This window comes from Microtus pennsylvanicus, chromosome 13 (genome assembly GCF_037038515.1).
Source record: "Microtus pennsylvanicus isolate mMicPen1 chromosome 13, mMicPen1.hap1, whole genome shotgun sequence".
NCBI classification, from domain to species: Eukaryota; Metazoa; Chordata; class Mammalia; order Rodentia; family Cricetidae; genus Microtus; species Microtus pennsylvanicus.
In genome coordinates, this window is record NC_134591.1 from 32,970,807 (window position 1) to 33,114,985 (window position 144,179).

The 144,179-nt window shown below is 39.7% G+C and overlaps 3 protein-coding genes and 1 pseudogene across 6 annotated transcripts in view; all 4 read right to left on the reverse strand.

The window, feature by feature from the left end:
* The window catches only part of LOC142834036 (cytochrome P450 2J4-like), a 22,424-nt gene extending 4,354 nt beyond the window's left edge, over window positions 1–18,070 (reverse strand). The window contains exons 1-7 of the mRNA XM_075946004.1: window positions 17,860–18,070; window positions 12,283–12,445; window positions 10,149–10,298; window positions 9,575–9,735; window positions 5,276–5,452; window positions 2,822–2,960; window positions 87–274 (exon numbers count right to left, since the gene is read on the reverse strand). Of these exons, the coding sequence (XP_075802119.1) occupies window positions 87–274; window positions 2,822–2,960; window positions 5,276–5,452; window positions 9,575–9,735; window positions 10,149–10,298; window positions 12,283–12,445; window positions 17,860–18,069 (1,188 nt within the window). The 5' untranslated portion in view covers window position 18,070. The remainder of the gene's footprint in view (window positions 1–86; window positions 275–2,821; window positions 2,961–5,275; window positions 5,453–9,574; window positions 9,736–10,148; window positions 10,299–12,282; window positions 12,446–17,859) is intronic.
* A 36,897-nt stretch (window positions 18,071–54,967) lies between these two features.
* Window positions 54,968–84,272, reverse strand: LOC142833849 (cytochrome P450 2J4). 3 transcript variants are annotated; one of them, XM_075945690.1, is made up of 9 exons: window positions 83,864–84,272; window positions 76,997–77,159; window positions 72,943–73,092; window positions 72,368–72,528; window positions 64,256–64,432; window positions 61,806–61,944; window positions 59,082–59,269; window positions 57,301–57,439; window positions 54,968–55,457 (listed from the first exon to the last, which is right to left on the reverse strand). In XM_075945690.1, the coding sequence occupies exons 1-9, from the start codon at window positions 84,071–84,073 to the stop codon at window positions 55,279–55,281; spliced, it is 1,506 nt and encodes a 501-aa protein (XP_075801805.1). In that variant the 5' UTR covers window positions 84,074–84,272; the 3' UTR covers window positions 54,968–55,278. The 3 variants fall into 3 exon arrangements, with proteins under 3 accessions (XP_075801805.1, XP_075801806.1, XP_075801807.1); XM_075945691.1 differs by lacking the exon at window positions 76,997–77,159; XM_075945692.1 differs by lacking the exon at window positions 57,301–57,439 and having other exon boundaries at window positions 55,212–55,457.
* Window positions 84,273–97,289: 13,017 nt separating this feature from the next.
* LOC142833694 (cytochrome P450 2J3) lies at window positions 97,290–115,236 on the reverse strand. Of its 2 annotated transcripts, XM_075945351.1 has the most exons (9): window positions 114,943–115,234; window positions 111,900–112,062; window positions 110,652–110,801; window positions 110,096–110,256; window positions 108,859–109,035; window positions 106,700–106,838; window positions 102,846–103,033; window positions 100,996–101,134; window positions 97,290–98,951 (listed from the first exon to the last, which is right to left on the reverse strand). In XM_075945351.1, the coding sequence occupies exons 1-9, from the start codon at window positions 115,150–115,152 to the stop codon at window positions 98,773–98,775; spliced, it is 1,506 nt and encodes a 501-aa protein (XP_075801466.1). In that variant the 5' UTR covers window positions 115,153–115,234; the 3' UTR covers window positions 97,290–98,772. The 2 variants fall into 2 exon arrangements, with proteins under 2 accessions (XP_075801466.1, XP_075801467.1); XM_075945352.1 differs by lacking the exon at window positions 100,996–101,134 and having other exon boundaries at window positions 114,943–115,236.
* Window positions 115,237–120,056: 4,820 nt separating this feature from the next.
* Window positions 120,057–142,598, reverse strand: LOC142833284 (cytochrome P450 2J4-like; annotated as a pseudogene).
* Window positions 142,599–144,179: the final 1,581 nt, after the last annotated feature.

A 144,179-nucleotide genomic window follows, 5' to 3' on the forward strand; every position in this document is an offset into this window, starting at 1 on the left:
AAGGAATGTATGTCACCTTTAGTTTAGGTTTTTAGGATGAGGTAAACAATTGTCAGAGGTATCCAAGGCTGGGAGAGCATAGTTACCTTTGGAAAGTGGAATCCATTCAAACTGGTGTCCTTTGACACTTCCCTGGGAACATTCATAGGGATGATGTTACCCATTCTCTGCACCTCATGGACGACAGCATTGGTGTAGGGCATGGACTCTCGGTCGGCCAGGCTTGCCTGTCTCTTCTGGCCAATCACTCTGTCAATCTCAGCCTGAACTTTTTCTGAAAGAAAACAGGAGATCCTATTAATTTTCAAATTTGGTTCTTTCTTCTTAAGAGATCTAATAATCTACATGGGAAGTAGAAAAAGACAAGATCTCCTGAGTAAATTGGGAGCATGGGGACTTTGGGGGAGGGTTGAAGATGGGAGGGGTGAGGCAGGGAGGGGAGCAGAGAAAAATATAGAGCTCAATAAAAATCAATTTAAAAAAGGCAAAAAAAGCAAAAAAAATGAAGCAGTCTTGCTCTGATTTTATTCTAGTAACCTAGCTGTATAGATGTTTCCTTAACCCTTTAAAAGATTGATTTAAAGGACAAATCCACAATTCAGTGATATTTCTCTGAGCCTACAACATAATCCTAACTTTCCTAAATGGAATAGCGGTGTTAACATGGCTAACCTCAGAGAAGTACCTAGTCTGGTATGAGTAAGTTCCTTTCCCAAAATGTATTGCAAACAATTCACATTCACGCTTCATAGTCCTAGAGCCTGAGGATGCTTAGTGCAGGGCCCCAAGATGTTTCTTATCTGGTATGAACGAGTTTCTGTCTCATTGATGTGAAAGCTTCACTGAATCCTCATGTAATAGGGAGAAATAAGTCTCCGATTCTTCTTTTATAAAAAGTTTATACTTTTTATAATAGTATATTTCTGTCAGGGGAGGGTGTCTCATGGCACAAGAGTGGAGGTCAGAGGACAGCTGGGGGAGATGCATGTTTCTCATCTTGTACCATGTGAGTTTTGGGAACTGCACTCATGGCAATGGTGAAGTAGCAAGATCCTCTACATCTTGTGCTGTCTCTCTGGCTTCTCTGCTACCTCTTTTAAAGGCGATTATTCCCTTCATAGGAACAATCACCTCCTAACAACATACCACTGGTAATTAAGTTGCAACAAGTGGATTCATAGAGAACACACGAACATTCAGACCACAGCACATATGTAGGCTCTCATTTCTCCAGGAGATACATCAGCATGGGCAGTGGATAGCAAGAAGTCGCTGCACAACATTGCTAATTAAATCCTCTAGATTTCAGTTTCCTCATCTGATTAATGAGAATAACTGAGCCTTATCTTAAGGATGTCTTGAAATCTATATGAACAGATAGAATCATAATAAGGAATGATAATGGTTGTTATCTTTCTTCCAATATGCTCATGGAGCTTAATCAGTTATCCAGCTAAAATGTCAATCTCCTGGATTCCTATTGATATTTTGTGATATTTTGAAGCTGTTATTCTAGAAGTCAAGTATGTATTCTAACTCAGTAGTATTAATACTTAAAAAGATTATTCTCCAGCCACATACATATTTTAAGTGAAATTCAGTATGCTTATAAATAAATAGAGGTACGCATGTGCATTTTGAATAAAAAAAGAAAATACTTGGGCATGGAGGATAGTTCAGTCAGTAAGCAAGCTTGCAGACCTGAGTCTGATTCTTAAAATTCTTGTAAAAAAGTTGGATATGGTGGCACTCACTTCTAATCCCAGGGCACTACACAGTTGATGGCAGACAGATCCCTATGGGTTAGTGATCAAGCACTGTAGGTTATTTGAGAAGCTGATGGTGCATGAGAGACCTTGTCTCAAAATTGGATAGTCCCTGAGGAATGATAATTTGAAGCTGTGCTATGGCTTCCACATGTACAAACACACACACACACACACACACACACACACACACACACACACATGCATACATTCATGCACACACATACACACGAAGGGGTAGTTCTTTGAACAAATTTTTCTTTACCACATGGGAAGCACTCTTATTTTCTCTATCCAAATTTCATCTTACTGTAAAAACCATTGGCCTGTATTAACTATCTTGATTTTATACCTCATAGATAAACTGTTACTCAATAGTTGAAAAACAGAACAAACAAGAAAAATGTTCCTATTCTCAGATCATTAAACTTTTCTAGAATCTGAAGGCATACACATAATAGCATGGACCACTCTCCCTGATGAATGCCAGTCACTGGAGAAAGGAACAATGCATACAACATAGACATGGAAGAGTATCTGGTCATGTATGGAGGAAATCAACAGTAATTCTCCAGTTATCAAACCATAAAGAGATCTGAAATGACTTCAGGAGGTAGTACATGAGAAGATTCTTCTAGAATGAATAAAGACTGTGATAGAACACTCTTGATATCATGGCTTCGAGGCAAGAATTAGAAGAATAAGGACATGTCCAAGAGAGGACATAAAGTGTAAGAAGGGCACCACCCAGGGTGGGTGGGGTTGAAGTGAAAAGGCAGAAAGGTGACATCACAGTGCATTGAACACCAGAACAGAGTTTGAACAGAATTCAGGGGCAATGGAAAGGCCTACTGACAATGGAAGAGGAACCTAAATGGATGCACTTTGTAAATGTCTCAGTCCTGAGAGAACATGGAGAGCATATGCCCATTACCCAGGGCACATTGCCTCACAGCTATGGCCCTTCTTCTCACTTCAACATGTTCTCTTCTGGTGCCATTTAAGACATGGCTTCCAGAATTCTGCTTTGTCCAATGAGGTCACCACATGTTCACCTTGAACATCTGGATAGATCGCCATGTAGAGCAGAGCCCAGCGCAGGGTCGTGGATGTTGTCTCAGTTCCAGCAAAGAAGAGGTCTAGAGTGCTCGTGATGAGGTTTTCTTCATTGAAACTTGTAGTCTTCTCTGGGTACTGGAAAAGACAGCGTGTCCTTGTTTAGTCAGAAGATTTATGATTTCTCAATACATGCTTTCTGATGCTAGTGATCATATTTGAAGAAGGCATTTAAAATAATATTGCCATTGACCTTCTCAGCCAGTAGCTATTTCATGAGCTATCTATTGTTTCCAGTGCAACAATACAGACACCAGCAGATCAGGTATTCATCACCCTGACGTATGAGTTCATTAGGACACATTTCAAATGATATTATTGTGATCTCCTTAGAAAACATTTCCTGTTCCAAGTACTGGAGGCTAATCAAAAGTTTCTGGTACTCAGGTGGATGAATAGCAAGACAACTATTTTCTTGTGACTTTATCTTTCCAAAGCTTTAGGAGGATGATAACAGAACAGGATAAAGACACACACATATTTAACTTCCAGTATCAGCCACATCACTAAGTCACTCTCTGACCTAAGAGGTTCACATTACCTTTATCTGCTTCAGTTTATAAGAACAGAATAATGCTCATATTTTAACATGCCATGTCAAACTGTAGGAGATACAGCAGACATATCAAATACTCTACAAATGCTTTTTGTTGATCTAAGAAGGAATGATCTGTGTTTATTTATTCTTTGGTAGCCCCATTAATTTTTCATAGGCAAAACCTTGATTATTCCATCAATTATTCTTTGGGATAAAATTCCATCTTCACTAACTTTCTATATAATCATCATTCTCTATAATACTCATTATGTTGATGGTCTCACACCTGCACTCCATATAGTGAATTATTTGCCCCTTTTCCTTGAGATATAATATTGCTACTATTGATACTATACCAGGAGATGAACTGTGCTAGAACACGGGAAAAATTTTACTAATGGGTTCCCCCTGGGCAGAGAAGGAATCCATCATCTAATGAGTCAAAGTTCTTAAGAAGGATTTAGTGATGTGTATTTTCTAGGAGTCTACTGAGATCAGAACATTAAAAATAGTGGTATAGTTTGGTTCTAAACTGATCACCATATGCTCAAGTTTTGATTACTTGGTTCCTAGTTGCTGGTAATCTTTTAGGTTCCTAGTTGCTGGAACGTTGGCAGGTGGGGCTCAGCTGGAGGAAATAAGTCACTAGAAAGCCTGTGGTTGTATCAAAGCCCTGGGTCCTGCCTAATTTCTGCTTCCTGATCTATCATGACACAAACAGGCACAACCACATCTTTTTCTCATGTTTTCTCTTTCTTGATCGACCAACACCCCTTGAAAATATGAGACAAAATAAACCATGAGCCTCTTAAAATGCTTCTGCATATTATTGTCACAAGTTGCAAATGTATCAAATAAATCCATTCAACTGCTTTCTGTCTGCTTGGATATGATAGGATGGGAGATTATGGGAAGGCAGATGACCCACCCAGACTCTAGCATTTAGTTGAACTTTGCCTGTGTCTTACAGTTGGGGCTGAGTGGGGGTGAATGTTGGCCTTAGAAGAAATCATCAAAAACAGAATTCTGATGTTAAATTGCTACTTTCACGTTGTATGTAATTCCTACATGAATAAAAGGCAAATAAAGAGTAAAAGTCAATGAGAGGCATGAAAGGTAAGTATCTACCATTTACAGGCAGGAAACCATTTATTTCTAATGACAGCACTGAGTTAATATTAATACTATTTTCACTCACAGGGGGTAGGGTATGTGAAGCAATGATGTACAAAGATGTCTATATCTTCATTTTTGGAACATTTACATGCTTCTTGAAAATCTAAAATATGCTGTGTAGGTAATTTGAGAGGGTACAATTATTTTGAAACTATCTTTAAGAGAAGGTGCTTGAGGAACACAATCAAGTAGATAAGAGGAAAAGAGATGCTACAATTTTGGAATTGAAGACAGAAAAAGAACCAAAGCAAAAGACATCAGTGCCCTCATAGTCAGGTATGGTGGTGCTCATCTTTAATCCCAGAACTCAAGAGGAAGAGGCAGGAGGGTTTCTGTGTGTTCAAGACCAGCCTGGTCTACAGAGTGAGTTGCAGGACAGACAGCCAGTGCTACATAAAGAAAACTTGTCTTAAAAAAACAAAGAAAAATGTAAGCAAGCAAGCAAACACCCAAAATTGTTGTCAGCTTTAGGAGCTTGGAAATACAGGGTCATATAGTTCCCACAGTCTTTTAAAGAATGTTATGTGCCGAAAGGAAGAACATATCATGAGAACTGTAAGAGAATAAAGCTGTGTCATGTTAAAGCACTAACTTTGTGGTAGCCTGCTGCCTGATCACTTGACAACTATTAAACCATTACATTGTCTTTAAGAAGAAGACACAGGAGCATCTTCCCGACCTTTGTCATTTCCGTGAGGAAAGCATCAATGAAGTCTCTTGGCTCATCAGGATTCCAGTCTCTCCGGTGATTGTCAATTATAGAAGAAACAAACGATTTCAGTTTTTCCCAGTGTCTGAACACTGTTTGGTGTGATCCAGGAAGATATTTCATTATCCATGGGAAAATATTGTAGAGCTGATTGGGAAAAACAACGCAGTCAATGGGACACCAAGATGTTACTTTACAAGGCTTAAAGCTATAGTCTTGTGTTTCCCTTTTTTTCTTACTGTGAAATTGTGGGGCCAGCTTCTCTCTTCCATCTCATTTACCTCCAAAATAGTTCTACTCTGATGTGCAAAGTGTATTCTGTAGTAATAAGGGAGCGGCGGCGGGGCTGCGTCCTCAACACCCCAAGCCGCCTGCCCGGCTAGCTTTACCCGATATAATTACACACAAACTGTATTCATTTAAACACTGCTTTGGCCCATTTCTATATAGCCTCTTCTAGGCTAATTCTCACATATTAATTTAGCCCATTTCTAATCATCTGTGTAGCGCCCCTAGGTGTGCTTACCGGGAAGATTCTAGCCTAAGTCCATCCTGGGTTGGAGCTTCGTAGCGTGCATCTTCCCTGGAGCAGGTAGCATGGCGTCTCTCCTACGTCTGCTCCAGAGAGCAGAGCTGCGGAGTCTGACCTCACTTCCTCTTCCTCCCGGCATTCTGTTCTGTTTACTCCACCCACCTAAGGGTGGGCCTATCCAATGGGCCTAGCAGTTTCTTTATTGCTTAACCAATGAAATCAACAGATTGATATATGACACTCCCCCATCAGTATTCGGCTTCAGAACACTTCTTTCTAGCCTCACTGCCTGTTATCTGCTACATAACACCATCTCTCTCTGGATATTAGGAGCACATTCAACGCTTTTATTGATTATACTATTAATGCTATTACAGCTTAGTTTGCATATAATTTCCAGAAAAAATATTTATCAATGTAACCACATGCTTGACCCTGTGACTTTCTATATTCACGGATGGTCTCTAGACTCAAAGTCAGAGATATAACTATTTACCTGTAAGACCTGTAAGTTGGAACCCCCAGATCTTCATGATTGACCCAGTTTCTCTAGGCACTCCCACCAGAGCAACCTCTGAGACCAAACTGAGGGCATTTCTGTCTTAGGCCCTAATTCATCGTGTCTTAAAAAAAATGTTGCTGAAAGAGTTATAGCCCTGTCCCTCACTTCATGAAATCATTGCTCAAGTCTCCTTACAGATCCCTTACCTGATTAAAATAACAGGCACTTTTTTCATCTTTCCATTTCTCTGTTCTGACTTATTTTCTCTCTGGGAAATTACCAGTAATATATATTGTACAAGGAACTGCACATCCTGATTACTCCACCGTGGTTTAAACCCCTTATGGTAAGACTGCAATTTTTAATGAATTATAGCTAATTGTGATGGATGTTTCTATAAAATTTGTAGTGCATAACAAAATGTAAAATCAACAACATTTAAAATGAGACAGACATGGGTGTGACTTATACCTCTTTCCTTCTGGTTATAATGAATTGTAGCAGATATAATAATGAGAACAACAATGTTAATAGTATGGAAAACGCACATGTGCTAATGGGGTCTCCCTGTATTCAAACACTGAAAGGCAAGAGATACTCAAAGCATTCCACAGATGTGTGGTGGACTACTGTCTATCTTTTCTTTGACACATCTGTGTCTACTTGCAGACACCATATTGCAGCATTTTCTATGTGAAAGATCATGGTGAAAATTTGGTAAACATTTGCAGCTGTCCATTAAAGTGTCTGATATAATCAGTCATTCCAAGAATGTTTATTATCACTCTCTTCCACCTTTAACTCCCTTCTAATATTTTTTTCACTTTGATACACACACCTAGAAGTGAGCCTGGTACTTACTGGACTCCCCTGACTTCCCTGACTCTGTGTACTGGAAGCAAAATAATGGAGCTGCTAGGTTTGGACTACAATGACCAAGAGCTAAAACACAGAATACAAAATAGTGTAGGAAATAAATGCAACTGATCTCATTCTTTATGCCTATTTTCATACAGGTAATTCATGCCAACTAATTTCTCAGTTATTAGTGATGGCAGCCCTGAATTTGAGGAGGAAACAGATATGGAGATGAGTAAAAATAAATCCACTTTGGGGTACATTATGGAGAATCCATGCATAGGAACAGAAAGTCTTCAAGAGAAAAAAATGAGCTTTTGAAGGACCAGATTCTGTGCTTCAGATTCATTCTCTCTGGAAGCATTATGAACCCAAAATATAATAAAGCCAAAAAATCCACAACTGCTATCTGCACACACTCCAGAAGAGTGTCCAAGGGAACACAGAGTGTGGCACAGAAACACAAGAAATATGAAAATACAAGCGGGTTGAATGCCACTAAAAATCATGCACTCCTGAATTAATGCATTCACAGGTCTGAAACAAGTGCAATGCTACATAAAAGCTGAAAAGTTTTCTACAAAATATGATCAGTGACTTGGAGGCTATAAGAAAGCAGATGAATACAATAAAGGACCCGAAGAAGAAAGTCAACACTAGAAAGAAAAAACAGCAAAATGAATGAGAAAATCAACAAATCGATTGAACAGATCAACAAATAGGAAGACACTGAACACTTCAGCAAGAAACTGAAGTTTTGCTTTAAAAAATGGAAATGGCGAAAATAAATAGCTCAATGAGTCAATAACACAGTAAAATCCATCACCAACAGACTAAACTATGCAGAAGACTATCTATCAGGAATGGAGCCCAATGTTGAGGACACGCTTCATTCATTCCATTAGGGAATAATGAGCATGAGTATAATGTCTAAGAACTCAGAGAGACAATCAGAAACTGGACCTCAGCAGACACAGGATTGCAGGGTCACAGATAAGAAAACAAAGATCTGGGATAAAAAATAAGTGCATAGAGAATAATTTCAATGAATTTATAGCAGACATTTTCCCCAAATATAGAGACAGAAATAGATTTCAAAGACAAGTGGTATTTAGTCCTTTAAAATAAACACTTCAGAGGAAAGCACTTCTGTGATTTGTTAAAAATGTCAAAAAATACAAAAGCTGTAAGGAAAAACATTAACTCATGTGCAAAGTCATAAAAATTAGAGTATTAAACTTTTTATCATCAATCTCCAAGCCAAGAAATCATGAGAGGACACAGGGTCTCTGAAAGTAATTGTCAAACATGGACCCCATATCCAGAATTGTTATCATCTAAAATTAATGGAAAAACATGAATATTTTAGGAAAAGTGAAAATCAGAGTAATTCAGGAGCACTAATCCAACAATACTGAAGGTGTTTGAAGGAGCATTATACACAGAGTAAACAGAATGTCAATTATGAGAACACAGGAAACATAAATTCATAAGATGAATGGTTGAGAAAATGAGAACTAGGGAAACATCCATCATATCTAACACAGACATCAAGTAATCCTTGGTAGTAATAGGGAAGAAAGTAAAGTAAAAATGATTTAACCAAGAAGAAAAACAATAAAACCACAGTAGTTAGCTTATATGATTCAATAATATGTTGAATGTAAATGGCTCCAACAAGCTAAAAAGAGAAACAGACTAGCTGACCAAATTTAAAACGTAGATCAAAGTTTGTGTTGTTTGTATGAAATACACCTTACAGGTAAGATCGCCACAAATTAAGGAGGGAGAACATGAGCAAAGAAGTCGGGACCACGAGGGGTGCACCCACCCACTGAGACAGTGGAGCTGATCTACTGGGAGCTCACCAAGGCCAGCTGGACTGTGACTGAAAAAGCATGGGTTAAAACTGGACTCTCTGAACATGGCGAACAATGAGGGCTGATGAGAAGCCAAGGACAATGGCACGGGTTTTTTTTTTTTTTTTTTTGAGAAAAGGAGAAAAAAAAACAACTTTCCACCTCCTCCCAGCCTCCGATTTCCCTCCCCCTCCTCCCACCCTTCTCCCATCCTCCCACCCTTTTCCCCACTCCTCCCACACATTTCCCCCTCCCTCTCCAGTCCAAAGAGCAGTCAGGGTTTTCTGCCCTGTGGTAAGTCCTAGGTCCTCCCCCCTCCGTCCATATCTAGGAAGGTGAACATACAAACTGCCTAGGCTGGGAGGAGGAAACTTTTTTTTTCCTTATTTTCTCAATAAAAGAAAAGATTTAAAAAAAGAAAGATATTTGTATCAAATTCAATATTTCAAATGTTATCATATTAGCTACAAAATGACATTTGTAATACCCTTGACAGAGATTCAAAGAAGAGTGCTTACCAGGCACATCATTGATGCCTCCAAACATGTGGCCTCATCCAGTAGCCTCAGCATCTCCTGAAACTGACTGTCATGGTACTCAAAACGCTCCCCAAAGGTGACAGAGCAAATGATATTGGAAACTGCATTGTTGATACTGAAGTGAGGGTTAAAAGGCTGTCCTGGGTGTGGGGAGAGAGAGAGATGAGTCCTTCAAAGTTATTCATTTGTTTCTATTTTCTATACTGAATTAATTTGATATGATAGAGGAATACACATTGCAGAAAACCATGGAAGAGGCTCTGGTCAGATTATACTACATAAAGACTGACATGCTTCAAGGACTCTGCTAATACTGGGAGGCTCAACTGATGACGAGGCCGTAGGTGCAGCAGTGTGTCTAATGACCATCTGTGTGCCTACCTGCAGAACTCCCAGCTCATGGTCATGGCTACAAGTTTACTGCCTAGTCCTCATTTCAAAGCACAGCACAGTGACCAGAGCAAGCACATAAACATTTAGGACGAATATGTTCAATGAATGAGAAGGCCATAGTCTCCCATAACCTCCCACACCTGCCTTGTGGAATGCCCACCTTTCTCCTCTTTTATGACTTCCACAAGGTATTGGGCTTCCTCCTGTATGCGCTGCTCTAAGCTCTTCTTTCCCAACCCAAAGTTCTTCAGAGTCATCAGAGCAAACCTTCTTTGCTCCTTCCATGTCTGGCCACTGGAGAAGAGCACTCCTGAAGAGAAGACATTCAGCATTATGACACTGAAATTCTGGTCTAACATTACCTCATGAACTCTATGATATATGTGCAATGGAAAAAAGAAGGGCCAATAAGGGATTTGGTAGCTATCTAGAGAGAATACCCCCAAAGCAAGAAACATGACGTCTAACATCCTGGTGATCTGCAAAATCACACACTGGTATTTTTTTTATATATTGTGTAATCTACTCTTTTAGGTCTCTGCATGTTTATTACCAACCAGCAATAGGTCCATTCCCACCGCAGCAAAGAATGGAAGACTACACAAGAAAACTTTCCAAGCAAACACAGTTGTTTAATACCCAGGGGTTCAAATTCGTATCACCTTGGTTCCAAGCTGACACAAATATCTACTTAGTTCTGTTAGGTTGAATAACAGGAATAAACTAAAGGATAACACAAGACATAGAGGTATAAAAGGCTCTATAAGAGAATTCCTATTCAATACAAGCTTTAAAATATGAAAAATTAATTAATCAATAAGTTAAGACGCATCAGTATTCCACAGAGAAAGAACATGAGACAAACATTCCAATCTGTTCAGCATCTACAACCTAATTCATGACACATGCAATGCCATGTGCAAGTCAATTTCTTAACATTCAAAGAAATCATTGGCTCTGACATGAGAATACCCTCTGTATGCTGTGATTATTATTAATGAATAAAGAAACTGCTTTGGCCTGTTGATACAGCTGAACTTAGGTAGGAAGGCAGAACTGGACTGAATGCTGGGAGAAAAAGGGCAGAGTCAGGAGACATCATGGATCTGTAGCCAGAGGTAGATGTGCTGAAACTTTGCTGGTAGGCCACAACCTCATAGTGATATACAGATTAATGGAAATGGGTTATATTAAGATGTAAAAATTAGCCAATAAGAAGCTAGAGCTAATGGGCCGACCAGTGATTTAATTAATACAGTTTCTGTGTGATTATTTAAATTATGGGTCGCCGGGACAAACAAGCACCCCGTCCTTCCATAATTGCTGTGCCAACGTTGGCAACTACACCCACATAAAAACCGGAGAAAGCTTAAAAATTAATTCTAGACACAAAAGAACAGAGTTAAACATGGTTTGCTATCAATATTTTTTTTGGATTGGCTCGGTTTGCTAGAAGCAAGCAGAGGCGTGGATCCTTTAAGAGAGATTTTCCTAACTCAGCCATTGCAGAAAAAAGCTGTGGCCATTTTAAAATGCCAGCTTTCTGGGCTATGCTTTCAATGTGACCTCTGGCTCTTGCAGGATACAAAGCATTTGGATGGGGTTTGTGAGCAGACTTCTGCAGCTTAATTAATGGTGACATAGACTGGCTGTGTGTCTGAAATTGGGGTGGTGTGCTTGGCTCTCAGAGGCACAAGTGGCTCCACCATGCTGAAATGGGCAGGGCAAGCATGGAGTACTGTATTTGACCTAGCAAAATTGGAGCTTATATTCATAAGTGTTTAGCATTTTAAGAAGTGCGTCCAGTCAGAAAATACATATTGATATAATGGCAATATTGAGTATTCATGCTATTCTAGTCTAACCCTGTCTAGAAGGCTGGAGATTTCTGTGTTGCATGGCTTTAATAATGGAGTATAAGAAGCCAGAAATAAGCAGAGCAGCAGTAGGATAGGGCTGAATTACACCAGTTTTCTTAGGACAGACGATTGGCAAGGGAAAAGGGAAGTAAGAACACAGTGTGTCTGGCTGTGGCTGGATTCAATGGTTCCTTCTCACCAACACATTTATAATTAGCTAATTCAAGATGTGGTTATTTCTAATCTCTTGAAATGAGATGACACGGTTTAGTACTCTGATGGGTGCTTTCATTCAGGAAATGTGACATTCTGCTTCCTTTAAATATAATAAATTATGATGGAACTGTTTATGGCCATGTTGGAAAGTTAGATACAGGTACGTTTAACATATCAGAAGAACTATAATGCACACACCATGTCGCTCAATAAACTTACCATTGTTATTGTTGATACGTTCTCGGATACGAGTGATAGGGCGTTTCAAAATGTTTTCTTCCATGTGAGTAAAGACTTCTTTGATTAAGGGGAGTCCAGTTACCATTATTAAATTTACCCAACCAAAATTCAGGCTAATAATGTTCCCATATTTCTTCACAAACTGAAAAATATACCAAGAGTTATAGTTAAGTGTGCCTGTGTCTGTGTTTCCAAGGATGACAGGCATGTGTGTAGCTAATGGGATTCATGTTGAGAGGTTTCTGTGAGTGGGGAGATGTGCCATTGTTTGTGGAAATATTTCTGAAGTTGTGGTTTCCTTAACTGCACTTAACTCAAATTCAAATTAGGAAAAAGTTTTATTATATTATATAAAAGTTCATTAATGTAAGTCTTATGAGCTGACTATGCACCTACAATGTCTACCTAGAGAAATACATGAGGATATAAATTTCAATGAAGAAGCAAAATCATTGATCAGCAGCACCCTGAAATCTAATGAAAGGAGAGCATGTGACACATTTAACCTGACAAAGGTCAAGGAGGGTGCGTATAGGCTTGATGTTGGTGCAGTTTTGTGGACATCCTCATAGAAGAAATGGTTTAATCAGAAAATAATGCCCCACACTCATCACCATGCTTAACATGGGATGTAAATGTGTGACGACTTGGACAGACACTAAAGGAACTGTTATTGGTGTGATAGAAATCTTCCTGATTTCTTTCTTTTTCACCAAACTTCAAACAATTTCAGGATTAGAAATTTTCTCTTAAGTCTTTCATTCATATATCTATCCAACATGAACCAAATGATCATCAACTTGTTCATAGACTAACTCATGAAGATGCAAGTCTTTCAAAGATATTAAAGGTTGGACGTTAAACATTTTGACACTTAATGAGGCAGATAAAAAAGGACACGAGTCCAGAGAAAGATTGAAATGCATGTGTACTAGGTAGATATAGCAACTATGAAATCCTAGTTAATCACAATATCTACCATCTATTTAGGCAAAGGAGACCCTGCCTTCCCCTAACCTTGCTGGATATGAACTGTACAATAAAGAGCTGAGGATAGAAGTGGAGACATCTGTAAAGATCTGGAATAATGCAAGCATGTAGGGTCTATGGATTAATAACTGGGCTTTTAGGGCAGGTGTTCTCTTCCAAGTCTCAGGCTACCAGCTATGAAACGGTAAAAATTACTTCCCCACCCCCTGCAGAGTTCTGTGGGGGAGGATGAGAATGGTACTGTGAGAAGCACTTTGTTTAGTTCCAGGCACCCAACCATCAACTACATCTCTGAGAAATGAGTGAGCTCTGTCTTCAAATGCCTGGGGATACAAACGTATGGTGAGAGCCAAGAAAATAACCCATCAGGTCCAGATAGCTGCCCTCACTGAGTGGGTACTCAGTATGCTTTATGCTTTACTTTATTCTTTGTAACTGTTCTATCATAGTTAGAATTTTCATCATCCTTCTAAAAAGGAAATAAATTGCAAATGAAGTAATGTAGCCAAAAAAAATTCTCTTGCCTGGTGGAGGGGAGCTGCCAGATGTTATATACGTCTGTAGAAAATTAATACCTTTGAATCTCTATGAGACTTGGGGTGTTAGAGGCAGTTGGGATGGGGACCAGGCATGAAGGTATGAGTGACAGAGTATAGGGGAGTAAGAAGAGGGAGTTGGAGAGAATGAGAACACCCATGAAGATGCAGAAGACATAAGGTTTTGCAAAGTTTGATGAGAGTATGTGATCATTTCCAAAGATTCTTCTTCCTGTGTGTTCTCAAATCAGTCCTGAGTTGACCCACCTCTCCTTTTGTCATCCTGAGTCTTGTCAGTAGTACCAAACAGGAGGGTACAATCCTCCAGGTATCTGTGGTCTCCTTCCCTACTCTTACATTCATTTACTTGTGCCCTATCCTATCAGTCACAAAACCTTGAATCTTTGTGAATCATGTCAAACAAACATAATGATTTGATCTGATTCCAGGATCGTGCACCCATATTATAGATAGATCCTTACTTAGAATCTGTACTTCCTTAGTTCTTTATCCAGAGTCCTTGCTAGCTTCATTGGGTTTTAGCATTATCTGACTTGTCTTGTCCATAAGGCAGAGCGAACAAGTGTATGCCTTTTCTTTTAAGAGACGCCAGTAATCGATGTGTACAAACGAGGAAAAAACTAAATTCATCTTGATCAGTGTGTGGGTGAGATTTAGGGTGTATGAGAATTTATTGACTAAATTTATTTACTAAATTCATTGACTAACTTTCAATATCAATCATGAAGTTTAGGGATCAACTTATAAAATAAGGCTTAAGTGCATCGTAATTAGGAATGTGTACCACGTAGATTCCCTCCTTGTACTGGAGCGGCATCCAGCATCTGAGACTCGGCACTAGGGTCAATGTTCTTTCCATCTTTTCCAGCTCTGTGCCCAAGTATGTTTCTAGTTCAACACAAGGGATTCAAAACTTTTATCTTGTTGTGGAATGAATGAAGATGAGCAGATTCTGATCTTTACAATTCTCAACCATGCCAGGTCTGTCAGCAAATTAATGTAATAATGTATTAAATAACCAAGAAGGCCCTTGGGTATATGTCTTAAGGCAGGTAGGGCACAGTTTCACTATACATTAAGTAAGCCATGTGAAAATTAAAGCAAAGTGTATTTTCATTTTTTGAAATATTTATTTATTATGTATACAATGTTCTGTCTGTGTGTATGCCTGAAGTTCAGAAGAGGGCACCAGACCTCATTACAGATGGTTGTGAGCCACCATGTGGTTGCTGGGAATTGAACTCAGGACTTCTTAACCGCTGAGCCATCCCTCCAGCCCCAAAAGTATATTTTCTTAAAGGTGACTCAGAGGGATAAAAGAGTTAAAATTGAAAATAACAATAGATTGAAATAAAAGATATAAATGTGACAAAAGAAATACGAGACAGAAAAGTTAATAGTAGAAGTACATCTCCAAGTGAATTGTTGTAGAACAATGTAGGATGGGATGCACATCTTGGATAAAGAGAAAGTAGAAGCTATTCATTAATGAGATAAATGATCCATGAAGGCAAATGGCGTACCGGTTCTATTAGCCCCTTTGAAGCAATAGAAAAGGGGCATTCAGGAGGAAAATTACCACCACCATTAGCATTATATGAGAAGGTCTGATCATCTGAATCCTTACAGATCTGTGTAGTGAGGTGTGAGCTCTGTGTGTGTGTGTGTGTGTGTGTGTGTGTCAGTGCATGTGTGTGTTTTTTAATTGGTACAAGAACAAAAAGTGCATATTCTTTGTGACTTTAAAGTTTAGCATTTTAATTTTGGATGCTTGTGTGTATGTGTGTGTGTGTGTGTGTGTGTTTGTGTGTGTGTGTGTGCGCGCGCGAGCGCACTCGCGTGTTTGTGTGTGTGTATACTAGAGGTCAACCTCAGGTGTCATTTTCAGCAGCTGCCCACCTTGTTCGCTTGTTTGAGTCAGTGTATTTCCTTAGCTCTGAAAAGGCATGGCAGGCTGGCCAGTGAGCTTTAGAGCTTTGGCTGTCTTCTTCCTGTTCCAGAGTTCATTACAGAAAGTTCTTCAATAAAGAGAAGTTCTGAAACAGAGAACCGCCATAAACAGTGGCACTGTAACTTTATTTTTATTATGATAAAATCTCAAAACCTAGATGAACAAGTTATATGAAATTATTTCTGAGTGGGTAAGTGTATGTACATGGTGGTACATAAGAGAATGTGTTAGTGGTCTTGTTTGTAGAGAAGTAGTTCTTTGTCTCTTCTGCTTAATTGTGGTCTTATGTTGTTTTTTTTTTTCAGTATGTGCATGTCCTCGTGTGATTTTTGTTGTGATAAATCACTGACGAAAAGCATCTTGGGAAGAAAGGGTTTACTTTTACAAGTTGTATTCCATCATCAAGTGCAGGAGTGATGTCATCTCAGTGGACTGGACTCTGCTATATTAATTAACAACCAAAATCAAATGTCCCACACACTAAGGTGATGGAGACAACTCTTTAGTTGAGGTTCCCTCTTCCTCAGGTAATGTCTAGGTTTTGTTAAGTGGATTAAACCTAACCAAAAATGTATATATTCCTTTTAAGCTGAAAAAATCACTTTCTATTCAATAAGGAAACATAAAATAAATCTATGGACACAACAAAGCTTGGTAGAAGTACTTCTAAAAATGTTAAGTGCAGCAGATAATCAACCTAGTGGTCTACAATCAGGATAAAGACAGTGTAGGAAGGAGGAAAAGACATTATGTGGAGGGCACAGGTAAGAAGCTTCTTTCTGTGACAGCCTCCTCTGAGGGAATGTAGAAAGAAAGTGCTTGAGGTCAGAAAGGAAGTGATGAACTTGAATGGTCAGAGAAAAGACAGCTATGGGAGGATGAGTAAGGGGCAAAGACAACAGACTGCTCTGTCTTTGAGTCCCAGTTGCACTGACACTGCAGAGCTGTGCAGTGTGGGATGTGGGTCTCAGTGAGTGGGGACAGCACCTGGGGCAGTGCATCATACAGGGGAGAAGGCTCCCCCATGTTTGTAGTTGCTACAATTCACATGGAAAATGGTATTAGCAAACTCTCATAGCTGTGTGTGTGTATTGAGTAACACAGAACAGATGCTGGGAGGACAATAGAGATGTGAAGAGAGAGAAGATGATTAGAAAGGCATCTACTCGGAGAGTGTCCAAGAAACACACAGTGAAGGGATAATGGAAAAAAAAACAGAAGTGGGAATAAATTATGTGCTTAAACCATTAAATAGAAATAAATAATAAGACATGCTCACTCTTCACATGCAATGGGAAGTGACAGCGATAATTGAACATGGCTGGAGGATTCACTATCTAAGCAAGGAAAATTACTGTGGATAAAGAGGAACATTACATGGAAGATGGTCATTCACCAGAAAGAAGAACCACAGTCGTACATGTGTTCACAGTGAGCATGACAGTCTTTCCAATATAGGGGAGAGCTTCCAGAACTGAGTGGAAAGACAGTCAGACTCCCAGCAGAGCTGGAGATTCCAGTGCATCTTTCTCTGGAGTTGATAAAATCAGTAGAGGAACAGTCAGCAAGGATGTAGAAGGACCAAACAAGGATTAATAAGAGAGAACTAATATTTGTAGAAAACTCCAGTCAAGAGAAAAATATACTTCATTTTTCTCAACAAGAACTTTTACCAAGGAAGTAGAGGTACCACCTTCAAACACATTTCTGAAGTTGGAAGGGGTTCTTTGTCAAGATATATCACCATGCCTCCTTCAATACACCTGGACTTCAATAATAAAGGTTAAAGGAATTAAAATCATATACAGTGCGTTCTCTGACAATCAAAGAATTACGACAAAATTTAAAACCCAAAAGTACAAGGGTAAGAATTATCTCCAACTTTTTGAAAACTGAACAGCATATTTCTTAAAGGAGAACACACAGTTTTCGTTTGGAATAGCAGGTTGTCACCACCACCCTTTGAACCTGGTCCTCTGTGCTAGCAACAAGATGTCCCCTGTTCCTGTAGCTCATGATTACATCAGGACAGAGCTAGGCACCCTTTGCCCATCCTACCGGCTGTATTGAGAGATGGGTCTTCTCAAAGTCCAACTGGAAAATGCTGCCCACGAAGGGCAGACCCCTGGGACCCGGTGGGTAGTTCTTGGGGCGCCGATTTTTGAGGTAGTCAGCCAGGAACAGGAAGGTGACAGCAGCCAGCAGCAGAGTCCTGAGATGGAGCCCTGCCCAGACAGCAGCCACCAGGGAGCCCGCAGCAGCTATCATGGCTGGAACTGAAACCAGTTCTTTGAGGAATGTGAGTCTGAACTGGGACAAGTCCCAGGTGTTAACCACCAAGGGCTCCCCACAGAACCAATCCCTTTATTAGTCCCTCCTGTTTCCTCCCTGAAGCTGGGCTCTTTTGCCCCACCTATGTTTCATGGAGTAGCTTCCAATCAGCTTGAGGGAGCAGCTCTAATCAATGGTACAGAGCTCTTTGCCCTGCCCAGCCCCGCCCTGCCCCTCCCTTCAGAGTTTTTACCCTTTCCTCCCCAACCTTCCCTGACCTGCACTTCCTGTCTGTGTTTTGCCCTGCAGGTGTCCAAGAGTAATTCTATAGTGACTAGTGCTATGCCCAGCCAGGTGCCTGGCACTAAGTTCCCAGAGGAACACACAGGAAACGTGGTTTTAAAGGGCACCAATGGATAGGCTGAGTGGAACCAACAAATCTCAAGGGGGCCCAAGCCTCCAGAAAGAAGTACAGGCAACTAAGAGCTGCTGATGGGGAGATTTGGTCTTTTCCAGAGAGGGGTTCTCTAACTGGATATTCTATACTAAGTGGAGTGGCCAGCCCTGAAAACATGAACAGACCAGAAACAAAATGGACCCAGGAGGTTGTGTTTATATATCCATGTGTTTACATAGATAACAACTATAATAATCGATTTTTAAGAAGGTCATTAGTCTGAGTGGGGAGACATGGGCAGGACTGAAGAGAGGAAAGGGAAGGGAAGAAATGATGTGATTATGTTTAAATTAAAATTAAAAAGAAATTAGATGGAGTGTGGTGACAAATGTCTTTAACCTCAGCACTCAGAAGCAGTGCTCTTACCTCTTCATGAAATCACTTCCCTTTAGCAGAGCAATGCTTGCCAAAAATGTGCATCCATGGGTACCTAGTTAACATTTGTTGGAGGAGCATCTTGGTCCTGATTACTATTATGAATAATATTGTTATTGTTGTGGTTCTGAGGACTGAATTCAAGGACCTATGGCAAAGCTACTTATTTATTATTTGTGTGCTTACACTTGTGACTTGGAGTGCCTATGGAGGTCTGTGGATTACTTGTGGGATTCGTTTCTCCTTTCACCTTATGACACCCAAGAACCAAACTGTATCCACACTAACTCAAATTGCTAATAGTAATGAAAAAAATCCTAGAAACACAGGATAGAACACCATTGACGTATATGGGAATAAGATGAATGCCCGTCAACCTTTCATCAGAAACAGGCTAACAAACATGAAAACACAAAATAAAGGAGTAGCAAATTTTTTGCCCCTAAATACAAATTCATTACCCTAGGGAGGGACTGGAGGGAAAGAACCACAGGAAAATGATCCTCTCTAAGACTTGACAAGTAAGCAGAGGTATCACAAATGCCCTTTCCCAAGTGCTAACAGAAAACTTCTTTCACTCAGGTTAATGGAACCACACTCTCATGCTTGCAAATTCTGAGAAGCCATTAGACTGTAAAGAGAATGTGCCTTTGACAGACTTAGCATTCAATATTGTGGTATTGAAATATAATTGGCCCTCATAATCTCATCAGGTCCTGAAATGAAACTAATGTTCAAATATGAAGCAAGAGGTGTGTGTAACTAAGCATTAGCCATGATGTAGTTCCACCATCTTTTCTGAGATCGATGTTTCTCAGTAAGTTAAAATGACAAGTTGTGAATCCTTCTCCAGGAGATAAGATCCTTTTCTGGAAGATAAGTTTTTCCCTTACCAGTTCCCAGAGATTTGTCTTAACTTGTAGGAGTTTCCTGGATTATTTCTAGTGTCCTGAGGTCCATCATTTCAGTAATCTGATATTTAAAGAGAAAATCATGGGTTTTCCTTTTGAATATATTTTTCACTGGTAGAAATATTGGTAAAATATGCAACAAAATAGATAAGTAATTAGTAAAGGGACAATGTAAGAAAAAAATCTTTCTCTGCTATTCATTTAACAGGAGGTTAATGACCAGACTATGTAAAGTATTAACAAACCAACTATTTGTCTCAAAAGAGATACAAGTGCTTAATAAATATATGGAAAAGTTGTCAATATTTTTATGCTAGGAAATACAAATGACAGTTCCACTGAGACACCATCGTGCCCAAGTCAGAACGTCTGCCATCTTTAAAACAACAGCGGCCTATGCTGGTGATGAGCTGTCAGTGGATTTGCTAGCACTGGAGTTCTGTCAACCTTAAGACTCTACCCTTGGTCACCTGGCCTCTGACAATTAAGCAGAGATGCAGAGAAAGGAGATTCATTCATTGGAGCCATGGTGGGAAGAAGAGTAAAGAGGTCCAGTGATCATCCAAATACATCTTTGTTCCTAACATCAGGATGAGGTTTAAGTGGAAGACAGGAAGTTCTCACAACTAAGCAGGCCTTGCTTTAACACCACCTATGATTAAGTATAGATGACTGGACCAGCGTCTCCTGTGAAATAGTCAGAAGTGGTATAAGTTCCTCTTCATCCTTCTGCTTTTCCCTGCGTGACTTTTCTGCGGGAAATGCCAATCCCTTGGGGACAATTATCTCAATAGTTTCATAACCAATCTAGTTGTGGGTGCACTTTTGCCCTTTAGATGATTTTCCTGTCGCTGAAGTTCTAGAAACTTTAATCATTGTTGGTGATAATGAATGTAAATAATTAACACACCCTATATGGTCATAGGTATAGAAGATCCTTAAAAAGCCAAAAATAGAACTTCTGTGTGATCTAGCTGTTCAACACCTAGGTATCCACCAAGAAGTATAAAAGTCATATGCAATAAAGATAAATGCATATCCATTTTTATTGAAGCACGATATACTAAAAATAGTACATTAAGGACAGCAATGAGAGAACAAAGTACTGCTCTACTAACGTCACACTTGTCAAATCAATGTGTTGACTGGGTTTAGTCACAGGGCATAGGTAAACCATACCTTATATTGAACTGTCTGCAAGGCTGATCATCTGATAAAGTTGTCAATGAATATCCCTATATTAGATTAGAGAATTTCAAGTCCAGAGATCAATTATAATTCATATCATGCTTTCTTTAGCCATGTTAGTAGGTTTTTCTTGTTTATTTTATACAGCTTTTGACTCTATAATGAAGGTCCAAGATGACTGTAAATTTGGGGGGGGGGACACAAGAAAAACACCTTGTGTCTGTTACTATCCTAACAGCACAGACTGATGATTGATTTACTGTTTGTAGAAAGAATGCCACCCTTTTAATTTATTGGAGGTGAATTGGTACTATAGGAATACACGGGCATGTTGAAATCATATCAGAAAAAGGTTTCCTCCTCCTCTGAATGAAATTCAAGTTCAATAAAAATGCATTTACTGTATAAACATCATTAATATAGGTCATTATGAATTAAGTAGGCATCTATTGTGTAACCCTAAAGGAACATAAAAGGATGTACGTGACCAAAAATAAACAAGGTCTCTACCTGAGTCATCCTAAGTCATTCATGTGCTGTGCTGATATGGAGGTGAGGAGAGGTGTTTACAGCTGTACATGTTTTCAAATTTTTATTATGGGCATTCATTCTTTTTTTTTGTGGTTTTTCAAGACATGGTATCTCTGTGGCTTTGGAGCCTGTCTTGGAACTAGCTCTTGTAGACCAGGCTGGTCTGGAACTCAGAAATATCCGCCTGCCTCTGCCTCCCGAGTGCTAGGATTAAAGGCGTGTGCCACCACCGCCCGGCCTGGGCATTCATTCTTAAGCTGATAACACAGATATCAATATATTTGTGAGTTTGTTCTCCCTTTTTCCCAATTCCATCAGGAATGGGTTATCTACTCTGAAAGGGTAAGCCCTGAAACTCCTCATATTAAACACTGATATATGATGTATAATATAATATTGATAAAATTAATAAAAATTGAACATATCACCATGATCCATGATTTCTGAGTCCAGCGGCATTTATTCTTACCAAGTGGAGGAAAGATTCCTATCATTTGGCTTCCACATTTAGAGAGACACCATGAATATATGTGGGTATTAGGAAAGCAATAGAATTTTACCAAATGATAAAGCACGACATGAAACCTACAGAATTGGAAAAAAATACTTACCAACTCATCATTTCATATCCAAAATATATAAAGATCTCTAGAGAGTCAATGTCCAAAAACCTAATTTAAAAATGGGGTACAGATCTAAATAAAAGTCTCAATAGAGGAAATCTTATGAAGGAGTTCCATACACACCTTAGTAAAGATGGAGCACATTATAAATGTCTATTCTTAATGTTTGGGGAGAAAATGAGAAAAGTTGATACACCCAGTGATGGAGGAAGGTCATTGGTTAAAATAAAAGACGCTGCTTGGCTCTTCTTATTATATGTATAAATGTTTCTGATGTAACTTTTACTTGATAACTGTTTTGTTATATGTAATTTTGCTATGTTAAAGTTAAAGCCTTTTTTTGTTTAAACCGAAAAAGGGGAAATGATGGAGGAAGGTCATTGGTTAAAATAAAAGAAGCTGCTTGGCTCTCATTGGTTAGGAGATAGGTGGGAGGAGTAAAGAGAACAGAATGCCGGGAGGAAGAGGAAGTGAGGTCAGACTCCGCAGCTCTCCTCTCTGGAGCAGACGCCTTCAGAGAGACGCCATGCCCAACTCCTGGGCAGACACACGCTATGAAGCTCTGAACTAGAATTCTCCCGGTAAGACCGGTGCCACAGATTATTAGAGATGGGTTGATTGGGATATCAGAATTAGCCAGTAAGGGCTAGAGCTAAGGGCCAAGCAGTGATTAAATGAATACAGTGTCTGTGTAATTATTTCAGGTAATGCTAGCCAGGCAGGCGGCTTGGGGTGTTGGGGACGCAGCCCCGCCGCCACTCCATATTACTACAACCCAGCTATGATAGAAGAAGGTCATTGGTTAAGTAATAAAGAAACTGCTTGGCCTCATAGCTTAAAACATAGATGAAAGGAGTAAACAGAACAGAATGCTGGGAGGAAGAGGAAGTGAGCTCAGACTCAACAGCTCTGCTCTCTGGAGCAGAGACACCATGCTCCTCTCTCTCGGGCAGAGATGCAATAGCTCTGCTATCTGAGAGGCATGCGATGAAGCTCCGACCCAAGATGGACTTAGGCTAGTATGTCCCTGGTAAGCCACCTCGTGGGCTACACAGATTATAAGAAATGGGCTAGTCCAGGTGCGAGAGTTAGACGAGAAAGGCTAGATATAATGGGCCAAGCAGTTTTTAAATGAATAGAGTTTCTGTGTAATTAATTCGGGTGTAAAGCTAGCCGGGTGGCTAGCAGGGTGGCAGGACAGAGCCTACTGCTCCTATTACAACACAGCTAGGGAAATGTGGGCACTGAATTAGGGACAAGGCCAGGGAATGCAGGACTTCAACCAAACACAAAATGGAGTCACACTGGTCAGTCTGGAGATATTTTCATTAAAATAGAATATTATGGTATGAGAGGAGGAAATGGCTGGTGGAGCTCTGAAGCCCCTCCTGCTCATCAAAACTCACCCATTGAGAAAGGCAGGAAAGATTCTCTCTTCTTAAACTGTCCATTCTCCAAAAAGTGCTCTGGATTGAAGGTTTCTGGAGTTGCCCATTCTTTGGGGTCACTGTGTAGTGCAGTCAGGTTTGTTAGAAGCATGGTACCCTAAAAATGATGGTAAAGAGTCATGCTTCGATATATGGAACAGACCTTAATGGAGGTAAATGTAGATACTTCCTGAGCTCTCATGCATGACTCTCCCCACTTAGTATCTTCTCCTTTGTAGAGATAACTTTGCATTGACTGTGAGTGCCTTCTGGGGATATTCTAGTCCATTAGGTTGCTCTTTAATGCTGAGTACAAGTCGAGGGGAAGAAGTTTGTACAGTTCTATGGAAAGACATGTTAGCATCCAAAGAATAATAATGAGGCACTTCTTTTTTTAATTTAATTATTTATTAAAGATTTCTGTCTCTTCCCTGCCACTGCCTCCCATTTCCCTTCCCCACCCCTTATTAAGTCTATCCCCCTCTCAGCCCAAAAAGCAATTAGGGTTCCCTGTCCTGTGGGAAGTCCAAGGAACCCCCACCTCCATCCAGGTCTAGTGAGGTGAGCATCCAAACTGCCTAGGCTCCCACAAAGCCAGTGTGTGCAGTAGGATCAGAAACCCACTGCATTGTTCTTGAGTTCTCAGTAGTCCTCATTGTCCGCTATGTTCAGAGAGTCCGGTTTTATCCCAGGCTTTTCCAGACCCAGGCCAGCTGGCCTTGGTGAGTTCCCAATAGAACATCCCCATTGTCTCAGTGTGTGGGTACACCCCTTGCGGTCCTGAGTTCCTTGCTCGTGCTCTCTCTCCTTCTGCTCCTGATTTGGACCTAGATCTCTGTCCAGTGCTTCAATGTGGGTCTCTGTCTCTGTCTCTTTTCATCGCCTGCTGAAGGTTAATATTCAGGAGGATGCCTATATGTTTTTCTTTGGGTTCTCCTTATTTAGCTTCTCTAGGATCACTAATTATAGGCCCAATGACCTTGGTTTACGGCTAGAAACCAAATATGAGTGAGTACATCCCATGTTCCTCTTTTTGGGTCTGGCTTACCTCACTCAGGATAGAGTTTTCTATTTCCATCTATTTGTATGCAATATTCAAGAAGTCCTTGTTTTTTACTGCTGAGTAGTACTCTAATATGTATATATTCCTTTCTTTCTTCATCCATTCTTCCATTGAAGGGCATCTAGGTTGTTTTCAGGTTCTGGCTATCACACACAATACTGCTATGATCATCGTAGAGCATATACTTTTGTTGTATAATAAGGCCTCTCTTGGGTATATTCTGAAGAGTGGTATTGCTGGGTCCAGGGGTAAGTTGATCGAGAACCCTGAGAAACTGCCACACTGCTTTCCAAAGTGGTTGCACAAGTTTGCGTTCCCACCAGTAATGGATGAGTGTACCAATGAGGCACCTCTTATTGTGAGGACCTGGGCAAGGAAATGATGAGCCTTCCTTCTGTTTTTCCATTCTCAACCCTCAGTGTGTGGGAGTCTGATCCCAGTTCTCTGGGTTAGGAGCGAATCAAGAAAGCAGTGTTTGCAAGCTTATTCCATCAGGCTTTCTGGCATGGTGCTTGGGCTCTCCAGAGTGTGCCTTTTATCACACTGAATCACCCAACATTGCAGTGACTTTACCCAATCTTTCAATCACTCTTGAATTGTCATGTCCATTCCTGATTCCAAGAACAACCTCAGTGCATTTTAGACCCACATCTGCTGCACAGCTAACAGTGAAGTGTGCCATGAATGTGATGACTCTGTCACCTCTTATATTACACAATCTATACTATGCTTTCATCATCTTATGCTAGTATCTGTAAACACATTTCCAGAGTTAATCAACAAATGGCAGCAGAATTTCCCTGACTGGGGATAGAACCGTCTTTTGTGGTGTGGAGGGTATATGTTTCAGGAAACCCTATGCAGAGATCTTGAGACTCATGGGAGATGTGATGGGGATCGAGTCTATAAAGAGAGGGGTTTTAACAAAGATTCATAAAGAAGCATCAGAGGACATCTTTTAAATGTCAAAATACTGCAAGCCCTATGGAGGAAGCATAGGCTTATCAGAAAAATCAGAACAGGTTTGGTCCCAGATTCCCCACTATGTTCAATAGTAGAGAGATTTGATGTAAATCTAATTTACTTAAGCATCACTTTCTAATCTCAAACATGAAATGGATAGTTATTCGGAATAGCGAATAAGACCTTGTAAAGGAGTTAAGAGTCAACATCACACAAATATCACTTAGAAACTGTTGACCCTCTGTCCCTTTCTAATATTGCATTTTCCCCTCATTTGACAGAAATCATTTGTATGACTTCCTTGCTCATCTTCTCCCTCCTTCTGTTTCTGACCATGAGGGGTGCACCCACCCACGGAGACAGTGGGGCTGATCTATTGGGAGCTCACCAAGGCCAGCTGGATTGAGACTGAAAAAGCAGGGGATAAAACCGGACTCTCTGAATATAGCGGACAATGAGGGCTGATGAGAAGCCAAGGACAATGGCACTGGGTTTTGATCCTAAGCAATGTGCTGGCTTTTTGGGAGCCTAGCCAGTTTGGATGTTCTCCTTCCTAGACCTGGATGGAGGGGGCAGACTTTGGACTTTCCACAGGGCAAGGAACACTGACTGCTCTTCAGACTTGTTAGGGAGGGGGAGAGGAGTGGGGGGAGAGGGAGAGAAGTGGGGGGATGGGGAGAAGAGTGGGGGGGGGAGGAGTGGGAGGCTGGGAGGAGGCCAAAATTGATTTTTCTCATTAAAACAAAAAGAAAGTTAAAAAAAAAGAAATCATTTGTATTTAAATTATAAGCCTGTGGTTCTCTGATTTAGAAACAAGAGTCTCACTGTGATGGTAGCACAAGTGCCTCAAGTTTCGCTCTCATTTCTAACTCAGTGTTTCAAGGCCTGTGTAGCAGCATTTTCTAGCCCAAGCCGGCAGTCCCTTCGTCTTGAGAGCTGCTCTCTCAGGTATCATCTAGCAGAGAACTGCTCACTGTGTTAGCCCACATTAGCAAGGGAAGATGCTAATGTCGGTTTTTAGGTAGTCAGCCAGGAACAAGAAGGTGACAGCAGCCAACAGCAGAGTCCAGAGATGGAGCCCTGCCCAGAGGCTGGCCACAAGGGAGCCCATGGCTGAGAGCATGGTTGGTACCCTAGTAGACTCTTCAGAGGAATGAGAGTCTGAGCGGAGGATCAGGGCTGCTAATCTTATAGGGCTCTCAGATAATCTATTCCTCTTCACGTCCTATCACACCCCATCATTTCCCTAAAAGACACTAGGAGCCAGAGAGCACAGACATATCAGTACTCAATGCAAATAAAAATTGAAGTGGTAACTGCATTTGTCACATAGTTTTTGTGGGCGACACAAAACAACATGTGGAAATAAATGCCATAGACAGACTAGACACAATTACATGCACTGCAAGTGTGCACAATATAATAACCAAGCAGAAAGCTCAGATATCCTTATCTCTTTATGGCATGGGGAAGGCTGAGTAAAATGAACAAAAGGTTAAGTTTATTATGTGGACTTAAGGCAACATCCGTTTCTATTTTTAGAACACACTCTCTGAGGATGAAACCTCATTAAAGATAAAACTATCACCCTCAATGTTACTTTAGGTTAAAAATAATCTCTATTTGATTTGTATTAGGGCTGAAGTCCATTTCCCATGGCTGCCTCCATATCTTCATGAAAGAAGGAAAACTAACTCTAAGCACAGCATCATGGATTGGCTCCCTGCTTACTACGACTCTCACCTGTATTTTATCTTGGTCAACTTAAAGATAATCTGTCCCACATTTAACTGGCATTTAATTATTACAAATGCTTAGGTGGTTATTATTTCCTCGAGATATCCTGAGTGTCCCCATAGATCAGAAAAGATTCCATCTATTGATAATCTGGTGAACATATGCTGAGTTCCCTACCATGATAAGATCCTAATGCCAATCTGGTACAAATTCTAAAGACAGCTGAAGTTTCAGCCTCTTAAGAAATCAAAATGACTTGAGTCTGTTTTCTCCTATGTTAGCCTTAAACATTCTGAGTCAGCCCCTCCTCAGAAGTCATGGGGTTTGGAAGCAGACAGAGTCTCCCTTGTCTGATAATTAACTTTCTACAAACAGAGAAGACATGAAGGGAAGAGATGGAACAAAAAGGCCGTTGAATAATTTAGGGGACACATAACCATCCTCACGTGATTAGAATTCAGAATGTACTGCTTTCGCCATTGTGTCTCTGGATGCTCTCTTGTAGGGCAGATACTGGCTTAGGACATTTGAGAGCATAACCTTTCTGAAGATGTCCCCTAGATAACTCACATATTATTTCATCTACTCAAGAATGGGGTTTAGATGAGTCTAGACTTCTATCCTTGCTACCAGTGGTACCTTTCAATCCTAAGTGGGAACCTAAGGTAACTTTCAAGCCATGATTAGCAAGAAAGAAAAGCTGAGTGGTAGTTAGGCAAACTCACTAACAATGCTTCAAGATGCAGTCTGTCATGAGCATCTACAAACCTTAGTTGGGATAGAGACACAGCTGTTCATTGTCATCTACAGCAGCCTGGTGAGTTCCCCTAGACTTTCCAGGACCCAATTTATGCCAAGTAAAGATCTTTGACTTGCAGTATAGTTTAAAAAATCTTTTCACAAAAGTCAGCATGAGGGTTAAGAGAAAGAGAGCTCCTGAAGGGAGGTCCAAGATATCCAAATGGAGGTGAGAGAGAGAGCTTCCTAGGAGGCTGTGGCATTCATGATTTTTAAGAATAGCATGGGGTGATCTCTATTTTGTTTTATCTTAAATTAGGGCATGAACAACTCCTCTTCTGAACAGTGACTTTGCTCCTCTGGAGATAAAGAATGATGAGGCACTCTCAGAGGATGATAGACAAGGCATGAGTCTGAAAATAGTTACATGTCTTTGATTGTTGACCAAATCAAGAGAGGCTGGAGCCACACAAAGCATTCACCAAAATCCACCTATGGGGATGATACTGGCAGTTTGGACAGAGGGGACCCATATTAGTATCTTTCTCATCCAGTGTAAAATGGCTTATTAGGCCACTGTAACTCTTGATACAAAACAAAAATTTTACCTCTAAGAGTAAGATCCAATTTATTCCGGACATAAGTATGAGTTACCATGGCCAAGGAACACAGATTTAACTGACCATAAACTCCATGTTCCAATATTCTAACAATTGCACGAAGTGTTATTGTAAAAGAATAAAGGAAGTCATAAATCATGGGATTCTTCAAATATGTTGATGTTCAACCACAGAAATACCTGGTAGAGGTCCAGAGGTTGTTGCTATGTGATGATAATCTTAGCCTTCAGGTTGGTTTAAGTCACTAGTCTGTTCAATTAATATATCCCAAAGTTTGCACTTCAGGTCATTTATAAAGGTAGGTTATTAGTGACCATGGAGGGCACTAAAGTTCATCTGTATCTGGCCTGGGCTTGCATCAATTTAACCTCTCCATGATTTTTTGCAGTTCTAATGAGTTAATCAGCCTTGCAGAAGAGGTAGACCGGAAAGTTCGTTACAGGAACACCCACTCACCAGTACATTGTGGAACTCTCTCCTGACATTTGTGCAATTATAGAAAATATTGCTTTTTTCTTTGTCTTGGTACCAATGAATTATAGCAGATTCTATTTTGTAAATTCGGGATGATTCCTAAGATAGTTTAGGTGAAAAGAATCCTCCCCTAGAGTTCCTGCAACAACAAACAACACTCTAGCAACTCATTGCTGCATTGATTTTTAAAAATATTGTTAAAATTGCTATTTTGGGCATACCTTACTGAAACTAAAATTGTGTGTGTATGTGTTTGTGTGTGTGTGTGTGAATGCTTTGGAGTACTTCTGGAGTCATTTAAGAGGTAAACCCTTGCTAGAATAAGTAAGTCACTCTAGGTGGTTTTGAGTTAATTTAGCTTGACCTCACTTCCTGTTTTTTCTCTCAGCTTCTTGTGTGAAGATGAAATATGGTCTGGCTGCCTCCCTGTTGCATAGGGGCTGAGTCTCACACTCCCAGTGCAATGCCTTCTTATAACAAACTCTATCCCTGGAAGCATAAGGCAAAACAAATCCTTTTCTAAATCAATGTTTTAGAGGGTCAGAGTATTCTGTCTCAGCAAAAGAAATGGAAGGAATATCATTTCTAAAATGTTTACTGCTTGATAAACTTAATATGTAAATTTTAAAGAGAAATTTTAGAATCAGCCTGTGTGTAGAGCTACTTTCATATGATTTCTGGGCTCTTGTCTAGATGAGCTGGACATACATCTTGTCTGTATTAATATATATTTTGTCTGTATTACATGAGACAATTATTAATTGGGAATGTTGTTTTCATTGTAAGTAAAGTTATGAGTCGATTTTTTAACATCTAACTTGGTGTACAACTTGTAATATTGCCAAGATAAAACTAGTATCACAAAAATGCAGTGTTAGGTTCTGTTTCATTGCATCATTAAAAAGAATATTGTGTTTGCAACTGAAAATTTTCTTGTAAAATCTCTAGTATTTTATATGTACATGTTATACATATAAAATAACATACAGAATAATCTGTGTTATGGTGACAGATGTAGCAGGACAAAATGTAGTAAGCCTTTTACCTTATGTGTTCAGATATTCTACCAAATACATATTGGCTATACCTATAAATGCCATTCTTTATATGTCTGTTACACAAAAAGTAATTGATAAGGCTTACAGAAAAATAACTCTTAAAAGAATAGAATTATATGTAAATAGGTTGACCACACCAAAATTGCTATTTATAAGGAATATTCTCTGCTTTATATTTAAACAATTAGACGTGTAATATTTGTTTTCTTTAATTAAATAGGTAAAAAAAATCTATTTTTAAAAGAGAATTTAGAGGCTAGGAAGTTGGCTCAGTGGTAAAGGCACTTGCTTCCAAGTTTGACAACTTGAACTGGATCTCTGAGTCCTAAGTGTTAGAAATTATTCACATACATGGAGACACACACACACACACACACACACACACACACACACACACACAAACAGAGTGAGAGAGAGAGATAAACAAAGAAACAGAGATACACACATACCATTCAACAAATCAAAAGTAAAATGTATTTCATAGTAATGAGTACCTCTAATTTTATCAGACATTGGGCAAAATCAAGGCTTATTTAAGTATTAGCTTGTGTTAAAATATTGTAAATGACCACTTTTTTACTTGCCTAATGAAATATATAAAGCATAAAGTAAATCAACTTAAGCACTTCAACAATATAGTTCAGTATTTTTAAATGCATTTACACTTTTAATTTTGAAAATTTATATTGTTAGTTTCCATTTTCTGTCTCCTTCCAAAACCTACTCACCTCCCACCCATCTGACTCAATGCCTTTTTTATCTTTAGGAAACAAACAGGCAAATATAAAAAGAAAACAAAACAAAATTTTTTAATTTTTTTTTAAATCTCAAGAAATATACTCAACATCAGCATCATTTGTGTCACGGCAATACTTAAGCATTCATGGGCAGATATTTATGGCAGTTCTACTATAGTTCCTATCCTGATCAGTCCTGGATGCTTGTGTTATTGACATACAAGTTTCCACAGGCATCCTTTAAGCTGTCTATTCAGCAGTTTTTTTTTCCTAAGGTTTTTTTTTCTGCTAAGCCTGATACAGTAGTCCCATACTACTGTGGTGTGTACATATTGGAGAATGTGTGTTTACATATTGGAGAATGCTTTTGTGTATTTAAAACATTGTCACATCATTGTATGTAGTGTGTGTGCATGCACACAAGTCAGAGAACAACTTTCAGGAATAGGTTCTCTCCTTCCATTATGTGTGTATCAGAAAGGTAAAAGAGTGTGGTGCTTGTGTATAACATTTTTTACACTTGTTGTGATTTATTAACTGTTGCCCTTATGCAATGACATTATCACTTCTGACTATTGGATTTAATATCTGTTTTATCTGAAATCAGAATAGCCGTATCAGATTGTTTCACTTTTGTTTGCTTTATAAATTGCTTTCCTTTCTCTGACTTTACCCCATGTTCTCCTTTAAGCACTGCTGTCTTTGGGTTGTTGCCATCAGTAATTCTCATAACAAGGTCAAAGTACCCTTGCTGTATCCTGTAGTTTACTTCCTTTTGTAGATGGAGATGTTTCTTAACGTCATCATTTCACAGCCTGTCTCTTCGTGTGACGCTTAGAATCCTCCTGAGTCATGCCATCAGAAACACATTCAGCCGCTGTTCTGAGGCATGTTTTATTGTCTTGGTTTCGGGGTTGTAAAGAAGGCAGCTAAAGACAGGTGTTTCATATACCTGTAATTTTGTGGTTGTTATGTCTCTTCCTGACCGAACCTTTCCTAGTGTTTAGAATGCAGCCCTCACTATCCCTATCTACCTCTTGATGTCTGAAATAGCTTCCTCCTTTGAGCTTAGGTTTTTCTCTCAAGTAAACAAAGTTGACTGTTTGCTTGAGGTTCTGATTCTTTATTACAATGTTAAAATCCTTGTCTACCCTTCGCATGTGTTGTATCCCCGTCTTCTCGATGTTTACTTTCATACTGAGATTTTCACTGACTTCCACCACACTATTTACCACGGCCTGCAGCTCATTGAGACTTTCAGCCAGTAGTGATGTATAATCGGCAAAATGCAAGTTATTGATTTGCCTGTAAGAATAACTTTGAATCAGTCAAAGTCTGTGGAGAACTAAGTGATTAGTTTAAGACAATTGTAGGAGTATTGCAGGAATGCATCCCCTCACCACCACCACCACCACCACCACTACAATTACTACTACTACTACTACTACTGCAGACACACAAATATGCAAACACACACAGTCCATAAAAAAAATCAGAACCCAATAGAGAAGCAAAACACAAGTAACACAAAAAATGCCTCAAAAAGCATTATGAGAAAAAACATTATATAAAAACACCATTGAGCTCATTTTGTGTTGGATGAAATAGCCCAGAAATAAATATAAAATGTAGTTTAAAGAGCAAAAGAATATTAGGAAGCTGAATTTTAGGGTCAAGGCATGTGCTAAAAGACAGGCTATAATAGTTATGATATAACTATATAGTTATAATAGTTAGCACTCTTAAAGGGAGGCTTGTTGCTCTGTGCATAACAACAGGAAGTCTGTTGAAGAGCAATAGCCTACCTAGTCAACCTGAATAAAAAGAAAGACTAAGGGCTGCTTGTCTCCAAAAGGCAACTGTTTAACATAGAAAGACTGGTGCTGGAAGATCATTTCAACCACACTAACAACAGAAGCAATCAGACAAGCCCCTAGGAAAAAAACAGTCATGGAATGATAGGGAAGAAGCTGCAAAGCCAGGAAGAAAGAAATTAAAAAACATACTAGACAGTGAAAAGATCATGAGCTAGAATAATAAGTATTTTGAAACTTGTTATATTACCAAAATCAATCTAAGTGATCTTCTAATAAATTCCAATAATACCCATATGGATATAGGGAAAAATCATAAAATCCTATGGAAGCGTATTTGGCTCCAGTAAGTCAAACCAATCCTGAATAGAAGAGCACTTCATGAAGGTATCATAGTACAATTATACTACCTAGCCATAGTAGCAAAATAAGCATTACTTGGGACAATATAATAGAAGAGAACAGAAGAGAATACACAAAAATAAATCCACAGGTAAAGAACGGCATGTGCCCCAACATGCTACAGTTGACTACATGTCCTGGATAAGCCAGTTAAACAAACCAATTTATAATAAAAAAACAAGCTATGTGGTGTCACATGCCTTTATCCAGCACTTGAGAATCAAAGGTAGGTGGATCTTTGTGAATTCAAGGCCTTCCTGATCAAAAAGTGAGTTCCAGAACAGTCAAAGCTAGCACACAGAGAAACCATGTCCATAAAACAAAAAGCAGGCAAACATAAATAATAGCAATAAGTGGGGAGAGTAAAATGTGGAAAATACCAGATTTATTTAATTTGGTAACAATGAAAAGAAACAGAGTGATCGAGGCAACTCCTACTCCACACTCATTATTGAGGTCCTGAAATGAAACTAATGTTTAAATATGAAGCAAGAGGTGTGTGTAACTAAGCATTAGCGATGATGTAGTTCCACCATCTTTGTCTGAGATCGATATCTCTCAGTAAGTTAAACTGACAAGTTGTGAATCCTTCTCCAGGAGATATGATCCTTTTCTGGAAGATAAGTTTTTCCCCTGGCCAGTTCCCAGAGATTTGTCTTACCTTGTAGGAGTTTCCTGGGTTATTTCTAATGTCCTGAGGTCCATCATTTCAGTAATCTGATATTTAAAGAGAAACGCATGGGTTTCTCTTTTGAATATATTTTTCACAGGCAGAAATATTGTTAGAATAGCAACAAAAAAGAAAATTAATTAGTAAAAGGACAATGTAAGACAAAAAACCTTTCTCCGCTATTCATTTAACAGGAGGTTAATGACCAGACTATATAAAGTATTAACAAACCAACTAATGTGTCTCAGAAGAGATACAAGTGCTTAATAAATATATGGAAAAGTTGTCAAAATTTTTATCCCTAGGAAATACAAATGACAGCTCCACTGAGACACCATCGTGCCCAAGTCAGAAAGTCTGCCATCTCTAAAATAACAGCAGCCTATGCTGGTGATGAGCTGTCAGTGGATTTCCTAGCACTGGAGTTCTGTCAACCTTAAGACTCTACCCTTGGTCACCTGGCCTCTGACAATTAAGCAGACATGCATAGAAAGGAGATTCATTCATTGGAGCCATGGTGGGAAGAAGAGTAAAGAGGTCCAGTGATCATCCATATACATCTTTGTTCCTAACATCAGGTTGAGGTTTAAGTGGAAGACAAGAAGTTCTCACAACTAAGCAGGCCTTGCTTTAACACCACCTATGATTAAATATAGATGTCTGGACCAGTGTCTCCTGTGAAATAGTCAGAAGTCGTATAAGTTCCTCTTCATCCTTCTGCTTTTCCCTGCATGACTTTTCTGGAGGAAATGCCAATCCCTTGGGGAATTATCTCAATAGTTTCATAAACAATCTAGTTGTGGGTGCACTTTTGCCCTTTAGATGAATTTCCTGTCGCTGAAGTTCTAGAAACTTTAATCATTGTTGGTGATAATGAATGTTAATAATTAACACACCCTATATGGTCAAAGGTATAGAAGATCCTTAAAAAGCCAAAAATAGAACTTCTGTGTGATCTAGCTGTTCAACACCTGGGTATCCACCAAGAAGTATAAAAGTCACATTCAATAAAGATAAATGCATATCCATTTTTATTGAAGCATGATATACTAAAAATAGTACATTAAGGACAGCAATGAGAGAAAAAGTACTGCTCTACTAACGTCACACTTGTCAAATCAATGTGTTGACTGGGTTTAGTCACAGGGCATAGGTAAACCATACCTTATATTGAACTGTCTGCAAGGCTGATCATCTGATAAAGTTGTCAATGAATATCCCTATATTAGATTAGAAAATTTAAAGTCCAGAGATCAATTATGATTCATATCATGCTTTCTTTAGCCATGTTAGTAGGTTTTTCTTCGTTATTTTATTCAGCTTTTGACTCTATAATGAAGGTGAAAGGTGACTGTGGATTGGGGGGGGCACATGAAAAACACCATGTGTCTGTCAGTATCCTAACAGCACAGACTGATGATTGATTTACTGTTTGTAGAAAGAATGCCACCCTTTTAATTTATTTAAGGGGAATTGGTACTATAGGAATACACGGGCATGTTGAAATCATATCAGGAAAAGTTTTCCTCCTCCTCTGAATGAAATTCAAGTTCAATAAAAATGCAATTTACTGTATAAAAATCATTAATATAGGTCATTATGAATTAAGTAGGCATCTATTGTGTAACCCTAAAGGAACATAAAAGTATGTAAGTGACCAAAAATAAACAAGGTCTCTACCTGAAGCATCCTAATCATTCATGTGCTGTGAGATATGGAGGTGAGGAGAGGTGTTTAGAGCTGTACATGTTTTCAAATTTTTATTATGGGCATTCATTTTTTTTTTGGTTTTTCAAGACAGGGTTTCTCTGTAGCTTTGGAGCCTGTCTTGGAACTAGCAGCTCTTATAGACCAGGCTGGTCTCAAACTCACAGAGATCCGCCTGCCTCTGCCTCCCGAGTGCTAGGATTAAAGGCGTGTGCCACCACCGCCCGGCCTGAGCATTCATTCTTAAGCTGATAACACAGGTATCAATATATTTGTGAGTTTGTTCTCCCTTTTTCTCAATTCCATCAGGAATAGCTTATTTACTCTGAAAGGGTAAGGCCTGAAACTCCTCATATTAACCACTGATATATGATGTATAATATAATATTGATAAAATTAATAAAAATTGAACATATCACCATGATCCTTGATTTCTGAGTCCAGCGGTATTTATTCTTACCAAGTGGAGGAAGTGATTCCTATCATTTGGCTTCCACATTTAGAGAGACACCATGAATATATGTGGGTATTAGGAAAGCAATAGAATTTTACCAAATGATAAAGCACGACATGAAACCTACAGAATAGGAAAAAAATACTTAACAACTCATCATTTCATATCCAAAATATATAAAGATCTCTAGAGAGTCAATGTCCAAAAACCTAATTTAAAAATGGGGTACAGAACTAAATAAAAGTCTCAACAGAGGAAATCTTATGAAGGAGTTCCATACACACCTTAGTAAAGATGGAGCACATGATACATGTCTATTCTTAATGTTTGGGGAAAAAAATGAGAAAAGTTGAAACACCCAGCTATGATAGAAGAAGGTCATTGGTTAAGTAATAAAGAAACTGCTTGGCCTCATAGCTTAAAACATAGATGGGAGGAGTAAACAGAACAGAATGCTGGGAGGAAGAGGAAGTGAGCTCAGACTCCACAGCTCTGCTCTCTGGAGCAGAGACACCATGCTCCTCTCTCCCAGGCAGAGATGCAATAGCTCTGCTCCCTGAGAGGCATGCCATGAAGCTCCGACCCAGGATGGATGACGTAGGCTAGAATGTCCCTGGTAAGCCACCTCGTGGGCTACACAGATTATAAGAAATGGGCTAGTCCAGGTGCGAGAGTTAGCCAAGAAAGGCTAGATATAATGGGCCAAGCAGTGTTTAAATGAATACGGTTTCTGTGTAATTATTTCGGGTGTAAAGCTAGCCGGGTGGCCAGCAGGGTGGCAGGACAGAGCCCGCAGCTCATATTACAACACAGCTAGGGAAATGGGGGCTCTGAATTAGGGACAAGGCCAGGGAATGCAGGACTTCAACCAAACACAAAATGGAGTCACACTGGTCAATCTGGAGATGTTTTCATTAAAACAGAACATTATGGGATGAGAGGAGGAAATGGATGGTGGAGCTCTGAAGCCCCTCCTGCTCATCAAAACTCACCCATTGAGAAAGGCAGGAAGGAGTCTCTCTTCTTAAACTGTCCATTCTCCAAAAAGTGCTCTGGATTGAAGGTTTCTGGAGTGGTCCATTCTTTGTAGTCACTGTGTAGTACAGTCAGTTTTCTTAGAAGCATGGTACCCTAAAAATGATGGTAAAGAGTCATGCTTCAATATATGGAACAGACCTTAATGGAGGTAAATGTAGATACTTCCTGAGCTCTCATGCATGACTCTCCCCACTTAGTACCTTCTCCTTTGTCAAGATAACTTCGTATTGACTGTGAGTGTCTTCTGGGGATATTCTAGTCCATTAGGTTGCTCTTTAATGCTGAGTACAAGTCTAGGGGAAGAAGTTTGTACAGGTCTAGGGTAAGACATGTTAGCATCCAAAGAAGAATAATGAGGCACTTCTTTTTTTAATTTATTTGTTTATTAAAGATTTCTGTCTCTTCCCTGACACTGCCTCCCATTTCCATCCCCCACCCCATAATAAGTCCTCCCCCCTCCTCAGCCCGAAAAGCATTTAGGGTTCCCTGCCCTGTGGGAAGTCCAAGGAACCCCCACCTCTATCCAGGTCTAGTGAGGTTAGCATCCAAACTGCCTAGGCTCCCACAAAGCCAGTGCATGCAGTAGGATCAGAAACCCATTGCCATTGTTCTTGAGTTCTCAGTAGTCCTCATTGCCCGCTATGTTCAGAGACTCCGGTTTTATCCCAGGCTTTTCCAGACCCAGGCCAGCTGGCCTTGGTGAGTTCCCAGTAAAACATTCCCATTGTCTCAGTGTGTGGGTGCACCCCTTGAGGTCCTGAGTTCCTTGCTCGTGCTCTCTCTCCTTCTGCTCCTGATTTGGACCTTGAGATCTCTGTCCAGTGCTGCAATGTGGGTCTCTGTCTCTGTCTCTTTACATCGCCTGCTGAAGGTTAATATTCAGGAGGATGCCTATATGTTTTTCTTTGGGTTCTCCTTATTTAGCTCCTCTAGGATCACTAATTATAGGCCCAATGACCTTGGTTTATGGCTAGAAACCAAATATGAGTGAGTACATCCCATGTTCCTCTTTTTGGGTCTGGCTTACCTCACTCAGGATAGTGTTTTCTATTTCCATCCATTTGTATGCAAAATTCAAGAAGTCCTTGTTTTTTACTGCTTAATAGTACTCTAATATGTATATATTCCATACTTTCTTCATCCATTCTTCCATTGAAGGGCATCTAGGTTGTTTTCGGTTCTGGCTATCACACACAATGCTGCTATGATCATCGTAGAGCATATACTTTTGTTGTATGATAAGGCCTCTCTTGGGTATATTCCCAAGAGTGGTATTGCTGGGTCCAGGGGTAAGTTGATCCAGAATCCTGAGAAAGCGCCACACTGCTTTCCAAAGTGGTTGCACAAGTTTGCATTCCCACCAGCAATGGATGAGTGTACCAATGAGGCACCTGTTATTGTGAGGACCTGGGCAAGGAAATGATGAGCCTTCCTTCTCTATTTTTCCATTCTCAACCCTCAGTGTGTGGGAGTCTGATCCCAGTTGTCTGGGTTAGGAGCGAATCAAGAAAGCAGTGTTTGCAAGCTTATTCCATCAGCCTTTCTGGCATGGTGCTTGGGCTCTCCAGAGTGTGCCTTTTATCACACTGAATCACCCACCCTAGCAGTGTCTTTACCCATTCTTTCGATCGCTCTTGTCTTTGTCATGTCCATTCCTGATTCCAAGAACAACCTCAGTGCATTTTAGACCCACATCTGCTGCACAGCTAACAGTGAAGTGTGTGCCATGAACGTAATGACTCTGTCACCTCTTATATTACAGAATCTATAGTATGCTTTCATCATCTTATGCTAGTATCTGTAAACACATTTCCAGAGTTAATCAACGAATGGCATCAGAATTTCCCTGACTGGGGATAGAACTGTCTTTTTTGGTGTGGAGGGTATAATTTTCAGGAAACTCTATGCAGAGATCTTGAGACTCCTGGGAGATGTGATGGGGATCGAGTCTATAAAGGGGTTTTAACAAAATTCATAGAGAAGCATCAGAGGACATCTTTTAAATGTCAAAATACTGCAAGCCCTATGGAGGAAGCATAGGCTGATCAGAAAAATCAGAACAGGTTTGGTCCCAGATTCCCCACTATGTTCAATAGTAGAGAGATTTGATGTAAATCAAATTTACTTAAGCCTCACTTTCTAATCTCAAACATGAAATGGATAGTTATTCGGAATAGCGAATAAGACGTTATAAAGGAGTTAAGAGTCAACACCACACAAATATCACTTAGAAACTGTTGACCCTCTGTCCCTTTCTCATATTGCATTTTCCCCTCATTTGACAGAAATCATTTGTATGACTTCCTTGCTCATCTTCTCCCTCCTTCTGTTTCTGACCATGAGGGGTGCACCCACCCACGGAGACAGTGGGGCTGATCTCTTGGGAGCTCACCAAGGCCAGCAGGACTGAGACTGAAAAAGCCGGGGATAAAACCGGACTCTCTGAATATGGAGGACAATGAGGGCTGATGAGAAGCCAAGGACAATGGCACTGAGTTTTGATCCTAAGCAATGTGCTGGCTTTGTGGGAGCCTAGCCAGTTTGGATGTTCTCCTTCCTAGACCTGGAAGGAGGGGGCAGATTGGACTTTCCACAGAGCAAGGAACACTGACTGCTCTTCTGACTTGTTAGGGAGGGGGAGAGGAGTGGGGGGAAAAGGAGAGAAGTGGGGGGACGGGGAGAGGAGTAGGGGGGGTGGAGTGGGAGGCTGGGAGGAGGCCAAAATTGTTTTTTTCTCAATAAAACAAAAAGAAAGTTTTTAAAAAAAAGAAATCATTTGTATTAAAATTATAAGCCTGTGGTTCTCTGATTTAGAAACAAGAGTCTCACTGTCATGGTAGCACAAGTGCCTCAAGTTTCGCTCTCATTTCTAACTCAGTCTTTCAAGGCCTGTGTAGCAGCATTTTCTAGCCCAAGCCGGCAGTCCCTTCGTCTTGAGAGCTGCTCTCTCAGCTATCATCTAGCAGAGAACTGCTCACTGTGTTAGCCCACATTAGCAAGGGAAGATGCTAATGTGGGTTTTTTGGTAGTCAGCCAGGAACAGGAAGGTGACAGCAGCCAACAGCAGAGTCCAGAGATGGAGCCCTGCCCAGAGGCTGGCCACAAGGGAGCCCATGGCTGAGAGCATGGTTGGTACCCTAGTAGACTCTTCAGAGGAATGAGAGTCTGAGCTGAGGATCAGGGCTGCTAATCTTATAGGGCTCTCAGATAATCTATTCCTCTTCACGTCCTATCACACCCCTTCATTTCCCTAAAAGACACTAGGAGCCAGAGAGCACAGACATATCAGTACTCAATGCAAATAAAAATTGAAGTGGTAACTGCATTTGTCACATAGTTTTTGTGGGCGACACAAAACAACATGTGGAAATAAATGCCATAGACAGACTAGACACAATTACATGCACTGCAAGTGTGCACAATATAATAACCAAGTAGAAAGCTCAGATATCCTTATCTCTTTATGGCATGGGGAAGGTTGAGTAAAATGAACAAAAGGTTAAGTTTATTATGTGGACTTAAGGCAACATCCGTTTCTATTTTTAGAACACACTCTCTGAGGATGAAACCTCATTACAGATAAAACTATCACCCTCAATGTTACTTTAGGTTAAAAATAATCGCTATTTGATTGTATTAGTGCTGAAGTCCATTTCCCATGCCTGCCTCCATATCTTCATGAAAGAAGGAAAACTAACTCTAAGCACAGCATCATGGATTGGCTCCCTGCTTACTACGACTCTCACCTGTATTTTATCTTGGTCTACTTAAAGATAATCTGTCCCACATTTAACTGGCATTTAATCATTACAAATGCTTAGGTGGGTACTATTTCCTCGAGATATCCTGAGTGTCCCCATAGATCAGAAAAGATTCCATCTATTGATAATCTGGGGAACATATGCTAAGTTCCCCACCATGATAAGATCCTAATGCCCATCTAGCACAAAGTCTAAAGAAAGCTGAAGTTTCAGCCTCTTAAGAAATCAAAATGACTTGAGTCTGATTTCTCCTATGTTAGCCTTAAACATTCTGAGTCAGCCCCTTCTCAGAAGTCATGGGGTTTGGAAGCAGACAGAGTCTCCCTTGTCTAATAATTAACTTTCTACACACAGAGAAAACATGAAGGGAAGAGATGGAGCAAAATGGCCGTTGAATAATTTAGGGGACACATAGCCATCCTCACGTGATTTGAATTCAGAATGTACTGCCTTCGCAATTGTGTCTCTGGATGCTCTCTTGTAGGGCAGATACTGGCTTAGGACATTTGAGAGCATAACCTTTCTGAAGATGTCCCCTAGATAAGTCACATATTATTTCATCTATTCAAGAATGGGGCTTAGATGAGTCTAGACTTCTATCCTGCTGCCAGTGGTACCTTTCAATCCTAAGTGGGAACCTAAGGTAACTTTCAAGCCATGATTAGCAAGAAAGAAAAGCTGAGTGGTAGTTAGGCAAACTCACTAACAATGCTTCAAGATGCAGTCTGTTATGAGCATCTACAAACCTTAGTTGGGACAGAGACACAGCTGTTCATTGTCATCTACAGCAGCCTGGTGAGTTCCCCTAGACTTTCCAGGACCTAATTTATGCCAAGTAAAGATTTTTGACTTCCAGTATAGTTTAAAAAATCTTTTCACAAAAGTAAGCATGAGGGGTAAGAGAAAGAGAGCTCCTGAAGGGAGGTCCAAGATATTCAAATGGAGGTGAGAGAGAGAGCTTCCCAGGAGGTCGTGGCATTCATGATTTTTAAGAATAGCATGGGGTGATCTCTATTTTGTTTTATCTTAAATTAGGGCATGAACAATTCCTCTTTGGAACAGTGACTTTGCTCCTCTTGGAGATAAAGAATGATGAGTCACTGTCAGAGGACTATAGACAAGGCATGAGTCTGAAAATAGTTACATGTCTTTGATTGTTGACCAAATCAAGAGAGGCTGGAGCCACACAAAGCATTCACCAAAATCCACCTATGGGGATGATACTGGCAGTTTGGATAGAGTGGACCCATATTAGTATCTTTCTCATCCAGTATAAAATGACGTATTAGGCCACTGTAACTCTTGATAGAAAACAAAAATTTTACCTCTAAGAGTAAGATCCAATTTATTCCGGACACAAGTATGAGTTACGATGGCCCAGGAACACAAATTTAACTAACCATAAACTCCATGTTCCAATGTTCTAACAATTGCACGAAGTATTATTGTAAAAGAATAAAGAAAGTCATAAATCATGGGATTCTTCAAATATGTTGATGTTCAACCACAGAAATACCTGGTAGAGGTCCAGAGGTTGTTGCTATGTGATGATAATCTTAGCCTTCAGGTTGGATTAAGTCACTAGTCTGTTCAATTAATATATCCCAAAGTTTGCACTTTAGGTCATTTATAAAGGTAGGTTATTAGTGACCATGGAGGGCACTAAAGTTCATTTGTATCTGGCCCGGGATTGCAGCACTTTAACCTCTCCATGATTTTTTGCAGTTCTAATCAGTTAATCAGCCTTGCAGAAGAGGCAGAGAGGAAAGTTCGTTACAGGAACACCCATTCACCAGTACATTGTGGAACTCTCTCCTGATATTTGTGCAATCATAGAAAATATTGTTTTTTACTTTGTCTTGGTACCCATGAATTATAGCAGATTCTATTTTGTAAATTCGGGATGATTCCTAAGATAGTTTTGGTGAAAAGAATCCTCCCCTAGAGTTCCTGCAACAACAAACAACACTCTAGCAACTCATTGCTGCATTGATTTTTCAAAATATTGTTAAAATTGCTGCAAGGGGTTTTGATCCTACTTAATGTGCTGGAATTGTGGGAGCCTAGCCAGTTTGGATGTTCACCTTCCTAGATATGGACGGAGGGGTGAGGACCTAGGACTTACCACAGGGCAGGGAACCCTGACTGCTCTTTGGACTGGAGAGGGAGGGGGAAAGGAGTGGGGGGAGGGGGAGAAGGGTGGGAGAAGGGGGAGAAGGGTGGGAGGGGGTGAGGGAAATGGGAGGCTGAGAGGAGGTGGAAACTTGTTTTTTCTTTCTCATTTTCTCAATGAAAAAAAGATTTAAAAAATTTAAAAAAATGGGGCACTGAACTGAACAGAGAATTCTCAACAGAAGAAGTTCAAATGGTCAAAAGACACTTAAGGTCATGATCACCCTCCTTAGTGATCAGGGAAATGCAAATCAAAACATCTTTGAGATATCATCTTACACCTGTCAGAATGGCTAAAATAAAAAACACCAATGATAGCCTTTGCTGGATCGGTTGTGGAGTAAAGGGTACACTAATAAATTGCTGGTGGGAATGCAAACTTGTGAAACCACTTTGGAAATCAGTGTGGTGGCTTCTCAGGAAATTCGGGATCAACCTACCCCTGGATCCAGCAATAACACTCTTGGGAATATACCCAAGAGATGCCCTATCATATGACAAAAGCATTTGTTCAACTATGTTCATAGCGGTATTATTTGTAATAGCCAGAACCTGGAAACAACTGAGATGTCCTTCAATGGAAGAATAGAGGAAGAAAGTGTGGAATAGATACACATTAGAGTACTACGCTGCGGTAAATAATAATGACTTTTCGAATTTTGCATGCAAATGGATGGAAATAGAAAACACTATTCTGAGTGAGAACCTTTATCTGGCAATGGATGGAGATAGAGACAGAGACCCACACTGGAGCACCGGACTGAGCTCCCAAGGTCCCAATGAGGAGCAGAAGGAGGGAGAACATGAGCAAGGAAGTCAGGACCACGAAGGATACACCCACCCACTGAGACAGTGGAGCTGATCTATTGGGAGCTCACCAAGGCCAGCTGGACTGTGACTGAAAAAGCATGGGATAAAACCAGACTCTCTGAACATGGCAAACAATGAGGGCTGATGAGAAGCCAAGGACAATGGCACTGGGTTTTGATCCTACTTCATGTTCTGGCTTTGTGGGAGCCTAGCAAGTTTGGATGCTCACCTTCCTAGACATGGTCAGAGGGGGGGGGGCGCCTTAGACTTTCCACAGGGCAGGGAACCCTGACTGCTCTTTGGACTGGAGAGGGAGGGGGAGAAGAGTGGGGGGAGGGGGAGAAAGGTGGGAAGAAGGAGAGGGAAATGGGAGACTGGGAGGAGGCATAGCTTTTTCTTTTTCTTTTTCTCAATTAAAAATTTAAAAAAAAAATGCTATTTTGGGCATACCTGACTGAAACTAAAATTGTGTGTGTATGTGTTTGTGTGTGTGTGTGAATGCTTTGGAGTACTTCTGGAGTCATTTAAGAGGTAAACCCTTGCTAGAATAAGTAAGTCACTCTAGGTGGTTTTGAGTTAATTTAGCTTGACCTCACTTCCTGTTTTTTCTCTCAGCTTCTTGTGTGAAGATGAAATATGGTCTGGCTGCCTCCCTGTCGCATAGGGGTTGAGTCTCACACTCCCAGTGCAATGCCTTCTTAGAACAAACTCTATCCCTGGAAGCATAAGGCAAAACAAATCCTTTTCTAAATCAATGTTTTAGAGGGTCAGAGTATTCTGTCTCAGCAAAAGAAATGGAAGGAATATCATTTCTAAAATGTTTACTGCTTGATAAACTTAATATGTAAATTTTAAAGAGAAATTTTAGAATCAGCCTGTGTGTAGAGCTACTTTCATATGATTTCTGGGTTCTTGTCTAGATGAGCTGGACATATATCCTGTCTGTATTAATATATATTTTGTCTGTATTACATGAGACAATTATTAATTGGGAATGTTGTTTTCATTGTAAGTAAAGTTATGAGTCGATTTTTTAACATCTAACTTGGTGTACAACTTGTAATATTGCCAAGATAAAACTAGTATCACAAAAATGCAGTGTTAGGTTCTGTTTCATTGCATCATTAAAAAGAATATTGTGTTTGCAACTGAAAATTTTCTTGTAAAATCTCTAGTATTTTATATGTACATGTTATACATATAAAATAACATACAGAATAATCTGTGTTATGGTGACAGATGTAGCAGGACAAAATGTAGTAAGCCTTTTACCTTATGTGTTCAGATATTCTACCAAATACATATTGGCTATACCTATAAATGCCATTCTTTATATGTCTGTTACACAAAAAGTAATTGATAAGGCTTACAGAAAAATAAATCTTAAAAGAATAGAATTATATGTAAATAGGTTGACCACACCAAAATTGCTATTTATAAGGAATATTCGCTGCTTTATATTTAAAGCAATTAGACGTGAAATATTTGTTATCTTTAGTTAAATAGGTAAAGAAAAAACTATCTTTAAAAGAAATTTAGAGGCTAGGAAGTTGGCTCAGTGGTAAAGGCACTTGCTTCCAGGTTTAACAACTTGAACTGGATCTCTGCGTCCTAAGTGTTAGAAATTATTCACATACATGGAGACACACACACACACACACACACACACACACACACACACACAGAGTGAGAAAGAGAGATAAACAAAGAAACAGAGATACACACATACCATTCAACAAATCAAAAGTAAAATGTATTTCATACTCTGTGTACCTCTAATTTTATCAGACATTGGGCAAAATCAAGGCTTATTTAAGTATTAGCTTGTGTTAAAATATTGTAAATGACCACTTTTTTAGTTGCCTAATGAAATATGTAAAGCATGAAGTAAATCAACTTAAGCACTTCAACAATATAGTTCAGTATTTTTAAATGCATTTACACTTTTAATTTTGAAAATTTATATTGTTAGTTTCCCTTCTCTGTCTCCTTCCAGAACCTCCTCACCTCCCACCTATCTGACTCAATGTCTTTTTTTATCTTTAGGAAACAAACAGGAAAATATAAAAAGAAAACAAAAAAAATTTTTAATTTTTTTTAAATCTCAAGAAATACACTCAACATCAGCATCATTTGTGTCCCGGCAATACTTAAGCGTTCATGGGCAGCTTATTTATGGCAGTTCTACTATTGTTTCTATCCTGTGCAGTCCTGGATGCATGTGTTATTGACATACAGTTTCCACAAGCATCCTTTAAGCTGTCTATTCAGCAGTTTTTTTCCTAAGGTTTTTTTTTTCTGCTAAGCCTGATACAGTAGTCCCATACTACTGTGGTGTGTACATATTGGAGAATGTGTGTTTACATATTGGAGAATGCTTGTGTGTGTTTAAAACATTGTCACATATTTGTATGTAGTGTGTGTGCATGCACACTAGTCAGAGAATAACTTTCAGGGATAGGTTCTCTCCTTCCATTATGTGTGTATCAGAAAGGTAAAAGAGTGTGCTTGTGTATAACATTTCTTACACTTGTTGTGATTTATTAACTGTTGCCCCCATGCAATGACATTATCACTTCTGACTATTGGATTTAATATCTGTTTTACCTGAAATCAGAATAGCCGTGTCAGATTGTTTCACTGTTTCCTGTATAAATTGCTTTCCTTTCTCTGACTTTACCCCATGTACTCCTCCAAGCACTGCTGTCTTTGGGTATTTGCCATCAGTAATTCTCATAACAAGGTCAAAGTACCCTTGCTGTATCCTGTAATTTACTTCCTTTTGTAGATGGAGATGTTTCTTAACATCATCATTTCATAGCCTGTCTCTTCGTGTGACATTTAGATAACTCCTGAGTCATGCCATCTCAAATACATTCAGCCGCTGTTCTGAGGCGTGTTTTATTGTCTTGGTTTCGGGGCTGTAAAGAAGGCAGATCAAGACAGGTGTTTCATATACTTGTAATTTTGTGGTTGTTATGTCTCTTCCTGACCAAACCTTTCCTAGTGCCTAGAATGCAGCCCTCATTATCCCTACCTACCTCTTGATGTCTGAAATAGCTCCCTCCTTTGAGCTAGGTTTCTCTCAAGTAAACAAAGTTGACTGTTTGCTTGAGGTTCTGATTCTTTATTACAATGTTAAAATCCTTGTCTACCCTTCGCATGTGTTGTATCCCCGTCTTCTCGATGTTTACTTTCATACTGAGATTTTCACTGACTTCCACCACACTATTTACCACGGCCTGCAGCTCATTGAGACTTTCAGCCAGTAGTGATGTATATTCGGCAAAATGCAAGTTGTTAATTTGCCTAAAAGAATAACTTTGAGTCAGTCAAAGTCTGTGGAGAACTAAGTGATTAGTTTAAGACAATTGTAGGAGTATTGCAGGAATGCATCCTCTCACCACCACCACCACCACCACTACCATTACTACTACTACTACTACTGCAGACACACAAATATGCAAACACACACAGTCCATAAAAAAAATCAGAACCCAATAGAGAAGCAAAACACAAGTAACACAAAAAATGCCTCAAAAAGCATTATGAGAAGAAAACATTATATAAAAACACCATTGAGCTCATTTTGTGTTGGATGAAATAGCCCAGAAATAAATATAAAATGTAGTTTAAAGAGCAAAAGAATATAAGGAAGCTGAATTTTAGGGTCAAAGCATGTGCTAAATGAGAGGCTATAATAATTATGATATAACTATATAGTTTTAATAGTTAGCACTCTTAAAGGGAGGCTTGTTGCTCTGTGCATAACCACAGGAAGTCTGTTAAAGAGCAATAGCCTACCAGGTCAACCTGAATAAGGAGAAAGACTAAGGGGCTGCTTGTCTCCAAAAAGCAATTGTTTAATATAGAAAGGCTGGTGCTGGAAGATCATTCCAACCACACTAACACCAGTAGCAATCAGACAAACCCCTAGGAAAAAAACAGTCATGGAATGATAGGGAAGAAGCTGCAAAGCCAGGAAGAAAAAAATTAAAAAACATACTAGACAGTGAAAAGATCATGAACTAGAATAATAAGTATTTTGAAACTTGTTATATTACCAAAATCAATCTAAGTGATCTTCTAATAAATTCCAATAATACCCATATGGATATAGGGAAAAATCATAAAATCCTATGGAAGCATATTTGGCTCCAGTATGTCAAACCAATCCTGAATAGAAGAGCACTTCATGAAGGTATCATAGTACAATTATACTACCTAGCCATAGTAGCAAAATAAGCATTACTTGGGACAATATAATAGAAGAGAACAGAAGAGAATACACAAAAATAAATCCACAGGTAAAGAACGGCATGTGCCCCAACATGCTACAGTTGACTACATGTCCTGGATAAGCCAGTTAAACAAACCAATTTATAATAAAAAAACAAGCTATGTGGTGTCACATGCCTTTATCCAGCACTTGAGAATCAAAGGTAGGTGGATCTTTGTGAATTCAAGGCCTTCCTGATCAAAAAGTGAGTTCCAGAACAGTCAAAGCTAGCACACAGAGAAACCATGTCCATAAAACAAAAAGCAGGCAAACATAAATAATAGCAATAAGTGGGGAGAGTAAAATGTGGAAAATACCAGATTTATTTAATTTGGTAACAATGAAAAGAAACAGAGTGATCGAGGCAACTCCTACTCCACACTCATTATTGAGGTCCTGAAATGAAACTAATGTTTAAATATGAAGCAAGAGGTGTGTGTAACTAAGCATTAGCCATGATGTAGTTCCACCATCTTTGTCTGAGATCGATATCTCTCAGTAAGTTAAACTGACAAGTTGTGAATCCTTCTCCAGGAGACAGGATCCTTTTCTGGAAGATAAGTTTTTCCCCTGGCCAGTTCCCAGAGATTTGTCTTACCTTGTAGGAGTTTCCTGGGTTATTTCTAACGTTCTGGGGTTCATCATTTCAGTAATCTGATATTTAAAGAGAAAAGCATGGGTTTCTCTTTTGAATATATTTTTCACTGGCAGAAATATTGGTAGAATATGCAACAAAAAAGATAAGTAATTAGTAAAGGGACAATGTAAGAAAAAAAAACCTTCTCCGCTATTCATTTAACAGGAGGGTTATGACCAGACTATATAAAGTATTAACAAGCCAACTAATGTGTCTCAGAAGAGATACAAGTGCTTAATAAGTATATGGAAAAGTTTTCAGCATTTTTATCCCTAGGAAATACAAATGACAGCTCCACTGAGACACCATCGTGCCCAAGTCAGAAAGTCTGCCATCTCTAAAACAACAGCGGCCTATGCTGGTGATGAGCTGTCAGTGGATTTGTTAGCACTGGAGTTCTGTCAACCTTAAGACTCTACCCTTGGTCACCTGGCCTCTGACAATTAAGCAGAGATGCAGAGAAAGGAGATTCATTCATTGGAGCCATGGTGGGAAGAAGAGTAAAGAGATCCAGTGATCGTCTAAATACATCTTTGTTCCTAACATCAGGTTGAGGTTTAAGTGGAAGACAAGAAGTTCTCACAACTAAGCAGGCCTTGCTTTAACACCAACTATTATTAGGTATAGATGTCTGGACCAGTGTCTCCTGTGAAATAGTCAGAAGTCGTATAAGTTCCTCTTCATCCTTCTGCTTTTCCCTGCATGACTTTTCTGCGGGAAATGCCAATCCCTTGGGGACAATTATCTCAATAGATTCATATCCAATCTAGTTGTGGGTACACTTTTGCCCCTTAGATGATTTTCCTGTCACTGCAGTTCTAGAAACTTTAATCATTGCTGGTGATAATGAATGTAAATAATTAACACACCCTATATGGTCATAGGTATAGAAGATCCTTAAAAAGTCAAAAATAGAACTTCTGTGTGATCTAGCTGTTCAACTCCTAGGTATCTACCCAGAAGAATAAAAGTCACATGCAATAAAGATAAATGCATATCCATTTTTATTGAAGCACGATATACTAAAAATAGTACATTAAGGACAGCAATGAGAGAACAAAGTACTGACTGCTCTACTAACGTCACACTTGTCAAATCAATGTGTTGACTGGGTTTAGTCACAGGGCATAGGTAAACCATACCTTATATTGAACTGTCTGCAAGGCTGTTCATCTGATAAAGTTGTCAATGAATATCCCTATATCAGATTAGAAAATTTCAAGTCCAGAGAGCAATTATAATTCATATCATGCTATTTTAGCCTTGTTAGCAGGTTTTTTTTCTTTATTTTATAGAGCTTTTGACTATATAATGAAGGTGACAGATGACTGTGGATTGGGGGGGGCACATGAAAAAGATCATGTGTCTGTCACTATCCTAACAGCACAGACTGATGATTGATTTACTGTTTGTAGAAAGAATGCCACCCTTTTAATTTATTGGAGGTGAATTGGTACTATAGGAATACACGGGCATGTTGAAATCATATCAGGAAATGGTTCCTCACCTCTGAATGAAATTCAAGTTCAATAAAAATGCATTTACTGTATAAACATCATTAATATAGGTCATTATGAATTAAGTAGGCATCTATTGTGTAACCCTAAAGGAACATAAAAGGATGTAAGTGACAGAAAATTAACAAGGTCTCTACCTGAAGCATCCTAAGTCCACCGAAGGCAAAGAATGAGACACACATGTGACCTTACAAGTGCTGAGGAAGGACTGTGAATGTTTTTACAGCTAGCTTGGACTTTTTAGAAAATCAAATATCATTTTACCCAGAGGATAATGTTGTTTACTCTGCATGTGCTAGACATAGGAAATACATGTGCAAATAATGAGAATAGCACTGAGGGGCATCCATGCACCTGTGTGTGGGAGCGGTACTGTGTTGTAATAGGAATGTTTCAATATTTTTTCTTCATCTCCACTTTACCATATTCCAATTCCCTTTAGAATTTGATATTTCTTCTTAGACTCCTTTCATACCTTTACCAGTAAGAACTGAATGTGATGTGGGAGGGTCTTCTGTTTTGTTGATTTCATTGGTTAATAAAAAAACTGCCTTGGCCCTTTGATAGGACAGAAAATTAGTTGGTGGAATAAATGGAACAGGATGCTGGGAAGAAGGTTAGTGAGGTCAGATGCAATGGAGCCAGCCACCAGGTCAGACATGCTGAATCTTTCCTGGTAAACCACCAGCTCGTGGTGCTACACAGATTACTAACTATGGGTTAAAGCATGATGTGAGAATTAGCCAAAAAGAGGCCAGATATAATGGGCCAGGCAGTGTTTAGAAGAATACAATTTTTGTGTTGTTATTTAGGGTGTAAAGCTAGGCAGTGGCTTGGAACCTTGTGACAGAAAACGGGCTGAAGCTCCTTCTACAAGAGTGAGCACCAAAGTTTCAATAGACTAAATCCTGAAGATGTAAGTGTTTCAACGAAAGTAAGATATCTGATCAGTGACTCAAAAGGGGTTGCAACCCAAAGTTTGAGATCCACTGTATTAACAGATATGGAGAACGCAATAGAAGGTAAAGGCTCTGAGTGGTTATATCTCTGAAGACCTGGAGTGGTATAAACATGCAGATTCTACAGTTCACTAACTGTGGGCTCTTGGGGAAGGCGCTCACTTTTAAACCTCAGATCCTCAGTTTTGAATTATTCTTCCTTCAAGGAATTCCTTGGGAGAAGTATGAGAACAAGATGGTAAGAAGCACTGTGTTTGGTTCCAGCACCAAGCCACCAACTGCATCTCTGACAAATGAATGAGCTATGTGTTCAAAGGCTCAGGGACAAAAATGCATGGTGAGAGCCAGGACAATAACTCACCAGTCCCAGATAACTGCACTAACTGAGTGAACGCTTAGTATGTCTCTTAGTTATGCTTTTATTGCTGTGAAGAGACACCATAACCAAGACAACACTTTTAAAGGAAAACATTTAATTAGGGCCTGCTTACTCTCCAAAGGTTTAGTCCATTAACATCACAGAAGGAAACATGGTGACATGTAGGCAAACACTGAGCTAGAGAGGTAGGTGGTAGTTCTACATCTGGATCCACAGGCAGTAGGAAGTGACATGAGTCACAATGGCCCTAGTTGAACTGGTTAGACCTCTAAGTCCACGCCCGATAACACACATCCTCCAGCAAAGCCACATCTATTACAGCAAGTCCATACTTCCTAATAGAGCCACTCCCTATGGAGCTATGGGTTCCATTTATATTCAAATCACCATAGCATGCTTTTGACTTTCTTCATTCTTTATAACTGTTTTACTGTAATTAGGATTTTCTTCATCATTCTGGAAAGGCAATAGTATGTGAAATAATAAGGTCCAATAAAGCTTTTTCCTGGAAGAGCAAAGCATCCAGACATGTAAGGTTTGAAGACAAACACATCAATGTTGAGATATACCTAGGACAACATAAGTCAATAGAAGGTAGAGTGTGGGGAGTGGTCATAAGGATAAAGAGTTAGTTTGGGGGAGAAAGAGAGTGTGCAGAAAACACACTGTACAAAACATGATTTGATTTGAATGACAAAGGTGATAAGTATCAATGTTCCTTCCTCATGTGTGCTCCAGAGTCAGAACTACATAGCTCAAGTTTTGTCTTTTCTCTAGATGGTTCTTCTCCAACAAGTCATATCTTGATTAGTATCTAGCAACAGAGGTATCAAACAGAAGTGTTCAATTTCTTTAGACAACTTTGGTTCACACTGCCTGTACCCTATTTCATATCCTGACAGCCTACCACTTTGAGACCTAAACCTATAGGTACAGTGTCAAACCAGATGTCCAGATTTGGTCTCATCTGAGAACCAGGTACCCACATTAAAGAAAGACCTTAGTCTCAGTCTCCCCTTTTTTCTTTGCCCATCGCCCTTAATAAATGCATTTAACATCAGCCAGTCTCTCCTGTCTTGGTCATAAGCACAGAGCCAGTAAGCAAATGTATTTTTATTTTAAGAGAACAGTGATTTATACATAAAAATCAAGTAAATTTCTAATTTCCTTTTCTAAAAAATGTCCAATGAAGAAGCTCTGGGAGCAACAGAAAACTTGGTTGAAACTACTGACTCCTCAGTGGCCATGTTTACCACCCAGAAGCGCTTCAACTTGAGAAGAATCCAGAAGCCAAGTACTGAGGTGAATGATTTTTTCCATTTATATCAGCCCTTTGCCTATATAGCCTTCTAGTTCTGCGGAATTATATCACTAAGTTTTATGTTGTTACCAACCGTATTAAAATGAGCAGGTCAAATTACTTCTGAAATCTGTCCTGATTCTAAACAGTATCAGTCAGTTCTGTCAGCCATTGTTGCATGTGGATGAGATGACCCAGATGACGTCTGAGAAGATGCGATTTGGCAGAGCATGTTTTACTCTTTGCATCATTAAGTCAATAAGAAAAATAATTTAAAAAGAGGACAAAAGAAAAATTGACCACAGCTGGAGTGATGCTTGAGTGATAAGGCAGCTTTCCCAGATCTTCTGGGTTCTATTTCCAGCCCCCACATACCTGCTCACAACTTTCTGTAACTCCCTTTCTAGGAAATCGAATGCCCACTTGTGGCCTCTGTGCGCATCAGGCCTGCATGGAATCCACAGACATACATGCAGGCAACGTGTTCATATACTCACAGATCCACCTGCATTTGCCTCCACAGAGTTGGAATTAAAGCTGTGCACCACACAGTAGGCTGTAGCTCTCATCATTAAGCAGCATTTTATCAGAGTAGAGAGTTTGTGAGTGGTGTATAGGTGGGAGGGCGAATGAAGAAAAAAGGACAGGACTCCTCCTAGATATTGTGGAAGAGAATATTTATTACAGATGTCAGAGAGGATTGTCAAATATCTGTGAGGGTTCAGATTGGACATGACCAGACTGAACTGGGCCATGTGTGGAGAGGGGGATGGGTAGGGAGAAAGAAAAAGAGAAAGCGGGTAGGCAAGTGGCATGTTTGTAAACAAGGGCCAAAGATACAAAAAGGGGTGGGTAAACAAAAGGTCTTGATTATTTAGGAGGGGTCTCTGAGAGAAGGGCAACTCAGGGCTGGAGAGCTGAGGGTATGAATCAGGGTAACAGGTAGGGGCTGAGGGATGATCTGAGAGTAAGTACTTTGAGGCCAGGTCTGCTTTGATATGTAAATAGGCTCTTCAGCCATTTGTCCTGAGTTTGAAACTTAACAACACAAGGGGCAGGATGTGTAAGGCTGAAGCACCTGTCACATAACACACAGAAATCACTGCTGGGAAGTTTCAGAAATAATTCCATCCCCACAGCATTCATGTGCTGTGCAGATATGGAGGTGAGGAGAGGTGTTTAGAACTGTACATGTTTTCAAATTTTTATTTTGGGCATTCATTCTTTTTTTATTGTTGTTTTTCAAGACAACAATGGCTTTGGAGTCTGTCCTGGAACTAGCTCTTGTAGACTAGACAGGTCTCGAACTCAGAAAGATTCGCCTGCCCCTGCTTCCTGAGTGCTGGGATTAAAGGCAAGTGCCACCACCGCCCGGCCTGGGAATTCATTCTTAACCTGAGAACACTAGTATTAATATATTTGTGAGTTTGTTCTCCCTTTTTCCCAATTCCATCAGGAATAGTTTTTCCACTCTGAAAGGGTAAAGCCAGAAACTCCACATATTAACCACCATAGATGATGTATAATATAATATTGATAAAATTAATAAAAATTTAACATATCACCATAATCTTTGATTTCTACGTCCAGCTGCATTTATTCTTACCAAGTGGAGGAAGTGATTCCTATCATTTGGCTTCCACATTTAGAGAGACACCATGAATATATGTGGGTATTAGGATAGAATTAGAATTTTACCAAATGAGAAAGCACCACATGAAGCCTACAGAATGGGAAAAAAAAATACTTACCAACTCATCATCTCATATCCAAAATATATAAAGAACTCTAGAGAGTCGATGTCCAAAACCTAATTTAAACCTGGGGTACAGATCTAAACAAAAGTCTCAACAGAGGAAACTCAAAGAGCTGACTTCCAGGCCTAGTTGAAGGTAGAGTTACATAATTAGAGACACATATGTCATTTGGGAGAGTCTTCATGGCCTCTTCCTATGGATGCAACCAGAAAGTAAATTCTGATTCTTCTTGTCCTTCTGTACCACTTTAGACTAACATTTCAATGTGCCAGAAACAAGTACATGTCTATGAAAGGAGGGTGGAAACAAATCGAAGGCACAACGCTTGAGACGTGACTCATGATGCACTTAGCATTTTTAATTCAGCAATTTGTTTTCAGCGCATTTTCTTTATAGGAGGAATCATCATTCCCCCTGCAATTTTTAGATAAAATGATATGCCTCTGAGCTCATAAATGCTTTTCCCACCACCAAATTAGGGGTCAATAGTTTCGAAATTTGAATCAGTTTTCTAAGTCCAATTCCTTCACTATTTCTTGTGTTGCCTTCATTCTCTGACATCACTCTCTACTCATATGAGCGAGGCCCGCAAGCTTGAGGACATCCACCATTTCTTCCTGTTCTCTTTTTCTCCTTCCTTCTCCAGCATCACAGTCTGGGGACAGCACAGAGATGGTGACTGACTGGGGAAAGGGTGAGGCCCATTCTGAACTTCAGGCTCAGCTTCTCATTGACTGGGGGCTTGAAGGTAAAGTTTTGCAAAAGAGCAGTGAAGAATATGAATAGCTCAGACCTGGCCAATTGTTCTCCCAGGCAGGCTCTCTTTCCTGTGGGACCAAAACAGAAAATGAGTCACTTTCTTAGCTGATTTTGGTGCATGGAGAGACTGATGTCCACTGCTTTTAACTGCAAATAATGAGCTGACCGTGAGCTTTGTGTCCATCTGATTATGTCTACCACCTTCCTGATTTGGCCATTAGAGCCTCATTCAAGGTGGCATTTCTGGACCTTGGCCCAACAATATGTCCCAGACGTGTATTTTCACCTTGCCATTTTTCCACGTATCCTGTTCCCTTGCATTGATTAATGTGATGGTAACACCTTGGCAGGAAGCATTCACATAACTCTGGAAACCTTTGCTCTAGGTCATGTCACACCATACACACATGCACACGGTATATTTATCTACATGTGTCTATAGATATGTATTTACAGGGCAGTCTCTCTAGTGAATAGGTATGTTTACACAGGTAATCCCTGACGGTCCAGGACAACCCTAGGACACCACTGTTTTTTCCCTCAGTGAGCATCCTCACCATGTATCCCAACAGCATTGCAGATTTCCACATAGTATCTAATCTATCTTTAAGCCCACATCTGTGTAGATGTGTTTGTGTGTATGTGTGCCCATTGTGTGTACACAGGTGTGCACATATGTATAGACTTTAGTGGCCAGCAATGTGAGCTTATGCTCAAGTGCCATCCAATATATTTATGTATGTATTTATTTTGGAGGCAGTGTCCCGGGCAACCAGGCCAGTGAGTAAGTGAGTGCCAGGGTCCTCTTGTCTCTGGCCATCGAGCAGAATGAGAACAAGCATATGCTGACATACGCAGGTTTCTCTGGGGCTTCTGGGGATCCAATCAGGATATTATGCTCATAAGACAAGCAATTTACCAGCTGAGTTACTATGTCAGGTACCTTGAGTAACTTGTTACTAGATTCCTTTATTCCTAAATCATACATGTTGAGTGAGAGAAAGAAAAGAGCAAGAGTAATAATGTAAAATCGGAAGGAAAGTCAAAAGCCTCAGAATAGCTGTTCTGACTAGGAAGCAGTTTACTGAGACGTACAGACTGGTTCTGGGCAAAAGCTTTTTTGAGTGGCATTGATTTCCATTTTTCCCACTCTCCAACTTGTCAAAGGTCATTTGGCACTATGAGTTATTGCGAATCACACTAATACTAGTAGCACATGAAGTGTACAAAGTCTATCCCTTGACAATACCAACCAGTATGGATGCTGGTGTCAGAATTGACACTAGAGAAGAAAAATTCCTTATTTCCTCTTTTCCTTTCCTATCCTTTTCTCTTTTTCCTCTTCCTCACTTGTTCTCTCTCTCTCTCTCTCTCTCTCTCTCTCTCTCTCTCTCTCTCTCTCTCTCTCTTTCTCTCTCTCTTCTCTCTCCCTAGTAGTTGCTGAATCTTGGGTCTTGCATATTCTAGAAAGTATGCCTTCACTGAGCTACACCACTTTATCTCTTTTAAGCATTTAAGACAGGATCTCTCTAATTTTCCCTGGATGCATTTCTCCTCAGCATCACATTTTAAATCAATTACATTTGACTGTGAGATTGCATCCTTTGAAAATAACTTGGGACACTAAAAAATCTTATGAAGGAGTTCCATAACACCTTAGAAGAGAGGGAGCACATTATACATGTCTATTCTTACTTTTTGAAGAAAAAATGAGGAAAGTTGAAACACCAAGATAGGGAAATGGGGTTCTGAATTGGGGACAAGGCCAGGCAATGCAGGACTTCAACCAAACACAAAATGGAGTCACAGTGGTCAATCTGGAGATGTTTTCATTGAAACAGAAGATTATGGGATGAGAGGAGGAAATGGCTGGGTGGAGCTCTGAACCCTCTCCTGCTCATCAAAACTCACCCATTGAGAAAGGCAGGAAGGATTCTCTCTTCTTAAACTGTCCATTCTCCAAAAAGTGCTCTGGATTGAAGGTTTCTGGAGTGGCCCACTTTTGGGGGTCACTGTGTAGTGCAGTCAGGTTTGTTAGAAGCATGGTACCCTAAAAATGACGGTAAAGAGTCATGCTTCGATATATGGAGCAGACCTTAATGGAAGTAAATGTAGATACTTCCTGAGCTCTCATGCATGCCTCTCCCCACTTAGTACCTTCTCCTTTGTCGAGATAACTTTGCATTGACTGTGAGTGCCTTCTGGGGATATTCTAGTCCATTAGGTTGCTCTTTAATGCTGAATACAAGTTTCTGGGAAGAAGTTTGTACATGTCTAGGGAAAGACATGTTAGCGTCCAAAGAATAATGAGGCACCTCTTACTGTGAGGACCTGGGCAAGGAAATTATGAGCCTTCCTTCTCTGTTTTTCCATTCTCAACCCTCAGTGCGTGGGAGTCTGATCTCAGTTCTCTGGGTTAGGAGCGAATCAAGAAAGCAGTGTTTGCAAGCTTATTCCATCAGGCTTCCTGGCATGGTGCTTGGGCTCTCCAGAGTGTGCCTTTTATCACACTGAATCACCCAACCTAGCAGTGACTTTACCCATTCTTTCGAACTCTCTTGACTTTGTCATGTCCATTCCTGAATCCAAGAACAACCTCAGTGCATTTTAGACCCACATCTGCTGCACAGCTAACAGTGAAATGTGCCATGAACATGATGTCTCTCACCTCTTATATTACACACTCTATAGTATGCTTTCATCATCTTATGCTAGTATCTGTAAACACATATCCAGAGTTAATCAACGAATGGCAGCAGAATTTCCCTGACTGGGGATAGAACCGTCTTTTGTCGTGTGGAGGGTATGTTTCAGGAAACTCTATGCAGAGATCTTGAGACTCCTGGGAGATGTGATGGGGAGGCAGTCTATAAAGAGAGGGGTTTTAACATAGATTCATAGAGAAACATCAGAGGACATCTTTTAAATGTCAAAATACTGCAAGCCCTATGGAGGAAGCATAGGCTGATCAGAAAAATCAGAACAGATTTGGTCCCAGATTCCCCACTATGTTTAATAGTAGAGAGATTTGATGTAAATCTAATTTACTTAAGCCTCACTTTCTAATCTCAAACATGAAATGGATAGTTATTCGGAATAGCGAATAAGACCATGTAAAGTAGTTGAGAGTCAACATCACACAAATATCACTTAGAAACTGTTGACCCTCTGTCCCTTTCTAATAATGCATTCTCTCCTCATTTGACAGCAATCATTTATATGTAAATTATAAGCCTGTGGTTCGCTGATTTAGAAACAAGAGTCTCACTGTCATGGTAGCACAAGTGCCTCAAGTTTCGCTCTCATTTCTAACTCAGTGTTTCAAGGCCTGTGTAGCAGCATTTTTTTTTGCCCAAGCCTGCAGTCCTTCGTCTTGAGAGCTGCTCTCTCAGGTATCATCTAGCAGAGAACTGCTGGCTGTGTTAGCCCACATTAGCACGGGAAGATGCTAGGATGCCTTTAGCCAACAAAACCAGGCTTTGCCTAAACTTGGGCAAGGACTCTTCTTTCCCCACTGTATATGTAGATATCTGTTTAGATGCTTGGAGGAAAACTAGTATTTTAGCAGGTATATTATCTTTCTGCCCAGTTTAAATGATCTCTTGAGCAAGGAATGTATGTCACATTTAGTTTACTTTTAGGATGAGGTAAACAATTGTCAGAGGTATCCAAGCCTGGGAGAGCATAGTTACCTTTGGCAAGTGGAATCCATTCAAACTGGTGTCCTTTGAGACTTCCCTGGGAACATTCACAGGGATGATGTTACCCATTCTCTGCACCTCATGGACGACAGCATTGGTGTAGGGCATGGACTCTCGGTCGGCCAGGCTTGCCTGTCTCTTCTGGCCAATCACTCTATCAATCTCAGCCTGTACTTTTTCTGAAAGAAAACAGGAGATCCTATTAATTTTCAAATTTGGTTCTTTCTTCTTAAGAGATCTAATAATCTACATGGGAAGTAGAAAAAGACAAGATCTCCTGAGTAAATTGGGAGCATGGGGACTTTGGGGGAGGGTTGAAGATGGGAGGGGTGAGGCAGGGAGGGGAGCAGAGAAAAATATAGAGCTCAATAAAAATCAATTTAAAAAAGGCAAAAAAAGCAAAAAAAAATGAAGCAGTCTTGCTCTGATTTTATTCTAGTAACCTAGCTGTATAGATGTTTCCTTAACCCTTTAAAAGATTGATTTAAAGGACAAATCCACAATTCAGTGATATTTCTCTGAGCCTACAACATAATCCTAACTTTCCTAAATGGAATAGCGGTGTTAACATGGCTAACCTCAGAGAAGTACCTAGTCTGGTATGAGTAAGTTCCTTTCCCAAAATGTATTGCAAACAATTCACATTCACGCTTCATAGTCCTAGAGCCTGAGGATGCTTAGTGCAGGGCCCCAAGATGTTTCTTATCTGGTATGAACGAGTTTCTGTCTCATTGATGTGAAAGCTTCACTGAATCCTCATGTCACAGGGAGAAATAAGTCTCCGATTCTTCTTTTATAAAAAGTTTATACTTTTTATAATAGTATATTTCTGTCAGGGGAGGGTGTCTCATGGCACAAGAGTGGAGGTCAGAGGACAGCTGGGGGAGATGCATGTTTCTCATCTTGTACCATGTGAGTTTTGGGAACTGCACTCATGACAATGGTGAAGTAGCAAGATCCTCTACCTCTTGTGCTGTCTCTCTGGCTTCTCTGCTACCTCTTTTACAGGCGATTATTCCCTTCATAGGACCAATCATCTTCTAACACCATACCACTGGTAATTAAATTGCAACAAGTGGATTCATAGAGAACACACGAATATTCAGACCACAGCACATATGTAGACTCTCATTTCTCAAGGAGATACAGTAGCTTGGACAGTGGATAGCAAGAAGTCGCTGCACAACATTGCTGAAGAAATCCTTTAGATTTCAGTTTCCACATCTGATTAATGAAAATAACTGAGCCTTATCTTAAGGATGTCTTGAAATCTATATGAACAGATAGAATTATAATAAGGAATGATAATGGTTGTTATCTTTCTTCCAATATGCTCATGGAGCTTAATCAGTTATCCAGCTAAAAAGTCAATCTCCTGGATTCCTATTGGTATTTTGTGATATTTTGAAGCTGTTAATCTAGAAGTCAAGTATGTATTCTAACTCAGTAGAATTAATACTTAAAAAGATTATTCTCCAGCCACATACATATTTTAAGTGAAATTCAGTATGCATATAAATAAATAGAGGTACACATCTGCATTTTGAATAAAAAAAGAAAAATACTTGGGCATGGAGGATAGTTCAGTCAGTAAAGCAAGCTTGCAGACCTGAGTCTGATTCTTACAATTCTAGTAAAAAAGTTGGATATGGTGGCACTCACTTCTAATCCCTGGGCGCTACAGAGTTGATGGCAGACAGATCCCCATGGATTAGTGGTCAAGCAGTGTAGGTTATTTGAGAAGCTCCTGGTGCATGAGAGACCCTGTCTCCAAATTGGATAGTCCCTGAGGAATGATAATTTGAAGCTGTGCTATGGCTTCCACATGTACAAACACACACACACACACACACACTCACACACATGCATACACACATGCAAACACACACACGAAGGGGTAGTTCTTTGAACAAATTTTTCTTTACCACATGGGAAGCACTCTGATTTTCTATATCCAAATTTAATCTTACTGTAAAAACCATTGGCCTGTATAAACTAACTTGATTTTATACCTCATAGATAAACTGTTACTCAATATTTGAAAAACAGAACAAACAAGAAAAATGTTCCTACCCTCAGATCAATAAACTTTTCTACAATCTGAAGGCATACACATAATAGCATGGACCACTCTCCCTGATGAATGCCAGTCACTGGAGAAAGGAACAATGCATACAGCATAGACATGGAAGAGTATCTGGTCATGTCTGGAGGAAAACAACAGTAATTCTCCAGTTATCAAACCATGAAGAGATCTGAAATGACTTCAGGAGGTAGTACCTGAGAAGATTCTTCTAGAATGGGTAAAGACTGTGATAGAACACTCTTGATATCATGGCTCCGAGGCAAGAATTAGAAGAATAAGGACAGGGCCACGAGAGGACATAGAGTGTAAGAAGGGCACCACCCAGGTAGGGTGGGGTTGAAGTGAAAAGGCAGAAAGGTGACATCACAGTGCATTGAACACCAGAACAGAGTTTGAACAGAATTCAGGGGCAATGGGAAGGCCTACTGACAATGGAAGAGGAACCTGAATGGATGCACTTTGTAAATGTCTCAGTCCTGAGAGAACATGGAGAGGAAATGCCTGTTACCCAGGGCACATTGCCTCACAGCTATGGCCCTTCTTCTCACTTCAACATGTTCTCTTCTGGTGCCATTTAAGACATGGCTTCCAGAATTCTGCTTTGTCCAGTGAGGTCACCACATGTTCACCTTGGACATCTGGATAGACTGCCATGTAGAGCAGAGCCCAGCGCAGGGTCGTGGATGTTGTCTCAGTTCCAGCAAAGAAGAGGTCTAGAGTGCTCGTGATGAGGTTTTCTTCATTGAAACTTGTAGTCTTCTCTGGGTACTGGAAAAGACAGCGTGTCCTTGTTTAGTCAGAAGATTTGTGATTTCTCAATACATGCTTTCTGATGCTAGTGATCATATTTGAAGAAGGCATTTAAAATGATATTCCCCTTGACCTTCTCAGCCAGTAGCTATTTCATGAGCTATCTATTGTTTCCGAGGCAACAATACAGACACCAGCAGATCAGGACTTCGTCACCCTGACGTATGAGTTCAATAGGACACATTTCAACTGATATTACTGTGATCTCCTTAGAAAACATTTCCTGTTCCAAGTGCTGGAGGCTAATCAAAAGTTTCTGGTACTCAGGTGGATGAATAGCAAGACAACTATTTTCTTGTGACTTTATCTTTGCAAAAGCTTTAGTAGGATGATAACAGAACAGGATAAAGACACACACACACACATATTTAACTTCCAGTATCAGCCACATCACTAAGTCACTCTGTGACCTAAGAGGTTCACATTACCTTTATCTGCTTCAGTTTATAAGAAGAGAATAATGCTCATATTTTAACATGCCATGTCAAACTGTAGGAGATACAGCAGACATATCAAATACTCTACAAATGATTTTCGTTGATCTAAGAAGGAATGATCTGTGTTTATTTATTCTTTGATAGCCCCATTAATCTTTCATAGGCAAAACCTTGTTTATTCCATCAATTATTCTTTGGGATAAAATTTCATCTTCAGTAACTTTCTATATAATCATCATTCTTTATAATACTCATTATGTTGATGGTCTCACACCTGCACTCCATATAGTGAATTATTTGCCCCTTTTCCTTGAGCTATAATATTGCTACTATTGATACTATACCAGGAGGATGAACTGTGCTAGAACATGGGAAAATTTTACTAATGGGTTCCCCTGGGCAGAGAAGGAATCCATCTTCTAATGAGTCAAATTTCATAGGAAGGATTTAGTGATGTGTATTTTCTAGGAGTCTACTGAGATCAGAACATTAAAAATAGTGGTATAGTTTGGTTTTAAACTGATCACCATATGCTCAAGTTTTGATTACTTCGTTCCTAGTTGCTGGGACTCTTTTAGGATGTACTGGAACGTTGGCAGGTGGGGCTCAGCTGGAGGAAAGAAGTCACTAGAAAGCCTGTGGTTGTATCAAAGCCCTGGGTCCTGCCTAATTTCTGCTTCCTGATCTACCATGACAGAAACAGGCACAACCACATCTTTTTCTCATGTTTTCTCTTTCATGATGGACCAACACCCCTTGAAAATATGAGACAAAATAAACCATGAGCCTCTTAAAATGCTTCTGCATATCTTGTCACAAGATGCAAATGTATCAAATAAATCCATTCAACTGCTTTCTGTCTGCTTGGGTATGATAGGATGGGAGATTATGGGAAGGCAGATGACCCACCCAGACTCTAGCATTCAGTTGAACTTTGCTTGTGTCTTACAGTTGGGGCTGAGTGGGGGTGAATGATTGGCCTTAGAAGAAATCATCAAAAACAGAACTCTGATGTTAAATAGCTACTTTCACTTTGTATGTAATTCCTACATGAATAAAAGGCAAATGAAAAGTAAAAGTCAATGGGAGCAATGAAAGGGAAGTATCTACCATTTACAGGTAGGAAGCCATTTATTTCTAATGACAGCATAAGTTAATATTAATACTATTTTCACTCACAGGGGGTAGGGTATGTGAAGCAATGATGTCCAAAGATGTTTATATCTTCATTTTTGGAACATTTGCATACTTCCTGAAAATCTAAAATAGGCTGTGTAGATAATTTGAGAGGGTACAATTATTTTGAAACTATCTTTAAGAGAAGGTGCTTGAGGAACACAATCAAATAGATAACAGGAAAAGAGATGCTACAATTTTGGAATTGAAGACAGAAAAAGAACCAAAGCAAAAGACATCAGTGCCCTCATAGTCAGTTGTGGTGGTGCTCATCTTTAATCCCAGAACTAAAGAGGAAGAGGCAGGAGGGTTTCTGTGTGTTTAAGACCAGCCTGGTCTACAGGGTGAGTTGCAGGTCAGCCAGTGCTACATAAGGCAAACTTGTCTTGAAAAACAAAGGAAAATGTAAGCAAGCAAGCAAACACACAAAAATATTGTAAGCTTTAGGAGCATGGAAATACAGAGTCATATAGTTCCAATAGTCTTTTAAAAAACGTTATGTGGCCGAAAGGAAGAACATATCATGAGAACTGTAAGAGAATAAAGCTGTGTCATGTTAAAGCACTAACTTTGCGGTAGCCTGCTGCCTGATCACTTGACAACTATTAAACCATTACATTGTCTTTAAGAAGAAGACACAGGAACATCTTCCCGACCTTTGTCATTTCCGTGAGGAAAGCATCAATGAAGTCTCTTGGCTCATCAGGATTCCAGTCCCTCCGGTGATTGTCAATTATAGAAGAAACAAACGATTTCAGTTTTTCCCAGTTTCTGAAAACTGTTTGGTGTGATCCAGGAAGATATTTCATTATCCATGGGAAAATATTGTAGAGCTGATTGGGAAAAACAACGCAGTCAATGGGATACCAAGATGTCACTTTACAAGGTTTAAAGCTATAGTCTTGTGTTTCCCTTTTTTTCTTACTGTGAAATTGTGGGGCCAGCTTCTCTTTTCCATCTCATTTATTTCTACTCTGATGTGCAAAGTGTATTCGGCTTCAGAACACTTCTTTCTAGCCTCGCTGCCTGTTATCTGCTACATAACACCATCTCTATCTGGATATTAGAAGTGCATTCAACACTTTTATTGATTATACTATTAATTCCATTACAGCTTAGTTATTAGTGATGGCAGCCCTGAATTTGAGGAGGAAACAGATATGGAGATGAGTAAAAATAAATCCACTTTGGGGTACATTATGGAGAATCCATGCATAGGAACAGAAATTCTTCAAGAGAAAAAATGAGCTTTTGAAGGACCAGATTCTGTGCTTCAGATTCATTCTCTCTGTAAGCATTATGAACCCAAAATATAATAAAGTCAAAACATCCACAACTGCTATCTGCACACACTCCAGGAGAGTGTCCAAGAAAACACAGAGTGTGACACAGAAATACAAGAAATATGTAAATACAAGCAGGTTTGAAGGCTATTAAAAATCATGAACTCCTGAATTAATGCATTCACAGGTACTGAAACAAGTACAATGCTACATAAAAGCTGAAAAGTTTTCTACAAAATATGATCAGTGTCTTGGAGGCTATAAGAAAGCAGATGAATACAATAAAGGACCCGGGGAAGAAAGTCAACACTAGAAAGAAAAAACAGCAAAATGAATGAGAAAATCAATAAATTGATTGAAAAGATCAACAAATAGGAAGATACTGAACACTTCAGCAAGAAACTGAGGTTTTGCTTTAAAAAATGGAAATGGTGAAAATAAATAGCTCAATGAGTCAATAACACAGTAAAATCTATCACCAACAGACTAAACTATGCAGAAGACTATCTATCAGGAATGGAGCCCAATGTTGAGGATACGCTTCATTCATTCCATTAGGGAATAATGGGCATGAGCATATTGTCTAAGAACTCAGAGAGACAATCAGAAACTGGACCTCAGCAGCCACAGGATTGCAGGGTCACAGATAAGAAAACAAAGTTATGGGATAAAAAAAATAGGTGCATAGAGAATAATTTTAATGAATTTATAACAGACATTTTCCCCAAATATAGAGACAGAAATAGATTTTCAAAGACAAGTGGTATTTAGACCTTTAAAATAAACACTCCAGAGGAAAGCACTTCTGTGATTTGTTAAATATGTCAAAAAATACAAAAGCTTTTCTGATTGATTTAAGTTTGAAGTCAACTTTGTTATCAATTAGTGTGGCCACACCTGCTTGTTTCTTGGGTCCATTTGCTTGATAAGCCTTTTCCCAGCCCTTTACTTTGAGTAGGTGCCTGTCTTTGTGGTTGAGGTGTGTTTCTTGTAAACAGCAGAATGTTGGATCCTGTTTTCGTATCCAATCTTTTAGCCTGTGCCTTTTTATAGGTGAGTTGAGTCCATTGACATTAAGTGATATTAATGACCAGTGGTTGTTAACTCTGGTCACTTTTTTAGTAGTAGAGTTTGTATGTTTCCCTTCTTTGAGTTGTGCTGGTGAAGGGTCTCTAGATGTTTGAGTTATTGTCTTCATCAGGATGAAGTCTCAATTCTGAATATCTATGCCCCTAATATAAAAGCACCCACGTACGTAAAAGAAACATTCCTAAAACTCAAGGCTGCCATCAAACGGCACACACTAATAGTAGGAGACGTCAACACTCCTCTCTCACCAATGGACAGGTCAATCAGACAGAAACCTAATAGAGAAATAAGAGAATTAATGGAGGTAATGAATCAAATGGACTTAACAGACATCTATAGAACATTCCACCGAAATAGGAAAGAATATACCTTCTTCTCGGCAGCTCATGGAACCTTCTCGAAAACTGACCACATACTCGGTAACAAAGCAAACTTCCACAGTTACAAAAACAAATATTCGTAACCTCCTGCGTCTTATCAGACCACCATGGATTAAAGTTCGAATTCAACAACAATGCTACCCCCAGAAAGCCTACAAACTCATGGAAACTGAACAGTCAACTTCTGAACCACACCTGGATCAAGGAAGAAATAAAGAAAGAAATCAAAGTCTTCCTGAAAATTAATGAAAATAAAGAAACAACCTATTCAAACTTATGGGACACTATGAAAGCAGTCCTGAGAGGAAAGTTCATAGCACTAAGTGCCCACTTAAAGAAAACAGAGAAAGCACACATTGGAGACTTAACAGCCCACCTGAAAGCTCTAGAAAAAAAAGAAGCAGACTCACATAGGAGGAGTAGAAGACTTGAAATAATCAAACTGAGGGCTTAAATCAACAAAATAGAAACACAGAAAACAATCCAAAGAATCAATGAAACAAAAAGCTGGTTCCTAGAGAAAATCAACAAAATTGATAAACCCCTATCCAAACTAATCAAACGGCAGAGAGAGAATATGCAAATTAATAAGATCAAAAATGAAAAGGGGGACATAACCACAGACACAGAGGAAATTCAGAGAATCATTAGATCTTACTACAAAAGCCTGTATAACACAAAACTGGAAAATGTAAAAGAAATGGACACGTTTTTAGATAAATACCATATAACAAAGCTAAACCAGGACCAGGTGAACAATCTAAATAGATCTGTTAGTCGCGAAGAATTAGAAGCTGTCATCAAAAACCTCCCTACCAAAAAAAGCCCAGGACCAGATGGTTTCAATGCAGAATTCTACCAGAACTTCCAAGAAGAGCTTATACCTATACTCCTTAATGTATTTCACAATATAGAAACAGAAGAGTCATTGCCAAATTCCTTTTATGAAGCTACAGTCACTCTGATACCAAAACCAAACAAAGACTCAACCAAGAAAGAGAATTACAGGCCAATCTCACTTATGAACATCGACGCAAAAATCCTCAACAAAATACTGGCAAACGGTATCCAAGAACACATTAGAAAAATTAGCCATTATGATCAAGTAGGCTTCATCCCAGAGATGCAGGGCTGGTTCAACATATGAAAATCTATCAATGTAATCCATCATATAAATAAACTGAAAGAAAAAATCATATGATCATTTCATTAGATGCTGAAAAAGCTTTTGACAAAATTCAAGATTCCTTTATGATAAAACTCTTGGAGAGATTAGGGATACAAGGGTCATACCTAAATATAATAAAAGCTATTTACAGCAAACCGACAGCTAACATCAAACTAAAAGGAGAGAAACTCAAAGCCATCCCACTAAAATCAGGAACACGGCATGGCTGTCCACTCTCTCCATACCTCTTCAATATAGTGCTTGAAGTTTTAGCAATAACAATAAGACAACATAAGGGGATCAAGGGGATTTGAATTGGGAAGGAAGAGGTTAAACTTTCATTATTTGCAGATGATATGATAGTGTACATAAGCGACCCCAAAAACACCACAAAAGAACTCCTAAAGCTGATAAACAGCTTTAGTAATGTGGCAGGATACAAGATCAACTCCAAAAAATCAGTCGCCCTCTTATACACAACGGATATGGAAGCAGAGAGGGAAATCAGAGAAGCATCACCTTTCATGATAGCCATAAATAGCATAAAATATCTTGGGGTAACTCTAACCAAGGAAGTGAAAGATCTATTTGACAAGAACTTTAAGGAATTGAAGAAAGAAATTGAAGGGGATACCAGAAAGTGGAAAGATCTCCCTTGCTCTTGGATTGGGATGATCAAAATAGTAAAAATGGCAATTCTACCAAAGGCAATTTATAGATTCAATGCAATCTCAATCAAGGTCCCATCAAAATTCTTCACAGATCTTGAGAGGACAATAATCAACTTTATATGGAAAAACAAAAAACCCAGGATAGCCAAAACAGTCTTATATAATAAAGGAACTTCTGGAGGCATTAGCATCCCTGACTTCAAACTCTACTACACAGCTACAGTATTGAAAACAGCTTGGTATTGGCATAAAAACAGAGAAGTCGACCAATGGAATCGTATAGAAGACCCAGATTTTAACCCACAAACCTATGAACACCTCATTTTTGATAAAGGAGCTAAAAGTATACAATGGAAGAAAGAGAGCATCTTCTACAAATGGTGCTGGCACAACTGGATGTCAACCTGTAGAAAAATGAAAATTGACCCATATCTATCTCCATGCACAAAACTCAAGTCCAAATGGATCAAAGACCTCAATATCAGTCCAAGCACACTGAACCTGATAGAAGAGAAATTGGGAGGTACCCTACAACAGATGGGCACAGGCGATCGCTTCCTAGGTATAACCCCAGCAGCACAGACATTAAGGTCAACATTGAATAAATGGAACCTACTGAAACTGAGAAGCTTCTGTAAAGCAAAGGACACTGTCGCTAAGACAGAAAGGCAACCCACTAACTGGGAAAAGATCTTCACCAACCCCGCAACAGACAAAGGTCTGATCTCCAAAATATATAAAGAACTCAAGAAACTAGACTTTAAAATGCTAATTAACCCAATTAAAAAATGGGGCACTGATCTGAACAGAGTATTCTCAACAGAAGAATTTCAAATGGCCAAAAGACACTTAAGGTCATGCTCAACCTCCTTAGCGATCAGGGAAATGCAAATCAAAACAACTTTGAGATATCATCTTACACCTGTCAGAATGGCTAAAATCAAAAACACCAATGATAGCCTCTGCTGGAGAGGTTGTGAAGGAAGGGGTTCCCTCATCCATTGCTGGTGGGAATGCAATCTTGTACAACCACTTTGGAAAGCAGTGTTTCTGTTTCTCAGGAAATTCGGGATCAACCTACCCCTGGAACCAGCAATACCACTCCTGGGAATATACCCAAGAGATGCCAAATCATGACAAGGGCATTTGTTCAACTATGTTCATAGCAGTATTATTTGTAATAGCCAGAACCTGGAAACAACCTAGATGCCCTTCAATGGAAGAATGGATGAAGAAAGTGTGGAATATATACACATTAGAGTACTACTCAGCGGTAAAAAACAATGCCTTCTCAAATTTAGCATGTAAATGGATGGAAATAGAAAATACTATCCTGAGTGAGGTAACCCAGACCCAAAAAGATGAACATGGGATGTACTCACTCATAATAGGTTTCTAGCCTTAAATAAAGGTCAGTGAGTCTATAATTGTATATCCTAAGGAAGCTAAATAAGAAGGTGAACCCAAAGAAAAACATATAGCTATCCTACTGGGTAGGGGAAGTAGACAAGATTGCCAGGCAAAAAATCGGGATCTTAAAGGTGGGGTGGGAGGGGGGTAAGGGGAGATGGGGAGAGAAAAGTGAGAAGGGTAGGATGGGGACAACTTGGCGCAACGGGATGATTGGGATAAAGGAAGGTTGGATAGGGGAGCAGGGAAGTACATATCTTAATTAAGGGAGCCATCTTAGGGTTGGGAAGAAACTTGGACCTAAAGGGGCTTCCAGGTGCACAAGGCGAGGTCCCCAGTTATTTCCTGGGGCAGCTGAAGATAGAGAACCTGAAATTATCCTATCCTATAACCATACTGATAAATATTTTGCATATCACCATAGAACCTTCATCTGGTGATGGATGGAGATAGAGACAGAGACCCACACTGGAGCACTGGACTGAGCTCCCAAGGTCTCAATGAGGAGCAGAAGGACGGAGAGGATGAGCAAGGAAGTCAGGACCACGAGGGGTGCACCCACCCACTGAGACAGTGGGGCTGATCTATTGGGAGCTGACCAAGGCCAGCTGGACTGTGACTGAAAAAGCAGGGGATAAAACCGGACTCTCTGAATATGGCGGACAATGAGGGCTGCTGAGAAGCAAAGGACAATGGCACTGGGTTTTTTTTTTTTTTTGATCCTACTTCATGTTCTGGCTTCGTGGGAATCTAGCCAGCTTGGATGTTCACCTTCCTAGACCAGGATGTAGGGGGGAGGACTTTGGACTTTCCACAGGGCAGGGAACCCTGACTGCTTTCAGACTTGAGAGGGAGGGGGAGAGAAGTGGGGAGAGAGGGAGAGGAGTGGGGGGGGGGGACGGGGAGAGGAGTGGGGGGGGGAGGAGAGGGAGGCTGGGAGGAGGCAGAAATTGTTTTTTTCTCAATAAAAAGAAAAGAAAAAAATACAAAAGCTGTAAGGAAAAACATTAACTCATGTGCAAAGTCATAAAAATTAGAGTATTAAAGTTTTTATCATCAATCTCCAAGCCTAGAAAACATGAGAGGACACAGGTTCTCTGAAAGTAATTGTCAAACATGGACCCCATATCCAGAATTGTTATCATTTAAAATTAATGGAAAAAAACATGAATACTTTAGGAAAAGTGAAAATCAGAGCAATTCAGGAGCACTAATCCAACAATACTGAAGGTGTTTGAAGGAGTATTATACACAGAGTAAAAAGAAGGTCAATTATGAGAACACAGGAAAACATAAATTTCAGAAGATGAATGATTGAGAAAATGAGAACTAGGGAAACTTCCATCATATCTAACACAGACATCAAGTAATCCTTTGTAGTAATAGGGAAGAAAGTAAAGTAAAAATGATTTAATCAAGAAGAAAAACAATAAAACCACAGTAGTTAGCTTATATGATACAATAATATGTTGAATGTAAGTGGCTCCAACAAGCTAAAAAGAGACACAGACTAGCTGACCAAATTTAAAACCTAGATCGAAGTTTGTGTTGTTTGTATGAAACACACCTTACAGGTAAGATCGCCACAAATTAAGAATCAAAGAGAAGAAAACAATTTCTAAAACAAATAGAAGTTGAACACGATGACATGGCAATTCTCATATCTGAGTTAAAACACTTTAAAACCAAAAAGTCAGAAACAGTAAAGACATTGCACGCGGGCAACAGCTAATAAATCATGACAACTGCAAACAAAAAGGTATACACACACAGACACACTTTTACATTTGTGATACACATATAATGGAAGCAGAGAATGTATTCCTGAAAGTTGTTCTCTGACTTGTGTGCACCCACACACGTAACAAATGTATACATGCACATAAACGACATAAACTAAGTACGATGTCTTGAAAATGTGGAAAAATACAAAAACACCCGCACACACGCATTCTCCAATGTATATACACGAAGGTAGTGATGGCCTACTGCAGCAGGCCTAGCAGAAGGAAAACCCTTTAGATAACATCAAGCCCTTGTGGGTAATGTCAACATACAACTACCTTAAAGAGTCATGGCATGCCTGATATATGTGAAGTATTCAAGTGGCTATAAGGAGTAGACATGGAAAATTGGCCACTGCTGGAGGTGTCATTTGAACCTCAAATGTGTATATTTTCTTGTTTTAGACTGATTGCATCATGTCAATGGGTATGGGGACAGTGCACTTCTAAATATTTAGTTATATTATATGTTCAGATGCAAATATAAGACAAATGGGTGTGCCAAATGGACACTGATATAAAACTATTATTCATAACTCTTAAAAATAGAACAACTCATTTACCTGACTGTAGATAAAAACAACAACACATTCAGTGAACTTCTGGTCTACAGATAACAAGGAACAGGGTACAAAAAAGAATTTCAATACAAGTAAATATGCTAGAAAGTTCCTTTTGAAGGTGACTAATGTAGGAAGAGAGTAGCAGGGGAGAAAAGAAAGTCCAAGTAAATAATATTATTTCCACTCTCTAAATGATATCAGCATTCCCATAGGCATGTCTATAGACCAATATAAATATCAAAATAGTTCAAATAAATGATAGAAATATTTTGTATATATTAAGATTCTTATAATCAACAAAAACATCAAAATCAGACTTGAAAGATATTTGGATCAAATTCAATATTTCAAATGTTATCATATTAGTTACAAAGTGACACTTGTAATACTCTTCACAGACATGCAAAGAAGAGTGCTTACCTGGCACATCAGTGATGCCTCCAAACATGTGGCCTCATCCAGTAGCCTCAGCATCTCCTGAAACTGACTGTCATGGTACTCAAAACGCTCCCCAAAGGTGACAGAGCAAATGATATTGGAAACTGCATTGTTGATACTGAAGTGAGGGTTGAAAGGCTGTCCTAGGGGTGGGGAGAGGGAGGGATGAGTCCTTCAAAGTTATTCATTTGTTTCTATTTCCTATACTGAATTAATTTGATATGATAGAGGAATACACACTGCAGAAAACTATGGAAGAGGCTCTGGTCAGAGCATACTACATAAAGACTGGCATGCTTCAGGGACTCTGCTAATACTGGGAGGTTCAACTGATGACCAGGCCTTAGGTGCAGCAGTGTGTCCAATGACCATCTGTGTGCCTACCTGCAGATCTCCCAGCTCATGGTCATGGCTAGATGGTCATTGTCTAATTGTCAGTTCAAAGCACAGTGCAGTGACCAGAGCAAGCAATTAAGACATTTAGGAAGAATGTGTTCAGTGAATGAGAGGGCCATAGTCTCTTATAACCTCCCACACCTGCCCTGTGGAATGCCCACCTTTCTCCTCTTTTATGGCCTCCACAAGGTATTGGGCTTCCTCCTGCATGCGCTGCTCTAAGCTCTTCTTTCCCAACCCAAAGTTCCTCAGGGTCATCAGGGCAAACCTTCTTTGCTCCTTCCATGTCTGCCCACTGGAGAAGACCAATCCTGAAAAGAAGACATTCAGCATTATGACACTGAAATTCTGGTCTAAAATTATCTCATGAACTCTATGACATATGTGCAATGGAAAAAAGAAGGGCTAATAAGGGATTTGGTAACTGTCTAGAGAGACTACCCAAAAGCAAGAAGCATGACGTCTAACGTCCTGGTGATCTGCAAAATCACACACTGATATTTCTTATATATAGTGGAATCTACTCTTTAAGGTCTCTGCATGTTTATTACCAACCAGCAATAGGTCCATTCCCACCGCAGCAAAGAATGGAAGACTACATAATAAAACTTTCCAAGCAAACACAGTAGCTTAACACCCAGGGGTTAAAATTCATATTATCTTGGTTCCAATGCAAACAAAAGAAGTCTACTTAGTTGTGTTAAGTGGAATAACAAAAATGAACTAAAGGAAAACACAAGGCATATAAATTAAAGAGGTATAAAAGGCTCTATAAAAGAATTCCTATCCAATACAAGCTTTAAAATATAAAAGATTAATCAATAAGATAAGAAGCATCAGTATTCCACAGAGAAAGAACAGAAGAGAAACATTCCAGTCTGTTCAGCATCTACAACCTAATTCATGGCACGTGCATTGCCAATGCAATGTGCAAGTCAATTTCTTAACGTTCAAAAAAATCAGCTATGACATGAGAATCCTCTCTGTGTGCTGTGATCATAATTAATGAATAAAGAAACTTCTTTGGCCTATTGATACAGTGGAACTTAGGTAGGCAGGGAGAACTGGACTGAATGCTGGGAGAAAGAAGGGTGGAGGCAGGGGACACCATGGATCTGTGGCCAGAGGTAGATGTGCTGAAACTTTGCTGGTAGGCCACAACCTCATGGTGATGTACAGATTAATAGAAATGGGTTAAATTAAGATATAAGGGTTAGCCAATAAGAAGCTAGAGCTAATGGGCCAACCAGTGATTTAATTAATACAGTTTCTGTGTGATTATTTAAATTATGGGTGGCCAGGACAAACAAGCACCCCATCCTCCCACAATTGGTGTGCAAATTTGGGTAACTACATCCACATAAAAGCCAGAAAAGGCTTAAAAATTAATTCTAGACACAAAAGAACAGAGTTAAACATGGTTTGCTATCAGCATTTTTTTGGATGGGCTCTGTTTGCTAGAAGCAAGCAGAAGCATGGATCCTTTAAGAGAGATTTTCCTGATTCAGCCATATCAGTAAAAAGGGAGTGGCCATTTTAAAATGCCAGCTTTCTGGGCTATGCTTTCAGTGTGACCTCTGGCTCTTGCAGGATACAAAGCATTTGGATGGGGTTTGTGAGCAGACTTCTGCAGCTTAGTTAATGGTGATATAGACTGGCTGTGTGTCTGAAATTGGGGTGGTGTGCTTGGCTCTCAGAGGCTCAATTGGCTTTGCCATGCTGGACTAGGCAGGGCAAGCAGGGACCTAGCAAGGTTGCAGCTTATATTCATAAGTGTTTAGCATTTTAAGAAGTGCTTCTGGTCAGAAAATAGTTATAGATATGCAATAAAGACAAATTCAGATAAAATAAACACCTATAAATGAGTAACAGTGTTGGATAAATGTACATAGGCTTGGTAGACAAAAGCAAAAGAGTACAAAGAGTTATAAAAGTAAATGTTTTTTTAAAATTAAAACAAAATCTTCAAAGAGATAGAATACAGGGAGTAATAGATTAAAAGTAGTAAAAAAGATAAACCACGTAAAGGTGGATTATACACAGAGAGTTTGGATTATGTATATTATCGTATTTTCTTTGAATTTTTTGTCTGTGAAGGAGTTAAGTACAGAGAGACATTACATTGTATGGGCTGTTAAGTTAAAAGAGCATATAAAGGTATCATGACTTTCAAATTGGCTTTGGTAAAATTCTCTTGTTTCCAAAGAAGATAAGAACTTGTGGATTGCTTCCAGACCAATATGGTTTCATGGAACACGATCCCCTGATAGGTTGTTGTGAACACTCCCACAAAGAAAATACTTCATCCCACTGCTGACTGAAATGAACCTAGCCCATAGGATACACCATGAAAGACCTGATTAACAGCTCCCCCAACCAGTAGGAAGCAATATGAAGAAAACTATGCCCATATTCCTAAATATTGTCTATAAATGTTTGTTTATTTAAAGGGGTATATGATATAGATGTGAATAATTTGTATTGGTATGGATTTTGATTTATTGATACAAATTTAAGGTTAATTTCGTTATATATATATATATATATATATATATATATATATATATATATATATCTGTACTTGAGTAAGGTATTGTGTTTGTGTAGTTCATTTAAAATGTAATCTATAATTAAGAAATAAGTTAATAGGTACTCATCTAAAATAGTCAAGCTTGTAGATATGTTAGTTAGGTTTTGATATATAGGGATATATTTCATTTAGTTAGGTATTCTTCAAATCTTTCAAAGATCTTCAGAATATGACATCTAAGTGTTTTAAAAATTTAGGACTTTTCGTGACAGTGAGACACATATGCTTCTGGCAGCATCAATCTACTTCAAGAAGAAGATGGGCATTGAAGAGGCTCCTTATGGAGTTGTTAGATGAACTGGACATGAAGGATCCACAGAGAAATAACTGATGAACTTGCCTAAAGGTGAGACGATCCTTTAGAGTTCCTGCTACATGAAAGATTCTGCAAGATATTCTGCAGGATACAGAAGAAAGTGACTGGAAAATTGCCCATATAGGCAGACCTGTCTTTGAATTTTCCTGCTTCATGGAAAATTCTGCTGGATACTGTAAACCTGTAGGCTGAAGATGGATTCCCCAATGGTACAGAAAAACGTCGGGTGACTACCCAGGCAGTGAGATGTCTCTTTCATTTCTAGAGTTTTGGAAGTTGCTTACAATGTACTTCCTGTTTATTTAGGTAATAGTATAACCTTATGGAGTCTTTGGTGGAGTAGAAAAATAGTTTTCCTTGTTATGATAAAAGATAAAGTAAATAGAAATATTGTAACTGTAATTCTTACTTGATAACTGTTTTGTTATATGTAATTTTACTATGTTAGAGTTAAAATCTTTTTTATTTAAACAGAAAAGGGGAGGTGATGTGGGAATCTTCTCTTACATAAGTTTCTTCCTGAATTACAGAAGTTTGATACTTCTGATAAATATCTTTTACCCTTAACCTTGTAGTTCTGTGTGATTTTAATTAGCTAATTGGCTCAGCATATTTCATTTGATGGAGTATATGTTATGTAAAGATGGAGATTATATCTATTCTGTGCACTATGAATAACTTGTGCCTAGCCCTGTGTTTCCTATAAGAGATAACATAGTTTATTATGTACAATTAATGATTGATTGTCTGAAGTACAAATTAGGAAATGTCTAAAACTGACACTTTGGCAGGCTAATACACTTGAAGTTCTTCTTTCAATTTTGGAGCATACAACCTGATATAATGGCAATATTGTGTATTCGTGCTATTCTAGTCTAACCCTGTCTAGAAGGCTGGAGAGTTCTGTGTTGCATGGCTTTAATAATGGAGTATAAGAAGCCAGAAATAAGCAGAGCAGCAGTAGGATAGGGCTGAATTACACCAGTTTTCTTAGGACAGACGATTGGCAAGGGAAAAGGGAAGTAAGAACACAGTGTGTCTGGCTGTGGCTGGATTCAATGGTTCCTTCTCACCAACACATTTATAATTAGCTAATTCAAGATGTGGTTATTTCTAATCTCTTAAAATGGGATAACACTGTTTACTACTCTAATGGGTGATTTCATTCAAGAAATGTGACGTTCTGCTTCCTTTACATATGGCAAATTATTATGGAACTGTTTATGGGCATGTTGGAAAGTTAGATACAGGTATGTTTAACATATCAGAAGCACTATAATGCACACACCATGTTGCTCAATAAACTTACCATTGTTATTAGAGATACGTTCTCGGGTACGAGTGATAGGGCGTTTCAAAATGTTTTCCTCCATGTGAGTAAAGACTTCTTTGATTAAGGGGAGTCCAGTTACCATTATTGAATTTACATCACCAAGATTTAGGCTAATAATATTCCCATATTTCTTCACAAACTGAAAAATATACCAAGAGTTATAGTTAAGTGTGCCTGTGTCTGTGTTTCCAAGGATGGCAGGCATGTGTGTAGCTAATGGGATTCATGTTGAGAAGTTTCTGTGAGTGGGGAGATGTGCCATTGTTTGTGGAAATATTTCTGAAGTTGTGGTTTCCTTAAATGCACTAAACTCAAATTCAAATTAGGAAAAAGTTTTATTATATTATATAAAAGTTCATTAATGTAAGTCTCATGAGCTGACTATGCACCTACAATGTCACACCTAGAGAAAAACATGAGGATATAAGTTTCAATGAAGAAGCAAAATCATTGATCAGCAGCACCCTGAAATCTAATGAAAGGAGAGCATGTGACACATTTGACCTGACAAAGGTCAAGGAGGGTGTGTATACACTTGATGTTGGTGCAGTATTGTGGACATCCTCATAGAAGAAATGGTTTAATCAGAAAATAATGCTCCGCACTCATCAACATGCTTAACATGGGATGTACATGTATGACGACTTGGACAGACACTAAGGGAACTCTGTTATTTGTATATGGAAGAGGTACCTTGTTGTGATGGAAATGTTCCTGATTTTCTTTTTCACCAAACTTCAAACAATTTCAGGATTAGAAATTATCTCTTAAGACTTTCATTCATATATCTATCCAACAAGAACCAAATGATCATCAACTTGTTCCTAGATTAATTCATGAAGATGCAAGTCTTTCAAAGATATTAAAGTTTGGACGTTAAACATTTTGACACTCAGTGAGGCAGAGAAAAAATGACATCAGTCCAGAGAAAGATTGAAATGCATGTGTACTAGGCAGATATAGCAACCATGAAATCCTGGTAAATCACAATATCTAGCATCTATTTAGGCAAAGGAGACCCTGCCTTCCCCTAACCTTGCTGGATATAACTGTACAATAAAGAGCTGAGGATAGAAGTGGAGACATCTGTGAAGATCTGGAATAATGCTAACATGTAGGGTCTATGAATTAATAACTGGGCTCTTAGGGCAGGTGTTCTCTTCCAAGTCTCAGGCTACCAGCTATGAAACGGTAAAAATTACTTCCCCACACCCTGCAGAGTTCTGTGGGGAAGGATGAGAATGGTACTGTGAGAAGCACTTTGTTTAGTTCCAGGCACCCAACCATCGACTACATCTCTGAGAAATGAATGAGCTCTCTGTTCAAATGCCCGGGGATACAAACATATGGTGAGAGCCAAGAAAATAACCCATCAGGTCCAGATAGCTGCCCTCACTGAGTGGGTACTCAGTATGCTTTATGCTTTACTTTATTCTTTGTAACTGTTCTACCATAGTTAGAATTTTCATCATCTTTCTAAAGAGGAAATAAATTGCAAATGAAGTAATGTAGCCTAAAAAAAGTCTCTTGCCTGGTGGAGGGGCGCTGCCAGATGTTATATACATCTGTAGAAAATTAATACCTTTGAATCTCTATGAGACTTGGGGTTTTAGAGGCAGTTGGGATGGGGACCAGGCATGAAGGTATGAGTGACAGAGTATAGGGGAGCAAGAAGAGGGAGTTGGAGAGAATGAGAACACCCATGAAGATGCAGACGACATAAGGTTTTGCAAAGTTTGATGAGAGTATGTGATCATTTCCAAAGATTCTTCTTCCTGTGTGTTCTCAAATCAGTCCTGAGTTGACCCACGTTTCCTTTTGTCATCCTGAGTCTTGTCAGTAGTACCAAACAGGAGGGTACAATCCTCCAGGTATCTGTGGTCTCCTTCCCTACTCTTACCTTCATTTACTTGTGCCCTATCCTATCAGTCACAAAACCTTGAATCTTTGTGAGTCATGTCAAACAAACATAATGATTTGATAGGATTCCAGGATCGCACACCCATATTATAGATAGATCCTTATTAGACTCTGTACTTCCTTAGTTCTTTATCCAGAGTCCTTGCTAGCTTCATTGGGTTTTAGCATTATCTGACTTGTCTTGTCCATAAGGCAGAGCGAACAAGTGTATGCCTTTTCTTTTAAGAGACGCCAGTAATAGATGTGTACAAACGAGGAAAAAACTAAATTCATCTTGATCAGTGTGTGGGTGAGATTTAGGGTGTATGAGAATTTATTGACTAAATTTATTTACTAAATTCATTGACTAACTTTCAATATCAATCATGAAGTTTAGGGATCAACTTATAAAATAAGGCTTAAGTCCATCGTAATTAGGAATGTGTACCACGTAGATTCCCTCCTTGTACTGGAGCAGCATCCAGCATCTGAGACTCGGCACTAGGGTCAATGTTCTTTCCATCTTTTCCAGCTTTGTGCCCAAGTATGTTTCTAGTTCAACACAAGGGATTCAAAACTTTTATCTTGTTGTGGAATGAATGAAGATGAGCAGATTCTGATCTTTACAATTCTCAACCATGCCAGGTCTGTCAGCCAATTAATGTAATAATGTATTAAATAACCAAGAAGGCCCTTGGGTATATGTCTTAAGGCAGGTAGGGCACAGTTTCACTATACATTAAGTAAGCCATTTGAAAAATTAAAGCAAAGTGTATTTTCTTTTTTTGAAATATTTATTTATTATGTATACAATGTTCTGTCTGTGTGTATGCATGAAGGTCAGAAGAGGGCACCAGACCTCTTCACGGATGGTTGTGAGCCACCATGTAATTGCTTGGAATTGAACCCAGGTCCTCTGGAAGAGCAGGCATTGCTCTTAAGTGCTGAGTCATCCTGCCAGCCCCTAAAGTATATTTTCTTAAAGGTGACTCAGAGGGGTAAAAGAGTTAAAATTGAAAATAACAATAGATTGAAATAAGAGATATAAATGTGACAAAAGAAATACGAGACAGAAAAGTTAATAGTAGAAGTACATCTCCAAGTGTATTGTTGTAGAACAATGTAGGGCGGGATGAACGTCTTGGATAAAGAGAAAGTAGAAGCTATGGATTAATGAGATAAATGATCCATGAAGGCAAATGGCATACCGGTTCTATTAGCCCCTTAGAAGCAATAGAAATGGGGCATTCAGAAGGAAAATTCCCACCACCATTAGCAGTATATGAGAATCCTTACAGCTCTGTGTACTGAGGTGTGAACTCTGTGTGTGTGTCAGTGCATGTGTGTGTTTTCCTAATTGGTTCAAGAACAAAAACTGCATATTCTTTGTTACTTGAAAGTTTACTATTTTTCTTTTAGGTGTGTGTGTGTGTGTGTGTTTGTGTGTGTGTGTGTGTGAGAGAGAGTGTTTGCGCGCGTGCGCACTCGCGTGTTTGTGTGTGTTTATGCTAGAGGTCAACCTCAGGTATGATTTTCAGCAGCTGCCAGCCTTGTTAGCTTGTTTGAGTCAGTGTATTTCCTTAGCTCTGAAAAGGCATGGCAGGCTGGCCAGTGAGCTTTAGAGCTTTGGCTGTCTTCTTCCTGTTCCGGAGTTTATTACAGAAAGTTCTTCAATAAAGAGAAGTTCTGAAACAGAGAACTGCCATAAACAGTGGCACTGTAACTTTATTTTTATTATGATAAAATCTCAAAACCTAGATGAACAAGTTATATGAAATTATTTCTGAGTGGGTAAGTGTATGTACATGGTGGTACATAAGAGAATGTGTTAGTGGTCTTGTTTGTAGAGAAGTAGTTCTTTGTCTCTTCTGCTTAATTGTGTTCTTATGTTGTTTTTCTTTTTCAGAATGTACATGTCCTCGTGTGCTTTCTGTTGTGATAAATCACTGACGAAAAGCAACTTGGGAAGAAAGGGTTTACTTTTACAAGTTGTATTTCATCATCAAGTGCAGGAGTGATGTCATCTCTGTGGACTGGACTCTGCTATATTAATTAACAACCAAAATCAAATGTCCCACACACTAAGGTGATGGAGACAACTCTTTAATTGAGGTTCCCTCTTCCTCAGGTAATGTCTAGGTTTTGTTAAGTGGATTAAACCTAACCAAAACTGTATATATTCCTTTTAAGCTGAAAAAATCACTTTCTATTCAATAAGGAAACAGAAAATAAATCTACGGACATAACAAAGCTTGGTAGAAGTACTTTTAAGACTTTATAGAAGACTAAAGTATTCCTTGAAATTTCAGAGTGTGTATCTGCTCTTCACTATAATTCTGTGCACATGCACTCATTTAAGCACAGCTATGTACACTCCTTGGCACATTAACTCCTCTTCAGAGTAACACGCTCATTGACCATCTTCTGAGAGAGCCTTAGAGTGCAGAAAATGTGCAATGCACGGCCTAAGACGACATCTGCTATAGTCCTGCTAGAAACTGAGATGAAGATAAAGTACTGGAACCAATTCATAAATAGTGAGGTTGTCAGCAAAACATATATATAGTGTGAAGGTTAAAATACTCATACTGTGATATGTATGGCAATACAGATACAAAGACTGAAGAATGAGTACATGCAAGAACATAAAGGTTACTTCCTCCAGGAGAAAAGTCTTATTAGAGGACACATAGCCAAAGGTCACGGCAAGTGATAGGGAATTCAGAAGTCCTCAACTGCAAGAAGTTCACAATTCTAGGCAGCATGCAAGTCAGAACAGGTTTTATTGTTGCCAGGGTCAGTCAGATTTTCAATGAGGGAAAGCTAGAAAGTGCTCCAAGAAAAATTAGATAGGAAACAAGGCTGCTTTTAGGCCTTACCTTTGAAGCAAGTACGTTTTAGGCTCATAAGTTTCACCAACAAAAGCATTAACTGGACTCTCTTGATTTCAATCAAGACGTTTGAAGAGTTTAATGTATTTTCTTTTTTAAGAGAGATGACTCATCTGGGCTCAAGACATTAAATTGGAAGGTATATAACCTGCTTGACTCCGGGTTCTTATTCTTCCATATGTGTGATTTGGGAGAAAACGGGTGATATTTTCTGTATCTATTTTCAAATCTACAAGCCTTAGGTTCATTGTCATAAAAAATATGTCAACACAGCCAATAATAAAATAATCCCAACAATTTATAAATTGGGGTTGTGCTTTAGAAGAGGGGCCTAGTAATGTGAGAAGCAGGTCCACCCTGTACTGCACAGAGAAACAGGCAGCAAAATGGAAGACCCAGCACCAGAGGCATCACAACTGTGCCTCATTAAATAGATGTCCCCAAAAAAACAGGAAAGAGAAAATTCTTGAAGTATGGTTGGAACTTCCTAGTCTGGCAAAATACAAATCTACCATCAAGAACTCAACGGCATAAAACGACAAGTGCAAGCAAAACTGTCAATATCAGCCTCAAAATTCAAAACACAGAAATCTCTTGAGAGCAGAGAGAATGTCTTGCTACTCATAGGGAAACCAAAAGGGCCGGAGGAAGTGGGAGGACATCTAAAAATGTTAAGTGCAGCAGATAATCAACCTAGTGTTCTACAATCGGGGTAAAGACAGTGTAGGAAGGAGGGAAAGACATTATGTGGAGGGCAAGGCTAAGAAGCTTCTTTCTGTGACAGCCTCCTCTGAGGGAATGAAGAAAGAAAGTGCTTGAGGTCAGAAAGGAAATGATGAACTTGAACGGTCTGAGAAAAGACTGCTATGGGAGGATGATAAGGGGCAAAGACAACAGACTCCTGTGCCTTTGAGTCCCAGCTGCACTGACACTGCAGAGCAGGCAGTGTGGGATGTGGGTCTCAGTGAGTGGGGACAGCACCTGGGGCAGTGCATCATATAGGGGAGAGGGCTCCCCCATGTTTGTAGTCGCTGCACTACACATGGAAAATGCTGTTAGCAAACTCTCATGAGCTGCTTGTGTGTATTGAGTAACAGAACAGATGCTGGGAGGACAATAGTAGAGATGTAAAGAGAGAGAAGATGATTAGAAAGGCATCTACTCGGAGAGGGTCCAAGAAATACACAGTGAAGGGATAATGGAAAAAAAAACAGAGGTGGGAATAAATTGTGTGCTTAAACCATTAAATAGAAATAAATAATAAGACATGTTCACTCTTCACATGCAATGGGAAGTGACAGCGATAATTAAACATGGCTGGAGGATTCACTATCTAAGCAAGGAAAATTACTGTGGATAAAGAGGAACATTACATGGAAGATGGTCATTCACCAGAAAGAAGAACCACAGTCGTACATGTGTTCATAGTGAGCATGACAGTCTTTCCAATATAGGGGAGAGCTTCCAGAACTGAGTGGAAAGACAGTCAGACTCCCAGCAGAGCTGGAGATTCCAGTGCATCTTTCTCTGGAGTTGATAAAATCAGTAGAGGAACAGTCAGCAAGGATGTAGAAGGACCAAACAAGGATTAATAAGAGAGAACTAATATTTGCAGAAAACTCCAGTCAAGAGAAAAATATACTTCATTTTTCTCAACAAGAACTTTAACCAAGTAAGTGGAGGTACCACTTTCCAACACATTTCTGAAGTTGGCCAGTCTTCTTTGTCAAGATATATCACCATGCCTCCTTCAATGCACCTGGACTTAAATAATAAAGGTTAAAGGAATTAAAATCATATACAGTGCGTTCTCTAACAATAAAAGAATTACGACAAAAATTAAAACCCAAAAGTACAAGGGTAAGAATTATCTCCAACTTTTTGAAAACTGAACAGCATATTTCTTAAAGGAGAACACACAGTTTTCGTTTGGAATAGCAGGTTGTCACCACCACCCTTTGAACCTGGTCCTCTGTCCTAGCACCAAGATGTCCCCTGTTCTGTAGCTCATGATTACATCAGGACAGAGCTAGGTACCCTTTGCCCATCCTACCGGCTGTATTGAGAGGTGGGGCTTCTCAAAGTCCAACTGGAAAATGCTGCCCACGAAGGGCAGACCCCTGGGACCCGGTGGGTAGTTCTTGGGGCGCCGATTTTTGAGGTAGTCAGCCAGGAACAGGAAGGTGACAGCAGCCAGCAGCAGAGTCCTGAGATGGAGTGCAGCCCAGACAGCAGCCACCAGGGAGCCCGCAGCAGCTAGCATGGCTGGAACTGAAACCGGTTCTTTGAGTAATGAGAGTCTGAACTGGAACAAGTCCCAGGTGTTAACCACCAAGGGCTCCCCACAGAACCAATCCCTTCATTAGTCCCTTCCTATCCCTTCCTGTGTCCCTCCTGTTTTCTCCCTGAAGCTGGGCTCTTTTGCCCCACCAATGTTTCCTGGAGTAGCTTCCAATCAGCTTGAGGGAGCAGCTCTAATCAGGCACAGAGCTCTTTGCCCAGCCCCGCCCCGCCCCGCCCCTCCTCTCAGAGTTTTTACCCTTTCCTCCCCAACCTTCCCTGACCTGCACTTCCTGGCTGTGTTTTGCCCTGCAGGTGTCCAGGAGTAATTCTATAGTGACTAGTGCTATGCCCAGCCAGGTGCCTGGTACTAGATTCCCAGGGGAACACACAGGAAACATGGTTTTAAAGGGCACCAATGGATAGGCTGAGTGGAACCAGGAAATCTCAAGGGGGCCCAAGCCTTGAGAAAGAACTACAGGCAACTAAGAGCTGCTGATGTGGAGATTTGGTCTTTTCCAGAGAGGGGTTCTCTAACTGGATATTCTATACTAAGTGGAGTGGCCAGCCCTGAAAACATGAACAGACCAGAAACAAAATGGACCCAGGAGGTTGTATTTATATATCCATGTGTTTACATAGATAACAATTATATTAATCGATTTTTAAGAAGGTCATTAGTCTGAGTGGGGAGACATGGGCAGGACTGAAGAGAGGAAAGGGAAGGGAAGAAATGATGTGATTATGTTTAAATTAAAATTAAAAAGAAATTAGATGGAGTGTGGTGACGAATGTCTTTAACCTCAGCACTCAGAAGCAGTGCTCTTACCTCTTCATGAAATCACTTCCCTTTAGCAGAGCTATGCTTGCCAAAAAAAAAGTGCATCCATGGATACCTAGTTAACATTTGTTGGAGGAGCATCCTGGTCCTGATTACTATTATGGATAATATTGTTATTGTTGTGGTTCTGGGGACTGAATTCAGGGACCTATGGCAAAGCTACTTATTTATTATTTGTGTGCTTACACTTGTGACTTGGAGTGCCTATGGAGGTCAGTGGATTACTTGTGGGATTCCTTTCTCCTTTTACCTTATGACACCCAAGAACCAAACTGTATCCACACTAACTCAAATTGCTAATAGTAATGAAAAAAATCCTAGAAACACAGGATAGAACACCATTGACATATATGGGAATAAGATGAATGCCCGTCAACCTTTCATCAGAAACAGGCTAACAAACATGAAAACACAAAATAAAGGAGTGGCAAATTCCAAGCAGCCACCAAGGAGGGGACTCTACCAATGCAGAGATCTACATCTGCAAATAATTTTCTTCAGAAACTAAGGCAAAATAAACACATTCTATTACTAAAGAAGAGGTAAGGTATATCTAATACAAGCCTATATTTCTTCCAAGTATTTGTATTAAAAAAATCAGACAGTATCAGACAAATAATTTGAGGATACAGCACAATGTTTTTGAAAACCAAGCACCAACCAGAACCCAAAGGGACTCATAAAGATGATGGCTGACATGGATGCAATCATACATAAAAGAATAACAAAGAGAAGGAGTGAAACAAGGAGTGGATTCTTTGAAAAGATTAAAGAGACTGACATCTTAAAAAAGGAAAAGAAACCCTGGAAAGATCCAACTAATTAGTGGTGAAAACAAACAGACACTTTTGAGAGAATTGTTAGAATTTATTTTTGAAGACTTGTCCTTCAATAAATTGAAAATATAGAAGAAATAATATTCTATAAATTTATATACAATTGAATTAAAAACATAAAATATAAACAGATCAATAACAAATACTGAGCTTTAGAACAACAAGTATTTTTCAACAAAGAAAAGAGGAGTATAAGGTAGAGTCCCTGATATCTAACAACTTCACATTAAAAGAAATCATGCACCATGATCAAGTTGGTTTCATTCCATGGATACTATGATGATTCAGCCTGTACAAACAGGTAAGTTCAATATTGTGCACAAACAGGATCAAGGGTCACACCTCAATATAAAAAAAAGGCTGCGTGTTCAGCAAACCCAGAGCTAATCCACGTTCAGCACACATATTCTGTATTGCACTTACGAATGAATTCAAGGCAGAGCAGCAAGAGAACAGAATAAAAGGAATATAAATAGAGAATGAGGTAGACTAATTATCCCAAAGACAATATGATCTCTACTTGAAGACATTTGCCTAAAGGCAAACTCAGCAAAACAGCCTATACCAAGCTAATATAAAATAAAAAAAATAATAGCTTTTTTATAGATCAACTATGTATCAACTTAGAAACAAATCAGAAAAACAATTTTAGTCAAAAGAACTTCAAAAACAATGAAATTTTTAGAAATAAGCTTAATCAAGATAGTGATAGATGTCTAGAAAAAAATGCTGCACTGCAGAGAAGAAAGATATCAAAGAAAACTCCAGGAAATGGAAAGGCCCCCATTGTCATGATGTGGTAGATTAATATAGTGAAAATATAATCCCCATGAAAATGCCAACAATACTCATGAGAAGATAGATAATTACAATATGTACTTTCAAATTGTACTATATAACCTTAGTAACAAAATCACCATGATATTGACACAAAACATACATATAGAACAATGGAATGAAATAGAGGACCCAGAAGAAAGCTCACACAGCTGCATGCATCTGATTCTAAGATACCAACATACTCTAGAATATGGTAGCATATTTTTTTAAATGGTGATTGTTGGAGGAAGACACTTGTTAGTTTCTGGCTGCTTAGCCCTGAAATTATCACACAGAAACTCTATTACTTAAAACACTCTATGCCCATTAGCTCTAGCTTCTTATTGGTTAACTCTTATATATTAATTTAACCCATTTCTATTAATATGTGTATCGCCATGTGACTCTAGCTTACTGGCTAAAGTTCCGGCGTCCATTTCTGGCAGGGCTACATAGCTTCTCTCTGACTCTGCCTCCTTTCTTCCAGCATTCAGTTTAGTTTTCCCCGCCTACCTAAGGTCTGCTCTATCAACAGGCCAAGGCAGTTTCCTTATTTACCAATGGTGTTCACAGCATACTGAAGGGAATCCCATATCTCCTCCCCTTTTCTGTTTAAATAAAAAAGGTTTTAAATTTCACATAGTGAAATTACATATAAGAAAACAGGTATCAAGCAAAAATTATAGTTACAATATTTATATCTATATTATCTTTTATCATGACTAAGGAAAACTATAACTATAAATTCTTCAATTCCATCAAAGACTCCAGAAGGATATAATATTACCTAAGTAAACAATAAGTTCATTGTAAGCAACTTCTAAAACTCTAGAATTGACAGAGACATCTTGCTGCCTGGACAGTCTCCCAGAGTTCTTCTCTACCATTGGGGCATCTATCTTCAGCTAAAGGCCTAAAGTATCTGGCAGACTTTTTCATGAAGCAGGAAATCTCAAAGACAGTTCCACCTATATTGGCAGTTTGTCAGTAATGTTTTGTGTGTCTGTGTGTGTGTGTGTGTGTGTGTCCTGCAGAATGTCTGGCAGACTTTTTTATGAAGCAAGACCCTGCAGAATCATTTCACCTTTAGGCAAGTCCAGCAGTCATTTCTCTCTGGGTCCTGCATGTCCAGTTCATCAAGCAGTTCAGGCAAGAGTAGTTTTTTGCCTTAATGGCTAGCAAACTCCATAAGAAGCCTCTTTGATGTCCATCTTCCTCTTGAAGTAATTGGTGCTACCAGGATGTGTTTCATTGTCATGATAAGTCCTAAGTTCTTAAAACATTCTAAATGCCATATTCTAAAATCTTTGAAAGGAAAGTTTGAAGAATGCCTATTCATCTGAAATACATCTCTGTACATCTGGAAAATCTAACTAACATGACTACAAGCTTGACTATTATAGATGACTCTCTATTAACCTATATTTCTGAATTATATATTACACCTTTAAATGATCTGTACAAACACAATACCTTAATCCAGAGAAGAAATAAACATATGACAAAATTGACTTTAAATCTGTATCAATAAACCAAGATGCATACCAATGCAAATATATATAGCATATCCCCTTTTAAATGTAAACAAACATTTATAAACAATATTTGGAAATATGGCTGTAGTTTTTCTCCAAACTGCTTCCTGCTTTTTGTTGAGCGAAGTAATTTTTTGGAATTGTTCACGGCAACCTTTCAGGAAGTCTTGGTCAATCAAACCACATTAGTCTAGGATTCCACAGGTTCTCATCCTTTGTGGAAACAAAAAAAAGAACCTTTTTTTCCAAAGCAACATATCTGTAGGCTCAAATTCTGAAGTAAAGATACCTTTATCTTTGTTTAACTTAGCAGTACATATAATGAAATGTGTCTCTGTACTTAGCTCCTTCACAGTAAAAAAAATTCAAAGAAAATACAATAACATACATAATCCAGACTCTCTGTGAATTTTTCATCTTTACATAGCTTATTTTTCTTTATTCCTTTTAATTTATGACTGTCTATACTCTGTCTCTTTAAAGACTTTGTTTTATTTTTTTTCTAAATCTAAAACTCTATACTCTTTATCTTCTCTCTCTCAAGCCTACATAAATTTTTTAAACACTGTCTTTCATTTAGAGGTATTTTATGTCTGCATCTGTCTTATTATGCATCTGTAATTCTTTACTGATCAGAAGTGCTACTTAAAACACTAAGCGCTTCTTACAAACTTAAGTTATGTCATTGCTAGGGGAAATACCACACTGCCTGCTTGTCCTGACCATCCCAGCATGGTTGAGCTGCTCGCCACCTCCAAGAACCATGCATAATGCTCTATCTCTAGGCACACAGCTGGTCCATTTTGCTACCGAGCAAGCCATTGCACATTGGTCACAAACCCCATTCAAATGCTCAGTATCCTGAAAAAGCCAGAGGTTGTGCTGGCCACATGGCCCAGAGAGCAGGCATCAAACATTGTGGCCTTTAGTCTACTACTGCTGAATCAGGAAAACATCTCTTAAAGGAGCCAAGCCTCTGCTTGCTTTTAGCAAACCGAACCCAACCAAGAAAATGCCACTACCAAACCATGCTTAATTCTGTTGTTTCTCTCTCTCTCTCTCTCTCTCTCTCTCTCTCTCTCTCTCTCTCTCTCTCTCTCTCTCTCTCTCTCTCTCTCTCTGTGTGTGTGTGTGTGTGTGTTTAGGATTCCTTCCCAAATTCTCTCAGATTTTAAGTGGATTTTAGTTGGCCACATGGGTGCCAATTTGTTGTGAGGAAGCCACTTGTTCATTTCCTGCTGCTCGGCCCCAAAATAAGCACACAGACACTGTATTAATTAAATTACTGCTTGGTCCATTAGCTCAAGCTTCTTCTTGTCTAACTCTTATATCTTAATTTAACTCGTCTCCATTAATCTCTGCATCACCACAAGGTCATGGCCTACCAGAAAATTTTCAGTGTGTTTGTCTCTGGCAGAGGCTTCATGGCTTATCCCCACTTTGCTTTCTTTCTCCCAGCATTCCATTTAGTTTTCTCCATCCATATAAGTTCTGCTCTATCAACAGGCCAAGGCAGTTTCTTTACTCACCAATGGTATTTAAAGCATACAAAGGGAATCCAATATCAGGTGCTTGTAAAACTAGTTATCTTCATGTAGAAGTTGAAAACCAGATACCTATTCCTTACTCTGTACCTGAATCAGAACAAAATACATGAAAGATTTTAATGTAAGTCTTAAGTATTTGAAATTCTTATAGGAAGTCAGTGGTGAAACACTTTACGTTGTAGGAACAATGATTTTATGAGCTCTTATACCTCAGGATGTAATCACCAAACAGAGAAATGGGATTTCAAGGAACTAAGAAACTTCTGAACAGCAAAAGAGATAGTGGAGTGAAGCAACTGCCCAGAGTAGGAAAAAATCTTTGGCAGTTATTCACTCAAAGCCAACCAACCAAATGAACAAACAGCCAAATGAGCAAGACTCAAACAAACATGTCATCCAACTGATGAATGAGCAAATGAATTGAATAGTTATATCTTTAAAAAAGTATAGATAGTTACCTAATATGTGAAAAAGTTTGATATATTTAGACACTAGAGAAATGCACGTTTGTATAGTTACTTTGAAAATCAATATGGCAGTTTCTCAGAAAATTGGGAGTAGGTCTATCTCAAGACCCAGCTATAACACTCTTGGGCATATGCCACAAAGACACTTGCTTAACTATGTTCATTTTAATAGCATTATTCATGATAGTCAGAAACTAGAAATAACGTAGATGCCTATCAACCAAAGAATAGATAAAAAAATGTGATATTAATGGAGAATTACTTTTCTGTTAAAAACAATGACATAAGGAAATTTGAAGGCAAATAGATAGAACTAGGAAAAAAAAAACATCCTGAGTGAGGTAATCCAGTCACAGGAAGACCAACATGGTATGTACTCACTCTTAAGTGATTATTAGCTGTAAAGAATAACCATGCTATAATCCAAGGACGCAGAGACACTAGGTAACAAGAAGGGCCCAAGGTATGGATTTCCCTGGGAAAGGGAAATAGAAGAGATGTCTTGGGTAGCCTGGGGATGGGTGGGGATGGAAGGGATGACGTTGGGGGTGGATGGAGAGGGAGAGTACTGAAAGATGTATCTTGATATGGGGGGCCTTTGGGGTCAGGTAGAAACCTGGTGCCAGGGAAACTCCCATGAATCTACAAAGATGACACCAGTTTAGAATCAAAGCAATAGTGGATAGGTAGCCTGAAATGATCATCTTCTGTAATGAGATTGGTAAATACCCTGTTTATCTTCAGAGAGCCTTCATTCAGTTTTCTGATGGAAACAGATTCAGAGACCAACAGTGAAGCACTGGGCCGAGCTTGGGAATCCTGTTGGAAGAAAGGAAGGAAGGATTGAAAGAGCCAGGATTATCAAGGTCATCACAAGGGAATCCATAGAAACAACTAACCTGGACTCATAGAATCTCACAGAGTCTGGACTGACAGCTAAGGAGCCTGCATGAGACCAAACTAGGACTCTACGTTGATGTGTCAGTTGTGTAACTTAGGCTATTTGTGCGACTCCTAGCAGTGGGAACAGGAGCTGCTCCTAACACTTTGGCATATACTGGGTTGCCTTGCTCAGACTTAAACACAAGGGGAGGAGCTTAGTCCTACCTCAGCTTTATATACTATGCTTTGTTAACATCCATGGGAGACCTTCTCCTTTCTGAACAAAAACAGAGAAGGTGTGGATGTAGGGGGTGTAAAGAAAGTGGGAGAGGGAAGAGGAGACGAGGAGGGAGGAGAAACTTTGATCAGGATATAAAATAAAAGAATAAACTTAATTTTAAAACAAAGTTCCTGCTTTCCCTGGCATAAGTATTTAGACTTCCCTCAGCATGAGTTTCCAATGGAAATTCTAATTCCTTTATGGACCACTGTTTTGATACTTTGATAGCCAAGAGGAGGAAAGTGGTGGGGTTAGGGATGGTAGCATGTGCCCACTCATAATATTTTAATTTCTGCCATCACCTTTCTAGAACTTTTTGGTGCTTTTTGAGGGCACTAATGTAAATTAGTTAATCAGCAATGGATATCAGTACAGAAGATACTCAAATGAACATAGAACTTTCGTATAATACAGCTATACTGCTCCTGAGTGTTCATCAAAAGGAATCAGTCAAAATGCAATTGAAATGTCGGCATGCCCATGCTTATTGCACCACCATTTATCACAACTGCTGTGCTAACCTTTCTTAGCAAGCTATGGACAAAAGTATGTTCACCCTAGATAGATAGAGACCAAAGTATATTTGTGAGCATATTTGATTCTACCAAAGTCCAACTTGGCCAACCATAAAGTTTCCTGGTGTTAAGCAAAGGGCAGGAATGAGGGGTTACCTAAAGGAGAATGAGGGACACCAAAACATCCACTGTCGAGGACCGGCCTCCACCAAAATACTTCTTACCAGGGTAGAAGCGTGGGAATAGGAAAATTATATGAAGATGCATAAAAACGATAGGACAGGAAACAAAAGACAGTATTGGGAGGGTATTTCAGATATCACTCAGTCCCTGAAATCACCTGCGTTTATTTTCCACAGCTTTTATACCCACTGTAACTGGAGGCGAAAGTAACAAAAAACTTCATTAACATGACACAAAAGATTAACTCACAGGGTCACCTTTGAGAGATCCAGTCAGCAGAATTCTGTTGCCTAGGTGACAAGGTGCCCCAAGTCACATACACTGAGCCCTGTACACTAATCACTGCCCTTCCCCAGGTGACCTCATAGTTACAATGGGAGGAGCAGAAGTATATTTGCATATCCTGACCACCAGCTGTCCGGAGGGCACCGAGCTATCTTAACTTCAGAAGGGTATTAGTCAGATGGAAATTTCCGTTGTGTAATTGTACACAGTTGGAACTATGAGGCTAGAGGTTGATGAAAACCATTGGACCTGGTCAGAGTTATGTGACTATCTCCATGGAAGAGAGAGACAATGACTCATTCCCCTTAACTTTGTGTCCCCAGGCCTACTGTAGTGTATTACATCATCAGTAGTTATTTTTAAAGTATTGCTAATCTTTTAAAATAATTTTGAGTTTTGTAAATATTTCTCCATATAGATATATGCTTTGTGTATGCAACCTAAGTGTAAACATTTAGTTGAAACTCCTCACTTCTTCAAGAACTAGAAAGGTCCTTACATATTCTTGCTAAAGAATAGATAGATAGATAGATAGATAGATAGATAGATAGATAGATAGATAGATAGATAGATAGATGTAGATAGATAAGCAAGGATAGTCATACAGCACAGAGCTGCTACCTTCTAACCCTACTGTAACCCAAATACAGGAAGATAAAAGGCCTTTTCGAAACAAAACATATGTATTTCAAAAATTACATGTGACTTACATTTTTCTTGCCTATTCTCAAAACCATTTAGTAATTCTTTATACCTTGAGAAAAACTTGCTTTTTAACTTTAAAAAGAACTTGCTTTTTAACTTTAAAAGGGGGGGGGGTCAGGCAATCACCTCCTGAGTTAGAAGGTGCCTTTAAGCCTGTTTGTCCCCAGACTCTGACAGTCAGACAAGGTGAAAATGGGCTTGGATTTTTCGGCCTCCACAAGCTGTGCTGATGCCCATTTTCAGCCTGTCATGGATGATGATAACCGCCTGTTCAGCTGGACTAAGCAGGAAAAACTAGATCACAAACTCACTTCCACCCCTGAAACCTCTCCCATCAGGGCCCAGTTGCTGGTCTATAGATTTTTCTGTGTCTCGGTCTCTCTCTCTTTCTAGCCTGCTTCCTCTAACACAAATGGTCCCATTAAGAGCTAGGACTCTGGAGCTGGAGAGAGAGTTCAGCAATTTAAAGCACTGGTTGTTCTGTCAGAGGACTTGGATTTGGTTACAGAATCCATGTGACAGCTCACAACTGCCTATAACTACCATCTCCAGAGAATCTGACATATAACTATATGTCTATAGTTATATACTATAGTCTATAGACTGCCTATAACTACCGTCTCCAGAGAATCTGACATATTCTTCCAGTCTCTGAGGGCACTGCAGGTAAGAAAGATAAGGCAGAGAAGCAGGCACACTTCATCTCAACAGGCTCAGTGCTTTATTTGACTATCAAGGGACCCCAACCTTTGTATGGACATGGGCGCATGCATTCACGAGCGCATGTGCACACACACAAACACACACAGAGAGAGCTACCAAGAAGTTGTCGGGGGTGGTGACTCAAAGCAGGGTGGGTTGTTTTTGATACCAAGTATTTACAGGTAAAGGGAAATGGTCAGGGTGGGGCTAAGCCATTCTTTAGGGATAGAGGTCTCCTCCAGGGAGGACAGGAGCTGGCAGCTTTAAGCTATGAAGAAATCAGTAACCTTGTGGGTGGTGACACAGGTGAAAGGGCAGGGGTCACGGAGGAAAGTTAGTACAACTGTTGTGATTGGACCTGCCAAGGGGGAAGTCCATGGCATTCTTCCAAGCAGTTCGGATACCCTTCCAGAAAGTATGGTCTGTTCCTCTTTTTTTTGAGTTCTAACAGTAGTTTAGTGTTTTCTGTGCCGGGATGGATCAGTTGGCATACAAATAGCATTCTTCTCCTAGGAAGGCACAGCTGTCCCCTTTGTTCAGCAGTCATGGAGTCCTCTTTAATTTTGGAGAAGCACTGTGGACACAAAACCTTTTTGATTTGCGAGGGTTATGCTTTGTTTTGCAGGCCAGACCTTTCTTGGTCTGATTGGTGAGTTGGCTGAGATGTACCTGTTGGCACCCCACAGCTGTTGCAGGATTATGGCCACTGGCAGGGCTTACATGGAGTCTTTGTTTGGGTACAGAAGGAAGTTCAGAGGATAAGACAGGGTAAAAAATGTGAGCGTGAGAATAAGAAGGAAAGGGGTGATCATCAGAGGAGCCAAAGTGGGAGGAAACTGAAGCCCATACATAGGAAGAGGCTTGGGATTGGATTTTTTTTTCTGGTCCCTATGTCTTTGGGTCCCATCTCAAACCAGTTAGGATTTGTTGGTGCAGAAGCAGCATTGTTCTAGGAGGAGAGCATGGATCCCATCCTTGGTAATAGTAAGATCTAGAAGTGGACTACTTTGGCAGCTAAAGAATCAAGTTGGTCCTAAAGGATGTGAAGCTGACCCGAAGTCCAGCTGCTTTAGTTCTGAGTCCTGAAAAAAATATCCAGAGTGGCACAAAGAGAAATGAGTAGCATGGGGTGAGATCCTTCTTCAGAGGCCACCCAAACTGCTTTATAAGTTTAGGGCGCAGATTTCTCTCGGAGCTGACAAAAGAGACGATGTAGAAAGGGCAGCAGTTAGGAGCCTCAGAAGAGGGTCCGTCAATCATCAGAGGGCCAGTAGGTAGTAACTGTACAACCCAATCAGAAATATTATGAGAGAAAATTCGTGTAGTAAGGTTAAACACAATTGTACCACTGGTTAGAGTAGGCCATGTACCAGGGTTCTGTAGAAGGACATCCTAACTGTAATGAGCCATTTGTAGCATAAGGCTCCTGCATAAGGAATAAGTGTCTGGAAACCTTGCACGAGAAGTCGGTTAAACTCAGCATCTAATTGGCAGTTTAAAAGAGAAATAGAATCTCATTGAGACATTTTTAAAGAATTGTCTAGGAAAATTTTTAAAGGCTACACTTGGATTTTTTGAATAAATACTCCAAACCCTAAGTTTAATGACAGAGTATCTGGCAGCCTGCTCTAAGCACAGAACATGGGTGGCTAGGATATGGAGTGTGGAGTTAACTTTTGTTAAGAAGAAGAACTAAAGCCAAGGGAAAGGGACTGACCAACTGACCTAGTATGCAGGACCCATTATCAGTCAGGTGGTAGGCTTAGGTCCAAGTTGCCCATGGTCCCACCATCCTCATATGTCAGTTTGGGACACAGGGAGGGCAAAAGAATTACTTGTTGCCTCTCTGTTGTTTAGACATTTAGAGTGTGGGTATAGGCTCTAAGATCATCCATATGTTAAGACATGAAGAGTAATTCATCGTTCCTATTGATAAGGAAGAGTTGTTTATTTTGCTTTATTGATTTTTGTTTTTATTTCTGGTTTGGCTTATATAGTCCGAGCTGGTCAGGCCTACACAGCCAGAGACAGGAGTAGCAGAATTCTGGGTATGGGGGGGTCTTATTTCCACGTCCATCCTTACTCTGTAATGAGGTCAGCATGCAAAAGAACATGACACACTGTAGTAAGTTAAGATAACCTGTACATGAATTCTAACAATCAACTTTTTTGTTGTAGGTTTTTAAGTTAACAAGAACCAAAAAGGTAGAAGGGAGATTTCAGAGAGTTAGGCACCCATAATTACATTTATGGGTCACTTTAACTTTTATACACACATTTCTCTTGATCAAAAAAAATTAAATACCATGAGACATAACAGTAATAAACGAACTCATTAGGATTAGGCAGTATTTAGATCCTTTAGTTAGTATATATAAAAATTTCTGTTTATATCGGTAGATCTGTTCTGATTTTTAGATCTTAGCCCAGACACCCAGAGAACCTTGAGGTCTCATATAACTTGGGCCTAATCACATGCAATTAGCTGAGGGGAGTGAACGGATATTTGAGAAAGGTTCACTGATGGCCTTGTCTATTCCTCCTTATTTAAAGGAAAACAAACATGTAACAAGTTTAGCAGTAATTATTTTAAGCAGGGATAGTTGAAGTTCTGAAGATGGCTATTGCTCTGTTTAGAAGATATTGTGCAACATCACCTTACTACATACATGAGTAATGCATTGAACCAATATTACCTGTAAATGTATTGTTAAACCACTAGACCTTGTAAGTTTTCAGGTAAACCTTATAGAAAAGATAAGGCAGCCTTATAACATATGGAGTATGTAATTTCTTTTATTAAAATCAATATTAAATTCATATTTACATCACCTGACAGAATTTAGCTAAGGGAGCCCTGTTGAAACTATGATGCTGGAGTTATGATAGAGAGACTTTAAACACATGATTCTTTGTATCAAGGAAGCTTCTTTGGGCAGCACACAGAGACCATTATAGAAATCCACAGCTGATCATAATGCAGAGAACAGCTGACTTTGGGGTACTCATCCCCAGAAGGCACATCTATAACACACCTTGTAATGGCTTGTTTCCTTATGTTCCTCATTCTTTATTTCCTCTCAAAAGACTTGCATGCTAGATGTCTATCAGAAATGAAGAAAGGAAGGGAAAGGGCTGCAAAAGACAAATGGTTATTGGAAGTTTCATTCACAATTTTTTGTTATATAATTCTTGGATGGGACGGAGACTCACACTTTATACCACTTCTGTGAAATCAGAAGAAAAAAAAGGAGACAAGGCTCATGCATAGAAATTTCCACCAGGAGTCATGGTGAATTACTTTACAAAGTACCTGGTTCATTGTGGTTCCAGGATACTTGCTGGGACCCATTGCAACCATGGGGATAAGAGAGGCCCCCATACTTTTATTGTTATTATAATCATTGTGGCAAGATCAGACTGGACCATGCTCTAAATGACTCCATACTCTAGAAACAGTAGTCTACCAGGCCATGCCTTGCTTGAAGATATCTGACTCCACATTGAGGAGGGAAGAGACAGTGTACGTGGATTAACACAGGAGCAGATTCACCAGTGGTGCACTGTCCATGCAGCACAAAATGACAACTCAGTCCCAAGAATAGAAAATTATGTATGAATTTATTATGGTGTCGTTATTCTTCCATAGGCACGATGATATGCACCCTATAAATTTAATAGGGTGATTTTAGACTAAAAAGGCACATATGTATATTAAAATCACACCTAGAAAGCAAAGCAATGTGAGATAAAACTTGGAGATTTTTTTCTTGGTAAAAGTTCCACAGAGAAGCTTAAAGACAGGTCTCCAGTAAGGATCTTTTGACAACACTGTGCATAAAAAGACAGGGTCTGAGGTTTGGATCTTGAGAGCAACAGTAGCCCATAAGACTTAAGGAAATCCCTTGCTCGTGTGAATTGTTCAAGAGCTAAAGAGAAATAATCTCTAAGTTAATATTTGGCTTATGTTGTAAGCTACAGATGCCTGGGTGTGGAACGGGGAGAGATAAGTAAGTGTGCAGAGCGACTATAGCTGCCTTGCTTCTGTCCTTGGGAATCTCAGGCTATTGCAGTCAAATGCTTCCTTGATATAATAATTTATTTTGTTACTCCAGAATCTCTGGAATCTTGAGAACCAAAAATGTGGGGGTGATAGCCACTTTATTAGCATTTTTTCTTGCTTTAATTGTAAGTAGATTAAAACCTTCCTATCAATGTTATTAGACCTACTTTATAATCAGTAACTGACCTCACTGATCATACCCAGGAAGAATTTTGCCATTTATCATGCCCTGTTGAAAAATTCACTGCTGGAGCCCAGTGAATTCTGGCTGATAATAGGAACCACCTAAGGTTAAGCCCCAGTTGGAAATGACATTCACACCCGACACAGCCAGGTCCTATGTGAAAATGTATGTAGGAATAAATGTCTAATGGAGGACTTGAGGCAAGAAGTTACTGTAGAAACAGAAAATGATTCCAATTTCTCTTCAAATCTGCTTCCAGGATTTGCTTTCCTGTGGTTATACCCCACCATCTCGTGGGTCCTAGGATACATACAACTGCTATATGTAAATCATAGAAACTGCTTCCCCAGCAATTGCCTCGCCTGCTTTCTGGGAGTTATCCTGCCCTGCTGACTTCCGAGAAACCCACTCAGAGGCAGAGCACTGCAATGCAGCCACCGAGCTAGCCAGTGGGAGAGCCTACATGGACACCCTCCCTTCTGCACAGGCTACAAAAAGCAAACACACATTATTAATGAAAGGAGAAAAAGAGCGGCAAAGTAAAGGCATAACTTTTATGATCATTTTTGTGATTTCGATATCAATTTAATCCACCATTTCTCATGATCTCTGCAAGCATTTTCTTTACTGGAGGAATAATCTTTCTCTCAAAGTCTTAGGTGAGAAGTGTAATTGATCTCATAAATGATTTTCTACTTATGAATCCATAATTGGATTCAATCTCTTTAGTCTCATTATAACTACTTCCCTGGTCACCTTCATTCTGTCCCCTCAAATGTGAGGAGGCACCAGGGTCTTCCAAACAGATGCCATTTCTTCATACTTTCCTTTTTCAACATCACAGCCTAGGAATTGCACAGATGCGGTGACTGACGGGTGAAAGGGTAACAGACATTCTGAACTGCAGGCTCAGCTTCTCATTGACTGGGGGCTTGAAGGTAAATTTTTGGATAAGGGAAGTGATAAAAATGAACAGCTCAGACCTGGCCAATTGCTCTCCAAGACAAGCTCGTTTTCCTGCAAGACAAAAACAAAGGAATTTATTCACCTATCACTGTTAAGATAAAATAAAAACAAGCTAGAATAGGACAAAACAAACACGTAAGTACTGTGCATGCACACAGATTTTATAAAATCTGCACAATAGGAAACATATGAACAAGAAAATAGAAGCTATTTACAACTCCACAGTCCAGACAGAACCATGGGCACGATGGTATGCCTGCCAGTGCTGTCATTGGGATTGTGCTGAACATTGTTATAACCACTATCTTACTCAACTCTTTAAGGTGCTTTTGCTACTTTGTTTTACTCGGGAAACTGATATTCCCAAACTGATCACCAGTTCATGCTTACGGTGTGTTCTCTACCTTCCACAGATTCCTGAAGGAACAAATGCAGATACTAAACTAATTGATATTCCAAAACTGATGACTAGTTCATGCTTCTGGTGTGCTCTCTACCTTCCACAGATTGCTGAAGGAACAAATGCAGATACTACAGGCAAAACTTTTCAGTAACTGTGTGTTGCTACAGTGCTGGTGTCATAGTGTGTGTATGTGTGTTCCATCAATATGTTTAACTCATCATCTCTGCTCCCTTCATCTTCATTCTGTTAAGCATGACTAGAAATATGACTGGTAACTTAATAAAATGGAACTGAATCAGCTCTGTTGTAAATTCCCAATATTCTTCTAGAATTCTTCTGTCAGGACAAAACTTGATCTGTAAAGTCAGGAACCCATATTCCTGATTCAGCCTTTGTTCAATCAAGGACCACTGTGTGACTACAACTAACCTACCCATTTTTCACAGAGCTAAATCTTTCTCACTTGACAAACACACAGAGTCTTGTTTCTTACACAGGTTCCATGGCTGGACAGTCATCAAAATTATCCAGCAGGAACTTACATACTTGAAAAGGATGAAAACAAGGGACACTCAATATGAAAGCTTTGGATTTAATTAAAGAACAAGTCCAAGATCAGGAGTCAGAACAAACCTGTCCTCCTTTGAAGCTCTTTACATCAGGTGCTGTGTGACAGTGATAGACAGCTGTGACAGTGACAGACAGCTGTGACAATGACAGACAGCTGTGACAGTGACAGACAGCCATGACAGTGATAGACAGCTGTGACTGACAGACAGCCATGACAGTGATAGACAGCTGACTACCACTTCCTGGTTGCGACTGTGCTTAGTTCATCTTCACATGGAAAAACACATGAATTGCCTCACTACTAAAATAACAGAAATGACCTAGGCTTTTGGCAAAGTTTTCCATGCCTAGCTTTTGTAAGCCAGTGATTTGATTTATTAAAAAACAAAGACCATGCTAGCATGAAACTGCCAGTGCTCTGCTGTATAAACAAGTAGGGCTTGGTTCAAGAATGACTGTGCCATCTGTCTTGCTAATGCACAGGCCATAGCCCTGCTTATTTTTGCCAAGAAAAAAGAAGCTGATGTCTGAATTTCCTTCTTCCAGGGAGGCTGCATACAGAAAGAGTAGAGACAGGAGGAAGGAAGTAACTGTGTGGCACAGGTAGCAGTAAGCAGAAAACACTCACAGCTGTTGGCACAATGTTAACCCAACAGGCATTTTAGGTTTCTACATTCTGCTCAATGTAACTGGTCTTTATTATGGCACCACTTGTGTGAGCATCCTCAGGAAATTGAATTTTATTCTGCTTCATCAGAAAGAAATGATGAAAGCAATACAGATCTCATTGCTCTCATCCATGGGGTCCATATCATGTGTACTAGCACGTCAACGCTATTCCAACCAAAGACTGCAATCATTTCCCTCCCCTTGAGTTGGGCTTGGTCTTGAGGCTTGACTAGGTCATCAGAATGCAGTGAAGTCATGGTGTGACAATTTCCAGGCTGTGTATTTTTGTAATCCCTCCTGGGATATTATCACTACCTTATAAAAAGACATCTGGCTTGCCCAAGGGAAATAGATAACATAGAAACAACACAACTGAAGAATAGAATTATATGGTAGAGAGAAGGGAAAGGCTAGGGAGGAGCTCTGAACTCTCTCCTGCTCATCACAACTCACCCATTGAAAATGGCAGAAAAGCCTCTCTCTTCTTAAACTCTCCATTCTCCAGAAAGTGCTCTGGGTTGAAGACATCTGGAGTAGCCCACTCTTTGGGGTCCCTGTGCAATGCAGTTAGGTTGGTCAGGACCATGATTCCCTAGAAAAGGCAGAAGAAAGTAAAGACTTAATAAAAACTCCCATATAAACAGGTGATGATGCTCAAACTCCCATACCTGGCCTGGGGCACTTGACATCCTGAACTTTCCTACTCTCTGCAACTGATTTCACTGTCGCTTGAAATATTCCAGCCATTTGCAAAGGTAGATGGACCATGCTTTATTAACGAATCTGTCTACTTTACCAAAAGTGGCTAATATAGGTTTGAGAAGAGGACCTGAGAGCATCCATGGGGAGATGATGAGTCCCCTTCATCTATTCTTCTCCATTTTTTTCTGTATATTATTAAAGAGACAACAGTCTAACTCACTACAGTCAAAGATGCAGGGATGTATCAGAAAGTGTTCCTGTTATGGCAGATACATCACACAATACCCAGAATCACCAGAGTAAGCCTTTCCCTCTCCTTGCTCAATCATCAGCAAAGCTGGTCCACTCTCCAATCCATCACCTCCATTCCTGTTTCCCCCTGAAACCTTAGGGCAGGCTCCATATCCTCCTCTTGCAACTACCTAATAGCTATGACTGTGTTCCAGAGTTTGAAGGCTGAGTGGGCTCTGCATATGATGTAATTGCATAGTCCACTCACTCACTCAAACTTGGAAAGCAGGTTTCTCATATTCTTATATCAAAGATTCATCCTGTGTACTCTCAGAGTCGCTGTTTATTGTTGCCGTCTGACTGGGCTCCAACTAGAGCAGTCTTCCTTTATGATCCATGTTGCAATGCTGATTGCTTTAGATGGAGTATTCCTTTGCATATTGACACACAGCTAATTCTTCACCCTCCTTCAATCATCAGTTCCAATGCCTCCTTCCCCAGAAACACTCACTGATTCCTGCAGTTGCTACTCCTCTCCCCATCTTGTCAGTATCACAGAGAAACAGAATGGTTTCCTTCCTACAGCCCTTATGGTTTATAACAGGGACTCCCATGACTCAGGTTTCCCAACTCCAGACCCAAACCTTGTGGGTATTTAATGAACATTCTCTTGATTAATAAGGAATAATTTCTATTCTGAGTATAAGGTTCCATATATGTAATCTTATTATATTTCCATATGGAGTCTATGAATATGGTTGAATGCATTTTTGTAGAAGCTGAAGCTGTGATTGGTTAGGAGATGTGCTTGTCCAGTAGGAGTAAGTGAATTGAGCATTGGAAACAGGTTTATCTGCTGTTAAGGCCATGATTTCCCACATCTGTTGAACACAGCCATTTAGATTTATCAGTACCCAGGGAACTGATGGTATAGTCTGTGGAAAGAGTTGGTATGGCTGTCTGAAAATGAATTAATGGACAGAAAAAATGCAAACAGCATTGGAAAAATTCAGACCTCAACTTCAAGTCATGAACTGTTGTTCATCGATAAGAACAGTAAACACAATGATTGTTCTCTGCCTCTTCAGCAAAGGTCCTCTGCTAGGATTAGACCAGCAATATGCTGAGGAGGCCCATAGGAAACAAGGCCAGGTTTGGCCTATTTACACATGATCAAGGAAGCTCCGCTTCTCAACTCTTCATAATAGATTTGAAAATCCACTAATGCACATAGAGGGTTTTGGCAGAAATATACTTCTTTTCCTATTGAAACCATTTCTCTGGTCAGGACTACATGCCACTTTTTAAATTTAGGCTCCCAAGATGACACCAACGATGGACCAGAGGATCTGAAGATGAGAGAGTGTTACCTTTGGCAGGTCAAATCCAGCCAACTTGGTGGCAACGGCCCCTTCCCTGGGAACATTAAAGGGAATGATGTTGCCCATCCTCTGCACCTCGTGGATGACAGCATTGGTGTAGGGCATGGAGTCTCGGTCAGCCAGGCTTGGCTGTCTTCCTTGACCAATCACTCTGTCAATCTCAGCCTGCACTTTTTCTGAAAGAACACAGGAGATTCTATTACCTTTAAAACTTTAGTGCTTTCTTCTAAAGATATGGAAGTTGTCTCCGAGACCCTTACCTGCTTTTATTTCACCTTAGCACTCTGGTTATTAAAGAAATAAAAGTTTTCTCAACCTTTCAAATACCTGTTTTAGAAAACTGTCAATTCAACAACTTTCTTTGAGTTTACAACATAATCATAAATTTCCATGTGTTCTGAGCTGAATGTCTCAGATGAACACAGGTAAAATAATAGCAGTATCTAGTCAGGGCTTCTACAAATAGGCACCATGCAGAGTGGGTGACAAACCACACAAATGTATTCCTCATAGTTCGAGAGCCTGGAACTTCTGAGACCAAGGCATTAGCAGTTTTCTTGCCTGATAGATAATTTGCTGTCTCTTAAGTGCCAAACCTCTACTGAGACTCATGCTGTAAAGAGCAATGAATCTTTTTGGTAGGGACTAGCTCTCTGCACAAGAGCCATTCACCTCCTGCATGAGGTAGAGCTGAACATGAGCGTGGGAAATAGGACACAAAGGTACAGAACATCTGCAATTCCTACTGTCTTAAGTAGCTATAACGGCATGGGCTGTAGACAGCAGTGTGTTGCTGAACAACATTCATGGTGAAGATGCTTACATTCTTTGAGCTTCATTTTACCATGTGATTAGTGAGAATAAGTCTGCCTTATCCTAAGGATGTTTTGAGATTTATATGAACTATTATAATAATAACTGATTGATTCTGCAACCTGTCTGCCAGTATGGTGGTTTCTCTTTTTCAAGAGTAATAGAGGTTGAGCTAATTTTATCTGATTGGTTAGCTACACATTTCATTTAAAATGAATTTGGAACACCAAGCCCCTTACTATTACCCTACATGTAAAAATTTCACATAAATTTTATATAATATAAAATTTATCATTATTTCTATGGTGATTTTTGAGGAAAGATTTGTGTGGCCAGGATTATCTTAAATTTTCAATAAAACTATCTTAAACCAGTCAATGATTGAGATTAATGGTATGGGCCACCAATCACAGCTCTTTAAATATTTTTGTGTGAATAATTCACTAGCCTTTAGTATGTTCACACTGTTGTACATGTTTATTGCTGGAACTTCGTGGTACAAAAAAGTTGATATCCATGTTATAAAAACTGATTTCCCCTCCCTGCATTCTCCCTTCGGTGTGCACAATCTGACTATTGTTTTAGTTAGACAGTACAGTATTTGCGATTTTGTGATCATCTTCTTTAACTTAGCACAGTGCCTGAACTGGTGCAGCATCATAATTCCTTTTCTGGGGCTGGAGGATGACTCAGTGGTTAAGATCCCTCATAGCTCTTGCAGAGGACCTGAGGTTGGTTCCTAGCACACACATGGTGGCTCATCACCATCTATAATCCCAGACCAGGGAATCTGATGCTTTCCTCTGACCTATGCAGGTACGAGACAAGCAAGCAGTAATACACTTACAGGTAAAGCCACACATATAGACAAAGCACTCATACACGTAAAATTAATCTTTAAAAAATTAAAACCAATGTCTTACGTCTGATTCAATTTCCTTTAGATCTCAGATATATTCTGTACTTTATTTATTCATGTCTTATAGATACTCTGGTTTTTACCATTCTTTGACTATTATGCATGTTGTGAAATGAACATAGTTGTCATTACATTATTTAAATCTACTGATATTTTGGAGTCTCATTTTTAGGAGTTAAGTCTGTATACTAAGTGAAATGATTTTAATTAAAAAAAATGTAGTCTTGGGACAGTAATATGCCTGACAGGGTAGAGGTGCCTGCTGAGCTGAGCTAAACCTGCAGGTTCCACATGGTGAGGGAGATAACTGAGTCCTGCAAGTTGTTCTATGACCTCCACACTTGTGCCATGGCACTCCACCACACCCCCTAAAACATAACAAAAACTTTAAATGTAATCTTCAGGAAGAAATGCATTTTAAATGGTGACTCAATAAGTGTATAGGGAAAGATAGATACATATTAAATATCCATTTCACATTAATAAAGAAAGTTTACTCTTGGGAGATAGCTCCATTGAGAAAAATCTTACTTAAACATGTGGACCTAAGTTTGATCCCTAGAGTGCATGTAAAATGTCAGGTGTGATGGCAAAAGCTAGTTGTACTGGAGACAGAGAGAAAAGGGGACCCCTGGAGCTCAGTGGTTACTTGTTGAATTCTAGGCCAATGAGAAAATTTATCTCAAAAGCAAAACAAAAACAAAAAAACAAAAACAAAACAGTGAACTGTGCTTGAGGACGGAGGTCTGAAGTTGTTCTGAGGCCTAAGCATGCATGTACACATTTACACATACATACATTCACATAGGGTCACTCACACAAAGGTGAAAATAAGGTAATGGTCAAATCTGACTTTACCACATTGGTAGAGCTCTAACTTCCTCTTTTTGGTTTTCATCCTAGGGCAAATAGTACTAAATTGACTTTAAAACTCATGAATAAATTGTTAGTCATACTTTGAAAAACTGTTGCAGTATATGAAAAATGTTCCCAACCACTACCTGCTAAACTCTTCTAGACTGTGGAGGAAGAGAAATTATGAGACAGACAATTCTTTGGTATGGACAACGAGCAGTGGAGAGATATAAAAACAATGTACAAGGTCCAGTCATTGATGGGGGAAAATTGTTCATCTCTAGAGAAAGAAAATGACAGCAATTGCTTAGTCAGTAATTCCTAAAAAAATCTGAAACACCTTAGAGATGTGGTACCTTAGAATATTCTTCTAGATATGGAGGAAATTGGAACAGTATATTCTTGGTGGAGAGAAGACTTGATGTCATGACTTAGAGACAAGAATGCAGACAGTGACCAGAGAGGACATGTAACACAGGAAAGCTACCATGCAGGGTAGGAGGAGGTTGAGGATGGGCAGAGAGGTGCACATCACATGACTTCAGAAACCACACTAAGGAATTTGCACAGTATAAAACGATTAATAAAAACTCTGAGACATAAATTGTGGTTCAACCTAAAGTTCAGAAAAGTGAAACAGCCAGCCACTGGCTCTTACCTCTACCTCTTTCTGAAATGGTGGTCCTGTCTCCAGGCAACTCAAAATGAGACTGAATGAGAGCTGTCTCCTCCCATCTTATATTCCTTCCTAGGGCTGGGACTACTGCCCTGTTTCTATAGCAAACTAGTATGGCTACTGGGATTAAAGGTGTGTGTCACCACTGCCTGATCTGTAAAGCTGATCAGGGCAGCTGTTTTACTCTCTGACCTCTGGCAAGCTTTAGTTATTAACAAACGAAATACCACTACAGCACAGTATCCAAGGAAATAGGAATGCATTGCTAAATAGAAAGGAGAACATGTGTAGATGCTCCTAAGGTAATACCATCCTTTGCTGGAAGTGATCACAATGTTCCTTGATTTCTCTGTTTTGTTTTAAACTTTCTGCTTCTTGAGCACACAAATGCTATAATATTGGCCCTGCTGTACCCATCCTAATCTGACAGAACATGTGGAGGATGTATTCCATCCCAAGTACACTTCACCTCACAGCCATTCTGTCTTTTCCCATCTCACCATGTCTTCTGGTCCCACCAGAGCCACAGATTCGAGATGTCCCACTCCACCTTTTCCTGGTGCATTCACCCATCCTCACCTTGGACTTCTGGGTAGAGGGCCATGCAGAGCAGAGCCCAGCGCAGGGTCGTGGATGTTGTCTCTGTTCCAGCAAAGAAGAGGTCCAGAGTGGTGGTGATGAGGTTTTCTTCATTGAAACTTGTAGTATTGTCTGGATACTGGAAAAGACAGTGTGTACTTATGTATTCCAAGGGTCTCAGTCAAGACCTTAGCGTATGAATTTGGAATGATTCGTATAAAGTAAGAATCCCTTTGACCACATCAGGAAGCATTTCTGCCCTAAGTGCTACAAGGTGACGACCAAAACCTTATGGCACTTGGGTGGATGAAAATCTCAACTATTTTCTTCTGATCATATTTTTCGAAATTTTTTGTCCAATGATCCGAAAAAGAGATAAAAATCATCTTTTGTTTCTAGTATCAGCCACATCTCTAAGTCACGACTTGGCCTAGGACACGCACCTAACATTTCTTTTCTTCCGTTTGATAAAATGAGAATAAGGAACACACCTTAACATGGCATTATCAATCATTTGAGACACCACAGGCACACAGCCAACACTTGACAGATGCTTCTGCTTATACCAGAAAGAATCAAGTAACTCTCGGTGATTTCTGATTCTCTGATCTCACCACCCATCTTTCTTAGTCAAGACTTTATGATCCCATAATTTTTTTATGGCATGGCATCATTTTTACCAGCTTCCTCTGGAAGAATAAATCTGTTAAGATTGATTATAATATTGATGGCCTAACACCTGAATATGACAAGGAAATATTCACCTCTTTCTCTGAAGAGAAAAAAAAACATGGCTTTTATCAATATTATTTAAGGAAAATGAAATCAGAGAGAGGATAAAAAAAATTTACTATTCTGCCCTTGTTCAGAGGAGGAGCACTGATCCAGTGATGTGTACCAGTAAGAGTCCTAGTGAGATCCAGGCTGTATATTTTGTAATATGGTGTGAATCTGAAATGAAAATTCCGAATTACTACAAGCTCACTTTTTGGATGCTTGGCTCCTAATTGTCTGAAGTATTTTTGAAGATTCTATACTATTGGAAAAGGGGGAAGGACCTAACTGGAGGAAGTGACTGCTAGGAGCAGCATTTTTGCGGTTATATTTGGACGCTGGATCTTGCCTTGGACTCTGATCCTAAAGCAGCATTATGTGAACAGACTTCACCATAGGCTTTTGTCACCATTCCTTCGCCATGGTGACGGACCCAACTCTAAAATGGTGAGCAGAACCAATCTCTTCTGTGTTGATTTGGTCAGGGACTATCACAATGATACACAAGTAACACACACACACAGCTGGTTGCTGCCTGGCCTCTTGTGTATTATTGGACGGGGCTTTTATGTGGATTCAGGAGGCCTCATCTATATGTTAAAGCCAGGTTCTTGCATTCAGCTGTGCATTGCTTATATCTTGCATTGGTGAATGAGATACAATCAATTACTGGCCCTAAACCAACTTGTAACAAAATTAGACTCTGAAGTTTAATTGCTATTTTCATTTATGATACAGCTCATTCACATGTGGCTAAAAGCCAAGAGAGAAACACGGAAAGATAATATCTGGCATTATCATGGCTTCCTGCCATGACTAGGAACTCTATTTCTAATGACTCTAACAATCCTGAATTAATGCTATACTATTCCTGATAAGTATTATACTCTTTTCATATAATTTTCCTGTAGGGTATCAAACAAATGATCTAGGGAGACATCCATCTGTTCAGCTCTACATTGTGCTTAATACCCCATAATCAACCTTGTGTATGTGATTAATTTTCAAAAGGAAGGTTGCACAGAGTTGTTATTATAAGATGGAGATCAAGGTTCAGAAGCAAAGAGATGAGATATAAAGATTGAAGCAGTGATCAGGGAGAAATAGACATTACAGTCTTGGCATTGAAGATGAAGGAAGGAGACAAGGCAAAAGGTATCTGTACCCAGTAGAATCTGGAAGAGGCAAAGTAATGAGTTCTCACTATTTCCATGTGAAGCTTGCCTGGCCAATAGGCATACAGAGCGCACACAGCACTATGAGGGAACACATTTGTGTTATGTCAAACCAATAAGATCAAGAACACAGGCTGCAGAACCAACTGGAAACTACTAAATTGCTGCTTCCTCTGCAAGAAGAAGAAGACACAGCCAGCATCTCCCCACCTTTGTCATTTCCGTGAGGAAAGCGTCAATGAAGTCTCTCGGCTCATCAGGGTTCCAGTCTCTCCGGTGATTTTCAACTATATCAGAGACAAACAATTTCAGCTTTCCCCAGTTTCTGAAAAGTGTTCGGTGTGATCCAGGAAGATAATGAATTATCCTTGGAAAGATATTGTAGAGCTGATTGGGAAAAATAAGACAGTCATGGTGCCACATGTCAAAACACTCTTGTCCTTCCCTTTATTTCTTACAGTGGCTATTGAGGCCACCTTGACTCCTGCTTCACTCTTACTCCATACCTGCACCCTCCACAGGCATTTCATAGTAGAATATAATTATGTTTTTTTTAACCATTACATAATCTTGCAGTTTGCAAAATTAAAGTGCCCTTTACTTAACTGAAACAATTTAACATTTTCACAATGACATGTAACTGATGCAAGGACAAATGAATGCATCAAGAACACTTAAATAAGTACAAATGTGTATACTACCTCACATAGTTTTATACCAAGGCAACAGCATGACTTCCAGGAAGCATAGGTGACCTTAGGAATTAACTTTCCTTTAAAGCTGTCTTTCCTATTTAGGAATAAGCCTGAGAGACCAGTAAGGTGTAGAAAATATTTAGAAGACCCTAAGGATTGAAGGGACAAAAATTTGAACATAGATTTCCTAAGCCAGGGGTAAAGTTTGAACACCAAGTGTTTACTACAATGTAAAAACAGGCATCTATTTGAACTTGTAGTTATTTTTTATGCGCAGATGCAAAGTCTACACAAATGCGTGAATGGGTTCACATGAACACTTGTTCCAGAACATATACTGCAACGTTACTAACATCACAAGTCGGGGAACAACTCAAAATTCCAAAACATGGGAAAATAATCATTAACAGTCACACATTTTGCCCACCCTATTCCCAGTGAACAAAGCACAGCACACGAAGCAGCATATTGAGCTGGTAAGTAACCAGCACCAGCATTCACAGATACATGGGCATCCTGCAAATGTTGGTACTTTGTTTAAATGTTAGAAATGTGGCTATTCTCATGCAAGAGTTTTGTATATTATCAAGAACTCTGAAACCAACAGATAGATCTGAATACATTTGTGTTAAACTCAACTTTAAGATACTATGTTTTTACTTCAAAAGCCCTAAAATACAAAAAAGAGGAATCTGTTTGAATTAGTCCCTCGTTAATACTCTTCTCAAGACATGAGAGAATGGCATGCTTACGTGGCACATCAGTGATGACTCCAAACACATGACCTCATCCAGTAGCCTCAGCATCTCCTGAAACTGACTATCCTGGTACTCAAAGCGCTCTCCGAAGGTGATAGAGCAAATGATATTGGAAACTGCATTATTGATATTGAAGTGAGGGTCAAATGGCTGTCCTGGAGTAGAAAGGGAGCCGGGTTGTTTAAAGATATTTATATTTATATTGTCTATAAGCAATTAACTCCAAATAATAAAACAATCCTTGTGCTTCCCCTCCCCCTACACAAATATTGGAGAATGCAGAGAATAAAATAATGGGCTCTGGCCACAGCATACATATGGGGCTTACATGATCCAAGGTTTCTGTCAATGGATGTAAATCAGATAGACTACCAGGATTAAATTCAACGAAGTGTTTAATAACACATTTTTGTTTGCTATGTTATAGCGCTCTAGGATAGGCTCATAGTTCAGTCTTCAGTACCCAGTCCAGAGCAGGCCTAGACAAACAGATGCTTAGTAAGAATCTGTTCACCATTTATTCTCAGCCCCTGCCCTCTGAGATGCCCACCTCCCTCCTCTTTTATGGCCTCCACAAGATAGCTGGCCTCCTCCTGTATGCGCTGCTCTAAGCTCTTCTTTCCCAACCCAAAGTTCCTCAGAGTCATCAGGGCAAACCTTCTTTGCTCCTTCCATGTCTGGCCACTGGAGAAGATCAATCCTGGAAAGGAGAGATTCAGCATTATGGCACTGAGATTCTGATCTAAAATTACCCGACAAGTGGCACGGGCACCTGTGCTATAGAAAGGAGATGGGCCCATAAGGCTCTTGGCAGCTATCTGAAGACACAAGGGAAATAAGATTTACTGACTACTTACAACACCAAATACTTTGGTGTTTCTTGTGTTTTATGTGATTTAACACTTTCAGAAATTTCATACGCTTATTGACAATTAACTCCAGACCCATTGCACCTGATACAAAAGCCGAGACATTGGGATAAAGCTTGCTTTATAAAGAAATCTAGTTAGTAGATTGCAGCTGCTGTATCCAAGTTTCAGTCTCTCTAGTTCCATGGCCCTTTGGTCACACAAATCACACAACTCATGCTAAGCTGAATAACAGGGATGCACTCATGAATAAGATAAGACATGTACTTTTGGCGAGGTAAGGAAATTTTATAGAAGAGGTTCCAGCCGAGACACACAGTAAAAAATGAATGAATGACTCAAGACACAGAGACCCTAGAGCCAAGGAGAAGGGACATGCTGGTGTACACAGCATCCATCTACTATCGTGGCATATACAATGAATGCTTCTGTCAATTTGGTAACTTTAAGAGATATCCTTGGATCCTTTACATACACGTCTTAGCCTCCTGATTGCTACTTTTTAAATGATAGTAATAGATATTCAAACCTCCCAGTTATATTACTGGCCAGAAGGCGAAAGACCATTGGAGGATACAGAGTCATAATCAAGAGCAGCAGCAAGAAGAGGCTGGCTGACTCCCATCTATTTTCCTGCGGCAGAGGGTTGGGATGGGAAAATGAAAGTGAGGGCACAGTGTGCATGGCTGGACATTCCATCAGAGCATCAAGAGTTAATGTACAGGACATGTGGCTTTTCTTAAATCTAGAAGAGAGACATGGTAAGTCCTCTGAGAGGCACTTCTATTCAGAGAATACGGCCCCCTGCTTCCTTGTTAGATGGCAATTTATAAGGGGTTAGCTTATGCGAGAATTGGCCAGTTATAGACAGGCACCTTTAGCATGCCACAGAATTACACTCCATACCATATATTGCTCAAGGAACTTACCATTTTTCTTAAAGAGATGTTTTCGGAGAAGAGTGACAGGGCGATTCAGAAAATTTGGCTCCAATTGAGTAAAGACTTCTTTGATTAAGGGCATGCCAGTTATAACCACTGAGGGTATATTAGCAAAATCCAAGCTTAAAACGTTCCCGTATTTCTTCACAAACTGAAAGATATTTCAGTAATTACAGCTCAGTGAGTCCACGTCTGTCGGTACAGAGATGACAGGCACGCATGTAGCCAATGGGACTCATGTTGAGATGTCTGCAAAGGCAAGCATCTTCCTCTATGTAAATGTTTTGAAATTTTTCTCTTATAAATTGGGTTCAATTACAATATACACTAAGAATAGAAATTTCCCTTTATAAAATTCCTAAAGAATTCAGCAAATATGAATGAGGTATGCAGCTACTCTACTTCCCTAGAGGAAGACATGAGGGTATGTGTAGCAACCAATAAGCAAAGTCTCTAACCTGAAGCCTCCTGAATTTAATGAAGGCAGAGAACAGAGGAAAAAGACCAAGGAAGGTTGTACGTGTTTGGTGTATCTTTACAAACACTCTTGTTTAAATAGATTGAAATAATTCCTTCAACATCTACTATATACAGAAGATTCCTGTGTAAGCAATGCACTACCACTGAATGTAGTCTGTGTATTTGTGTGTGGAGGAGGTATTTGGTATGATGAGAACGTTTCTGAGTTTTCTTTTTTCTCCTATTTACTTTAAGAATTTCCTCAAAAAGATTTTCATTCATGTGTTCGTCAATATGAATTGAATGAACATCAATGTGTCCCTAGACTAGGTTATGAGGCCAACAAAGTTTTAAAGAAATCAATGTTTCTAAACTGAAGCATCTGGAGACCACTGGAGGCAGAGTCCTATTTTTCTAACTTGCCAAAGGCTGAAATTGTGCCTTTAAATTCTACTGTAGCAAGCATGGAATTATTAATAAACTAAAATATCTGTAGATATCTGTAGCCAGAGTAGAGTGTGCCCTTCCCACATCTTCTTAGATATGGAGAGTGTAATGAAGGGTGGAGGCTGGCAGTGGAGACTTCCCTGTCGTTCTGCAGTGATGCAAACCTGAAGCTTCTATGCTTAACTGTCTGTGTACTCTTGAGGAAGCAGTACTATTTTTTGAAACTTAGTATGAACATTAAAAAGTTATCCCATCCACACTGGGTTCTTTAAGGAAGAATAAAGGTAGAAACATGAAAGCCACTTTGTTTTCACGTTCTAGGCACTCAGCATCTCTGAGAAATTAGTCGGCTCTTTATATGCAAAACACGTGAGGTGCAAAATCACGACGATGAGGATGAAGGAGCAGGTTGCGTCTCTGGTCATAGATAGTACTCACGGAGTAAAGGAATAGCATTTCTCATGCTTTATTTTATCCACTTTAAAACTCCTCACCACAGTGAGCATTTCCTATCTTCCCAAAAAGACAACCAAGTTGTATGTGAAGTAGGGTAGCCAAGAAGACAAAGCTGTTGCTTGGGCTGAGGAAATGACTAGACGTTATGTAATATCTGAGGAAAACAAGATGACTTTGAGATATCCAAATGAACTTGGAGTTCAGTGAGAGCTACAGAGTGGGAGGCAGGCCTGAGTGGGAGGGGTGGGGAGTTCGGGTGAAGAAGAGAGAAATGGAGAGAAGGGAAGAGAAGGTCCATGAAGATGTGAAATGTGAAAGCTTGTGCAAATAGAGTTGAATGCCGATGCATGAGGAATATCAAACTTTCTTTCCCGTATGATCAAGAGTTAACTTTTGGAAGGCTCCATTTCTGCATTTTGTCCTCCTGAGTCACATCTAGCTTCAACAGAGGTATGAAACAGAGATCTCAGTTCCTCCTTTACCACATTTGTGCAGCCTCTCCTGAAGGAATGGAGAAAGAAAGTGCTTCAGAGCAGAATGGAAAGGACAAACTTGGAAGGTCAGAGAAAAGACAGCTATGGGAGGATGAGTAAGGGGCAAAGACAACAGACTGCTGTGCCTTTGAGTCCCAGCTGCACTGACACTGCAGAGCAGGCAGTGTGGGATGTGGGTCTCAGTGAGTGGGGACAGCACCTGGGGCAGTGCATCATACAAGGGAGAGGGCTCCCCCATGTTTGTAGTCGCTGCACTACACATGGAAAATGCTGTTAGCAAACTCTCAGGACTCTCATTTGCATATTGAATAATGCAGAGCAGATGCTGGCAGGACGATAAAAGAGATGGAAAAAGAGAGAAGACGAATAAAAAGGCATCTACTCGGGGAGTGTCCAAGAAACACACAGGGAAGGGATAATGGAAGAAAAAAGATGGGAAACAAAAGAAAACTTATGAGCTTAAACTGTTAAATAGAAATAAATAAAACAATACACTCAGTCTTCACATGTAATGGGAAGTGACAGCGATAATTAAACATGGCTGGAGGATTCCCTATCTAAGCAAGGAAAATTGCTATAGATAAAGAGGAACATTACATGGAAGGTGGTCATTCACCAGAAAGACCCGCCAGTCGTACACGTGTTCATAGTGCGCATGACAGTCTTTCCAATAGAAGGGGGAGAGCTTCCAGAACTGAGTGGAAAGACGGAGACTCTCAGCGGAGCTGGATTTTCCAGTGCATCTTTCTCTGGAGTTGATAAAACCAGTAAGGAGTGAAGGACCAAATTAAAAATCAATAAGAAAAACAAGAAAACCGATATTTATACAGGTCAAGAGGAGACCATATATATTTTTTTTTATCTGGACCAGAGCTCTAATCGACATCTGTGGAACCCCATTTCTTAAACCAGCGTGGTGTATTTATGAAGATAAATTTTATGTCATCCAATTCACGTTAAACTACTTTTAAAAATTAAAATAATACCCAATATGTTCTCTGGCCATCAAATCACAATAGAAATCTTACATCGACAGATAGACAACTCTTTGGCAACTAACTTATCTCTGGGTTAGCAAGCTGCCAGCATCAGCTTACAATCAGGTCCTGGGGTTCCAGGCAGGTGCCAGGATCCCGTCCCAGGTCACAGCCAGAGGCACCCTGGCCTCTACTTACCTTCTGGAGGGCTAGGTGGGGTTGCTTTGGGTCCAAATAAAACAAGCAGCCCACGAAGGGCAGGGGCCTGGGCCCTGGCGGGTAGTTCTTGGGGCGCCGCTTTTTGAGGTAGTCAGCCAGGAAGAGGAAGGCAACAGCAGCGAGCAGCAGGGTCTTCAGATGGAGCTCTGCCCAGATGGCGGCCACCAGGGAGCCTGTTGCAGCGAGCATGGCTGGTACTCAGGCAGGATCTCCGGGAGAATGAGGACCCGAGCTAAGAAGTCTTCAGGGTCACAGCCTCTGGTTCCCAGAATAGGCCAGCCTCTAGGCTAGTCCCGCCCCCTCCCACAGGACCCCACCCTCTCTCCCTCTGCGGACTCCTCCGCCCAGCCCAGCTGTGCTTGCTGCCAGCCCTTAGGCCTGGCGGCAAGCTCTTCTAAAACTTGTTTCTTCTCAACTCTCTAAGCCAGAGCAGAGCTTTGTGCCTTCTGCCCCTTAGCATTTCCCACTTTTCTCAAGGACCCAATCTCCCCGCCCCCCTGCACCCACCTTGACGCTCTTGGTCATGCGCTTTCCCCAAATTCCTGGTCAGGTGTTTAGACTTTCCAGCCTGTTCCTCTGGAGAAACTAGGGTGAATTCCAGGAAGGAGGCACTTGGTAATGTCTGGCCTGGCAAAGAGCCTAGCTCATTCAGAAAGCTCCTCCACCTGGTTCTCGGTTTATGATTTGCATGAATTCCAGAGATTATCATGGGCATCTGAACTGTTTTATAAACAAACTTTGACCAGGGATTGCAACCTCCCTGGGAAGTGAGAGAAAGTAGCGCTGGCCTCACTTTGACAGTGCTATGCACAGAGAATAAAAGAATCCACAGATTCTTAGTGAACATTGAAGGAGCACCCTGGTCTCGATTCTATTTTGTTTGCTTGTTTTGTTTCCATGTAGTATTGGGGATTGAAGTCAGCCCTTGAGCATGTTAGACAACCTTTCCATTGCTTCATCAGTTTGTTTACTTTCTTCCTCCCTGTTTGCAGTCATTCAGAGCAGGTTGTAGTCAGCAACTGATGCTCTGCCAGCCAAGTGGAACCCTACTGAGATAAGTTTAAACTAGGAACAAAAATTAAAATGTATGTTCTTAAAAATAATATATTTGAAACTTTCAGGCCGATAGTGAAATCCATATCATAGATAAAAGCAGATAACGGGTATCTGTAATGGCAGGCATAGACTCATACCTTTGAGTCCTTGCAAAAACTACAAATTTTGGTTAGAAGCATGAATATTTTTCTGCTCTCCAGAGAGCCAGCTATGAATTGGACAGAGATGTCTTTGACCTGTTGAGAAATACATTCAAATTCATATTTAAAGGGCAACCAGAATAAATCTAAAATCTTGAGCTTGTGACTGACACAGTAAGCAGTCATTGCTCTATCAGCTCATCAGAATTATACCATAGAAGGGGAAAGAAATCAGAAACATTTTCCATATCTTAACCTGTATTTACTTTTAACATCGCTTTTTAGGCCCTCAAAGATTATGAGCTTTTATATACTCAGACTTTTATATATTTTAAAACTGTTTTATCTATAAAATGAGCTAACAAGTTGGCTATAGCTTTGTGGAAGGGTCTGGATACCTGTTGCTGTTAAACTGACAACATTATAACTGTCCTAGCCATCAATGCTATCAGAGATACCAGGAGGATAAATAAATTATACCAGAATATAGACAAAGCAGTTTCCAAATCTATTAAAAATGAGTCCATACACAGTTAGCCATACCCAGGACTCCATAGCATTAAACACAGAAGGATCCAGAACAGCAACCTTACAGTATTAGCCAGGATCATAAGGTGATTTTTTTTTCTGTGGAAGAGAGACATGGAAAAGACTGACCTTATTTTGTCTAGGTAAAAGTGACACAGTCAATTCTCCAAGGTCCTGCTGTTTATCCACAGTCTGGACCGGGTCCTGGCAGCAAGTGTTGCACTGGGGCATCTTGCCCAGTGATAAGCATCATCATAATCCAGATGGAGACATCATAGTATCCCATAATCTTCTTTGGAGACTGTAGGTCACTGCTAGGATCTCGGAGTCTCTGTCTAATATAATAAGCTTTTTAATAATTTTTTTAAATGCCATATTCTGCAGAACTCTGAAGTATTAGGGCTGCCTAGTCATATCTGATTGAACACACTTTGTTTCTAGTTACTTGTTTTAAGTCTGACTTTGAAAACCTATACAGGGACTTAAATAAGGCTTATCCCAGGCATTAATTATATCAGTACTTTAAGGATGACTAACTAACTTGTATTCCCTAACAGTCTATAATAAGTTAGCAGCTCTCCTGAGACTAAAAACTTTACATTCTGTCAGCAGAACTTTGGACTCTCCTGTTATGACTAAGTTGCATTCAGTCAGAGGAAGACATCTTTGGTCCTTAGTTATCAGGCTAGATCTTGTCTTGGGTCTGTCATATCCCAGAGTTGCCCACAGTCATGGATTTCAATTATATCAAGGTGGACAAACTTTGTCAATACCATAGGCACTCTTTTTCTTCTCTTTCCTAAGCTTCTTTTTCTCTTTTCAAGCTTCTTCCTAATTTTTAATTTTGACTGCAGTATGCCATCTTATATGTTTATAAGACAATAACAGAGAGATGATTAACACCCTGCTTTTGGTAAAATATTCTCAATTTCTGTCCAATGGCTTAAACACCAAGCATCAAGCAGAAATTCAAAGAGAAGGGTTGTTGTGCCTTACAAGTGACTGGTGTGGAAGAAGTGAAGTAGAATTCGATGTTCAGCAAACCAGGTAACTTCAGGCAATTACTGCTTTTGAATCTTTTACTGGGTTGCTCTGAAACTTTTATTCCAAGATAGTCAGGGCTCAAGGAAGGGACATAGAAGCAATGATAAACCCTCAGAGGAGATCTCATCACTGGGGGTAGAAAAGGGATACTAGAGCATGCAAAATCAGGGAGGAATGGTGGTGGGAAATAGCACTCACAAGATCTTTATGGGAAGGAGACACCACTCTCACCAACTTAAAAAGCCATGGTGATGCAGTTTATAGGTGGAAATGTTTATTAGGACTCATAGTCAAAGACTTCCCTAAGTTTCAGGTTCCTTATGATAACATGGTACTAAGTCTTATTACATCAAGGCCTCATCAATTATGTATTTACTGTGATAAGTTCAGGATGAATGAAGCATATTATTCTGTATTGTGAAAAACAGAGGCTTCTTAGAATGTGTCTTACCCAGAAATACTCCATTTAACAAGCAGATTGTCTCCACTTTGAGAATAAAAGATGACTGAACATCTGGGTGGACATAATAATGGTACCATCTGTCTAGCACCACCCACAGCACAGACTGATAAATGCCTTATTCTTAGGCATAGGAAGCACTCTTATAAACTGATCAGCATGACTGAGATTATAAGGGCATACCCCAATAACCAGACCTAGAACCAGGAAAGGATATAATTCTCTCATCTGGGTAACAGTAATGTGCAAATAACTTGAACTGTGATTGTGACAGCCCTCAATAACTTGTCGTTTTACCATCTGATGTGTGATCAAAGATAGACATCTAGAGATTATCAAGTGGCCTAGATGATTTAGTCCCACCATCAATATAACTACTTAAAATGACTCATTTATGTTTGGCTTTTGAAACTGCCTTTTCTCTTTTAGTGACCATGTCTATCAGGGTTCAGCATTACTATGCCATTTCTGATGCTCTGTTATATCGTATTCTGCCAGCATCCTGTGACTTCTGATGTGAGCCACTTTAGTATAAGAACAGGATTGTTGTAAAAGATGTTCACACCCTACACACCCTAGTCCTGTGTGAAAAGGTAGGGCATAAATGTCTGATGGAAAACTCAAGGCTAAAAGGTACTAGGGAGACAGAAAAAGGTTTACATTTGCTCCCAAACATGCTTCCCTAGTTTGGATATCTGTGATCACACCCAAGCTGGTGTCTGTAAATAGTCAAGGTCCTTCTACCATAAGTAAGCCACAGAAGGTACTTTAGCATGACTTATTTAGCTTGCTTGTGACTAGGGAATCTCTCTGCCATGCTGACTTCCAGGAGGACCATTCAGGCAGAGCAAGATGGGGAAGTCACAGAACGGCCAATTGGGAAAGTCTTTGTGGTCCTCCCAGGAGTTAGTTCTAACTCTTTTTCACTCTTTTTCCTTGTCCAAATGAACTACTTGAATATTCCAGAAACAAGTACACATGTATGATAGGATGAGTGAATGATGGAAATTGGAAATATAACTTCTATGATGCTATTTATAATTTAGATAATTTTTATTCCACCATTTCCTCTGACTCTGACCTATATAAATACTTTGCTTATGAAGTAAGGTCATCATTCTCTGGACCTTTTACCTAAAAAGATGTGTCACTGAGAACTTAAGTGATTTTCCCAGAGACAGCATGGAGATAAGGGTTGTCTAAGAATTGTATCTGATATTATTTGTCTACATCTTTCCCTCTATTACCTTCATCCTGTCCTCTCCCACGTGAGCAGGTCCCAGCACCTTGAGAGTACATTCAGTTCTTCTTCTTTCTCTTTCCATCTCAGACATCACAGTCTGGGGACAGCACAGAGATGGTGACTGATTGGGGAAAGGGTGAGGCCCATTCTGAACTTCAAGCTCAGCTTCTCATTGACTGGGGGCTTGAAGGTAAAATTTTGCAAAAGAGCAGTGAAGAAAATGAACAGCTCAGACCTGGCTTGCTTTCCTGTGAGACCAAAACAGAAGACCTGTTATTGTCTCAGCTGTTATTAGCAGCTCCAAGGACTAATATCTCAAGTACCTCCTTCAAGTCCTGAGTTGACGCTTTACATTTACATTTAGCTGCTCATTTATGTCTGCCATCTGCTTTGATTCCTCAGAGCACAGAATCTGGAGGTCATAAATTGCAAATTGCCTTCATGGGCAGGTAGTTCTTGGTAAGAGCAGTGTGTGGGAAGGTAGAAATGGAAGTCCAGCGATGACTCAGTCTAAAAGCTTTCAAAACCCAGTTAACAACATCACTGAAACATTAGACCATATTTCCGCAGCAAAATTACCAATGCTTTTCAGCCCATAATGAAATACAAACAAGTAAGTGTATCAGTGAAGTGTGCCTAAAGTAAAGGTTATTTTTCTTCTACGCCCACTGCCCTCTTCCTTTTTACTTATGATGGTGACATTGATGGTCACCCTTTCTTCAGAGTGGTCCTATAATTGGAACTAAAAAGAAGAAATCAGGACATTTCAGGGACTGAGCCATGGGTGAGTATAGAAGTGTCATTATCTGCCTGGCCTTTCTGTGGTCCAGAAGAGACCACACTAGTTAGTCCCCACTGACATATAGTCCTCCAGACAGGCTAGAGAATGCAGGTGGGATTGGGAACAACTCTACCCCAAGAATTCTATGCCATTCCTTTTATGCCCTATTAGAGATGTGACAAATTGGCTCTACAATTTCTCTGAAATCACCACTCAGTTGCCTCCACACACACTGGGGAATATTTGATCTGCAGAGAGGCAGAATACAGAGTACAAATGTCTTTCTACCAGGAGGCAAAGACTTCAATATTCCTTGGGGAAAAAGAAGAGGACTTATAAACATCGAGGACCAAACCTCTTAATTCCTCTGAGCTAATGGCCATTTGCCAGGGACAAAGTAAATCTCCCCTATAACTTGATCTCACTATAGGAGGGAAAATGCTTATTAACATTTCTGGTTGTTGGCCATCATTTTCAGACCCAGGTTTTCCAGCAGGCGGCTGTCACAAATCTATTGTAGGAAGTTAGACACTGGTAAAGGCAACTGTCCCTGTCAACAGGATCCTACTTGATCATAATGCAGATTGCCATACACCCAAAACCTCATAAAGTTTAAAGAAATTGGAGGATGACCCTTGAAAATCAAGTGTTCTGTCTGTTACAGCACTCTAAAGGAAGAACGAAACAAAATGTCCTGACTTGTGAGGAGTCGCCTGCTTTGTTAATTTGGTTGCTGTTGTTGTCTGTTGGGTTTTGCTTTTCCTTTGGTTCAGGGAGGCCATGGCGATTCCACTAACCAGTGTCCAGTTTAAAAACAGAGCCAGCACAGACTTTTCCTTCATGACTTCAAACTAAATAGCAGTCGAGTAAGGTCTTTGACTCATCCTCACACAGACTCCTTGGACATTATATTCAACCAAATGGGATGCTATTTAGACAACTATTTCTCACTAAGATCCTCTCCTTCATAAAAAGAAATGACACTCAGGTATCATTGACCTTGGATCAGATCAACAACCTACTTCTAGCTGAGAAAATAATGGGCTCATTTTTGACTGCTAAGACAGCCCAAATGCAAAATTCTAATTATAATACTTTTGCACCAGTTACACGCTTATCTCTCAAGCAAAATTCATGTCAGTGCAAATATAGAGAAGATCATTCTCTGACCTTAGTCTTCTTCTGGGATCTGGTGGATGATCCAGTCAGTGAACCATGACATTTCACCTTTCTCAGCAAGATTTTGGGTTCTAATCACAATTTTAAGTGAGTTTCATCCTTACCCCTGTCTCTGGATGTTCTATGTGAAGTTATGATAGAAGAAACCTACATGACAACTTCTTAAGTTGGCTGAGAAGAATCCTCTTAAATTTTTCATCCAGGGCAGTGGCCTCCTCCATGTTGTGCACTTGCAGCAGACAATAATGCCATGGAAATCAATCTGGACGACGTGTATGACTGTGCTTGCTAACGGTTCTTCTGATGGATTCTTGCATATTCTGTTCTTCTGATAAGGACAACACTGCCCCAACTCTTTCTTAATGAGACTCACAGTAGGAGTTATAATAGCACTAACTGTCCTGATTTTTGTCTTCCACAGTTGCTGCCTCACCCACATAGCATACTCCAGTATCAAATGATTGAGTTATGCTCTGGATCTTCATCATCATTTACATTTTATCCTGACTTCCTAGGCTACTCCAATTGCAAAAGCTCTTTTCTCCATTTCTACTTTTGTCAGGTCAAAGGGTTAGAGTGGTCTGTGCGCACAAACCCCTAAGAGCAGCTATGGTGACCTCAGAGATGGGAGGATTAATGACTAAAAGTTAGACAGATCCATGACTAAAAGGCAGGCAGTCAGACAAACAGATGGGCTAACCAACAGACAGCCGGACAGTCAGAAAGGCAGTTGGGCAGATAGACAGACAAAGGGACAAACAATGGATAATAAAGATGCCACATTTTTGGCTTCTTCTGAACCTTTCTGACTTGAGACAAAGGCCTAGAAGCTTTATATAAAGGCCTGAATGGCTCTTTGTCCCACCAGTAGCACCCATGCTTCTTCATTCTTATTAGTCCTCGATGGTCAAGACATGTCTACCCAAAGTTGTGGGCAAGTCAACTTCAATTTATTCATCTCAACTGACCAATCATAAATTGGGGGAAGAAGACTCCACAGAAGGTTGTTAAAATCACAGTCCTCCAGGAAGGACAGACTTTAGTTTCTTGAGTCCCCCTTTATTTTGTATGTGATTTTCTTTCAGTGTGAACTCAGTGTTCTTGTGTGCTTTGCCCTAAATATCATGGCAGGCACTATGCTATGTCAGCTCTAAAGCTGCTTTCCACCTGTGTTTTTTTAAGTGTGATATTAAATAATATTATAAAAATAACCATGAATTCATGTTCCTATTTTGGTCTCAATCTTCTACAGATTGATGAAGAAATAAAATTCATTGTTAGAGGTAAAGTTCTTCAACAACTATGTGTCATAATACTGTTGCTGCCATGATTTGTGTGTTCCATGAATGGTTAACATAACTCTACTTCTATTGTTTTTTTTTTTGTTACAAGTCTATGCTGTCTAGTTTTATGTCAGTTTTGTACAGCTAGAGTCATTTAGGAAGAGGGAATCTGAATTGAGAAGATACTCCTACCAAACTGGCCTTTTGACAAGGCCTGTTGCATATACCTAATGAGTGATTGGTGAGTCAAGACATACTCCATGTTAATATTTTTGTATAAATTAATGAATTATTCAGATAATAGAAACCAAAATTCTTTGGTTCTTATAACTCCTTATGGCAGGTATTTTTCTGCATGATAGAAAGATCTGATTAAATCGATACTTGAATCATCTTTACAACACAAAATTGCTCTTCTACTAACACGAAAGAAATAGCTCAGGTTATTGTTAACCTTCCAAGGCCTAGCTTCTATAAGCCCATGATTTTATCTGTTAACGTGGAAGGAAGGTCTCATTTGCCATAATCTGTCCTTTGTTATGGGCTATAAATAAAGACTGCAATTTTCAAGAATTACTTTGCAGTTTGTCCTGAAAAAGAAGAGATAATAAATCCATATCTATTTATATTTGTCAAGAGCAAAGATTCTGATAGCTGTACTTCATTCTTCCAGCGAGATTTCCTGTTGCAAGTCTAGAGAAAGTGGGAGATGCCATTCCTATCAAAGACTAGTAATTTACTTTCCCTTAAGTTAGGGCTTACCTGCTGTGTGGCTAGGCTATCAGTATGCAATAGAACTTTCTGTGTGACAGTGTCTAGCCTGCACTTCAGGCTAGACATATGTGATTATATTTTCTCTCTTGGACTTTATCATTACCATATGTATAGTCAGCTGGTTTGATGGATGGGAGAGATAATGTCAGGAGAAAACTGTTGTTCGCTTGAAGTTTTCATAGGCCGTCAGTCACCTAGATCACTCACTACACACTTAAGAACCTCTGAGTTAACCTATATGCTGCAAACAGTAATTATGAATAATAATATTTCAGACTGCTTGTTATACAGCAAGACACTAACTCATACATATAAACTCAGTGAAAATGACCCTAAATGGTGAGGTGAATTGCAATCTGATTATAATAGAAAACCAGAGTAGAAGTGTAAAACTTAGCTTTAAGCACTGTTATGAAAATACATATTCTTAGAATATTTTGAGTTTGCCTATAGTATGAAAAAAGATACCATTCCATTTTCTCTATAACAATTAATGAATGAGTTTGATTACATAAAATCATATGAGTTTTGGTTTGGTGGTGTTTTGTTGTTGGTGGTTTTTTTTTTTCAACTTGATATAAAATTGAGTCATCTGGAAATAGGGAACGGCAACTGAGGAAATGTCTCCATAAGATTGCCTATAGGGAAGGCTATAAGGCATCTTTTTCTGATTAAAGATTAATACAGTAGTCCAACTTCTATGCAGGCAGTACCAGGATGTTTAAGAAAGCTGGCTGAGAAAACCATGGGGAACACGCCAGTAAAGAACATGGTGTCTGCCTCCAGGTTCCTACCTTGAGTTCTTGCCCTGACTTGCTGTGTGAAGGAGTATGTAATGTAAAATGAAAGAGACCCTTTATTCCCTATTTGCTTGAGGTTATGGTTTCTATCAGAGCAATAGAAAACAACCTGAGGCAATGCACTTGTTAATGAAATATGTAATTAAAAGACGTAACAAAATTCTGAATAATATGACAAATAATAAGACACCAGTGAATCACTGGGTTGTTTTCTTAAAGTAATGAAAATGGACAAAAAAAAAAACTTTTTACATGAGGATAAAAAGAAGCACCTACACAAAAGGAATTTTTAAGATCCGAAGACAAGTAGTCTAATATTCTCTTGTCCTAAAGTCTTCTTTCTCACCTTAAAGGCATCTAGTGGAGCTAGCAAGATTGTTCCGTGGGTAAAGGCATTGCCACCGAGAGTGGCAACATAAGTTCAATATGTGGCAACCACAAGATGGAAAGAAATGATTTAATCTTGTGTGTTGTAATTTGACCTCAACCAATTGCTGTGGTATATGCAGGCACTTATGTGCAAACTACTCCATCTAGAAGGTAAATAAAAATTTAGGGACATGAGCATCTGAGATTCCTTTCACCACCATTGCAGCAAACATCAGGGGAAGCTTCTCAGAAATTCATGTCATAAGCAGCAAGCAGAAAGAGTTTCAGCTGAACTGTGTGGTTACAACGCTGTGCTATAATACAAAATCTGAGACTATTTGCACAAGGAAGTCCAGAAGGAATGCCTAGACTTTATAGTATCTATTTTATCCGAAGTTTTATGCCACAAGAGACCTTTCCTGTTTTTACCATGAATATGTCTTAATTCTATTTGAAAAGTATAGATAAGACTCATAATAAGTGTTGACCTTTAAAGGAATGTGTGTCGAGCAGAACCTGATCCAGTTCAGCAGGTGCCGTTTAAAATTGCTGTATTGTGTTCTCATTGTGTTAAGTAAGGAGCCATTCTCCCTAGCCTCATCCAATGTCCTTATTAATATACAGCTCTATTTCTGAGTAAAAGGTAGATCATCCTGTTAAAATAGTTATGAACACTTCATTACTCTAGCAATATGGCAGGTATCAAGATTTCTTTGTGAAGACAAGGCAATATTTGGGTCTCTTCCCCCATGTTGTATAAAATAGAGCCAGAGAGAAATAAGGGTGATCTGCAGCAGTCCCTGTTCACAGTGGCAGTGGGATGGAGCCACGGGCAGGGCCACATGCACACTATACACCTGAAGCAGAGGACTGCAGGGAGAAAAGTGAGGAGGACCAAGGAGGAGCTCTGAACCCTCTCTTGCCAATCACAACTAATTGAGAACAGCAGAAAAGATTCTCTCTTCTTAAACTGCCCATGATACAAAAAGTGCTCTGGATTCAAAACATCTGGATTGGGCCACTCTTTGGGGTCCCTGTGTAGTGTAGTCAAATTGTGTAGGGTCACTGTGCCCTACAGAAGGTAACAAAGTGTCATAGCTTGAAATACAGCCTGCATACCCAGGTAGATAGATAAGGAAGTGGTTCTCAAGCTCCTATGCCTGAGACTCTTGACGTCCTGAACTTTCCACCCTCACCAATCTACTTCTCTACTATCATTTGAACTATGCACCCATTCTTTCCCTTTTATACATACAGCTTTTCGTCATGGACTGTAATTACTTTATAGGAAATTTTATCAGCATGTCAATACTTCTCTTTGTTACGAATATATTTGCTTAACTGGAAGAGGTTAAGATATGTGTCTACAGAAAGGTCCTGTAAGCAAAGGAAGATATGAAACCTTGCCGTTCACAAAGGTCAGGTCCATGCTAGTAAATCCTCTACTTCTCTGTTCTCTTCCACAGAATGTTAATGAGGCATAACACAGAGTCACACCACAGTTAGTCAAAGATGTGCAGATGCATAAGAAAGAACTCTTGCTTTGACAGGTATGTGTATGATCCCTGTCATGAGCCTTTCCCCCATGCTGTTCTTTCACCAGGACTTCTGGGAAATTCTTTAAATCTCTCTGGATTCTCTTACCTCCTTTTCAATTTTTCACTTAATGTGACATTTAATCTGTTTTCCTAGACTCATACAATGGCACACCACGGTTGTCCTGCTCCTCACTCTACCTTCCCTTCATCCACAGAGAGGCAGAGGGCTTTCTTCTGGGCAGTCCCCATGGCTTTCAAGTAGCGACTCCATGGTCTTAGTCCCCTCCAACCCCAAGTCAAGGTTTGGTGGTATTTAATAAATATTGGCTTGAGCTAAAAATTATCTTTAATTCTGAGTATAATACCCTGCACACCTAATCTCATTTTATTTCTACTTGGATCTTATGAAAAGGTTTGAGTCAAAAAACTGAAACTCTTTATGGCTACATAATATGATCACATAGTTGCAGGAAGTGGAGTCGTTACTGGAACCAGGTCTTTCTGCTAGCAAGGCCATGGCTTATAACCTTCACTACACATAGTTATTTAGATTTCTCAATACCCAGGACAGGTGTCAGAGTTGATGTTCAAAGTCTGTGGGAAGCATTTCACTGGATGCCTAGGGTTAAGTAAATGAATAAGAAAAAAATGCAAACACACCTGGGTAATTGAGAAATCAATTTCCAGCCACGAGATTTTCACTGACGAAGGGAATGGTAAATACAGTGGCTGCCCCTCTGATTCTAAATATAAGATGGCTGTGTAGAGATGGGTGGATGAGCTTTTCTGGATATGATGCTGTAGAGCATCTCCAAGAACAATATATTCAAGGGTCTGAGATAACTGACCTAGATCCTCAGAGACAGGTCATCAGACAGCGTGGGAGGGAGTTTCAGTTGTGTATTATAGAGAGGGAACGCTGGTGGCCATCAGAGATGGGTAGTAATGTGATCAGCATAAGGTCTATGAAGACAGGGAGTTGGACAGGGATTCATGGAGTAAAAAGCAAATGAGATCTTAAATGCAGCAACTCATGTGGATGGAGCCTGGGCCAGTATGAATCCTCAGGGCAGGCTTCGTTCTGGAGCCTATCTCTTGTCACTTTGTAGAAGAAAGTGCTTTGTGTAAATTCAGTTTCCCTGAGACTTAACTTTCCAATCTAGCAAATGGAAGACGATTACTCTAAAAAATTAGGATGATATTTTGGAAGAGATAAATGTTTGCAGAACGTCACGATTGCCTCATAAATATTGTTCGCGTCCCTCCCATTCTTTAAACTGATATTTCACTATGGGATGTCTTTCTTTGAGATACTTTGGGGTTGTAAGCAAAAGCTGGAAATATGTCCATGGGGACACTGTTAGAGATGTTACCCTTGGTGTTGATCCATGTGCCTCAAATGTGTTTTATATCTTAATATGTGATCTTTTGAGGATTGTAAAGAATTTCCTAAACTCAGCATGCAGGTTCCTAGTCCTGAGATCTGCCCAAGTAGATAAAGTCTGATGGAAAGTTATGTATGCCACCTACATGCTCACAGTAACACAGGAAGATGAGATTATCCAAGGGAAATGCAGCTAGATTTTGCCTAAACATGTTTGATCCAAACCCCAACACCACAGTCAACAATATGTGTGAATATCTATTTAGATACATGGAGTGCTTTACCACATGTCCACTTCTCCATTAAAATAACTTCTTAGGACATGAATACCTACCACCTTTAAAGGTTTGGTATGGTAGTTGATATCCAACATGGACTTATGTACCTGAGGTTGGGAGTTACCTTCAGCCGATGGAATTCAGTCAACTTGGTGTCCACTTTCACTTCCCTGGGAACATTAAGGGTATGATGTTGCCCATTCTCTGTACCTCATGGATTAAAGTAGGGCATGAACTCTTGGTCAGCCAAGCTTGCCTGCCTCTCATAGCCAATCACTCCATCAATCTTTGTCTGTACTTTTTCTTGGAGAAAATAGGAGCATCTATTAAATTCTGTATTTCATCTTGTCGTTTCATCCAGTGTTTTTTTCTAAAATTACTAAATAGGTATTATGGGACATTAATGAATACTTCATTACAATTTAGAACATAAGATGTTTCATGAAATGGAAGTATTCCTATCTTGTAGGCCCATATTTCTATATGGTTTGGCAGCCAGGCTCTAAAGTCATACACCCCACCTGAGGTGGTCATGTAGCCCTGCAGACAGGCTGTCTCTGCCTAACAAATGGTCAGGATGTTGTTGCTCCTTTCTTTGTAATTTGTAGGATGCCTTATAGAGATGCTGATTCAAGCCTACGTGACAGCTAGCATATACAGCAGACAGGTAGATGCAGACATGACAAAACGCCATTCACCTGGTTACCTAGGAGACAGGTCTGGTGTATTTTCCCCACTCAATTTATGTGTTGGTATAAAAGCTGTTTGGAGAATAAATGCGGGGAGGAAAAGAGAACTCTGAGATGCCCTTCCATGATGACCATGTAAGCTGTGTCTAGTTATTCCTTGCACCTTTGTACCAGTCCAGTTAGGGAAAATAGTTATCTAAGTTGGGGCCCACGGGCTCTAACACTATCCTTTTCTACTAAAATCTTCTACACCTAAGAGGGGAAAAATGGACTGAACCACTCTCCCTCAATCAATAGAGAGACAAAAATCAATGTACAAAGCTAACAGTAGAGGCACACCGAGGCACTGGCAGTGGCAGCCATTGGGGAGGGGCGGATCTCTGCAAACACCATGGCCAGCTGAGTACAGATTTGTGGGAGATTAAAAAAAAAGTAGTTTGGTTCAATATGATTCAGCTAGTGTTTGTTCAAACATCCAGACATGGACCTAGATTAGTTTCTTTTAGGGATGTTCAAGTAGAGTGCAATTTGGAAAAAGTTTGTTGGAGATATTAAACTCAACTGTATGTGTATAATAAAAACTTTAAGACACGACTGCTTCAAAACTCTTTGTAAAGTGACATCTTCCATGAAGACAGATTCTAAGAAAATCTGTATAAGATAAATGTCTAAGGAAGCATTGGGTGTAGCCTGGCCACCCAGATAGGGCAAATGTCACTAGGATATAAACTATGTCTGCTTTCAAAATTTTGAGTGGAAAACAGGTTGCATATCTCTCTTTTTGTAGAGACAACACTGTGTTTAACATTACTGGCACTACTGGTGCTTTTTATCTGTGAGCAGAAGGATAAATATGCTTCCTCCACATCATCTCTGGAGTAAGAGAATGACAGTAATGTCCCAGTCAGAAAATCCCTGGAGGAATCTGAAGCATCATAAGGAGGTATTATCTGAGATGATTCTTCTAGATGGGGGAGAACTTAAGACAGTGCATTCTTGGTAGAGAGAAGACAAATGTTTTAAGTTTGAGGCAAGAGTAAGTTCAGTGAAAAGAGAAGAAATGTAACAGAACAAGAGCTCATGAAAGGGTGGTGATGCTTGAAGTCAGAGAAGTGACAGCACAGGATGTCAGATAGCACACTTTGGAGTTTCTACAGTATCCATGGAAAAATGCCAGTGTATAGTTATAAAGGATCACATCAGTGGATGCTCATGCGGTAATGCCACTCTTACCTGAGACCACCTGGCTGTGCCACTTGACCTCTGATTTTACTTAGGGAAACAGTCTCTAATATCTGTACCCTGGCAATCAAGATGCTGACCAAACATCTTCAGGACATGTCTATCCCTAAGTTCACACTGCATCATAGCTCTTCCAACTTTTCCCACTCCACCATTGCCATCTTCTGGCCCTTTCTGAGACACAAATTCTAGAAACACCATTCTACCTTGTCCACGTGCAAACCACATGCTCACCTTGGACTTTTGGGTAGAGATTCATGTACAGCAGAATCCAGTGCAGTGTCGTGGATGTTGTCTCTGTTCCAGCAAAGAAGAGGTCCAGAGTTCTGCAGATGAGGTTTTCTTCAATGAAACTTGTAGTCTTCACTGGCTGCTGGAAAATACATATTCATTTATCTAGAGGGGTTTTTTTTTGCCTCTAAACACAAAGTCATTACCCTAGGAAGTGAACTGTAGGGAAACAACCACAGGAAAATGGTCCTCTCTAAGACTTGACAAGTAAGCCGAGGTATCACAAATGCCCTTTCCCAAGTGCTAACAGAAAACGTCTTTCACTCAGGTTAATGGAACCACACTCTCATGCTTGCAAATTCTGAGAAGCCATTAGACTGTAAAGAGAATGTGCCTTTAACAGACTTAACATTCAATATTGTGGTATTTGAATATAATTGGCCCTCATAATCTCATCAGGAGTGGTACTATTAGGAGGTGTGGCTTTGTTGGAGGAAGTGTGACACCATGGGGATGGGCTTTAGGGTTTCATATGGCCAGGATATCACCCAGTGTGTCAGTCAACTTCCTGTTGCTTTCAAGATATAGGACTCTCAGCTACTCTGCACCATGTCTGCCTGCAGGTCACAGTGCACTCCATCATGATGATTTTAGACTGAAACTGAACCTCTGAAGTCATAAGCAAACCACTCACAATTAGATGTTTTTTCTTTATAAGAGTTGTTATTGTCATGGTGTCTCTTCACAAAAGTAAAATCCCCAACTAAGACAAATATCAATGGTATCACATATTAGCTGTGTGACCTAAGTCACTTTAGATTTCCTTTATTCCATTGCATGTTTTATAAAGTTGAAATAAGACACATTCCTTGAGAGGACATTTTTTTTAATTTTGCGAAGTTTAAAAACCACATAGTGAATAGTTAACAATCAAACTATTTTCTGAATGCCCAAAATAATAATGTAATTCCACAGTGTGAGACAAAGCCATTGATAACTAACTTTTATAACTTTTACAGTTGAAACCTCTTTTTCCAAAATTTATTTCTTATCAGATCCCATTATCTTTACCCCGCCTCTGGAAACTTCAATTTGTCAATATTATTTCTCATGTTAATAGCCTATACCTGAACACAATACTACCAGCACCATCTCCCATGGGAAGACAATGTGCTTAATGTTTACTATTCCAGTAAAGTAAAATATAAGGTACAAGATGTTCACTCTCTGCCCACTGCAAGAAGAGGTGTCCAAACTTCATGAGTCACAGATGACAATGTTGGTGCAATGGTATCTTTAGCCCTCTGAATGCAAAACTACATCCAATTTGGCAATGTTACTGAGTCCTGTCTAGAAGGATGGACGGTGGTGATAAGGAAAAAAGATGGAGGATAAATTCTCATCTAGACAGGAAGGGTAAAATTCTAGCATGCAGTTCAATGTTTCTTGTGTTCTGAAGTGGGTATGATTTGAAATAAAATGCAGTTCTCCAGGTTAATTGCTACTTTTGCCCTTTTCACAGTTCTTCAGATATGGATAAGGGAAAGGAGATGCAGAATGTAAAGGAAATATTTTGACATTTTCAGGGATGTAAGCCAAATACCATTCAACCCATGAACCCATGCCTATTTCTTGAGTTGTTGCCACTCAACAAAAATAAAATACTGGCACTATGTTTATCCATCTCAGGTAGATGAAATAAGACTAAATAAATAAAATTTAAACACTTATGTACATATCCCTAGAACACGTGCACATTACCTAATTTGTCAAAAGAGATGTTTTGTAGATGTGATTAATAAAAAGATTTTGAAATTAGAAGATCTAATTTAACCAAGTAGCCCCAATGTCATCAAAAGAATGTAGAAGAAGGGTCCTAGGATCAGAGTAAGAGAGATGGAAAGTTGAAAAGAGAAATCAGTCCTAGCATGGAGTTTGAGGAAGCACCTACAAGTTTAGCTGCAGTGAGCAAAAGGTCCTTGTGCACAGATAAGCACTGGAGAAGCCAGGAAAATTAAAATCGTATACTTGTCTCCTCCAAGCAAGGAGATGCTTATTTGTCTTCCTCCAAGAATGCTGGTAATGGATGCAGTTTGCAAAGTGGTTGATTCTTTACCATCTGTAGGGCTAGGCTTCACCCAAATCCTTTCAAATTAATGTTTTGTTTATCTCGAACCATTTTCCCCTAAATCATAAGCATTGCTTTTAAGTTCATCTGCCTCCTATGTTATCTTGGACCAAGCCAAACCTGATTTCTACAGTAATTATGCTTACCACAGTCCTCCCTAGATCCTAAACCTTGAGCACTCTCTGAGTCAACAGTGCCCATCTTTGTGAAAGAAGCCAGGTGTACTTTGTAAGGAATTTCATTATAATCATGCCTGAAGATTTGTTATGTTCATAGGACTCAGCCAATTGCTATCAGAAAACTATTTTTTAAAAAGTGTGCTGTGTTTTAATATGGCTAAAATAAATGACCTGGGGTCAGACTCTAGAAGTTTGAACTATTTATTTACATCAAGCAGATTTAGATATGCTGCCTCCCCTTTCAAATTTATAGCCATGTTCAACACATATTTCTTCTTACCAATCCAATTCAGAAACTCAGTCAATGCTTCCTGAGTTCCAGAGCGTACTTATAAAGGATACATAAATCATGAAGAGAATAATAACTGTACCAAACCCTGCACATATAGGCATTTCGACATCTTCTAGAAGCTGTGGAGCCCTCAAAATTGATACCCCAGAGAGCCTTCTAATTTAGATAGCATAGATACACAGTGTACAGTTAGTACACTGAAAATAAGGAAATCTTATTGTGTATTTTCGTTTTGTAGAACTGTAACTTTAAAAAAACCTGCTATTTTAAACCACCAAGTTTGCGGTAGCCTGTTTTAGCATCAAACTATTAAACCTTTAATTTTTCCATAAGAAGATGATACAGGCAGCATCTTCTTCACCTTTCCCATTTCCTTTAGGAAAGCATCAATGAATTCTCTCAGCTCATCAGGATTCCAATCTGCCTGGTGTTTGTTGACAATATGAGAAACAAACAATTTTGAGTCTTACCAGTATCTAAAAATGTTTTGATGTGGTTCAAGAAGATATTTCTTATTCACAGGAAAGCTCCACAATTCATTGTAGAGCTGATTGGGAACATGAGACAACCATGGATACACTATGACATGCTTTAATTAAGACAGTCTTGTCTTTCCCTCTTGCTTTCTTACAGTGAAGAAATGGAGGGTTTTTATTTTTCTCTCAGCTCTCCAGTGAACATTTTAATTCTACTGTGGAAAATATACTGAGTCTCAAATCTCTTCTTGTTCTTCCATCTGATTGCTCCCTGGTTCATGCCACCAGCTCTCATACCAGGAAGCTGACATTGCATGCAGTAGTTTTTCTAGTCTTAAGTCCATGTTCAGTCTGGAATCTACAGGGCTTCCAGAGACATTATCTGACAGTTTAAACACATGACTTAGTAAGCCCTGGACTCAATCCTCCATGGAATTTCCCTTATACTCACACCAAGTCCCGTGGCTCTTCACTGTAGCTTAGGCTGAGCTGGTCCTTGAGTACCCATTTCCTCTTTCTGCCAGTGTTATTCTCTATGATTCAGTGTCCTCTGTGCTTACAACACATTGTGCCAGAAAGCTCTCCTCTGAAATTCATATGACTCCTGCTCCTGCTTTCACAAAGTGTCTCTTAAGTGCCACCTCCTTTGAACTCTCATACTGATGGTCTTGAAGCTACTGTTGTCTTTTCACCCTTTCTTATTTCCCTTCCATGATTTATTTTCCTCAGAGAAACCATCAGGAGCATGTGTGTTTATAGGTAATTCTATAGCACCTTGCTCCTTAACTATTATATAATTTCCACATGAGTAAGACAGTGTTTTTATTAAAATAATGTGGTCATTAAATGGATTCTGTTTTAATCTTAAAATTATTTTTATTAAATCTCTGAGAATTATGTACATTGTACTTTGATCATATTCCAAAGTGAGTCTTATTTTCTGATGAAATGTAAAGCATTTTTAAATATTTTTTCTCATTTCTTTTTTTATTGAGCTCTACCTTGTTCTCTGTTCCCCTCAAAAAAAAATAACGACATCTTGAATTTTGCAGGCAAGTGGATGGAGCTAGAAAACATCATTTTGAGTGAGGTAACTCAGACTCAGAAAGACAATTATCACATGTACTCACTCATAAGTGGTTTTTAAACATAAAGCAAAGAAAACCACCCACAAGTCAATTCCAGAGAACCTAGACAACAATGAGGACCCTAGGAGAGACATACATGGATCTAATAATCTACATGGGAAGTAGAAAAAGACAAGATCTCCTGAGTAAATTGGGAGCATGGGGAGCTTGGGAAAGGATTAAATGAACTTATTACTTCTATGTGGAAAATTATTTGTCCCTAGGAAGTGTGAGGTGTGCTGGGAAGAGGCACACCTACGAATAGGTTTTGGTGAGACAAAGACTATGCTTGGAGATACAAGGATGAAAGTGCTAATGGAGCCCAGGATCTACACTAAGAGTTGGAGTCTCTAGTGCACGGAACTGAAGTGGCAGGAGTGGAACCTTTCAACATGATGCTACAGGACTTGGTGGGACAGGAGAGATCATAATGGAGAAGAGGAAAGAGAGTGACAATCACCTGAGTCCCCGCCTGGTGTGGCCACTAGGAATCTCAGGTAGATGATGTGTCTAGGTATTAGAGACTGGCACAATTAGGAATGGGCTAGAAGGGAGCTGACAGTGTCTCCAGGAATGAGTAAAGCTGAATTTGAACCAAAGAACAAAGGGATGGCAGATTCCCCAAAGAAAGAAGATAGGGTGGGAGGAAAAGCACCGGCAAGCAGGTTGCTACAGGGCTGGGGGCAAGACAGGAGAGATCACACTGGAGGACAGGAAGGACAGTGAAAATTGTCTCCCTGGGTCCCAGCTCTCTGTGGCCACTGGGAGTCCAAGGCAGACAATGTTTCTAGGTATCAGAGGTTGACATCGAGGAGAGGAGGAAACTTCTTGCTAACCTAGATAGGTCATATGTTTGGTCCTCTGCTAGAAGACTTAAATGATGTCTTAGTTTTGTTTCTTATGATCGTCATAAGTTATCTGGGCAAAAGAAAATTAAGAAAAAAAGGGCTTACCTAACTCATGTTATGGGAGCTGTGGGGCTGCATCCCGCCACCGGCTAGCTTTACCCGAAAATAACAACACACAAACTGTATTCTTTTAAACATTGCTTGGCCCATTAACTCTAGCCCTTACAGGCTAATTCTCATATCCCAATCAACTTATCTCTAATAATCTGTGTAGAATCAGTCTTACCAGAAAAGATTCAGCATGTCTGACCTGGCAGCTTGCTGCATGGCGTCTGTCCAGGAGAGGGGAACATGGCCTATGAGCTTACTTCCTCTTCCTCCCAGCATTCTGTTCTGCTTACTCCTCCCACCTATGTTTTAACCTATGAGGGCCAGCCAAGCAGTTTCTTTATTTTTTAACCAATGACCTTCCTCCATCATTTCCCCTTTTTCTGTTTAAACAAAAAAAAGGAAGGCTTTAACTTTAACATAGCAAAATTACATATAACAAAACGGTTATCAAGTAAAAATTACAATATTTACATCTATTTTATCTTTATCTTAACTAAGGAAAACTATAACTATAACTAACTATTCTTCAACTCCATTGAAGACTCCAGAAAGATACAATATTACCTAAGCAAACAAGAAATAAGCAACTTTCAAACTCTAGAAATGACAGAGACATCTCGCTGCCTGGACAGTCATCCAAAGTTCCTCTGTACCATTGGGGCATCCATCTTCAGCCTTCAGGCCCATGGTATCCAGCAGACATTTCCATGAAGCAGGAAAATTCAAAGTCAGTTCAGTCACTATCTGTTGTTTCCTGCAGAATGTCTTGCAGATTCCTTCATGAATCAGGAACCCTGAAAAATCATCTCACCTTTAGGCAAGTTCAGTAGTCCTCTCTCTGTGGGTTTTCTGTGTCCAGTTTATACAATAGTCCAGGCAAGAACAGTTTCTTGCCCAAATGGCTATCAAACTCCGTAAGGAGCCTCTAGGATGCCCATCTTCCTCTCAAAGTAGATTGGTGCTGCCAGGAGCAGACGTGTCTCATTGTCACGAAAAACCCTAAGTTATTAAAACATTTAAAATGCCATATTCTGTAATCTTTGAAAGATATGAAGAATGCCTATCTAAAATATATCTAGTACATCTAGAAAATCTTAACATGACTACAAACTTGACTATTATGATTATCTATTAACAACCTATATACATTACATTTTTAAATGAACTACACAATCACAATACCTTAATCAATATCAGAAATACATATACATATAACAAAATTGACCTTAAATTTAAATCACTAAAGCAAAATCCATATCAATGCAAATTATTCATATCTATATCAAACTCACAATTCCAGGGTTCAGGCAATCAGTTTTGGAAAGTCAAGGTAGCAGAAAATTGAAACAACTGGTCACGTTGCATCCACAGATAACAGTGAATCTGCTGGTGTTTCCCACACTTTCATCATTCACAGTCTCCTTCCTAGGGAATGGTGCTTCCCCGAGCACCAGATCTTCCCTCTGAAATTAGCATAATCAAGACCACCTCTCAAAGACACCCCCTAAGTCAAACTAATTCAGACACACTTTTGTTGAAATTCTCTTCCTGGGGAATCCTAAATTCTGTTATGTTGACAGTTACAAGAACCCTTCACAGATGGGTTTTTAGCCCCATTAAGAAGTTTACACAATGGAAAGCATGTACCTTCTCCAAAATAAAGCTGGGATGCTGTTAAGATATGAATGAAGAGACTAAATGGTCAAACGTGTATATATATATATTTTATATCCATGTGAGCACATGAAGTGTGTTATATATGTAGACTAATATGAAACACACACACACACACACATATATATAAACTTACATATGTATACACATGCATACTTATATGTAACTACATATATTGTTATGCACACATCCTAGCTTACAGCTAATAAGAGCTATGGAAATAGAAGGGAGAATATAGGAACCAGGTTACTGGGAAGACTAACAGCAGGTGTTGAAGCATTTTACCTCAGTGTTTGTACAAATAAAGGTAAGAAATTAAAGAACTTAATAATTCAACTCCATACAGGGGTTGATAGAGCAATGTTTACTGTAATGCAATGATAGTCGCTGTGACCCAGTGTGTAAGCCAGTTTAACTTTGCCCTAGTTCTGTGTCAGTGGCAAGACCATAAACGGGTTTATTGTTGCTGATAAGAATGTTTTCTTCCTCTCTCACAGACATTTATTGTGGCCTTATTAAGGGTACGGCTATCTTACCCTTATGTATGTATGTCCAGATTGAAGGCAGCTCATAATAAACCAATACATGAGACCTGAAAAAATAAATAACCCCAAGTATTACTGAGAAAAGTAAAGCAAGGTTTGACAAACAAATGCTACTCTTGACCTCTAGAGGTCTGGTGGTCAAGATAAGTCTTTCTGAGCTGGAAGTGCATTTCTTATTTGAATGTTAAGGTTTCAGAGATGCTAGTTGACTCCAAAGGAATGAGAAGGAACAAGGGAAATGTGGTATATTCACCTGGAAAAGGCAGAGTAAGTAAGCTAGTCTGCTCCATGTCATTGGAATAAAGTTCAGGAGATGGGCAGCTTCAAGTCAGAGGACATAAACACACTCCGAGAGTGTGGTTAGCTGTTAACTGTTACTTTCCATTTTTGCTCTGGAACTAAGATAAAGCATAGTATCATAGTGGTTAGTGCACCCTCATCACGGAGTAAAGCACTTGCCTTTGGTGGTTGTTAAGGAGAGCAATAGCTCCCTTGTATAATGAAACCTTCCTGGCCACCCAGTAAAGTACCAAGCTGTAACCTGCCACATCAGAGCAGGGCAGATGATGGCACACAAGAAAATCACTCCCTACAGGCTCTGCCTCCAAGCTTGGCTTTGTTCCTCCTTCAACAAGGCTGAACCTTCCAAAGAATCCACTACCTTCTAATAGTGACATCAGTTGGGGATAAAGCCTTCTGTAGAGGAATGAGCTTTGGGGAAATATTATAGATATAAACTACAATAGTGTTTGTATCTAAAATTTATTGTAAAATTCTTATTTACATCTTTAGGACAAATTTATGAAAGTAGAACAACTAGGTGAAAGAACATATATAGTTAAATATTGATAAATATAACCTGATCCCCAGGCTAGAGTCCCTGACACCATGTACAATGATATTCAGAATTTGTGACTACTTCTTAAGTGAATAAGACAAAAATGATTGCATTGTCTCTAATTTTTGTTATCTTTTTAATTGTGTTATTTTAAAACTCTATAGTGTTGCCACTCATTTTAAAAAGCTTCTTGCATTTACTTATTTATCATTGATTTAAAAACCAAATCGTCTCTCCAATTGTTTTCTTTGGTGTAACAGATCCTTTTCTTGTTGATCTGAACTATATGATGGTTTTCAGGAGAATGGCCTCCTAAGGCTCATGTAGTTGATGCTTAGTGGAACTTTTGGGGCAGGATTAGAAGGGGTAGTGACATTGAAGAAGGTGTGTCACTGTCAGTGGGCTTGAAGTTTCAAAAGTCCACGAGAATTTCAGTTAGCTTTTCTCGGAGTCTCCTTGTGTCTGTGTATCAGGATGGAAGCTCTCAGCTACTGATCCAGTGTCAACCTTGCCCACACGTGCCATGCTCCCTGCTATGATGGGCATGGACCCATCACTGAAAGTTCAAGACAAATACACGTTTTCTAAGTTACCTTGATCATGGTGTATTAACAAAGCAGAAATACATATTGACATATTTCTAAGGAACTAGGCCTTTATCAGTTATTATGTGTTGTGAATATTTCTTAAACAATTCTCCTGGTCATTTTGCATGCAGTATTGTTATTGCAAAGAAGTCTGTGTGTGTGTGTGTGTGGTGTATGTATTGTGTGTGGTATGTAGTGTGTGTGTGGTGTGTGTGCTATGTGTGTGGTGTTATGTGGTATGTATGTGTGTGGTGTGTGGTGTGTATGTATGTGGTGTGTGTGTAGTGTATATGTGTGTGGTGTATGTATGGTGTGTATGTGTGTGGTGTGTGGTATTGTGTGTTGTGTATGTGTGTGGTGTGTTTATGTGTGTTATGTGTATGGTGTGTATGTGTGTGTGGTATGTATATTGTGTTTACTTTGTGTATGGTGTGTGGTATGTGTGTGATGTATGTGTGTGTGGTATATGTGTGTGTATATAATGTCAAAATTCTCAATCTGTTTTCAAAGACTTATGCCATGCTTAGACATAATATTCCCATTTCAAAAGTACAATGCAATTCTCCCACATTGAAGACTTATTTCCTGGATCCACTTTTACATTGTGTTTGATCATCTGATACTTTTGTTGTAAGAAGTAGGTAAAGATAAAACTTCACCCCCCCCCCCGTTATCTACCTAACCGGTTTCTACACACTGGTTTTAAATGTTCCCCTTTCCAGAAATTGTGGGAAACAAAGATCCTTCCTTTATAATAAGAGTTCCAGAGACTCGGTGTAGTGAAAGCCAGACACTTTATTTTATGACTTTGTAAAGACCAGTGTTGGCTCAAGATAGCAGGGCACTGATTGTAAAGAGCAATCTTTATAGTCCTAGACTCACGGCATTTCCTCCCTTTCCTCATTGCTTGACTAATCAGAAAGGTGCAATCTCACGTCATTTATCCCTACCTTCCTCTCTGACCCTGACTAAAACCACGGGTGAGTTCACCTCCACGTCTTCCATTAGGTTTATCGTAAAGTTTATCTGACGCATGACCTTATAGACAAGCTTGGCTGGTAGGAATTTTCTAGTCTAAACTTCTGCTTTGCGTGTGGGAGGATAACTTAGCAGAGTGAGTGAGGGGCTAGGTTAGGAGGGGTGTGCAGGGCTCTATTGCTTCCTGCACGTTTGCATCTGTACTGAAGCTAGCACCTCAGAAAAGGACAGCCGCTGGTATTTCTTACAAAATGTGAAGCTTCTTTCTCTTCCTGTTTCTACCTACTTAGCATTTATCTATGATCTGTCTGTCATCTACCTATCAATCAATTTGTCTGCCTACTTATCAATCTACCTATCTATCTGCTTATCTATGACAGAGGCTATGTGGGCTTTCCATTGGTTTTATTGTTGTTACTATTGGTATTTTTTGAAATTACAGAAGTGTAGTTATTTTTGTACGTGAATTTTAATGTTCGCTGTCTCACTCCACAATTTTCATTTGTTTTAGTTTTTTTTGTTTTTGGAAATTCTTTTGTATGTTTTTGAGACACAGTCTTGTTATGTAGCCCTGACTAGCCTGGAACTTGCTGTGGAGAATAGGCCAACTTGAAACTTATGGCTATCCTCTTGTCTCAGCCTCTTAAGTGTTGGAATTACAGCTATGTACCACCAGGCCAAGTTTCCTGGACATTTTCTTTGTTTATGATTTTCATTATCAACTTAGGAATCCTCTGGCATGGACAATAAGAAGTCCTTCTGACAACTTGGTTAGTTAACAACCGAGTCTGCTCCTCTCCCAGGTTTTATTTTCAGGAATGATAATCTTTTGGCTCTCAGCCTAAGACTTCTTTTTTCCCCCCTGGGAAATAAAAGTTTTATTTTTTTTACATATGACTATGAGTATATTATGTTTATGATCATAAACATGAATGAAAATGTCATAATGAAACTTGTAATCCAATATATGTTAATATAAAGTATATTATTTTTAAAAGAGTTCATTTTTAGTGAAAGTATATAAGAAAAATCTTGGAATGCTTGAATGATCTGTAGAAGTTAAGAGGCTGAACTCTTTACAGAATTGAACTTGCATTGTGAAAAGTTCTTTTGGAAGATACTTAAAACTTAACAGTACAAATTGCTCCCTTGTTTCCCACCCTTTAGCATTACGTTCATTTTGGTTATCTTAGGCTTTTTCTTTCTTTCTCCCCCCCCCCCTTTTTGAGACAAGGTTTCTCTGTGTAGCTCTGTCCTAGAACTTTCTCTGTAGATCAGGCCTTGAACTCACAGAGATCCACCTGCCTCTGCCTCCCAAGTGCTGGGATTAAAAGTATGCACCACCACTGCCTGTAATTTGTAGAGAATCTAAAATGTTTTTGACTAAATTCGCAAATGGATAACTTGGTCTTTGTCTTGTAGCTTTCCCAAATCTTTCAATTACAGAATTGCCAGCTGCCACCAACACTTGTGACATTTCTGTATTGCAGCACTCCCAATGCCCTGATCCTGTGAGTCTTCCTTAAGTTGGTATACAGGTGGCAAGCAAAGCAGATATCTGTCCCCTGCAGTTTCCTGACTCAGCATCTTTAGCTGCTGGTCTCTCAGCTTGTAAGACGGATCTGGGGTGGGGTCAGGGATCTGAGTGATGAAGACCCAAATTTGAGTTTGCTATCTTGAGCCAGATTGAAGCAGCAGCTAGAGTTTTGAATTCTAAGAACATTCTGGACTTTTAATCATGTTTTCTTAACCCAGTAAAAGAAAGTTTTACTTCAAAAAGAAAAGGTGTCTCTCATATGTTTCATAAAAATTTGTTTAGGTTTGTTTTTTGGGGGGGTTTGTTTTATTTTAAGACAGGGTTTTACTAAATATTTAGCTTAGGTAGGCCTCAAATTCCAGATCTACCTTCTGCAGTTTCCCAAGTACTAAGATGTCAGGAGTGGGTCACACCTTGCAGAAGCTACTGCGTTATAATTTGGAATGAGACTCAGGATATCTGGGTCTACTTGCTGTTTCTTTTCTGAGCCGGGGTCAGGCTAGCCTTCCCCTCCTGTGTCTCTGCATGCCTCATGGCTGCGATAGCCGTGGAGCTGTGGCCTATGATGATGGTCTTCTCATCACAGTGCAGCTCTGTCTCCATGAAAGGCAGACAGATGCTCTCCCGGGCTGTAACTGTGTTCAGAATAAAACAGTCTGGTACTCAAAGGGGCAGTTTGTAAGTAATGCGGTCCCACCTTTAATGAACAGCAGCTCACCACTTTTAAACTGAGGTTGCGTCAGGCATGTTTCTAGCCAGACACTGGAAACCGGGAACCTGCTCCAGTCTTCTTCTCATCCAGCCGCACCAAGCCTGGGTGGCCACATCCCCGCCTCCATTCCCGGGAAAAATCACTGCCTTGCTAGGGAACGCCACAAACGCTGCCGTCAGAGACCCCCCCCCCCCCGCCCCACCCGCTCAGCTCGGACCAGCAGCGCTCAAATCGAGACTGCTTCCGGCCAGGACCCCGCACTGATGCCTTCTGGGAATTGTAGTTCTTGGATGCCCGTAGGTGCTCTCCTTCACTGTCTAGAGTACAGGCTACAAAATTAAAACCTTTTTTTTTTTTTTTTTTTTTTTTCCCGGAGAGGCAGTCACATCCTGCTTCTTCTGTGGCTGGGTCACGACTGCCCAGCCTAAGACTTCTTATGTGTGCTTTTGTAATTCTTATAAGTGGAATTCATCTAGCTGGATCTACCCTCCAAATGCATCTCCGTTTTCCAGTCTCTTCTCACCATCTCCACTGCTAATGCCCTTGCCTCTTTTCTTCCCTGTGCTTGTGCTGTGAGCGGTCATTCTTGCTGGATAGCACATTACAAACAAAATCAGATCATACCAGGCAGTTTCTCAAACAACTGTCTACTGGCTTCTCAGCTCACTTAAAGTTTTCACCATGTCCTGTGTGGCCCCTGTAATCCGACTTTTCGAATCCCCTAGACCTTGTCCACCACTGTTTTCTGTTAGTTGGCCTAGAGTCACTTGCCCTCAGTGAAGGCAGCAGGCAAATGCCTGTCTTATAGTCCTCTCTCCATCTGCAGAGCTGGACGGCTGTATGGTTTAGTATATGTTGTCCTTAGGGGCTTTGCTTAGAGACCTTCTCAACAGGGTTTTTCCAGTCAGTTGTACAAACCTCCCCTCCCGTTTTCAGTTTCACTCAGCACAGCCCACGCCCAGATCCCGGATCATCTCTCTCTGATGCCCAGTAGGAACTGAGCTCACCATGGAAGCAGTCAGTCGGCTTAGATCATGATGATAATAGCAGTGATTAGAAAAAGCTACGGAGAAACCCTGTCTCGAAAAATAAAAATTAAAAAAAAAAGAAGCAGTTAAATGCTCAAGAGTTATTTTTGCGGGTTGAGCCCATAGATAAAAAAAAAAAAAAATCCCTCTCTCAGAAGCACGAACACAAAAACAAAAATCTGAAAGTCTTTGTCAAAGCTTTGAAAAGATTAGACTTCATAAGAAAAAAATAGAAAAGTTTACAGTAGTAAAAATTGTCCGTTGTAGTGCCAATAGCACCAGCACAATTTCTAACTATGAAAATTTATCTTTTAGAATTCCAGTGATGCTATCTGACACATGTGGTTTTTATTCATTGCTGGAAGCCATTGGAAGGTTTCAAAATAATTTTTAGAAATGAATTTGGTGTGAAGAAGTTGAAACAGGCAAACTGAGGCATGAGGTCAAAATTATTTTCGTATTCTCGCCCCTGCCCATCTAATGGCAAAGACAAAATCTGGACCGAGGTGGTCCCTTGACTGCTAATGCTGCTATCTAGTCCTTTTTATTGCGCAACTGCGTTCATTCTGGCCAGGGCCCCTCTTGGGGACTATTTTTCTTATCTGTACAACAGAGGGTATGACGTTAGACTGTATCACGAGCTGAATTCTGTAAAAGGAAAGAATGTCAGTGGCTCCTGTGTAGTTGCAAACTTAAAGAACACATTTGAATTCGACCTGGAGAACAGCAAGGCATAGTTAAAACTTGAAAAGTACTGTTATTATTTCTATATATGCATTTGGAAAACACAGAGCAATACCCAAAGGCAGTGATTTGTAAAATTCATAGAAAATCTGATTGAAACTTTGAGCGGAGCTGGAGCTTATCCTCTGAGATGCGATGGCTTCACACCGCCCTCCTGTGGTAACAATGTGAAACTACCAAGCAAGTCTTAATTTTTTATTGCTTTATAAATAATACCATTCAAAAATTTCCACTTCCTCCCCTCCTCCCATTTCTCTCCTGCTTTCCCCTCTCCCTCCCCATCCAATCCTAAGGGAGGGCAGGGTACCCTTACTGAAAATAGGCTTTTCTATTTCCTTCCAAACATTATGATCCAGATCTAGGGTTTGGCAAGACTCGGCCCATGTCCATACC

Coding starts and splice junctions, on each gene's coding strand:
- LOC142833849 (XM_075945690.1), bottom strand. CDS start 84,073: ATGCTAGCTGCTGCGGGCTCCCTGGTGGCTGCTGTCTGGGCTGCACTC. Junction 77,160..83,863: donor CCCACCTCTCAATACAGCCG/GTAGGATGGGCA, acceptor TATATTTTTCAG/TTTGTGAAGAAATATGGGAA. Junction 59,270..61,805: donor AGTCTATCCAGATGTCCAAG/GTGAACATGTGG, acceptor GTTTTCTTTCAG/AAAAAGTACAGGCTGAGATT.
- LOC142833694 (XM_075945351.1), bottom strand. CDS start 115,152: ATGCTCGCTGCAACAGGCTCCCTGGTGGCCGCCATCTGGGCAGAGCTC. Junction 112,063..114,942: donor CCCACCTAGCCCTCCAGAAG/GTAAGTAGAGGC, acceptor AATATCTTTCAG/TTTGTGAAGAAATACGGGAA. Junction 110,802..111,899: donor ACATCTCTTTAAGAAAAATG/GTAAGTTCCTTG, acceptor TCTCCTTTCCAG/GATTGATCTTCTCCAGTGGC.